The sequence below is a fragment of the Phasianus colchicus genome, chromosome 15 (assembly GCF_987193195.1).
Source record: "Phasianus colchicus chromosome 15, bPhaCol1.hap1.1, whole genome shotgun sequence".
Classification (NCBI taxonomy): domain Eukaryota; kingdom Metazoa; phylum Chordata; class Aves; order Galliformes; family Phasianidae; genus Phasianus; species Phasianus colchicus.
This window is the reverse complement of record NC_143450.1, coordinates 8,991,957-9,113,790: the sequence shown is the minus strand read 5'-3', so window position 1 is coordinate 9,113,790 and position 121,834 is coordinate 8,991,957. Positions and strand designations below refer to the sequence as shown.

Here is a 121,834-nt window from a genome sequence, read left to right as displayed (position 1 = left end):
CACGGCCCTGAGGCCATGGGATGCAGCACCCACACAGCCCAGCACAGCACCTGTTGCTGTTGCAGCCATGCACAGCGGGAGCTCAGCGCTATTTCTGGGGCGTGCTGGAGGGCAGGAAGGGTTGCTGTGCCCCACAACAGGGGAGTGAACTGGCTATGAAGAAAGGGGCTTAGCAGCCATGCAGCCACAGGAGGGGTAAGAAGGCTGCCCTGGAACCCCTCTGCGTAGATGGAGCAGGGCAAGGAGCTTGGGACACATCGAGCAGCAGCTGCTGGGACAGTAATGGCAATTCTGCAGCAAACCTGAGATGGCCGAAAGGTGCAGGGCTGAGCTCCCTGAGCATCACTACGGGAAGCATCCACACCGGGGTAGGACAGAGACATGGCCCCCAGATAGACACGAAAGAGGGGAGCAGGGAAAGAGGGTGTTTAGGGTCAGGGAACTTGCCTGAAAAGGGGCAGTCTGCACAGTCCAAGGAATCCAGCAAAGGAACTTTTGGGAATGGTTTTTCTTGTTGATGGGATCCAGATTGTGTGATGGCACCCAGAGCTTCCAGGAAAGCTCCAAAGCTGACATCCTTCATAAAGACACACCGGCAATGCAAGTCCCTGGAGAGCTGTCAATAAGCATTGTTTTCATCCCACTGCATCTTCTGCCACCTGAAGCCCTCATCCTGCCTGAGGTCTTCATAAAGAATAGTGGCCAGCACAAACCCAGAGCCTCATAGCTGTGAACTGGTGCAGTGGTTGTGGTTCAATAGGAGCCGATGTGTTTTTCTGCAAGATGCCACTGCCAATATCATGGGAAAGATTTCAGCAGATGCAGAGCTGGGACTTGCAACTTCAGCATGCAAACCCAGCATACTTCAGAGGAACAAAAGAACAAATGGCCCCAGAATAGAAATGAACGCCCATTTCATTAGCTCATAATTCCCAGTGTTTATTTAAGCATCAATTCTTGGGGCGGTTGTGCATGCATAGAGCTGATTAGCAATTACAGAATGTACCAGAGCATCACCACAGCACAGCTGGGGACTGCAGAGCCAACTGGGTGACACCACGTGAACCTCAGGGCAATGTCTTTGTGATGACTTTTAAAAGGAAACCACTTGACTGGGTAACTTTGAAGGAAGAAAACATTTTTCCAAAGTCTGTTAGCTCAGCACTCTCTAGCTGCCTGGTGGAACAACTGCCTGAGCTGCACCCAGGAGCTTCCTTCCTTCTCTCCTTCTCGCATAGGGATGTATTGCCTTAAAGCCCAACCTCCATTTTGTCACAGCAGCAGGAGCCTTACAACTTAACACTGATCTCTGTAATCTTTTATACGGCTGATGAGAAGAAACAGTCTCCATTCATCCATAACACATGTCTCCCAGGGACATTTCATATTCCCCTCTTATGACAGCTTAGCCAGTTCTGGTCCTGAGCTCCACACATTCATCCTAAGTGCGGATTAAAGCCTGTTGTGGTTATTCATATCCATTGGGAGGTGGAGGTCCCAGATTGAACCAGACGAGGGTATCAGAGAGCAATGCAAGAGGGGCTTTCCTCCTCCAGCACTGCTTTCTGCAGCCATCCCACTGCCAGTGCACCAGCCAGCTGTGTGAATTCTATTGGCTCCCCTGGAAGAATTGTGATCACCTTAAAATACAGCATAGCTCTCTTGGTTTGAACCCTGCTCTATTATTAACTTGGCTGAAGAACAGGAAAACCTTGTGCACTCAACCAGGGCTTGCTTTCTGTATTCTCCATCTTCCTCTGGGACATCAGGTGCCACTGTTGGAGGCATTGGCCTCAACACAATAGAGGCGTCAAGTCCTCCTCTCCTACAAGCTGTATCTTCCTTTTTCAGGAAGGACCCTGGGCACTGGAGTGTTTCGTATCTCCCATTGTGCAAAAATTCAGAGGGTAGGAGCCCATGCCAAGGAGATGTGTGTTCGAGGAGCTCTCAGACATTTGGTGAGTCCTCCTGGCTTACTGCCTCCTGCTGCTGGCTATGCTACTTCTACATGGGGGACATGGGCATTTCCAGAAAGTCCAGAAAAGAACAGTCTCATCACTATTCATTCCTTCAGTGCTGTTTCTCGTGGACCCACATGCACTGATAGGGTATTCATGTGGGTGAAATCCAGGGTCCAGCTCCCTGCTGCTGCCCAACACGCCAAGCTTCCTCCTTCTGATCTGAGCAGGCAGCAGCAATGAGAAAATTAGGTAGGTTTAATTAATCAGAAAAAGGAAAACAGATAAATAAAAGTAGCATCTCTTGGGAAGGAGAGAAAAAGGAATTTACGCTGTTGGTAAATAGCTGCTCCTGCGAGCAGAGGGATGTCTGTGACAGCAGGAAAATGGGAAGGAAGACCTGAGAAGAAAGGCTCGCAGAGGGGCTGGGATGTGGAGATGAAACACTGAATAGAGTATGTAAGTAAAACGCCTACTCCTGCAGGAACCCAGGCTGTTAATTGGATTGACAATCTATTTGATCTTACATATACATCTCCTGGCTGATTCATGCTGAGACGTACTTCTGATCTTTTGAATACTCAACTTTTTGGTGAGAAGTAAAACGGGAGCCGTTTTCTTTCAGCAGACTGAGTAATAAAGTAATGCTGTAGTACTCCTCATTTTCTTCATCATGGTGAGTCAGTATCTGACTAATGAACACAGTCAATAGCTGAGTAATTTAACCTGGTGAGAGCATGACCCTGCCACAGCAAGACCATCTCCTGCAAACAGCAGTGTTAGGCACTAACAGATAAACAGAGATTCTGCCAGGCTGAAGGGATTACTTTCCATAGCAGCGATTCATCAGCCACAGCTTTTCCCAGGATCTTCTGGAACAGCAAAGCTGTGGTGTGGGGACTTCAGCCCAACTGCAGAGAAGTGGCCCTTAGGGGAACTGGCTGCTGGTTGAGGTGGGCTGTCACATCCAAAAAGGGTTTCACCCCCATTTCCACAGGTGTAAACCCAGCATCACTCCATGCCTACAGTGCCAAGGCATAAGCAGGCCTTCCAGTAGTCCTCAGCTTTTTCCTGGAAACCTCCCCTGCAACCTCACTTCACCCAGCCCCCAGCTCTGGGGGACCCTTCTCAGGGTGGTGTTATCAGACAGCAGAAAAAGGAACCTGACTCACAGGGCCTGCACTGCACCCGAATTTATCCGCAGGCTTGCTAGCAGGGAATGCAGGTTCACGTCAGGGCTGTTTTTCCATCCCCTTTTGGGGGTTAATCTCTCAAGGGCAGCACCTGCTGGAGGAGTCCGTGGCTCAGTCCTGCTGCAGGCAGATGTCTGTCTGATGACAGAAGTGCCCTTCAGTGCCCGCGTGCTCCATCCCATGCTGACCCGGCCCTGCTGTGCACAGCCCAGGTGGAGACAAAGGGGCTGCTGCACACACGTGGAAGGGACACCCAAAGCCCTGCACGTGATCAGAGCTCCAGCTTCACCAATGCAGATGTCTCCATTCCTTTCCCCTCTCCACAGTTGTAAAGATAAAATGAGGAGAAACAATAGGAGCGCTGAGTGGGAAATTTCCTTTTAGCTCTGGATGTAAAGTGTTGAAAAGTATCATTTCCCCCAGTCAAGTACAAGGATGAGTTTTGGGGACAGATACACCTCTATCTTAGTGAGTGCTGCAGCCTTTAGCAACACAAAGTGCTCCTGCTGATACAACAGGATTTGCAAGCACGGGAATCATTTACTGCATCAGGAGCAGAGCTCCAGATCGTTCAGCTCCTGTTAATGAAATCACATCAACACAGGTGATCAGTCCCTACAATGAAGACTCACTGAGAGCTCCTCCACAGCAGATAGGACAGAGTTCTCTGAGCAGAAGGACCAGGAAGAACTCAGTCTTGAAGCAGCACTGCTGTCTCTTACAGCTCAGACCATTCCAGCTAAGCAACAGCAGAAGCAAGCACAGGCTCTGCCAGAGCTCTTTACACCTTCATGCCTTCCCACCAACCCTGCCAGCAGCCACTCAGCACAGATGGGTCTTTAAATTCTCCGCAGCTGGACCTGCCCCATAGCTCTGGGTCTGTGGGTATAGTGTGGAGGAAATCTGAGAGTTGGGGCTTTTAATGAGTGGGTCAGCAAGTTAGTGAAGGTGCTAAGAGGAGGTTTCTTTTAAGTGGGTGTACTCTGTAATCCAGCTCAGAGAAAAAGGCTTTGGGGGAGAACTGCTAGAGGAGTAGAGAGAAGCTGATTTGCCTTTGTTTCAGGCACATCAGGAACTGAAAATATTAGAGGGACACATCTACTGCTCATGGCTGTGGGATTCCCACTGTCTGTGGCTGATGTCTCCTATCTTCTAGAGAATAAAGAGCTTGGGAGACAAAAGCATTACAGCAGGAGAAACTGGAGGAATCCCAAACAACTGAATTCTGTGCTGGCACTAGTGAAGAGATCTGTGCTGGTGAGCAGTATGGGGTCTCCCTTTAGCAATGGGCTCCTCATCAGGAGCCAGGAGCAGCTGCTGGGTGCTCTGGCTGCCTGTTTATCTGCAGGTGTCTGTAAGGAGAGCTGAGAACCAGGCTCAGCACACTGTGCTAGGTGTGGGGCTGAGCCTGCTGGAAGGGCTCTGTCAGTCAGCAACTGAGTCGTGACTGCATAAATGACTACAATCTGAAACTCTCTGTCTGCAACTGCTTGTGATTTTGAACATCTGTCCATAACATATAAAACTCTGCGGAGTGTTTTCCCTGTATCACCTCTGAGAAAAGAAAGAACAGAATGAGGCTGAAGCAGCCGTGTTGGATGCTGAAAGCAGAAGGTGGGTGCTGTGTCCATCCCAGCCCATGGCAGTGCTGTACCCATACTTTGGGCTGACTGAGCTGGTGAGGCATCTCCCAAAGGAAGCACTTCTTCCTTTGCTCGTTTCTTGCGTTTACTGTTTCTTCTGACCTTGTGGCTTTGAGATAAGTAAGTGGAACACATCTCACCTTTGGCCCTGTGATGGCCAGGAGGAGCACTTACCTCCAAAGCTTGTCGGTGAGGAGCTGACTGTGTGACAGACTTCCCCTGCCCTGGCAAGTGGGGTTTGCAGAGAGAAACATTCAGTGATGAAGCCTTTGAAGAGGGTTTGTTCCGCATGCAAGTCACAGCAGGAACATTCCTGAGGCGGAGGGATTCCTCCTGCTTTTGCATATAGAGCACTTAACATGTTTATTTTGTCTCCTGTATTAAAACACTCTGTCCCTCCCTTATTTATCTTCTCCTCCAGGCTGTTCTGGATCAAGCCAAGTGTGCTCTGGCTGCAGGCTTCGTTACCACAGCCCTGCAGGGACAGGGACAGGCTGTGCTGGAGCCCAAATGGCCATGTGGAGGTGCCTGAGGTCAACTGAGGTCATGCTGAGAGGGAACTGAAGCCTGTGACAACAATTAGAAAGAGAAAAGATTAGGTATTTGCAGAAATAACCCTCATTGAATCGTGGTGTCATGGTCAGAGCTGGAGCTGTCGGTGACAAGGGGGCTCAGAAAGTCACTTTCTCATCTGGACTTCCTACTGAAAACCAGACTTTCCATGTGCACTGCTCCAGCAGACCTCATCTGATACGACATGAGCTCAGCATGGAGGGGAGGGAGGCCTCTGGTTCCTGAAATAGCCCTGACAGGTGCCCTTAATATCCTGGCTCCAGCATGACAGTGCTGAACGGGGCCACTAAGGAGCCTGATATGGATTTCGAGTCATTGAGTCTAAGCAGATGTAACCCCAGACCTCTGGGTCACTTCTATTTATCCATCTCCTATCAGGCGTGGGGGCTTGGGCAGAAACACATAGGTGCCCATGAGTACACAGCTCTGCTGCTCTGCGTAGTGCTGGGGTTGCTGTGCATTCTGCCCTCAGCTGAAGTGGGCAGCACAGAGCTCCTGGGGGGCTCTTCTGCTGCTGTTTGGTATCTGTGCTTTGTCAGGTCACTGATTTCTTACTAGAACTTTGATTTGCCTTCCTTTCAAACTGCCACTAACAAGTGCTAGCTCACTGGTTTCACTGCTGTGTCCTCTCCTTGTTTTTTGCCTTACTGTGTGTCATTGAGCGCTCCCAGACAAGAAGAAAAATAAGTGCAATGACAGCTGTACTTGCAGTAAAACTCTGTCCTGGTTCTCCGATAGCACTTCCCCAGGGTTGTGCAGCAATTGCATCTTGGAACTAATTCCTCCTTCAGATCCAATTCCATGCATTGCCAGTGGAGGATGGCATTTGGATGGGCAGTGGAAACACTAAGATAAAACTGCACCGTAGGTTGTGCTGGGGTTTTAAGGTTGCCCTTTTAGTGTTGCAAGTGGAGAACATCAAGTGAACTTCTTCTGGTGCTTTTGTCTTTCGATTTTCTCTTTAAAGGCAGGGAACGATCTCCAGGACTGGCACCAGATGTCGTGGTTGTTTGTTTCAGCTGACAAAACCTGGGACACAAATGTCAATGTCTCTTTTCTAACGATCCTGAAAAATACAGAGGGCTTTGGGCACTGCTGGCCCCAGTGTTGCTGGGATTTGCTGAGCCTGGAGGGGTGTGGGCATGGATTTGTTGTAGGGTGGCATCGCCCAGAGCTGGTACCTCCTGCACCCAGTGTCCTGCACTGCAGGTGGCTGGCGGGGGGAGGACTGAGGTGGCAGTGGGTGTTGCAACACAGCATCCATCTGATTCAGCAACACAATGTGAATCCTTCGGAGGGAAGCTTTTAATAAAAGGTGAGAGGGTAATTCTTCATTTGCAAAATGACACGATGTTCCACAAAGACAGGGGGGAGGGGGAAAAAAAGCAATATAACTGAAAACAACACACCCAACTTCAAAGCAGTAAATCCAATCAAGCTTTCTTGTTAAACGCAAGCTTTGAAGAACATTGTACTTAATCATTAACAGTGCTGGATCAATACAAATAATCTGAAGCGACTCTGAGCAGCAGGGGCAGGTCATCTTTACAAAGAGATGAATATTGATGTGGTTGCTCTGAGTGCTGCACAGCCCCCTGGCATGGTGGCAGACAACCAGAGCCTCTGGGGCAGAGCCTGCAGGCCAAATACATGGGGAATATGCACTGCACGTGCACAGCAGGCTGTTCTCTGCTGTTTGAAGAGCCAGGCTGTGCTGTGGTGCAGGAGAGCCCAAGCATGGGCTGCTTCCCATTCCTTTTCCTGCTGCTGATGGAGGCAATGCCTGCACACCGCCATCCAGGACCAAGTGATGCAATCTCTCTTCAGCTAACTTTCCATTGCAAAATGTAAGACCCGGGGCATTAGGCTGATGCTCTCTGCCTGGAATCACTGTAGGCAGAGCAGGGGTGGGCAGTTGTTGCTCTGTGATTCACAGAATCCTTCAACAGGTGACTGCTGAAGTTGTAGTTCTGTTTGCTGTCCTATTTCTTTTTTTTTTGGCCTGGCCATTTGACAGCAGATATTCATTAGAACAGTTTGTATTTGGACATTTTTGAGAGGCCCCTTGCCTTTGGCTCTGAGTTGCCAATGTGTTTTTTATAACAAGTTCTCATGAATTTCCCCCGGATGGAAATGAACAAAGGAGCTGGAGGAGGGGGGAAGGTTTCCAGTTTCTGGGAGGGCTTTGCAAGCAACTCAATTAAGCAGGCAGCGGTGTTCAGTTAATAACTGAATTTTGTCAGAATTCAGCCAATTAATCTCAAAGGAAAATGAGCCATTTTGCAATGCAGCCACTCCAGCACCCTTCTCCATTCAGCTCTTCTGCTGCTCTGCTGTGCCTCACTGCTTGGACATCTGACACTGGGGGTGTTCACAGGGATGGCAGGGCCCCAAATATTGCTGTCACCAACCCGCAGCCTGCCGCCTTCTTGCCAATGTGCAGGAGGCTGCTCTCCTTTCAAGGCTCTTGTGGCCTTCCAAGAGTTTTCTCTTTGATTCCCTTTCCTCTGCGCAGTTCCTTCCCCTCAAAAAAAAAAAAAAAAAAAAGAGGAAAACAAACCCACGTTGCCTGATGAAGAGAAAAAAATCCCACTCTTCGTTAACTTGTGGATATATGAAGAATAAACCAAACAAAACCTGCTGGTCTCTTTTGAAGGGTTGAAATGGACTCGCTTTTAATGCTGGTTTATGATATTTCCATAGTTTTCAAATTGTTTTACTGCTGCCGTCCAAATTAACCAACTTGTTCCAGCATGAGAAGTCACGTTTGGATTCAAAGAGCATTTCCTGCTATTTGTCTTTGAAAGCGATATCGGAAATGACAAAGAAAGTTCCTTTGGAGAAATCGTTGACATAAAGAGATTGATGACTCGGAGCCAGTGATCTCATCGCACGTCTTCTGTGAAAATAGAGCATTTTGATGGCTTTTCTCCAATTTGCAGTACTTAACAGCAGTATTGATCCGAGAGGACGAAAAGTAAGAGCAGTGTAAATGATAATCGGGAGCGATTTGAAATGAAGCTTTTTTCACTCTCTCATCTCGCAGCTGAGGACAGAGAGAGAATGCAGCAATCAAAGCACGTGTCTCTGTAACAGCTTACGGGTTTATAACACAGAAGTAACAAAAGGAGAACGTTTACAAACTGCATTTTGCTGATTGCTGAGGGAGGTTTGAAGACTCGTGTCACAGCAGCAGGAGCTCCAAAGCATCCCATACACGAAGCCCATAGCAGTGCAGTCAGCAGCATGTGAGTCCCTCTGCAGAGCAGCTCATCCCTGAGATCTGGGCAGTGCTGTCCTGCACACAGTGCAGAGAAAATGCAAAGAGAACTGAAAACAAACCATGTCTGCCTCACCTGCGTTTGGCAACTGCACCCCAGGCTGGTGAGGTTGGTGAGAAATGGGGCACGGGAAATTATACTTGCTGGTTAAATAAGTGGCTGTTTTTGTGCTCGGCTCCTGCTCGTTGTCGCGTTCTCGCAGGGAAATGAAGAGCTGTGTTTATACCAAATGGAGTTACTGAAGTATCAGAAAGCACAAATCAACTTGCAAATGAAATTATATAATACCCCAGGAATCAAAACTGACAAACATAGAGATTTGCTGCTAAATGAATTGCAAGCTAAGATAAAAGGCAGCCCATACAATTAGCCAGGTATGATACACTCCCTCGACTCAGGAGCTGCTTCCAGCTCTTTGGCACGCTGCTCCACTTCAGAACTAAATAAGCAGCAGAGGGGTTTTGAGATCAATAGTGTAGCATGAGCAGCAAAGCAAACTGCAGAAGGCATGTTGCACTGCGGGATTTTTCCTGCCTTCATACAGTGCCCTGCAGCCCCTGTGGGTGTACACCCTGCCCCCAGCTGCAGGAGGACAGAGCTGGTGCACAAAGCTCTGGAAGAGAAACATGCAAGAGACCAAAGCCCAGACAGGCTGTGTATGAGGACGTGACCACTGTGAGGATGCAGCAGCCCCTCAGCAGAGCCCACCCAGTGCCAGGATGGCACGGCTTCTCTTCTTTTGGATCATATGTGCATTATTCTGGAGAATCATTTCTGGCTTAGGCAGAAAGTTGCCTAAGCTGATAACCAAAGGAATGAAAAGATGGAGGGATTAGGAAGCGCAGCAAGATAAATTCAGGCTACAAGCGAGGTGCTGATAATAAAAAGAAAAACTGAGCAAGCTTCCTAGGAATGCAGGTGTTACCACTATGAAGCCAAGCCTGGCTGTCACTGCAGGGCAGGCTTGCTGCTCTCCTGCTGCTCTCACATACCTGGTGCATGAAACACATGGGGGAGTGTGGGCAGGAGGCTGCGTAGCCATTGGGACAGCATCTTCTAGCCTTCAAGTCCATTAACCTCTGGCTTTCACCTCCCTCTCCAATAGGAACAGTCATTCTTTGTCTGAGGAGCATGTTCTTTGAAAAACAAGGTCCCACTGGGACACATCTGGGTCCACAGATCAGGCAGTGCAGGCCATGTGTCAGGCTGTGCTCATCCTGAGTGACTGGAACAAGCTGCCCAACGTGGGCTCTCACAACGGGCAGCACCTTGGGCTTCACTCTCTGAGCTCATTTGACATTTTCACACGTTTTGTAGTGCTGCTCTGACTGGTGCCACTTGCTCTTCTGTCATCTAATTAACTAACGAGACATATGATGAAGCCATGACATGCACAAGGAATGACAGGGCCACCAAGCGCTGCAGCGTGACGTTCCCTGCGGCGCCCAGCAGAGCAGCAGAAGTGGGGCAGGCTGGCAGAGATAAGGCAGTAATGGGTGTTGAAGTACGAGCACTTCTCAGAGTGAAGAAAACCAGCGCTCTGAAAGAGACTCAAGGAGTTTTAACCCAGGGCAATTTGCTGCAGGAGGAAACTGTTGCTTCCACTGGGAGCCAGCCCTGGGTGGGCAGCGTGATGGGGGCTTCCCAAAAACAATACAGAGCCCTTGGATCTGAAGGACGTGCTGCAATAACTCCCTTGGAATGTTTCAGTTTTGAGTTAATAAAGCTGTTATATCTAAATTGAGTTATAGGTATCTGATGTTACTCTATTCAGTTTTCACTGCCTTTTGCTTAGGAAACTAAATACCATGATGCATAATAATAATTAAAGATTGGCAGATGAGCAGGAAATCAATCCACGTCTCCTGGGCAGATATTAACTCTCATCCATTTTTCTGTTTGTTTGTTCCTTTTTACAAACATGCAGCCACACTGCCTTACCCACACTGAATTAGCAGAGCTCACTGACAAATGCCCTCACTGATGGAGCATGGCTGGAGCTGCTGCTCTCTGGAAGAGCTCCCAGCATCCCCTGTGACCCCTCTGCAAATGGAGTTTGCAGAACAGACTCTCCTCTCTTTCAGAAGCTCTCTCAGTACACACATGACACTTACAGCCAGGCTGCATGACATGCATGAGAAAATAAAACCCCTCTGCTCACCTGGGTTTGCAGGGGCAGATTAAAGAAACCTGATCTGTTTTCTTTGAAAGAGAAGACAGGTGGGTAACTTGATTACAGCCTACAAATGCCATCTCAGAAAAAGCTTTGTGTTGATGAGAGGGGCTTCAGTGAGTAGCTGAAAACAGGTGGATCCAGAGCCTGGAAACTGAAATCAGGCAACTTCAGAGTGGGAAGCAGAGTAATTAAACAGCAGAATGGCATTCATGGGGATGAAGTGATTCACCAGTACTTCTAATAGCAGGATGGATGTCTTTCCAAAAGATAGCTGTGGCTGAAGCAGGAGGCTTGTGCCAAAGGAGGAACACATGCAGTATCTCAGGGATGGTAACTGTAAGCATTAACCTTGATAAAAACGTGAAAAATGAGAAGATTTGGGATTTCTAAAGGCACTGTGGGGAGCACACACGCACTTACACAAGGCTGGGCGAGGGGTGGTAGCAACAACCTTCCAAAAAGCTACTTTTCACTCTTTTGTCTGCCCCACATCTCTCTGTGCCCAAACCCCTGAGCCCACCTCCCATCACTCTCCATACGTTCCCCTGCCACTGAGCTCTTTGTAACATTGTCCTCTGCTCAGAAGCTCCCAGTGCTTCTGCTTCTGTGCAGTTCAGGCCACGCAACCCTATGGACAAAGCCAGCGTGCAGGGAGTGGCTGTGCAGTGACTGTACCTCACTTGTTCTGAAATGCATCCAGGAGACTATGCAGAGATAAAAGGCAGAAGAAAAAGGTAACTGCAAAGAAAGGCCTGTGGGTGGTGCTGGGGGGAAACATGACAACAGAAAATGATGTGCATATGGTGTGGTGCCTGCACAGACAGCACGACAAGATGAATGTTAACCTGAAGCCTGCAGAGCAGAAAAGCAAAGGAGAGAGCTAACCTGTCAAAGCCATGACTGAGGGTTTTGGGTTGTGCCCGCAGGTGGCACTGCAGGTGATGAGCATTTGCAGAGAGAAATGAAGGTCCAGATGAGTTAAAAGCATCACATGTGCAGATCAGCCTGCAGAGCCCTAAGGGAAACCCACAGAGATGCAGAGCCACCACGCTGTCCTTCCTGTGGTGTTTCCTTCTGCACCGAGCAGAGGCAGGGTCACAAAATCAGGATGAGGTGCAAACAGAAGAGAGTTGTCAGCAGCAGCCAGGCTCCAGGATAGTCTGTAGGTGACTTTCTGGGGCTGGGCACTGGAGCACTGCACACCACAGCCCTTCAAGGAGAGGCAGGAGCAGATTTTTGGCTTGGATGAAAGCACCATGAGATGTCCAGTGATCGCAGCTCCATCCAAGGGACACCTGCTGGCTTCCGAAGGCAACAGCCTTCCTGACAACAGCAAATGCAAATTGCCAGATGTCCATTCAGAGACTGTTTTGGTTTTTAAGTGTCTAAGAGACATTTGTGCCTAAGTGTCTCTTTATCTGTGTTCTTCCTACATGAAAACACAACAGATAGGCAAGATCAAGAGATTTCCAATCCAACAAGAGCACTGGAAGCACAGCTGGAGATGGCAGCCAAAAAGTAATTATGAGACAGTATTCAAGGCAGGATTGGAAAGAATCTGAGAACAAACCACCCAAAAACAACAGCTTGCAGGTGCTCATGGCTACTAGTTGATCACGGTGGCCACTGCAGGGGAGAAATGCCCCTGCTTCTTAAGAACTGCCAAGGAGATTTGAGAGGAGAAGATACGGATCCCAAACTTTAGGTAGGAGTTCAGCAGTGCCAAAGGAAAACAGAGCTGGTAGAGAAGTGCCACGTGCTGGGACCTGTCCTGCCACCCCTCAAAGACTGGAGCTTCTGTAGTACAAAATACCTTGCAGCATAGATAGATGATGGATGACAGCCTCACAGGTCAGCAAGACGAGTCCAAAGGCAATGATACTTTCATTGAGTTTGGCTGTGTTGTCACCAGGAGGAACACACAGCGTCCCTGCAGGTGCCTTGCATTTCAGTGATGCTCCAGCACAGCCTGCCCAAGTGTGAATGGGTTGGGGGAGAGCCTGGGAGAGTTTTTAGCAGAACACAGCCCTGACACACGGGAGGTATTTGGGAACTTTTGCAAATCCTTTCTAAATCATTAGAGTACATTTTTTAAACCTGATTAATATTATACTAATACTTTGAGATCAAGCATGACTTAAATCTTGGGCAGCAATGGGGGAAGGTCATGCTGCAAGTGGAAAACCAGCTGCAAGGAGCTGGAGGTGCCTCAGGCAGAATTAAACTTGAGCGCCATCAGTGCCGCAGCATTGCTCCCTGTGTGTCCATGTGCTCTTTTATGGTCCCAGTGCCACTGTCAGAGCAGGTGCAAAGGAAAAGAAGAAAAAGAAACAAAATTAAAGTAGCCCTCTGTAATAGTCCACTCCATAACCAAAGCCCCTTTGTGTGCTGGTTAAGTAAGAATTTATTCTTCCTTTCTCCAGAACCTCTCTGGTGCTCAGGGGCTAATTGCTTTGTGTTCATCCCAGTTCCTGGACTGCATCCCAGCAGGCTCTGTGGCAGCCAAATCCTGATCTGTTTTTCCTCTCTACTCCCTGCAGTGTGATGGGACTTGTTGGCGCTCGCGTGGTTTCCTACAGTTGTCTCCATGCTGTGACCAGGGAGCCTCGTGCTGCCAGGTTTCCTCCCAGTGAAGAGCCAGGGCTGGTGAGACATCATGCTGAGCTGGGGAGCCATGAGGAGAGCTGGGAGCATTGCTGCACCCTGCCTGCTTGCCATCGTATGGAGGACCACAGCTTTACCCAAGGACGTGTCACACAGTGAGTGACTCCTGGCTGCTGTGCAGGATCCCGGCACCAACCTCAAGCACACCCCCCAGTGTGCATATTTATGATCCCAGTTATCACCAAACCAAAAACGCAGATTGCTGTGTAAATAACTGATTTTTTAATCTAAATCGCCCAGCTTATATACTTCACCCAGCCCTGCTCAGCAGAACAGCTGGTGTTTACCAACTTCTCATTGCTTTTCCAAGCAACGTGGAAAGACACTGTCTGCAGAGTCACAGCTGCCCCTGAGATAAGGAGAGCTCAGGTTTGCCTCTGCCCCAGACACTGCACCCTCACATCCTGACGAGCCCTGGCAGCAGGGTGTGCCCAGCAGCACTTCTCTGCCCCATCCACAGACAGCATCCCCAGCTGCACAGTGAGCATGGGCCTCCAGCAAGTGCAGGGGGCAAGTGCAGGGCCTTGGGAGGGGAGAGATGGCTCCTACCCACATCACTGAAGTTCAGACTTCTCTCCCAAGCAGTAGCACTCCCCCATCCAACTGTTGGACCCTGAGATACTCAGAGGTTTTCTACCCCTTGACTGTCCCATGAGGACCTGAGGTCGGCAGTGGGTGAAGGCTGTGTCTGGTACAGCTGGGGATAGGAAGGTCTCTCCACCTAGCACAGGTAGTGAGGATTTGCAGTACTGTGAGGTGAGGGAATGATGAAAGGTGCCTGCTCGTAGTGGTTATTACTGCTGGGTGTTGTATTTCTGCAAGAAAGAGTAGTTTCCAAGTAATCCAAATAATTCTAGCTATCATTATGCTCCTGTCCATATCTATATTTGCAGTTACAAATGCTTCCTTTTTTTCCTAGTGCCTCTGGAGGCTAACACCAGAGCTACAGTGAGCCAGGAATTATTCTTGTCATGGTATTTCCACTGCCCAAGAATGAGCATATGTTAAAGAAATCCAGTCCCTCTTTATTCCAGGATTTAAATGGCCCCCTGAGGCACCAAACAACCAGATTTGGCTTTACGTGGGCTTGCATTGCGGTTGGCAGCGCTGATGCTGGCGGTTCCTTCAGTAGCACTCACTGAATGTGAGGATGTGAGAAGACTTGATCCACCCTTTCCCCTAATTTTTCCTCTGCCTGCCCATAAAGACATTCATGCTGATGGAGGAGGGCTGGGCACTGGTGACCAGCACCTATAGGATGGACACTGACAGCCCAGCTCCTCCACCACAGCTCTGATCTGCCTCTGTGCCCTGCAGCACCTTGGGGTGCACTCCTCCTGCACGGTCACTGTGCTCTGCACACACACAGGGCTTCTCCTTAGTGTGCCTAAAAGGCAGCCAGCTCCCAGCCCTGTGTCCCAGGGTGATGGATGTCATGCCAACACACCCAGGAGGGGCAGAAGATGATAACCCCCAGCCCAGCTGCTCCAGGACCTGAGCAATCAGGTGAGGTCACCTCCTCTGGCGTAAAGACCCCAAAGCATCTAATTCTCCTTAGCACTTCTCTCCAGGCAAGGAGAAGTCTCCTCTGTGGCTGGAGGAACATTGGATCCTCACCCTCCCATGGGTTCAGACACAGGAGCTGGTAAGCACCAAGATTCACTGTGTTGTTATGATGTTTAATTAGTACTTGCTACCTTGACCTCTCATCTCACCAGGAAAACAGAGCTGCTGTGTCAGCATGTGTGATCAGCTTTGTGCAGGAGAGAGCTGGTGGATGAAGGAGAGGGAAAATAGTGTCTTATGGGATGTTCTCAAGGAGTGAGTCTCTTTTTCCCCCAGGCACCACAGAATCATTTGCTGTGATTTAAAGAGCACACATTTAGTTAAAAACAGTGGGTCAGAACCTACAATCCCTGCATGTTTGACTCCATGGAAGTTAGCTGATTTAGACCAGCTGAAACACGGATCCTCTATGTTTAAACAAAGCCCTTATTTTTTCACTTGTGCTCAACAGAAAGTGACCTGCCTTTAGTGTGGGTCTGTGAGGGCACGGCCCCACGCAGCTGTGCCCCCATTCCTGTCCCACAGTGTTGCACTGCTCAATGCACCAGCAGCTGAAGCCCTGGGGAAGTAGGACCACAGAGGGTGCTGGGCCAGCAGCCTCGTGGTGACCTCAGGCATCATTTCAGGGTCCCCAAAGCCAGTGCTGAGCACCAGATGTGTGGGATTCCTTACACTGCCTCCCCAAAAGCTCACTGTATTTCATATGGGACAGAGATTTACCTCTTCTGAGCATAGGGCTGAGGTTCTCCAATGGCATCACTGGAATGCATGATAAAGAAGCCGTATATTCACTGCCCCAATGACAGATGCTCACGGAGTTTGAAAGGGGAAAATGAAATCAGCGTTTTCAAAGTGCAGCGAGAAAATAAATGTTCTGCGTTCAGCATTTACAAGCAGCGGGCCACGTAAGTCAGACGGGATGCCTTGCAACAGGTTCCTTTGTGAAGCCGCAGCGGACTGCCAGCGCCCGGCGCACCGCTCAGCCTTCGGTCCGAGCTGCAATCGCGGGGCTCGGTTGCTCCCTGGCGGTGAGCGGCCGCCTCGCTGCCTCCTGGCTGCCTTCCCCTCCCCGCCCCGAACGCTGTGTTTTCCCGTCCCTGTCCCCGTCTCCCGCTGCCGAAGGGCGGCTGTGCTTTGTGTCACAGCGTGGGGCACAGACCCGCACGGAGCAGACAGCACAGAAAACAGCCAGGATAAATAAAGAGCTACTATTCCAGTTAATACACGCTCGGGTCAGAGGCCCAGGTGGGAACGGGCAGCACCTTGTTACCATCCCCATCACAAACAGCTGCACTCCTGCTCCAGCACCAGCTGCTGGGGCCGCATCCTGCCCCGCTCTGCCTGCAGTGCCACGTGCACAGTCCTGTGCCCGAGAAATGTGGGCAGAGCCCCAAGTCCCTCATCTGATGGGCACAAGAAACCAAAACGCTGCTGGTGGCAGGACCTCTGCTGACTGCTGCTCCTGGAGAGCACGTGGATCATGAGCATCTCATGGTGACGCGTCCATGTGATCAGACAACGTGGCCTCCTTCACTCAGCCACCTGGCCCGGTACGTGGCACAGCCCGGCATGTCCATGGGTCGCTGCGGGGCTCTGGGGATGTTGGCCAGCTTGGCCACAATGACACCCTGCAGCTCCACATCTCCCAGCTCGGTGGCTGCAGCGAGGGCTAGGAGGAAGTAGGCTGCTGCATCCTGTTCATCCTAACCATAAAGAACAGAGTGTTAGGAAGTAGCTTAATGTGAGGTCACAGGGTGTGAGGCAGCAGAGCCCAGTGGTTCCAGACAGAACCTGCACAGTCAGTGCAAAGGGTCAGCACATTTCCTCCCAAACTGCCTTTGCCTCTCAAAGCCTGGAGATGCCAGCATTGTGTGTACTTATTCTAAAGCTGCCTACAAGGGTGGCTGCTCTGCTGGCAGATGTGGTTTTCCACCTTCAGCTCCCCGTCATAGAATCCTAGAATGACTTGGGTCAAGAGGCTAAAGCCCATCCGCTTCCAACCACTGTTGTGTGCTGGCTGCCTCTCACCCAATCAGGCTTTGCAGGGTCCCATCCCACCTGGCCCTGAGCACTTCCAGGGATGGAGCACTCTCAGCTCTGGGCAGCACTCCCAGGGCCTCAACACCCTCTGGGTAAAGAATTTCTTCCTAACTCTAACCTAAATTTCCCTCTTATAGTTTAAAGTAATTTCCCCTTGTCCTATCACTGTTAGACCAAGATCAAGATCTGAAAGCTCAACACAGCACCACAGAAAGCGGCTTCCTACCTTCAGCTTGTGCAGGGTCAGGTTGCCAAGGTGGCAATACACCTTGCAGTAGTACAGGGCTTCTCCAGAGCACTGCAGCATGGGGGGATGCAGGGCGAGTGTCTTCAGGTAGCAATCTTCAGCCATCTCATACATCTGCAGAAAATAGTAGACTGTAGCCAGGCGGTGGAATGCAACCAGCTCTTGCAATTGATCTCCTAGAAAAGAGTTGCTGATATAGTCAGCCTGCAGCACGCTCACAAATCATTCCCAGCCCAGCACACCGAGCTGCATCTGATCAACAGCCCTGGGACACAGATCTCTTCATAAGGAGACACTACGGTTGAAAACTGTCCAGAGAAAACAATGCCAAGGGCAGTGCTGCTGATACCAATGCAAGACAGGTTGCCCAGGGAGTGTATCATTCAAAAAGGGGATTTCTTGGTGCTGGAAAGTGTTACGACAAGACTGGTTCCATCTCAGACATTTATGCTGGCATTATGCTGGCCATTAGACCTACTTCTGCAGTGGAAAGAAGTGGGTTTATTGGAACATCTAGGGCAAAGAGGAACTGTTGAGTCCCATGCCTTCATCAGACTTCCTGTGCTCTGGTGTAGCAATAGCCCTCTGCCCAGCAGTGCCCCCGCTCCTGTGGGACTGTCACACAGCTTAAAAAGGGAAGTGGCCTTAAAGAGATGTTACCCTTAGGATAAGAATAGATCCAGAGGACTTATGAAAGCAGGAGTTCCTTGCATGTGCATGCTGCTCTCACCCAAAAGCCAGCCTGCTCTGCCAGCAGCTCCGTGTACCCTTGGGTTTGCATCACTCACCCACCCTGATGCTCAGCCTGGCTGCCAGCGTGGCAAACTCCAGCGCCTTCTCATAGCCCTGCAGCCCGATCTGCAGCTCCGTCAGCTTATTGAACAGCCGCAGCTCTGTCTTAATGGCCTGTAGCTTCCTGGCCAAGGGCACTGCACCACCCTGGTGAGAGAACAGTGAGTCTGGTGTGTTCCTGGAGGTATGACTACAGCACTGCCCACAGAAGGGTGAAAGTGCAGCAAGAGATGAATTGAGCCTTTGGCAAGGCAGGCAGACAATGGGGTGGCTGGGTTCTGGGCATCCCAGTTCTAACCCTTAAACATGAGTTTGATATCTCAGAGTGTGGTCCTCAAAAGCTGAGCCTCTCATCTCTGCCTTTCCTTAAGTGCATAAAATTCTGGCTCTGAGCACATACCCAGAATGACCATCCCACATCTGAAGCTGCCAGGATTGGTAATGCACAGCCCTGCTCCCATCCCCCAGAGTGACCTCTGGGGAGATCTGCAGCTATTGCAAAATGGACCTGTGCTCTGAGCTGCCTCCTAGCAAAGTTTATGCAGATGCAAACTCAGAATTCTGATAATGTCCTTCTCCACCTTCTGCCCCGTCCCTCCATCCTGGCCATACAGTGCTGCAGCTCCCCATGGTCATCACCTAGAAGGGACATAAGGAACACGCTCAGAGAAGTCAGTACCCTGTAAAACTCCACTGCTCGGTCTCTGTGCCGGTTGCCATTAAAAAAGTTATCGCCTGCTTTTTCATAGAGATCCATGGCCAAGGAGAAGTTCTCAGCTTTCAGAGCAGTCTCAATAGCTGCCTGGAAGGAAAAGGAACTGGAGTGAGACTTGAACATTCACACACAGATTTTAGAGTGATGAAGTGAACCACATCATCCTACACTTGAACCCCAATGCTCCAAACAGCACAGACACAGCTTGGCAAGGTGTGTGAGACTGTCATGCTGCATTTGTAAGCGATGTGTGAGGGTGGAGTCAGGAGCTGTACGTGTCCCAGTGCAGGGACAGAGTGCTAGACTGACAGCTGGGACATCCCATGGAATCAGGATGAGAGTCAGGGCAGCCGCAGCCTGCCTGGTCTGTCATTACAGCAAGGTGGAGGCAATGTTGAGACTGACAAGGTGAAGAGACAACCAGGACAGGGAAAAGGTAGAGTCAGTGGGATGGGAATGATGGCAGGTATACAAGCTTCTGGGAAGAACAGATATTTGTGCCAATTATACACCCTGCCTTGATGCCACCTTCCAGCCAGAGCATATTCTTTCCATCATTACAATCTGTCAGTGCCAATGACCATGCCAGTTCAGTTGCCCAGTCACCAGTTCAGTGGTGCTCTAGGGTAAGAGAGTGAGGACCCAAAGCATCCCTTATGTGTGCTCAGACTGGTGCTTTTCTGGATACCCCAGCTCAGTGCAATGCCAGCAGACTCAGCCAGCCTTCTGCTTGGCTTTCTTTGGGCATGTGGAAGCATTTTGTATCCTTTAATAGAAGCTGCTCTTTGAATGATGGAGCCCTAAAATTTTTGTGGAAGCTTTTTCTCTTTGCAGCTCATCTGATAGAATAATGTTGGAGATGGAAAGAAGCCAGTAGCCTTCTGTTCCAAGAAGTCTTCAAGCACTTCTCTGGCACTTCAACCCTCATCTATGTGCATTTCAATGGGAACTCATCACCTGGCACTTTCTTCGACACTCTCACGTCACTTTCTGGCCCAATGAATTCACAAACTTTCACCCAGGAATCCTCTAAAACCTGTGTATGGAAGGAAAGTTAGGACATTTAATGCCAGATAGTGCATGGGCGCTAAGGCAGCAGCTCCTCCTTCCAGCAGCAGGTGTCCTATGCTCATGAGGAGAACTTTCCCTTCCAAGTTTTTGAGCCCCAAATGGCTCCTGCTGAGCCATGCAGTTGTGATGGGAATGCAGCACCAGAGTGGGAATGGGACTGCTCCAGACACCTTCCTCATACCTGAAAGTACATTTCCACCAGCTCGTCTTCCTGCATGAGATAGTACAGCCTTCCTGCCTGCAGCCAGGCCTCTGCTGCCTTGCCAGTCTCCTCAAGGTCAATGAAGATCCTCAGACTCTGTTTGGTGCAGTTCAGCGACTGTCTCAAAGCCCTGTGATGGTAACAGGTAAGAAAATACTACAGAAGAATCACAGGATGCCAGCAACCACCTGCAGAGCTGCCACCACACCTTCACTTCCCAGCCAACGTCTGCCACCCAGAACCAAATCTGTGACTGTTGTTTGTCCCTTGGTGCTGGCAGAAGGACAGTTCTGTGCCACACATGCAAGGCCAGCTGTCCCCTTCTCAAGCCCAGTGCCATTAGAGGACAAAGGACAGGCAGCAGGATGAGGTGTTAAGTTGGACATGCTGCTTGCAGAAGGTGGCTGTGGCCAGGGGTGGGGACATTGCCCAGGGCATGTTTGCTTGCTTGGTATCTTGCTTGAAACTGTGCTCCAGCTGTCCTTCCAGGGACCTGGGTGCTTTGTGAACTGAAATAGCACCGCTCACATGACAGGCGTCTGCTTCCTAAATTCCTTCCCTCTGAACTCACAGTGACCCAGAGTGGGAAGGTGAACATCCAATTAGTGACAGCCCCTGCCTGCTTCTCCTTCTGGGACACAGGGGCTAGCCCTCCACTATTCGACATGCCTACCTTGAAAAACTGAAGAAAGTCTGTGGTTTATCCACATCTTCCCCTTCCCTCCTGCCTAAACTAATCCATCACCTGCATGTGTCAAACAGGAGATTGAAAGGTGAGCTGATACGAGGTCTGAAGTGTATCCCTGGGGAAAATATTCTAGTAGCAATAGGAAGGGCAAGCTCAGTGGCTGGAGGCTGAAGCCAGGGTTATTTAAATAACAGATAAGGAGTCTATTTTTACTAGTGAGAGGTGATTAATCACTGGGATAAGCCTCGAAAGGAAGTGATGAATTCCCTGTCACTAGGTCCCCTCTGAAGAAGGCTGGATGGCTCTCTAGAAAACTATGTTTGGCCATCCCCCAGTTTAATCCCAGCTAGCAGCACAGCATTTGCTGGCTGTCCCTGCGATCTGGCTGACATTGAGCTCTTCCTGCAGAGCACAGGGACAGCTCCCACAGCTCAGCCACTCAGCACCCACCACCTGCGAGCACCTCACATCCCTGCAGGGACTCTGCTGTGAACACCATGGAAAAGCCACTGCTCTTGCATGGATGAGCAGAGACTCATCTCTAACAGCATCTGCACAGGAAACAGCCACACTCAGGACTTACTCAGGGGTGCCCAAAGACTGGTAGAGCTGGCTGAGGGTCTGCTGGATATTGCCTTCTAGCTCTCTGTCCTGGAGTTTCTGTGCCAAGGAGACTCGGTGCTCGTGGTAGGTAATGCAGGCCTGGAGGCTGGGGCACACTTGGCTGTAGAAATGGCAGAGTGCCTCAGTGACGTGAAGCTGACCTGCATGGTAGAGGGAAGGGAAAGAGATAGCTCAGAGGGCTGTGTCAGGGATCTAATGGGGTTCTGCACTGAGGTGAGCACTGCCCCATCCCTGCCAGCAAAGCTGTACTCACTCCTCATGTTGTGCCACTTCAGGGCAAAAACCAGCGCAAGTTCATAACAGAGTTTGCCATCTTCCATCCTCCACCTGCTGACCATGGCCTGTGCCAGCCACAGCAGCACATGAACCGACTCCAGCTCCAGCTCCTCGCTGCCCTGCAGCTCAGCATACAGCTGGGCAGCCTGCAGCAGGTAGAGCTCAGACAGCTGACTCGCCCCACGCGACTGGCTCAGCTGCCCCAGGTTGGCCAGGGCGATAGCCTGGTTCCTCTTGTTCCCAGTCTCCTTGGCTCTGTGCAGTGCCCGGAGGTAGTTCTCTGTGGCCTTCTGCACCTGCCCTGCTCCTTTGAGGGCAATGGCGAGGAGGTTGTGCACCGCTCCGCCTTGCGTCACGCTGTCCGTCCCGTGCAGGGAATGTAGGAGCTGCCCCATGATGTCTGCAGCCGGGCCTGGCTGGCTGCTCAGAAGGTACATCCACCCCAGAGAGAGGGAGGACTCAAAAGCCTCCTCCTCACCTATCAGCCTGCTGAAGACCACAGCCTGGGCTGCATAGCACACCGCCCCATCCAGCACACCGTGCTGCAAGTACATCCGGGACAGAAGAGTGCACAGAGTCCTCTGGGTGGTCACTGCTCTGCTCTCACAGGAGAAGTGCAGTGCCTGCTTGAGGTAGGAACACACCAAGGCTGGGATGCTGCTCCTCTCCAGCTGGCTTCCCAGGAGCTTGGACACATTTTGGAGGATGAAGCCAGCTTTCCAAATGGCCGTTGGTGCCCCTTTGATGCCACTGGGAACAAAAGACCTGGCAGATGCCAGTGCAATGTTTGGCAAGTACTTCTTGTCGTACAGATAGCTCAGGATGGGGGTGGCATCCACCGGCACGGCACTAGTGTCCAGGCTGAGTGAAGTGGTGCAGAGACATTGAAGGTGCTCAATAAAGGGCAGTACTTCATCATTTTTTCCCAGCTGGAGGAAGAGCTTGACAATAAGGAAGCAGACCCGTGCTTCCAGAGGAGTGTTCCCCACAGCAATGGCCTCCCTCAGGACGTACATCATGACCCTCAGCTCGTGCTCGGAGCTGAAGGAGTGACTGGGCAAGCAGACAAGCAAGGCCACCATTTTTCCCAGCAAGGAGAAGAACTTGTTCTTCATGTTCTGTTTCAGGTAGATTGAAGCAAGGTTCACGTGCAAGGCAGCCAGCAGCGGCAGGTCCCCAAGGCCCCTATCCAGGGTGCTCATGGCTTCCTCAAAATAGACTCGAGCCTGGGAGAACTTGACTTTTTTCATACAGAGCTTACCCAAGAGGAAACAGAGCCTGACATGGGCCCACACTGAATGAGTCCTCTTGGCCCAGTTCCTGGATGTCTCAAGGTACAAGACCAGTTCATCCTCATCAGAGAAACCATAAAAAGTGGAGTTGAGAAAGGAGAAACTGAGATCATAGAGGCTTTGATAACAGGGCATATAACTGTCTTGGTTAAGGAAGGTCAGTATGGGTTCAAAGACATCAGCATCTTCCATGTGTCCAGCATTCAGGTCAATGAAGAACTTGGGATCATCAAAATCATTCAGCTTGTCCAGAAGAACATCTTCCCATGTAGCAGGGGCTGATTCACTCCCTGGGCTGGACTGCTCTGAGGTGCTAGCTGTGACCAAGCTGTTTATCTCCTCCCAGGACTGGAGCAGCTGGGTGTCCTTACAGCCATGGAGAACAGCCTCTGGAAGGAGATAGGAAAACCACAATGGGACGTTTCTCCATGTCAGAATTCACTCTTTGGCATCACTGTAAAGACACTCTCCATGCACTCACCTGATGGCGCTTTCAGGAACATGGCTGTGGGTTCAAAACCATCTACACAAAGAGACAAAACAAACAGCCCATAGGCTTGATTAGTGTCAGTATGCAGACACAGCACTCAAACCTGCAAAGTCCCAGACCCACGTCTAAGAGAGCAGGCTCACTTCTGGCCACAGACACCACATGAAGCTGCAGTCTTAGCCCCTTTATATTCTGGAGTTTGGCTTAGTGCACAACCATGGACATGCACAACCATGAAAAGACAGGAAGCTGTGCTCTCCATGGGAGCAATGGAGCTAAGTAAGGAACTCACCCAGGCGGTACACAGAGCTGATGTCAGTGTGTGCCAGCTCTCCAAGGAGGGTGGCAAAGTGCTGCTCACCACCATTGCAGGGGATGCGCAGGAGGGGCAAGTTCTCTTCTTCGCTCAGAAACACCAATCCTTTTTCTCTAGGTTAAGGTATGTAATATGGAAAAAGAGTCAGTGTCTCTGCTGTTCTGTAGTGTTAGAGAAAATTGCCTGAGATTTATCTTGAGTGAACCTGACCCAGGAAAGCCCAACAAAAGCAAACAGACCTAACAACAGCTTAAGAATTCCATTCTCCCATATGTAGTCTTGGAGGAGAAGCCTTTTTGGATGGGTATTGAACTGGAGGTGTCTTTAAGCCAGCAACAAAGACAGCTGTTGTGTCCTATGAGTGCAGTTGCCAGCCATGCTCCTCAGACAGCCTTTGTTCCTGTCCCTAGCCTGGCATTCTGTTCAGTGAGGAACTGTGTCAGTGGCTGCACCCCACAGAAGGCAAAGGAGCAGGAGGCAAAGAAAAATTCTGTTTTCTGAGCAATTATCAGAGCCCTCACCCTTGCCAGACTCACAGCCCCTCAGAGAAAAGCTACTAAGACAAGAGCATTTCTGGTTGAAACTGTGAAGCCAGCTCATCTGGTACACAGATGTCCTGGGCTGCCTTAGCCAGCTCTAACCCAGAGCCAGACCTTTACCTCACCAAGAATCACCTGAAGAAAGTGAAATATGAGGCTTTGTCTGGGCAGAGACTCCTGCAGCCTGTTGGCAGAACAGCCTGGGTGAGGCTTCTGGACAGACCTCACATGGATCCTCTACAAAGTCTTTGCAAAGCAAACTACCTGCCCTGGACTCTCATAGCCTTGAGGTGGGACTTGGAGTTGACCCTTCCTTTCCACCCAACCTGAAATTCAGATAGCAGCAGTAAACTTACAGAGATTCACAAGCCTCAGCATTTACGGATCGCACTGGGACAAAGCCGATGTTCCCACTGCTTAAAGATCTGCCCACAAACCACGGGAGTCCTGGAAGGAGGAAGCCAATGACTTCTATGCTGTCTCCCTTGGAGAAACTCAGTTCATCCCATACTGCTCCTCTGTGGTCCACTGTGGCTGTGCACTTGCCTTTGACTGGGAAACAAAAGCAAACAATGGCATTTCATTGTGAGGCTCACTGTTAAAACTTCCTTGCTAGAAAAGACTTAGGTGAAGAGAGCATGATGTTGTCTTGAGAAGACTGCCTCTCTGTTCCCCAAGATTTGTTGTGCTCTCAGGCTCAGACCTCTGCAGTTTCTTCTTGAGAAAAAATATTTTGATAAAATATACACGAGGCATAGGTAAAGCCAAAGAGTGAGACCTCTGGGAGCTGCACTTGTGAAGGCAGCTGGAAAAATGAAGTTGCTGTACTTTCACAGGAGATGGACTGCCAACTTTCTGCTAGGAGTGAAATCCTTAACAGTGCAAATATCTAGGAGAATCTGAGGATGCAATACTCCCCTGCAGCACCTCACAATGCAGTGCCACTGTCAGATCAAGAGATGGACCCTTTGCATTTCGGACAAAACCCAGGTCTTTATGAGCCATGCCCATCCCTGGGAAGGGCAGCCACCCTACATGGCTATCACTCACCAATCGTCTGAGAGGTTGACTCACTGATCTCCTTGGAGACTCCAAAACTCATGGCGTAATTCTTCAGGAACCACCTGTAAGGTAAAAGGGAACCTTGCTGATCCTCTGAGCAGCCTTCAAGCCACCCCCAAGGACGGTCTCATGCAAACAGGGCAGATGGACAGTACTGCCAGTCCAGCCACACCTTGCCATGGTGGTACGGGACATGGAGGGCAGCTCGCATCTCTCATGTGCAGCTTCACACCTTGTGGAAAGTATAAGATGATTTTGCCAGCCCATAAGGAGGATTTCACCAGTAAAAGTATAGATCTGTGCATATCTTCATGACTCAGCCAAGTGTACATCAGGCCACATTCTGACTGTTATTACTTAAGATTCAGGAAGTTTTTTTGTTATCACAAGTAATCCTGTGTATGACCTAAATCAATACTATACAAGAATGATACCAGAACTAAGTCCTTGCTCTATCCCAATAACAGAACCTGAACTGGTTCCAGTCATCTCCATGCATAATGCATATTCTCACAGTTATAGGGCTCTTGCCCAGTGCCAGAGGTAAGAGCAGCTCCTCACTCCTGATTTGGTGTTATCTGGTGCATCAGGAATGGATGCTTGGCTTGAGCACCATTGATTTCCTGTCTTACTACTTCTACTTACTGGTAGAATGGGTGAGGTACGGGCTCTAGGGCAGTCACAGGCACCAGGCCTCGCTGGCCTGTCAGCAAGGACATCCCTTCCCATTTGGACTCCTCTCCAATGTTCTTCACATGGACCAGCTCGTTCCTGCAGAACTGCAGGCCTTCCTCTCCCTCCCTTGCTGGCTGGCATGCACCAGGCACTGCTCTGGAAAAAAAGTGACCTGTGGATAGAAAGAGTCATGGCCAGGTCAGTGGCACTGGTGCAAGGCAGAGCCCAGAATAGGGCTACACCACAGCCCTGCAATCCCTCCTCACCTTCCTGGAGCAGCAGACCCAGATATATGGTGGCCAAGCGACTTTCATCCATGGACACTCTGATCTCTGTGTCCTCCACCAGTGCACAGTTCAGCCAGTACTCCTGCTCAAAGAGAAGCTGCTCCAAGCAGCGGCCAACATAGCCTAAAAACAGAGGGAAAGCAGTGTCAGCACCCTGCTTTGCTAGGCAGCACAAGCTGCTTTTCGGATGTCTCCCAGTCTACCATTTGCAACAGACGTGCAATAGAGGAATTACCCAAAATACAACCTCCCAAATCCTTATCACTGATCCAGAGAGTGGTTTTGTGAATGTGTACATGAATACCAAGGCACTCTGATTAACATTCCTTCCACTTCAAGTTGTTCTCTCTGTTACATTGCTTTTATTTGTTGTCACAGAATACCTTCTCCAAAAAGGCTCTTCACGCTGTCTGGATCTCCCCCACCTTGAAAACATTACCTAAAGTTAGATACGTGGAAAACTTCCAGACTTCTTCCAGGGTTTTGAAGGTGAGGAGGAACCGATCTTCCTGTGCCTGTATGCACAGCAGCCTGGCTGATAGCTCCTACATGGAGACAAAGCAAGACTGAAGGGCTAGGAGTTGAACGTGGGGTGTCACTGGGAAGCGTGGCAAGAAAATCAGACCCCGGGGTGTAAGGAGCACACACTGGGGAACTTCCCAGTGGGTTGGGTGTCCCATCACACATCCATCCCACCAGGCCAGGAGTCCCCCAGTGCCGTACACTTCTCCTACCTTGAACAGAGCACAGACATCTCTGTCGTCACTCTCCAAGGCCCACAGCTTCCTTCTGGCTGCTTCCTGCAGCTGGGCATTGGGGCACTGCGAGGAGCGGCTCTCAATGGAGAAGAACAGTGAGATCTCTTGAAAAGGAAATGTGCGGGGTTAGAGGGGAGGAAGAACTCCATGCAATACATCAGCATCATCAGGGCTCAGTCTCAGGTAGCATGAACCAATCCCATCCTTCTCATCTAGACACACAGGTGAGGAACTCAAGGGGTGACTGTGCTTGGTTAGCACAGTGCTAGGCTGCATTGAGTTGCTGGAGATATTGGTGATGCTGAAGGCAGCACCTTACCTGGCGGAAAGCCCTCCCCAGCTGCCAGCAGCACTGAGGAAGGGTCTGGGGAGCCTTCTGCTGCCTCAGCTGGGCTGCTTGGCTCTGACGCTCCTGCCTTGTCTGCACAGGAACACAGAAAAGCCACTGTCAAGTTTTGTGGTGGAATCTTGGACACTATGTCTAAACACAACATCTGAAAGCAAAGTCCATGGGCCATGCTGCATGTCTGGCTGGGGAACTGCATGAATCCGGCATCACCCTAAAATGATGCTCGGGGCTGGATGCAACATTACTGTGTGCTGCCTACATGAAAGCTGTGAGCTTGCTCCTTTCCAGAGATAGAGGGGCCTTGAGGTAAGGACTTTTCCTCCTTGCACTAGGGACAGGTCCTCCCAGGACAGATGTGGTGATCCCATGGCAGAGAGGTTTTTTGAAGATCTCCCAGCACAGGAGGGCCAAGAACTTTCAGACTCTTTGCTCATCAGTCTGACAGTCAAAATGTATTTTCTCTCCTGCCTGCTCTGGTTGGTATCTGAAATCCAAGCTGTTTTCTCTCTGCTTCACACATCATCAACTATTGCCACAGAGGATTCAGGAGAGGAAACTTTAGCCTGTATTTATGTTAATGATGGCTGTGGCACATAAAAATCCAGCTCACTCTTCCACAGTTGTATTGGCTGTGGAGGGGTAACAAGATTGAAAAGCATTTATTGTCAGCAATCAGATAGAGCTCACTAGACAAACGTACCCAGAGATCTGAACTGGGCAATGGTTAGTGGGCAATACTGGTGGTAGGGGGACAGTTGGATTAGATGATCTTGTAGGTCTTTTTCAACTTTAATGATTCTATGATTCCATCTGGAGCTGGAACAGTGTAGTAACTTTTCTAAATCACTTCTGTCACCATAAAGATATTCTATAGTCTTTATTATTTAGCCAGCTTTGCTAGGCAGTCAAATAAACTGTTATTTCCACAATAGAATTATAATCCTTACATATAGTCAACAGCAAAGAATGGCCCAGGGCTGGACATGCGATTAATGGGCTTTTCTTTGAAAGAGAAGCCTCTACATTTCTCAACAGCTGATGTGAGTGCTCTTAACAAAGGACTTCATCCAGGAATTCCTTCCCCCTCCCCAACCCCGCCCTTGCGTGGGGAAATGAAGGCTGGGAAGCAAAAGGAGACGGAGGCAGAGCTGAAACAGAGTGCCTGCTGCCAGGGCTGGGCTGTGCCTCCTTCTCACGTCCCTCCCTTCCCCTCTACCCCACAGCCCAGCAGACCCTCAGCATGGTGTTTCCTTCCCAAGGACGGGTACCTGATGCCATGGTCTTCTCCCACCACCATCGTCCCCGGCGCTCGGCTGTGCTGTGCTGCAGGCGGCCCCAGTGCGGCAGGAGCAGGGGCGAGCGGGGACAGCAGGACTCACACTCCTCAGCTGGGGGAGAGGAGAGGTGGGGAGAGGCGTTCAGACCCCTGGTGGGATGCTCCCAGCCCAAGGACTCTCCTGGCATCTGAGAGGCAGCCGAGGTGAAGGAGGGGGCAGGTGTGGCACTGCTCATGCTGGCACTGCCAGCAGTGCAACCAGGCATGCTGGGGCTCCCCACTGAGCAGGCCAAATGGACGGAGCAAGGGCTCCCGTGGATGAGAGGAGAAGTGGGTTTGCTCCCAGCGGTGCTGGCTGCTACTTCAGTGTTTTCATTTGGGCCCGGCTCAGAAAGGGAACTAGCGAATTTTTCAAGAGACCAATTGAAACTGCTGGTGGAGAATTGTTCCTAGTTGTGCTAGTGACTCATTTACCTCCCAAGTGCTGAAATATTTTGTAATGTGGGGCAGGAAGCAGCCCCAGCCTCAAGCTAACAGTGGTTCCAGGCTCTCTGACTCCTCTCCTAGCGCTCCCTGGCTCTCCCTGCATTGCCATCCTCCTGCAGCATCCCAGGGCCCTGCAAGCCTGCAAGTGGCATCCCAATAGATAGCTTACCTGTGCACCCCAGGGCCAGGTCCTGGTGCCAAGGGGCCCCCAAGCAGCAGCCCATGTGTCCAGCATCGCCACCAGCCCCAAGCCGGCAGGCTGCTGCTGTGCTGCCGGAGGAAGCGAGCCTCTCACCACCGGCCCCACTGCAGCTCAGCCCGTCCACAATGCACAATGGGCTTTCAGAGCAGGCCCTGTGCGCCAGCAGGGCGGGGGCCGGGCACGTCCCACTGGCCAGCATCACTGCCCCACTGTTGCCCGGGCTGTGCTCTCACCCTCGCCTTTGGGCGCCTGTCACCAGGCCCATGTGGCACATTCCTCTCATTCCTCCTGCTGGAGCACCAACCTTCAGCCTGGCCTATCGGGAGATCTGCAGCCCTGATCTCCCCCCAGTCCAAAGCAACCCACTCCCAGTGCCACTGCAAGCACCCCTCACCTGCTGGCACCACCTGCAGCTCCTCCAGCGCCCTCCATCCACTCCTGCACTGCCTTCAGCTCATGGGCAGAGCTATGGCCCAGCGAGCCGCCCGTCTCCGCAGCACAAAGGGCCGGCTCGCTCAGGGCTGGCAGGGCTGGTCTGTGGATCAGCAGCGCTGTCTGAACCCCAGCGTGAACCCAGGAGGACTGATCAGATGGCTGCGCTGGGCTGCCCGTGGTGGATTCTGGCTCTCTCTTTGCTCACACGCTCAGACCCTCCCCACGCTGGGTGGCCTCAGCGTGCTACACGTGGCAGAGGTGTGCAAAGCATCCCTGGGAAAGGTCAACACAGCCCCTGCATGAAAGAAAAAAAACACCACAAAAGAAACTCTAGGGAGACAAATCACAGTCACAGTGGGCTTCTAAGAATGCACTTTTCCTTTAGGAATGGGCCGATTGCCACCACGGCAATGCCTTGCTTGCCATGCAGCACCAAAACACTGGGCTTGCCAACCATCCTTCTCACCCTCCCTGCTGCAGCCCTCAGTATGAGAGTGCCAAACACCACTGTTATTCCCCAGCATGCCAACACTGAACTGATCCTTCCTGTGCAGAGGAAGACCGGCGCGAAGGTGAGCAGCTGGGACACGCTCTGCCCCTGGCAAGGAGGCCGCCTGCTCCCACTGAACCATGTCCCAGAAAGCTCCGGATTTAGAAAACTCCTGCAGTCGACCTAGAGATGCACTGACACTGTGAGGGCTGAAGGAGGAACTGAGCTCCCAGCAAGGCGCCCAGATTCCACATGCACAGCCCAAGTCTGTGTGATGCCAGGCACAGCTTTGCAGTGAGGTGCTGCTGGTTTGGGGCTGCAACGAGGCACCTCTTTTCTAACAATCTTGTTGCTTCACACAGAGTGCTGTTTGTTTTAGCAATATCTATTTATAAATTACTGTCAAACCCTTCTGCACGGAGGACAATACTGAAACAAAGATGTCCTCATTTGTTGTTTTGAAATCTCTGTGCTTTTTAAGTTTATCTAGACAACTTAGGGACCAAACCCACCCCTCTGCAGGTAAAGGTAAACCTCATGTTTGACCTGGAATGTAATTTTCCTTTTGGCCAGCAGCCCAAACCGCTCCCATTGCACTCTCCTGCTGTACCTCAGTAGCACCAGGACTTGTGCACAGCCCTCAGTGCTGCTGATGCCATCCCAGCCTCCCAGATTAGGAGAGGCAGCAGAGCAATGCTGTAGGATCCCATCTGGTACAGCCCACTGCTGTCCCCCAGGGCCTCCCCTCTCTGTGCAGCCCCAGCAAGCACTGCTGCCAGCCGTGTGTCCCTCCCAGGGCATTGAGTGGGAGGTGGGGGCTGCCCAGCACCCCTCACCCAGGGATGCAGCACTGCCAATCCCTGGGGCTGTCTGGCAGCTGTATCCTCCTGGCACCCAATCCACTTTGCTAGATTTAGAGACTGCTGGTGTGATTTCTCCTTTCATTCTCCAATCGGCTCCTGAATATGAAAAACCTCAGACAAACTTATTCCTCTCCGGTGTGCTCATAACCCCCATATCTGAACCCCAAACTCCACCAGGACTAATAATCTCAGTATGGACCTACGCTGCTGTGTCCCCGCACCAAGCTGCTCCAGGCACCTGCAAGAACTGCTTCCCAGCAGTGTTTGCTCAGCTGGGGCCGGCCAGCACCTAGCCAGCAAGGTACGGCCGTCCTGCCCCGTCCTGCCCCATACTGACCTGATCTGCAGGGCCCCACACCGTGTCCTCCTCACAGAACCTCAGCTCCCACCTCTCCACGTCAGGTCCCCGTGTGTGCAGAGGTGCAGACGTGCCCGCGAGTGTGCCCAGCGCCGCCACTCCCTCACATGGGGAAAGGAATTTCTTCCCAGAGCCACTTATCATCTCAGGAGCCTCTGTTTCCCAGCAGAGCAGAGGTCAGCACACTGCCCTGCCATAATCCGCCGGCACGCCGGGGGGGCGCAGGCTCTGGGGAGAGCCCCACTGTTAATCCCGTGCCACATGGAAAACAACAGAAGGGTTAACAATCTCTTCCAACATTCCTGTTTCCTTTGGGGAGTGTGCAGAAGTTGACCATTCCGTGGCAGGTTCCAAATGAAGCCTCTCTGCTTCTCACTTTGTGCTCTAGAAGTGAACCTGAAAGAAAAAGGAAATCAGCCCCAGCCTGACGGCAGCAGGGACAAAGCAAACAAACGCGATGGAGCATTTTGTTTCAGGTCAAACAAACTTCTCTTCCGTGGTTTTGATGCTCGATGCCAGGCAGAGCCGTACTTTCCTCCCCCACCCTCTGCGACCCCCCCCCCCAGCACCAGCAGTGCTGCCGGGCACAGGGCAGAGTGCGGTGGGGGCATTTCCTCATTCCTGCGCTCCTGTTCCTGCTTCCACCTGCAGCAGGCAGGCTGTGACGGGCACCTGCAGCGCAGCTCCTGCTCTGCGCAGTGCACTGCAGCCCGAAGGCGCTGCTCCGCACAGGGGAACGCGCTCCATCCGGCAAGCAAAGGGTTACACGGCCACGGGGCTGTGCCCAGCTGAACTCAGCGTTTGGTGCTCAGAAGTGCTGAGGCCTGCGCCTCTCCCAGCTCGCATTGTTTGCAGTCGGGGCGGAGGAAGTCAGCACTGCTGGACGGCAGGCGGTGAGGCTGAGCCGTGCGGCTCGGAGCCCCCCAGCTGTGCTGCTGCTGCCCACTGCCTGTGCTGATCGTGGGGCCCGCAGCACTTGGGGCTGCTGCTGTGGTCTCGTCCTCACAGTTTGGTTTGGGATCTGCAGCCTCCTTCCCACTCCCCACGTGGCCAATGTGGCACTAATGTGGCTTTGGAGCAGTTGTGGGAGATGGGTTTTGGAGCTGTCATCGAAAACCTCTCCTTGCCTTGATCTTTTCAAAGCTGTGATGAGAAACTTAACATGAGCCAGCAGTGCGCTCTGGCAGCCCGGAAAGCAAATGGGATCCTGGGCTCCATCAGGAGAGGGGTGGTCAGCAGGGATAGGGAGGTGATTGTGCCTCTCTACTCTGCTCTTGTGAGGCCCCATCTGGAGTACTGTGTTCAGGTGTGGAGCCCTCAGTACAAAAAAGACATGGAGATTTTGGAAAGGGTCCAGAGGAGGGCCACGAAGATGATCAGGGGGCTGGAGCACCTCCCCTATGAGGACAGGCTGAGGGAGTTGGGTTTGTTCAGCCTGGAGAAGAGAAGGTTGCGGGGCGACCTCATTGCAGCCTTTCAATATCTGAAGGGAACTTACTCCCAGGAGGGGAGTAAACTCTTCATAAGGGCTGATAATAGCAGGACACGGGGAAATGGTTTTAAGTTAAAAGAGGGAAGATTTAGGTTGGATGTTAGGGGGAAGTTTTTTACTAGGAGGGTGGTTAGGTCCTGGAACAGGCTGCCCAGGGATGTTGTGGATGCCCCGTCCTTGGAGGTGTTCAAGACCAGGTTGGACGAGGCTCTGGGCAACCTGATCTAGTAAAGGTGTATGTTCGGTGGCCCTGCTAGGCAGGGGGGTTGGAACTACATGATCCTTGAGGTCCCCTCCAACCCAGGTCATTCTGTGATTCTGTGATTCTGTGATTCTGTGGGACTGCAGAAGCAGCACAGGGCTCGTGTCCTCTGCCAGATAGGAATAATAGCTCATGAAAGAACCCTGAGCCCTCAGGACTCTCCTCCCAGCGCACCTCCAACTGGGTCCCTCCTGCCTGCATTCTCTGGGACAAGGTTACAGGAGGAGGGGGGTGGTTCCAGGCTCCCACCACACAAGGGGACACAAGGAGTACTGCCAGCTTCTGATGTCCCAGCTTGTCCCACATCCCAGACCCCCAGCCCTCCTGGATCGTGTATGTGTGGGGCAGGCTTCCCCTCAGCACAAGGAGCAGGGGAAGGTCATTTTACTGTGTCCCCTGTGGAGCAAGGGCTGCTGCCAAGCCCAGAGGCTTTTCTATTCCAGTCCAATAAACCTGAAAGAAAGAGGCACCGTACTCTTATTTGTGAAGGGATCGGGAAGCCCCCTCAGCAGAGCCGTGTGCCCGAGAGAGGCACACCTGAGAGCCTTCCCCTCTGGTCCAGCAATGCCTTACCAGACTTTTTCTGCTTTGAAGTCCCGTCAGCAGTCCCGCAGCTCCACAGAGGACGCTCATTAGCTGATAGCCAGCCCCGCAGAAGCACGCAGTGCAGGCAGCGGGTTCTCCCCCTCCGCTCCTTAGTTGCCAAAGCCAATAGATGGCAGCAGCCGCCGCGCCATCAGCTTCCCGACTAAAGCATTGCCCCGCATCACTCCCTATATTACTCTTCCCTGCCTCTATTCTTACCCTTTTCCTATTTTGCCACTGAAACAGAAATGATCAGGAAAAGAAAGGAGAGCTAAAAATGACGAAGTGAGCACAACGCCGCGGATCTCCCATTTTTCATTTTTCAATCTCAGCTGCTGTAGGAAAATACTCACAGAAACTTGTTTAGCTCATCTTAGAGACAACAAACATTTATAAAATCCCCACAGTTTCCTATCCCTTCCCCTTCCAGTATTCACGACACAAAGTGCAGGGCGCTGGGTCACTGGGTTAGAGACTGCCCCAGGTTGGGAGGGACCCCTATGGATCATTGAGTCCAGCTCCTGGCAAATTCTGAGCTTCCAGCTCAAGTTCTGTGTGACAACCACACAATAAAAGGAAAGAATTTAAAGAAATGTTCCGGCAATTTTGGCCAGCCAGGAGCTGTAGGCTTTCCTCTGGAGGAAAGAGTAAAACTGATGGAGATAGTAATTGCTTATGCTGATCTTGAGGGTTTTTTTGAAGCTCTTAATGAGCCAAGCTGCTGGTGAAGGTGTTGGTCCTGGTGTCATTCGCTTTTAAAAGGAAACAAAGCGGCTCAGCGAGGCTAAGCATCGTGTTTTGATATTTTCAGGGTGGAACATTGTGATTTGTCGGCTTGCAAAGCTTTGCTGCTTCAATTTTTTTTTTGTACATAAAGCAGAGGTTGAAATCAGAATGAAAGCTTTCAGTTTAAGCTAATTAATCTGAACACTTTGATGCAAATCCCGTTGTGTTTTCTCAGTTTTGTTCTCCGGGAATTTATTTTAAGTGCCTGCATTCCATTTTCAGAATGGGGGAAAGGAAAGAAAAACGTGAGATTTCCTACACAAGAGATAACCCACTGTCCACCCCGGGCTGAAAATTCTGTAACAGTTCTTACATTAAGAAGAAATGATTTTTTTTCTAATTGTGTGGTTCAGTCTCATCCTGAGCTGCCCAGGTTGTGTGGGATGGGGATGAGCCAAGGGCCTGTGATGGGGAAGGTGATGTGTGGTGGTGGGGAGGAAAACTCTGTGCCCCCAGAAAGGGCTGCTTGGTGCAAAGAGCACAGCGCTCGACCCCAAAAGTCCCCAGGTTCTGCAGGAACTGCTCCGATTCTCAGTTTCCCTGTGAAACAATATGAGGAACAAAAGGAAGAACAAGCCCTTGCGATAACATAGCTCCAGCAATGAGAAAGCAGCAGCATGTGCCAAGGCTCAATGTCTCTTACTGGTAACACGGCCGGGTGGCCCTGGGGAGCACAGCAGGCACCGTGCCTGCTCCCCTGCACCTGCTCCTCCCACATCCCTCTTCCAACATTCATTGCCCCAGAGCCTCATGGTGGGCACAGCTGCCCGACAGCACCATCCTGCAATCCCAACCCAGGGCTGGAGGGAGTGCAATGTTTGCCCTTCCATCAGTCCCCACTGCTTTGGGGAACTTAAAAGGGAAAACTAAAAATAAACCCAACTTCCTATGACCTTTCGTGGGTTGAAATGGAGCTGGCAGTAGGAAAGCGGGTCAGGTACCTTGGGGCCAGAACCGCAGCTGGAATAAATCTCCCTTCTCATCACTGCATGGCCCTGTGGGTGGGTGTGCAGGGCTGGGAGCAGCAGCTGCACCCGCACAGAGCACAAACTTGTGTGTGTATACAGGGGGTAAACAAAGCAGCCCCAAATGTGTGACCTGAGGGTGCCTGGAAGGCCAGCCCTGCTACACACAGGCTGGCTTTGCAGGATGGCCGCAGCCCACGGATAGCACACACAGCATCACCTGGAGCGCACCCAGCTCTCAGCCTTTCTCCTTTTAGTCTGCTTCTATTTTTTCATTATTTCTTTTCCCTGAAATCATTTGCACAGCACTAACGAGTGAAAATTCAAGTTTGCTTGAAAACAATCTATCATCTGATTATCGTTGTAATGCAGGCAGCCTGGGAACAGCTGCCTCTGCCTGTCTGTGCCTCCTCCTGCCGACACACGGAGCTGCTGGGAAGGAAGGACCGTCGTGCTGCGGTGTGAGCTGGAGGAAAGCCAAACTGCTGGTGAGTGACTGGGAGTGATGTGACTGAGGAAGAGGAGCGGGTCCTGTGCTGGTGTTGCACTGTGCTGCCAGGTTCCACCACGGCCTTCAGGGTGCTAAAACACCCACTGCCCATTTTGCTGCTTCTGGTCCCAGTCACCCTGTTTTCCTCTTGCAGCTGCGGAGCACGGGGCTAGCAGTGGAGGTTGCTCTCTGAGATAACTGTCAGTCCAAGGGCGAAGGAAGAGCACTGCAAGCCTGTGAGCCCTCTGAAAGTTCTTCCATGTGACTGTGAGTGTGCATTTGTATGTACGTGTGTATCCAGGTGCGCTGAAGGGAATGCTGTAGCTTCAAGCGAAACAAGAACACAAGAGCTCAGGCTGATGATAAGCTGACCCCTATGTGTGCTGAGGACAGAGATGTTTATATGAATTTTAACTGTCTGTCGTCTCCTGGTTTCATCGCTCCTAGCCTCAGGAGCTGTGAGCTGATTTGCCCTTGTAGCATCCCCATTGCCACACACTGCCCCGGCCCCCAGGTCATGCAGCAGGGAGCAGGGATTCCTTCCCTGGGGCCCTTGCAGCACCTCGCTCTGAGGGACGGGGCTGCCCCCAGCCCCAGGGCCAATGTCCCTGCTCCAGGATGGAAGCCTGCAATGGAAGCCCACAGTTGGTGTCTTCCTGAGCCGCTCTCTGGGGAGATGGTGGGCTGATTTCTGTGAGTTCCTGGTGCTGCTATAGCACAAGATATATTTTGAGGCCAGCCCCGGCGATTTCACACGCAGTCAGCAGCTCCTGGCTCTCCCAGGAACCAGCCAGCAGGAGTCAGGCATCAGGAAAAGAAAGCAACCCAATTATCACCCATGTGGGGACACCTTGGTCCCTTGGCATCTCACAGGAAGGAGGAGGCAGGGATAAGAAGCCCAGTGTCCAGGGAAGCAGTCAGTATGATTAAATGAAATTAGCACAATTTTTTGCCCTGTTCTCCTGCCCTCATCAGGATCGTGTCCCGTTTTGCTGAGTCCCGCAGGCAGCAGCCCGAGTTACTCTGTGCACACTGTGCTCTGAATGAGGCAGGCGCCTTATGGGAAAAACACACAGCTAATAATTGCTGTGAAAGACTGTGTTGCAATGCACAGACACAAAGGGATGAAAGGAGACTGCGCTCACATCCTGACATTTCCTCATTTCTGAGTTCTTGTCTCAGGCATCCCTAACATGCTTTCAAGGCAGCTTTTACAGCCAGCTTCCTCTATCAGAGGAAAGGAAACGGAATTTCCAAACACCCCAGGATGGTGTGGGGCACAAGGGGCTCAGCATGGTGACCTGTCAGCGCCTGCCTGGGGCCTGCCCAGCACTCCCAGAAAGGAAACACTTAGAATCATAGTATTATGGAATCTTGAAGGTTGGAAAAGACCTCTGCAGTCATCTAATCCAACCATCAACCCATCACTACTAAACAATGTTCCCTATAACTTGAGGTCCATCCCCACCCAGACAGCCCCTCTCCCTCTTATTTCTGCTCCTGTTTCCATCTTGCAACAGCAAACAAAATTTTGTTAAGGGGAGACCTTTGCCTAGATGCCTCTGCGGGACCCCACTGCCCATGGAACCCCCACACTGCCCCCGCCCCTTCCCCATGGGTGCCAGAATGAGAGATGAAGATGGGGATGAAAGAGGGCTGTGCTGGAACACCCAGAACTCTGCCAAGGCACCATGTCCTTCTCTGCAGCAATCCCAGCCTGTCTCTGCTGGAAATTTCAAGTTGTTCTGATGGCAGCAAGTTAACAAGATTTGGAAACCAGGTCAACGGAAGGAGCTTAATTAGCTTGCTGAACCGTGGGGACCAGCTCTCATCGTGTCTGCTTTGTTGACTCCTGGGATGGAGGTTATCAATACCATTTTTGGGAGCCTCGCACCCCTGGTGCTCCCCAGGCATGGGGAAACTTTGCAGCCAAAGTCCCCAGATCAGCAGCATGGAACAGCCCAAGCTGCCCTGCTGTGCTGTACAGCAGCTCTCTTTTCTCCCTGCCTGCTTCCCCTCAGCCCTACAAGGATGCTCAGAGCCCCCACTGCTGCTGGCTCAGGTCCTCCCACCCAGCCAGCACTGCTCAGTGGGGCAGAGCCAAAGGGGACAGGCAGTGAGCTGGAAGTGTCACTGGCAGTGCAGGCATTGCTCACACAACCTGCTGCCTGTCTTGTCGTGTCACCGACAGCATCTGCTGCCACAACGAGAATAGCAAAGGAATGGCAAAGCAAAAGGCCCTCTCTGAGAAAGGAGCAGGAGGAATGCAGGGCCCTCCATGCTACATGAAAACCCTGTTCATTGGAGTCATGGCCATGGCTTGTTTCTCTGAATGGCAGCACAAGCTTCTTGAGGCTCCATGGGCAGGTTGTGCTCAGCCCCATCCCTGTTTTCACCTCAGGAGCAGCTCCACCAGGTGATGCTTTATTCTGACAGGGTGTCTCACAAACAAACCAAGGAGCTAATGGCTTTGAAACCCTTCTAGGAACTCTGACGTTAGTGAGAAACAAGCCCCCTCTCCATCCTGCACCCTGTGTGGGGTTTCCTGCGTGGGGCAGCGTGGATGGCTGCTGGGGGGAACCTCGCTGTCAGAATACCCCCTCCCCACGCCTATGTCCTGGGACAGCATCTCATTGCATCCCGCACCACCGCAGCCCCAAGCCAGAGGGATGGCAGCACGGCGGTGAGGGCACCCCGGGGATGCCGGGGGCTGCAGCAGGACGCAGGGCAGGGCGCGGGGCCGCGGGCAGGCGGTGCCCAGCAGATGGCGGCGGTGCCGCGGCGGAGCCCCGCAGGCATCCCCGGCCCAGCCCGGCCGCCGCCCCCCGCGCTGCCCCCGGTGCTGCCTCTCCCGGCCCGGCCCCGCACGGCTGGGCTCGGCTCGGCTCGGCTCGGCTCGGCCCGGCCCGGCTCAGCCGTCCTGGGCTGCTCCGCGGGGCGGGGCGGGTCGGGCGGGCGGGGAGAGGCGCGGCACCGCGCGGCCCCACACCCCGCTATAAGAGCGGAGCGAGCGGCCGCGCTCCGCAGTGCATGGCAGCGCCGGGCCCGGGGCCGTTCCTCCGGGTCGGTCCGGACACCCGCCCCGCTGTCGCCACGCTGACCTTGGCATCGGGACAGAGCGGGCAGCGCGGCGCTGGGGATGCCGTAACGAGAACGCGCAGGGACCTCTTCTAGCAAGGGGAGAGGCGACCTCCTCCCCGCTATCGGAAGAAAAAGAGGATTTAAAGAGCGGCTTTGCCCCTTTTGTTGACTGCGAAGGGCAGAGGAGGACCGGCAAGATGAGCACTAGCAGTAAGTACGGCTCTCCCTTCCCTTTGCTATGGGAACAGGGCTGATGTTGCGCGGAGCTGGCGGGGAGGAATCGGAAAGAAAATGTGACACCGGGGCTGACACATCGGATGGGCTGGGTATCTTTTTCTCTGCCTCTTGCTTTCTGACAGGGTATGGCTTTGCTGGTGCTCCCTTCGTGTGGGCTGAGCCGCGGTGCTCATCTCCCCTGAGTACTTCTTGGCATGCATTTCTGGGCTTGGAGGGCAGATCATGCAGTAAAATGTCGATATGCAACATGGTGAGAGGGAGCCAGGAGCACTCTGCCAGGCAGCAGCCACACTTGCTGGTGCCTCTGCCCACGTATAAATAGCCACTGGGAGAGCAGCCAACGGGGATGAGGAACAGAGGAAGGGGGTACCCAGAAACTGGGGAGCTGAGCAAGGCACAGATGTGGTACAGAAAAGCATGTGCCTTCTGCAGCTGGGGATGTGGGTGTTTCTATTGTGCGTGGGTGAGAGATGGGGACAGAGGCGTTCATGCACTACGTAAGAATTGCTAAAGAAGCAGAGCGTAGAAATGTGCTGCATGAGATGAGAACTGGCACCTGCTCCTGGTCTGGTTGCTCCTGGTTTTGCATCCCTGTTGCAAAGTCTGGAAAGATTGATCCCGTCACAGTCAATGTCTTCTCATTGCTGTGAGGGTGTGTGACAGCTGTGTCCACCTTCCTAGCAGACCTCTGGCCTCTTCCTTTAAAAGCATATGGTACTGAGCCCCCAGAGCTGCTGCTGGTTGCCACCTGCCTCCTGGGATGAGGTCCTGTTCCTCCTGAGGGTCCTCACAGCTGTGTGGAGTGAAGAGGCAGAAAGTGGCAGAGCAGTGACTTCTCTGTCCCTTTGGTGTGCTGAGGTTTCTCAATCTGAGAGCTTGGGGTGGTTCCCAAGCAAAACACCGTGAAAAATGTCTTGGCATGCTGCAAGCAACAGAACAGGTGATTCCAGATCTGTAGGGCTGCGTTAGAGGTGTGAACGCTTTCCAAGTGCCCTCTGCATGAGCCATGCCTGTAGCGTGAGTGGTCCCCTACTTGGGGGCAGCGTGGCTGGCAGTGCCCGGGTAGGAACTGCTGGGAACCCATTTGTTCCCAGCTCTATGGGATGCCTGGTGACAACTGGCCTATGAGTAATGGTAGTGGGTCTGGTGCAGAGGGCTGCAATGGCTCTCAGTGCTTGCTGGGGTCAATGAATGTGGTGGCCAAGTAGGGCTTTTAGGCTTCTCCTAAGCCAATTCCAACAAATGTGTGTTAGTTCCTCCTGGGGGTTCCTTTCCAGCTCTTAATAGCCAGCTTGGATACTGACAGTGATAAGGGTTGTTTATGGTGCCAGCGTATCGTAACTATCTGATTACACCGCAAAACTTCACTTATTCCTCTCCCACGTGGGGGGAGTGGTGCCAGCAGAGTCACACATGTATACTGCCTGGTGCTCTCCTGTGATTTGATGGGAGGAGCCCATTTGATCCAGGAGCCCCCTGGAAGCCACATCTCCTCCTGCCACCAGCTCACTCAGTGCCCCTGGGGGCATCACTCAGCCGTGCCTTGGCTTCTGGGTTTCCCAGCAGCAGGCTGGCACTGTGGGTCTTGCCTGAGCCTTTGGATTGCTTTGCTGAAGTGGTGCCATTTCCCTTTTCCAAGTAGCTACTTGGTTTGGTGAGATGTGGGAAGCTGCTCCAGCTGCAGTTTGCTTGCAGTGCTGGGGACTGATCACTGGGGGTGTGCAGTCTGTGGAACAACACCTGTACAAGAGCTGTGCAAGGCAGCAGGCTCTGCCCTGCTGGACTTCCAGGCTTTTGCAGATAGCTGAGGGCTCAAAGCAGACTTTGCCATACCCACATTCTGGCTTTTCTGTTCTTAGCAATGGCATGATCCTCTCCCAGCTGGTACTGAGAGCAGGGGCAGGACTGGAGCTTCCAACTGTGTGCTTTGTGGCTGCTGTGAGCTGCTGAAAGCTGTCTAGCTTCTTCTCTGCCTAACCTGCAGCCCTCAGGCCTGCGTATGCCTCCTGGAGCCCTGGGCATCCTCTGTGCCATCTGGATGTTAGCCTGCAGTGCCTGGCTATGACCTGCAGTGGCTCTTGCAGCCCTTTTTCCAGCAGCTGCTGGCTCAGGAGCTCACTGCCACTTGTTGGCTGTGGAGCAGCTCTACTGCTCTCAGTAGGGATTCTGCTGTCTGAGGGAGGGCTCTGAAACAGAAGGGCTGTGCCTGCAAGTCAGCTGTGCTCAGCCTCCCGAGCCTGGTCTCTGTACTGATGCTTGAGATGCTGCTTATGTTGTTGTTAGAGGAAAAAGAGAGGATGTCATCATCTCACACAGTGAGACTTGCTTTGCACCCAGGGTTGGAGGACCTCTCCTCTCCCACTGAGCAGAGAAAGCAAAGCCATGTGAAAACTCTGCTCTTCAGGGACAGAGAAGGCCCTTGATCCTGGCTGTAAACTCATACCCTGAGGCTGTGGAGTGAGAAGACCTGAGGGTGCAGAGTTGTGCTGTCTGGGAACGCAGCCTCCTGGCACACGGCCGTTTGGAGGGCACTATGTTGATATTTACATTCACTCCGCTATTTATACCTCCCACTCCGGTTAGCACTGCTAATTGGTTGCAAATGGATTCATGCATTCCTAACCAGGTCCATCAGTGCTGCATTTCTGCTGGACCTGGATCCTGTGGTACAAACTTTTGCCATAGACAACATCCCTTAAAATCACTCCAAAACCTTCTGAGCTCTGGGCTCCAACCCCTCCCTGAGAAGCTGGGACAGGAAAAGCCCATCCATCCCACCCTGCTCCCTCAGAGCAGCTGCCACCTGTTGGAGGATGGGGAGGTCTGGGGGGGCTTTGGTATGTGAGGTGGAAAGTTTCCCCAGATCATCCCATCCTGGCACCTCTCAGATCCCCCTGCAACAGCTCTGCTGGTCTCAGAAGGCCCAGAAAGGAGGTATAGGGAAGAGCTGGCCAGTACGGCGCTTGGGCAGGAAGGCTTCATGACACACTGATGAATGTAACGTGTTTGCCTGGTTATTTTTGTCTTTCCTAAGTCGTGTTCCCTGTTGCATGATGATCCACTAAGCATAATTACCCAGTAATCTGCAGGCACATGTGGTTACAAGGTGTTTACCAGCAAACTCTATTAAGTCCCTGTGTAATTAAAGAGGAATCACACAGTACTGTGATCTCCAGGAGCCCCAGCCCTGTCCCATAAACTCACCAGGTTGGGGGGATTCTGCATCTCCCCACAGAGCAGGGCAGGACATGCTAAGGAGGCTGTGATGCTGCTGAGGGACCCATTGGTACGATGTAGTCATCTCTTCTCCATGAGCTTGCAGTGCCAAAGAGATATCCTGGTTTTCAATACTAGTCCTCTGCTGCCACCAATGCCCCAGTACAAATCCTCTCCTTCCTCCTGCACAGCCAACCAAAGGGACAACTGTCAATGGCATTCACTTTGGTGCCAGAAAATTCAGTGCCCACGCAGTCTCTCTGTCCCCAGGCTGGTTGATGGACTTTGGGCTCTCCTGCAAACCCTCTTTCTTGGCAGTTTGCCCTTCAAAGAGCAGAAGCCATGGAAAGTGGCCCTGCAGGCCAATGAAGTGCATGCTGTAAAGTCAATTGAAGCAATTGAATTATTTCAAGGGCCTGCCATGCTCTTATAAAATAAATAGCAAGTTTTCTAATGACAGAGTGACGATCGGTTTAGCCAGATAATTGTATTTGTGATGCCAGCAGGCTGGACTAATGACAGACTGTCCTGTTATCAGTGTGGTGCTGCCCTTGTGCCTAGCAGAGCTGCAAAGGAGCGAAGGTAAAGCCACCAAGTTCCTGCCAGACCCTGCAGTCCTATCATGATGATGCCATAATGAAGTGCTTGGAACATTTAATCAGATATTTTTAGACTAAATACATCAGTGCCTCTCTGTAGTGAGTGCTGCAGCACCTCTGGAAGCATCCTGGGGAAGGCTGGAGGTGGGAGAAAGATGGGATGGAGAGGGGGGTTTTGTGAGGTGGATGGGGACAAGGAGTGACTGCAGCAGCTGGAGGGAAGGCAGAGCTCAACTCCAGATGTTTCAGCCCCAGAAAGCTTGTTTGAGTGCCCTGAAGAACAGCCCCATTGGAAACACTTCCCCTTCCAGAAAAGGGATGTCTGAAGCTTGATAGCACTGAACTGAGCAAGTGTGGCAGCAGACTTGAGCATATGGTTCCCATATATTTGATGGTGGTTCAGATTTTTGATAGGCTGTAGTTGATAGAGGCCTTTTTCAGTTCTGGCATAGCCTGAATGCCTTATTCTTATCAGCCACAGGGCTGGGAATTGACGTGCTTTCTCTGCTGCCTGGGGCAGAGTTCTGAAAGAAAGAGGAGCCAATATGATTTCCTTATGCAGCCTTCCTGACCTTCCTTTTTTCTTACCTGTTTTACCTTGGCAAAGTCCTTCTCTGAGCCTCGAGCATTGCCTGTTTTTTCTCTTCTTGCACATTCTACTTTACTCCCATCTTGACATGTTTTTGAGGCTTGGACAATTGGAGAAGTCCTCAGTAGGAGGGCATCTCAAAGGAGCAGGAATGCCTAAGAGAAGAGTGCATGTCTGAAGCCATCCTGCTGACCTCCTTGTTCCTTCTTGGCAAGGGCTGCCCCACGGCGGGGAGCACCAGGCTGCCTTGTTGCTGCAGTGCCACCCCCAGAGCCCTTCTCAGGTCTGAGCCCATCGCAATCTGAACTCAGGTTCTGGGGGTTGACCAGCTCTCACAGCAGTGAGCTGCAGGAAGGTTCCTCAGCACAAGGGGATCATAACCCAGCACAGGGCTGGAGGTGTGAGCTCACGACGTGCCCACACCAGGCTCTGCAGTACCACGCCCTGCACGGCACATGTAGCATCTCACAGAAGTGCAGTGCAAGCACTGCGCGCCCTTCCCACTGCCTGTGCTGTGTACCCTCCAGCCCTGGAGGTGTTGCTTCTCCTCATACATCCATTCTTCTGCCAGCCTCGATGCAGGCACCCCACTGAGGGCTGTCCTGCCCCGGGCGGTGGCAATAGGGAGCTATTTATAAACAGCTGAGGTTGGGCTGGGCCGGTCCCTGGCTCAGCTCCGCTTGCTGGGACATGTCAGGCAGTGTGATGGGGATGTTGCTGCCACAGCTGCTCCCCAGCCCGGATTCCCTGCACAGGTGGGGGGGCCCAGCAGGGTGGTGGGGCGAGGGAGGCTGCTTCTCCCTTGGCCAAGGATTTGTCTTCTGAAGGCTTTGGAGGAGGAGGATAGGAAGCTGCATGTGAGCCTGCTACTGTAGCATGGCAGGAGCTTCCTTTGAGCCCCAGGGCTGCTCAGGAGGTGACTGCCTCCCCTGGCACCGCTCTTCCAAACCAAGGGCTTGCCTCAGCCCTGGCAGAGCTGCTCCCTGCTGCTGCCCTGCCCTCCACCTGCTGCTCTGAGTCACCAAATGCTTGCAGGTTAAATCACCCCTGTCTGCAGCACTGCCCAGCTGGGGTTGTGAGCAGCTTCATCACTGGGCTGTGCTATGCCAGAGCTGTGGGGTGCCTGGGGATGGGCTCCTGTGCCAGCAGGGCTCTGGGCTGCTAGGAGAGATCCAGGGCAGGTGCCCATGGCTCGAACTTTGTTTGCAAGCTGGACATCAGTGATCAGGTGCAGAGTGCAGCAGAGGTGTGGGGAAGCTCCCCTTGGCTGGGGCAGATCCCAGAGCAGGGCACCAACCCCACTGCTCTCAGCAGCCCCCAGAATGCAGTCCATAAGGGCAGGGCACAGGACAGACATGCTGCATGGCTCAGTGCCAGCTTTTACTGTCAGCTCTGCTCCAGATTTTCGCTCTCTCTGCTCAGATTGCAATCCTTAGAGTGTAATAGGGTGCTTCCCCAGCTCTGCACAGCCGCTGTCTGCTTGGATCACAGTGCCCATCCCTGCCAACCCTGCCTGCACTGTGCTGGTGGCACAGGGGTGCCCCTGCCTAACCCTCCCCCACCTCAGCACCTCCTGGCTCTTGAAGGATGGAGAAGGGGGGGCAAGGTAAGCTGAGCTCTCTCCAGCTGCTATAAATAGCTGCGTCACCCACATGTCGTCTGAGAGTTCTGTGCCTGGGCTGGGGCTCCTGGGTGCACTTGAACCAATGGAGAAGGGCTCTGGCTGCTGCTGGAGGCACAGAGTGTTGTCACGTTAGTGCCCAGTGGGATGCTGCTCAGGCTGTACCTGGCCTGATCACAGCTGGCACCTCACTGCTGGCAGCCTGCAGCAGGGACCTGCTGCAGAAAGCACTGGGCAGAGCCCGTCAGCTCCCACCAAGTTGCTGGGGTGTGTGGGGGGGTACAGGTGGAGGATTCCTTGCTATTTAAGGCAGATTTGTGGGAGGAGGCTCTTCTGAAGAGAGTGATCAGGTCAGAGAGAGAAAAGTGGTTCTTCTGGTGCTGTTGAAGTGCATCTTTGGTCTCTGAATGCTCCTGCACTCCCTCTAGGTTGGAGTTCTCTAGGGAACCTTGGTCATCATGATGTCATCCAGGCTGTCTCCTAGGACTCAGTTTTTGGGGTGCTCTGTGTCTTTGTGTTTGTGGCACATCTCCCACTTCTCGGGCATCTCAGGCTTCTTGATCACCACGTGCATGGGTGCACAGGGAGATTCACAGCCATCTTCCCAGAACTGGAGCTTTCCTGCTTCTGCCTGCAGACGCTGGGACACCAGTCTGGGTGAATCCCAAATCAGAGTCCTTAACCAGTGGGAAAACATTCTTGAACCCATCTGTATCTCCTGCAGAGGGGCCTGGCTGTGCTCCCCCAGCATCGTCCCAGCCATCTCCAGGAGCAGTGTGGTCCTGCTGGCCAGGCAGAGCTGTGCAACGCAGTGTGCGTGTTCTCCATTCCTCTGCTTCTTTTTTTCTTGTATTTTTTTTTTAAAGTCACTGTCTGCGTGGAGAGTTATGTGGTGATGACAGTTTGTGATGGGTTATATACAAAATCCCTTGCATCCCTGAGGATGCTACCAGTTGAAAGCTTTTATGACATTTTAAAAATAGCCACAGAGAGGGAGAGAATGAGTAGATGGATGGGTAGGTGGATCCCTAATAAGGAGAGAAGAGGAAACAGCAAGAGGGGAATGGAAAGACTTCAGTGAACGGCATGTGAGTGATTGCTGGGAGAGGGGGTGGTGTGGTCATACCGAGCTGCTGAGCTGCGTGCCCAGGAGGAGTGGGAAACCCTATAAAAAGCCTGGATCTGAGCTATGCTCCCTGCGCATGTCAGAGGGAGGGATGGGGCAAGCATCAGTGTGAGCTGTCTCTCCTGCATGCACTCACTGTGTTCTACAAGTAGCTGTTAAAAATAATCCCCGACTCGGGCTGGCTTCTGCTCTGGTGTGGTTCCCAGAGCATCATCTGTGCTTCCCTCCCTGCTGCAGGGATTGAGCTGAGCGCTTCCCTGGGAGCTGACAGACAGGGCTGGCCCTGGCGTTCCCCAAATGTCGAGTTCCCAAGTGGGCTGTGCTCCAGGAAGAGGAGCTTCTGTCTTCTGCCCTGCTGCTGGCTGACAGCACCCAGAGGCAAGATGGTTGGGGCTGTGGGCGAGGGCACAGCATCCCCACGCTGCATGGAGCAGTGATCCCACTGTGGGACAGCCCTGCTCTGCCTCGCATCACTGCTGGTGCAGCTCTGCAGCCCTTGTGGCAGCTCTCCCCATCACTCAGGGAAGATTATACCGAGTGTCTCCAAGAAATGCTAATTGCTTTGGCTTGCACTTGGCACAGCAGAGCCATCGGGCACTCGGAGCTCTGAGTCAGCTCAGAGATCTGCCAGATCCTTGCTCTCCTTCCCCCAGAGTCAGCAGAGCTCTGCTGTGGCCGTGCTGCTCCCTGCATCCTCAACCCCACAGAGCTGTGCCTGCTGCCCCACCTGTGGGACACTTGGGGTCCTGGTGCCTGTGACATGGGATGGCAGGAGCTTCCTGTCTTGGGGAGCACATGGTGCTTGTCCTGCAAGAGAGTATATCAGCACCCTTTTATCCTCCCTGAGCCCTTCTGCTCTGCCCTCCTGTCCTGCCCCTGGCAATTAAAGTCCTGTGAAGCTAGGCAGGCTGCTGGGAAGCATTCCTTGGCTGTGCCCCCACTCAGGCAGGAGGAAAGCAGCACTAACAAGAGTCCTCTGTCCCATGTGCCAGCCTGTCACATCCAGGCCATCTAGCCCTGCTCCCCCATGGTTGCTTTTCCCATGTGTGTTTGTTTCCCTCATCAGCTAGGCACAGAATGGGGAAGCTGGAAAGTGTGCTCCCTGGTCCTGTGCTTCCCTCTCTCAAAGGATCTGCTTCTGCTCTCCATTGGAATTCTGCAGCTCACAGCTTTATTTAGCACTGTAGCAGAGGAGCTGCAGCCCAAGCTCAGCTTAGGTGGGTACTGTCCTCATCCTGCCCATCACCTGAGTGTGGTGGCATCCCACACTGCACCCAGTGATGCCCCACACCCTGGGTTGTGGGCAGGGGGAGGTGTGGGTGGGGGAGTGTCCCAGTCTGGGGGTGTCCCAGAGCATCCCTCAGGTGTGGGGAGAATCGGGGCCTTACTGAAAGGTCATCTGTGGCTGTCCTGGCTCATGATGTCCCACATGGCTCTGGTGGCACAAAGGGTCTGATTCAGAACATAGTTTTGCTCCTTGGCAGGCTGTCCTTGGCTCATTTAAGCTGAGAGCACGCACAACAAAGCCTGTGTTGATTATCCCTCATGAAAGGGGACTTGTTCCCTGAAAAATGCCAGTTCTGCTGGGCACACTGACTGCCCGTTAATTGGCACTAATGAGGAACTGGAAGGTGGCTTCTAGGGACAGGCAGGCTGCGCTGATGTGTTTGGGGATGGGAGCAGTGATCTTGGTGTGGGCATGCTGAGCACTGGGCCTGGGCTGTAGCGGACAACATCACCGTTCCCCTGCATGCACGGACAACACTTAGCCCAGCCTGGAGCAGAAAACGTGGAGGGTTAAGAGAATGTCTGGTGCTTACTGTACACAGATGGATTTATTTATGTCTGTATGCAGAGAGGTGGGATAGCGAGGGCTGGACTCCCACTGTTGCAGTGGGAGGGGGCAGGGGGCAGTCCCCACTGGGAGTACAGCGCTGCTGGGCAGCAGCACCCAATGCCAGCCTTGGTTGTCTGCCTCCAGCCCGAGCAGCAGAGGTTCTCTGCCTTTTTTCTCCAGGCCCTGATGAAAGGCACTGAGGGCTTTTAGCAGCAGACAGCCGTGTCTGCCCGCCCGCCGCTCCTTGCGCTGGCAGCCCCCCCGTGCCTTTTGAAGTCAGTTTCTGGGCGTATGCAGAAGCCAAGGAGAGCATGAGTGTGAGAAGGAGGAGGGGAGGATGATGTCTGCAAATCTCTGCGTGTACTTGGGGGAGCTCATTGTTCAGCAATGCTTCTCCCTCATCTTGCCATGTTGTCCCCTTCACACCTAGCGTCCCCAGCCTCCTTGTCCCAGCAGCAGGGACACCCCATGTCCACACATGGGGGCCCAGAATGCAGCTGGGGGTATGAAGCACAATCTGAGAGCATCACTCCCCTGGCAACCAGCTGTGGAAAAGACCCACCCTCGTGGGGCTGGGATCAGACCCACAGCTTGGCCGATCCCCCTGTGTTGATGGAAGGAGGGAGGTGCTGAAGAACTGGACCCAGCTGCCTAGGCTCTCACTACTTGTTGCTTTAAGGGTGTCTCTGGTGTGGGGTTCTGTCCCAGAGTGTGGGAAGGGCTCCTCCTGACTCTGTAGCAGAGCAATGCCTCCACATACCTGTATAGGATGTCCTGCAGCATGGCCTCAAGCCACCAGCAGGGGAATGGCCCTGGAGGGAACTTTCGGGACAGCTGCAGTGGGGGCTGATGGGCACCATCCCAGTGGGGTAGCTCAGTGCACGCCCTGGGTCACATCCCCAGAGGTCATCCCAAGGTGAGCACTGAAAGGCAGCTCTCCTCCTTCTCCTCCTCCCCCCGCGCATCCCTGTGCTTTCTCACCCCGTCACTCCTTCCTGTCGCAGCCTTCCATTACTGCAGACCTGTCTCCCCTTCCTTCTTTTTGGCTTTCCCCCTTTCTTTCCCCTCTCTCCTTTTTTCTCCATCAGCTTTGTTCGCCCCGGCTGTGTACCGGCGTTGCCATGACAACTGCTGGAGCATCTCTGCATCCTGCAGTAGCGGTCCTGCACCCACCCTGGCCCTGGGAAGTAGCAGGATGCCCTCCTGGCCCTCAGAAAGACAGCCACCTCCTCCTTCCAGGGTGGGGTCATTGGAGGCACCTCTGCAGCACATCCTTTGTGCAGGCAGGGATGGAGCGGAGCATGCAGTGTGTACTGCTGGTCTGGATGGGGCCATGCAGCTCCTTGTGCAGGGGCTGGGAGGGGTGCTGGCAAGGCCAGCCTGGGTAGGTGTCTCTTCATGAGTTGTGTTCTGGTTTTTGGGACATGAGCTTGGAAGCAGAGTGTGTTTTGTGTCTCTGGTGCTGCTTTGCAGACAACATTTTCTTTCAGCATTTGTCAAAGCTTCCGTGCCCCTTTCATGAGATAATTAGGGTGACGTGTTATTAGTTGGTTACTGGGGGAAAAATATATTTACTGAGGATTTATTCTGGAAACAACATTAATCTCCTGTATAGTTGCTAAGTCCCCATACATAATCTGGTTTTGATAATCAATTGCTATTGCAACCTCCCTTATAAATCTCAATTAAATGCACATTTAATTCACATAAAGTTGCCAAACTTGCTTGTATGTTTCTGTCCTGCTGTTTGCCGTAGGCAGCTGTCTGTGTATGTAGCTCAAGTCTGTTTATCAGCCAACCTGAAACCAGAGCATGCTTTGCCAAGGCAGAGTGGCAGCGCTCCTCGCCCATGGTCCTACAAGGAGATCCCTGCACATCCCAGCTCCTTCTGGCAGAGCTGCACAAACACAAGTGCTCTGCAAACATTGGCGCGCAGAGCCCTTCCCCTGCTGTTCTTTGTGCTGGGTTTGCAGTGGGGGAGCAGCAACATAGAATATCCTGAGTTGGAAAGGACCCGTAAAGATCATCCAGTCCAACCCTTGCTGCCTCTCTGTCTGTGCACAGCAAGGCTTGGATGGAAACCCAGGGCTGGGGGGGGCTCTGTGGGGCCCTGACCGCCCCGTGGCCGGCAGCAGGGACATCTCAAGCAGCAGCCAGGTCGGAGTGGAAGGAAGCGGGGGCTGTTGTGGGGCGAGGCAGTTGGCCCCAGCTAGCAGGATGTGTCCCGGCCAGCTTCCTTTGGAGCTGCAGGGAGATTCCAGCCATGAACTGCTTCTCAGTGGGGCCATGGTGATTTATTTCATCCTTGTGTTTTTGCAAAAAGCGTGCAGTGAGCTGCGTTGGTGTGCACCCTGGAGAGGGAGCAGGACAAGGTTTGTTCAGGCAGATCCCAGGGCCCCCGCTCCATGGCATCTACCAGGGGACACACAGACAGACTGGGCAGGAGCATGCACACCTCTGCTGCCATTCTTGGCGTTGCGTCTTGTGTCTCACCTGTATCCCAGGTGCTGGAGCTGATGCTCCCTGCAGCACAGCCTGCCTGCCCCTGCCACGTGCCAGTGGGGGTGGCTGGAGCTGTGACAGCCTCGATGACAGGGGACCGTGCTAGGGGAGCCATAAAAGAAACGATGAAGCTGTTGGAATTGCTGGGAAGACATCTACTAAGATCTCTTCCTGAGCCTGGCTGGAGCCCAGCTTGCTAATTATGGTGATAGGGGAAATACACAAACATACAGATGGCACAAAGAACAAAAACTGCTGTCTTTTAATATTGAAAGCTCTGCTTCCGGCCAACTGCAACCAACACATGGCAGGAGATAAAGCCTAACAGCTTTGGGCAAGACCAATGCGCGCCGACAGCCTGCATGGGAGCTGCAGGAGCCCTGCAGAGCTCCACACGGCTGTGCCTCACCTGAGCAGCAGTGGCCCTCCCCATTGCTGCTCTGGCTGTCCGTGCTGACCTCTGCAGGTGCAAGGGCCTGAGTTATAGTTTATAAAAGATGCTCTGTCCCACAGAGCTTTAGCATAACCCCTAGTGCAACGGATAGGGTGGGGAAGATGGACACCAGGAGACAGCCAGGTGTCCCGCCAAGCTGTGCAGAGGGGGCAATCTTTTTATGACCACTTAAAGGCTCCATTTGCTACCTTCAACAGAATTAGAGCAGGGATTATGTTAGATTAAGGAAGGCAATAAACACCCTCTGTGCTGCCCATGTAACGTGTGAGGACCACGCGAGGGCTGTGCTGAGCCCTTGTCCAAAGGCTTGCACGGCCTTTGTGGGATGTCTACACTGAATGACTGCAGGTGTGCTTTGTCCCTTCTGCTGTGGTTTGGTTGCTTAGCAGGGATGTGGCAGTGTCCTTCACTCCGCAGCTGTGGGCTATGGAGCACCCCTCCCAAATCCCAGTTGTTTTAGCCAACACCTTCCTGGGATATAAGAGCAGAGAGAGGAATGTGGAGCCTGCTGGGGAAGCTCCTGGTGCCGTTTTGCTGCCAACCCCGAGCTGTAATTCATCCCCTGGAATGGCACTGGCTGCGCGGCGGCTGGTCTGCAACCGTCAGCCTCAGAGCACGCAGCGGTGGCAGTGAGATTGCCCTGTAACGTACACCCCTTTGTGTCCTATTTATGGGAGAGTGTCCCCTCTGTGACGCCGGCGCTCGCTTTGCCAGCTGTCACCCCCAGTCCGAATTCCCATTTTGTTGCATTAATATCTATACAGTGTCTCTGAATAGAGATTTGATTTCAAGTTCCCTCCCTGGAGTAGAAGGAGTTAAAAATAGCAAATCCACCACCCCTCATTCCCTGGCTATGACGCAGTCTCCCAGGTTGGAATTACAATGCCAGCATGAATACGGTCTAAAATAAAACAAATGAGCGTATCACACTCTGCAGAATGAGAGAACGAGCTCCGTGTCTGGAGCGATGACATGGAGGAGGCTCTGCCTTCTACCCTGTGCCTTCAGAAAGCGAGAATTCATCTCTCTTGCAGTGCTTGTATTGGCCAGATAAATGATGCTATGCACGGAGCGATTAGCGGAGTAATAGAGGAGGCATTCAGCCCATCAGGGAATCAGCAGATCGCAGAAGAAACAGGAAGAAATTAGCTTAGTGCATTACGGTTTAGAGCTGTCTTCTTCGAGCACCACGTACCAGCCGCCTTCCAGGCAGCATCCAGATGCTGAGCTGTTAGCTGTGCTGGGACACGGTACATCAGCAAGGGCAGGGTGTGGGCATCAGCTTCCAGCTCACCTAACGGGCTCTTTCTCTGATCTGAGTTAGAGAATCCTAAATCCCCCCATTTCTCGCTCTCAGACACTGCCCCAGTTTAAAAAATGCTGGCTCCTGGCTTGCTTTGTAATATTTTAAATATAGCATCCTTTATGTTTTTTGATGTACGCACCATATGTTTTGAAAACTGCAACAAAATCCATGGCGCTCGTGGGTGGAGGTTAAAGGGAAAAAGCATTTCCATACGGGAAGCTGCAAATACGAAACACGGCAGCAAACAGAAAATCCCTCCGTGCAACAGCCAGCAATAAGCTCCTTTCTGCCCCGGCTGTCTCAGTGCGTGCGAGGGGCCGTGCTGAGCTCTTCCACTGTGTCAGCCCCTCTCTCGACCCGGCTCTGACTCCTCGAGTTCAGTCTCCACCACGCACATCTGGAGCCCCTGACTGGAGGACCCCTGGGCATCCGTGCACGTGGACACCCCAAACCTGCCCAGCCCACTGAGAGCAGAAAATAGCACTGTGTGGGCTGGGGCTGGGCTCAGTCCGCAGCCAAGGCGCTGTCAGAAGCTGCTGGGTGAGTGCTGTGCTGCTGCAGCTCACCCACTTGTCACGCCTCATGAATAAAATCCGGGGGAGGTGATGGGCTCCTGCCGGCCCCAGGCTGCTTCCTTGCGGGCCAGCTCATGGTCACTGTCACCCTGGGCAGGCTGGAGAGGGGGTGGAGGCGGTGGGGAGGGGGCTGGTGGGACACACGTAGGACCACCAAGGTCACCCTCCTGTCTCTCTGCCCACCTGGGGGTGCAGTCCCCAGCCCGGTTTGGGGAGCAGGCAGGGCTGAAGCTCCCATGCCGTGGATGCGTGGTGTATCATCAGCGCAGGACACACTCATCCGCCTCACTCCCCTGTGCTCATACACAATTTATTGGTATCTCTAGCAGCCTGGGCAAGATTTTTAAGCTGAACCAGATGTAAGGATGAAATTCCATCGTCAGCTTCGCAGCAGGGATCCCTCCTCGTCCGCCTCACACAAACCTTCCTGCAGCCCAAAGTGCTGAGCTGGGGCTCACACACATCTGCAGGGCCAGCTGTGGTGGCAGCTGGGCAGCGGCAGGGCTGGGTACGTGGTGGCTCTTGTCCCTCTGTGTCCCCCCGTGTCTCTCCTGCTGATTGTTGCTCCTGACGGGTGGCTAAGCCCTCTGCTTCCAGAGGTGATCCCTCAAGAGAAGCATGTTTGGGCTCTCTGGGCTGGAATCCAGCGTTCTCACAGCCTCCCAAGTGGAGGGCTGATGTGTGTGTGCGCCGCCGTCTGCTTGGGGCACTGCATGGTGCTCTCAGCTTCCACTGAGGCGAGCGGAGCCCCGGGCAGTGCATGTGTGCTTGGGTTCAGCCCTGGGGATGCCTGTGTACTGCATTTCCTCTGCCTCAAACACATGTGCCTCACCCTGCTCTTTTTCTCTCAAGAGCAAAGAGAACGGATAGCTGCTTGTCCAGCCCTGCTGGCCTACGCCATGTCCCCACTCTTGTCTTTAAGTGACCTTCCTCCAGCAGATTAAGCTTGTAGGTGCTGGGCAGAGATGTTTTGCCTGGGCTGCAGCACCACAATAAGGCCCCTCTGCAGACTCTCTTTGCAGCCTCGCCCTGCCCTCACATCTCTCCTCCCACCAGCTCCTGCAGTTTCCCTCTGTTTCCCTTTTGGCACGCTGAACATGCACATCCACATCATGTCTGAGGCTTGGCCTAATGCTCCCTCATTTCTTCTGGTTCAGCCTGAAGGCTTTTGCTCTTCAGCTGGAGCAGCTCAGATCGGGCGGTGTCCCAGGATGAATGCACCCAGCCCCCAACCCCCAGCCCACTGCCAGCACTGCTGCTCCCGCCTTGCTGCTGGGGCCTTCAGTGCAGCATCCTTGCTCCTGCTTGGAGGCACCCGAGGCAGGACCCCGTGCCACCTGCCATCACCCAGGGACTGCCGTGCTGTCCCCTCCCATTCAGTGTAAGTCCCTGCTTCAGGCTCACCGTGGTTCCTGCACTGGGCAGTGAAGCATTTCAGCCATTATTAATTAAAATGCAATCTATCCTCTCTCTTCCTCTCCCCAAGCCACCAAGAACTGCTAAAATATTCTCAGGGATAATAGGGAGGGGAATTAAATAGTTACTGTGAAATTCAAGCTGTGCCTTTCAGAGATTGATTGCCGCTCCTGGAGCCTCCGATTCCCCTTTGAGTTCTGCGTACCCACAGCCGTGCTTGGTGCAGACACCATGCCAGCATCAGTGAGATGCACAGCCTGCCTGCAGACATCATACCCCAGGTGCTTGGAGAGGGGTCCCTGTCTTTCTCCCACCCAGTTTCCACAGGGGTGAGCAGTGGTGGCTGCTTTTGCCCCATGGGGGACGAAAAGCACCCAGTTTCAGGGTATGGGGGACTCTGCTGCTGCAATGCCTGCAGGCGAGCAGTGCAGTAGCACCGGGCTGCAACGGCAGTTCAAGGAGCTCTGGTTGCCATGACAAGCTGAACAAGCATTGGCTAGGAAAAAGGACCCCGGCAGCACTTGGTGGGGATGGGAGCGAGGCAGTGGGCACGGCGGGCGCACACACCTACATGAGCTGTGCATGGCCACGGGGGACCAGTGTGGGTCCAAACTGGGGATGGGGCTCCCAGGGCTCTGTGCTCGACTTGTGAGTGGGGCTGCTTTTCCTGGATGATGTTTGCATCAGCGGTGCTCTGGGTGTGTCACGGTGACCCTGTGGTGACAGTGCAGGGCTGCCAGCACAGGTGTGTTCCTGTGGGACTGAGCTGCGCTCCCTGGGTCATTTAGGGGTCTCCTCTTCACAACTCTTTTCAGGCCACTGGTGCTTTCTTTTGCTGTGCTGTCCCACATTGAGATCCTCGTGTTTCCCAGCAGCATCAAAACACAGAGCAACAGCTTCCTCCTCTCCTTCTTGGCAATCTGGACATCAGTGCTCCTGGCAGTGGGTTCTTCCAGCAGCCCCTCACCCAGTACTGCCCACATCCCTTGTTGCTGGGGGTCTGCCTGTAGGTTGGGCTGACCCCGCAATGGGTCCCTGGGCTCCCCTGGTCCTGGCAGGGAAGTAAACATCCTGCAGGCTGGGGCCGGGTCAGTGTGGGGGACAATCGCCAGCTTCCTCAGCACTCACGTTTAGAGAATAATTTCCATGAACGCAGCCAGGAACTAACTCAGCTGCACAGACAGGGCCCAGAATATTCGCTGCTCTGTCTGTTTTCTCCTGTTTTTTTCCTTTTCTTCTTCTCCCCCCCCTCCCTCAGTCCCCCATAGCAGTGCCTGACCTCCCTCCTCTCTTTTCAGGCTGGCAGCAGTGTTTCCTCCAGGCCAGCTCCCTGCTGTGCCCTTGCCACTAGCACAAGGCTGGTGCCACCTGTGTCACCCATAGCAGCAGTGACAGCGTAGCAGTGACACCATGATGGTGACAGCATGCTGCCCTTTCCCAGCTGCAGTGTGACATTACCCTGGAGACCCCCAGGGCTGGGATCTAGGGAGCAGAACAGTAATGCAGGTCCCATCCCCACCCATCGCACACACATCCCACATCCTGCTGCCACCACCCTTGGCACCCACATGTTGTTTATGTCTTGTGTCACACTGAGGGAGGTGACGTGGGGTGGGGGGACAGTATAGGGCAGGTGGATCAGTAATTGGCTGTGATCTGATTAGGGCTGGATTAGGGTAGTGGCACACTAAGGACTCACTGTAAGCTGTAGATGACCGCTGGGATCCCAGCCCTACCTACTCTGCACTCCCTAACGATGCTGTGCTTGGAGCCCCCCAGCTATTTCGAGGCAATCTGGTGACCTTCCAGCTGGGTGCTGGTGTAGTGTAGCTGGGATGCACACACCTGCACTGTGCCTCACCAGGCTGTGCACAGCCCCAGTGCCCTTCCCCAACAGCAGAGCTGGGCACAAGCACACCCACGGCACCACCCAGCTCCCAGCTCATCCATCCCTTCCTCCCACAGCATTTTTACAACCATGGCCGAACTCCTCCTAACCTTGGCCACTGCAGGACGGGCCCTCAGCCCCACTGTGATGAGAAACTCACATCCACAGCTCCCACCCTTCCTCCCTATAGGGGCAGCAGGGCTCCTGCAGTGATGAGAAATCCTGCTCGTCACCTTTCACTGCTCTTCTGCTCTGTCTTCAGAGTGAGGGGATTCGGGCTCCTGTCCCCAGGGTGCTGCCTCTTCATCTCCCCACAGGGTCTCCTTCATGTCCCCCAGCCCAGCTGGCACAGTGCATCCCTGACCTCTCTCTCAGCACCGGCGCTTCCAGCAGAATTCCTTCCTGGCCACTCACTGCCACTCCTCAGCCTCGATACCTCTGGCCTAGCATGCTGCCTCCTCTTCCCAAGCTGCCCAACCCCATCCTGGCCTTCACCTCCACCCACCCCAGGGCTGCAGCACTGCAGGGTCAGGGTGCCCAGCTGCAGTCACCCCTCCCAGCGCCACCGCATCCCCACATTGCAGACCAGCCCCAGCAGCACCCACCTGCTTCAGTTTTCTGGTTATTAATTAAAGGGTGAATGCTTTGCTTTTTTCACAGTCCGAGCATCGTGCAAGTACTAATTAATGGCAATTAATTACATCAGGCCTCCACATCCCCCTGCAGAGATGCTATCTCATAAACATAGTGATAGCAAACACAGTGTTGAGTTGGGTGGGAGCCTCCCATTACCTGTTGCTAATGGTACGAAACCTACCTGCAGCAGTGCTTGCCTAATTGGCCTTACAATTAGAAGAGCTAACAGGCAGGCAGACGGAGATAGGGGTAAGAGCTGGCCTGAAGGATGATGGATCTTTATCCATCTACGCACCTTGGTGTGCTGCCATGCAGGAAGGGGTGGCACAAAGCTGCTCTGGGGGGCACTGTCTCTCCCCATTGCAGGCTCTTAGCCTCTTGTTTGCATACAGCCGAAGCAGCACAGGGCACTGGGCTCTGACCGGAGCTGCCACCTAAATCCGGATCAGCAGAAATCTGCCACGTGCCCACGCGTGGTGCGCTGCCGTTGTGGTCCGCCGGTCCGGTGCCAGCAGGGACGTGCAGCAGCCCCGGCCCTGGGCAGCACGACGGCACTAATCGCCGGGCGGAGCCAGCTCAATGTCCTGCTATACAGCAGCAAACCGGGGTGAGATTACGGCGTTCCTCAGGCAGTGCCCACCCCTTCGTCCCGACTGCTGGATCCCAGCCTGGAGGCCACTAATGCTACTTACATTATTAGGGGATTATTTGGGTGTAATGAGCTTTGCCCCGCTCAGCTGTCCCCTACGCGGAGCTGCAGGGATGTGTGACACTTCCTGCGTGGGGCCGCTCCCAACCAGGCACGGCCCCGCTGAAACAATGCCGTAATGTTCCTGGTGAAAAATTCCAGCATGAGGCCAAGGTTAATCCGAAATCAGGAGCGCTGGGCTCAGCTCTGAACAAAGGCAGTGCCAGAGTGGCGGTGGGGCTCGGAGCTGGGTCCTGGCACATCATTGTGGGTGCCAGTAGGTGCCACAATGGGGCAATGGGTGCCCTTCTGTCCTCCAACCCTTTTTCTTTTCTCCCACCAAGCACAGGGGTTTGGAGATATGTTGCTATGGCCACAGAGAAGTTTCCCCTGGAGACCAGAAGCTCCAAACAAGTGATGCCTGCACTCTCTGACACCGATTTCCCCCCTTTTTTGTAATTATTATTAATATTTACTGAAGTGTTGATTTAATTTGCAGCCTCTTACCACCCCGCTCCCCCCACTGCTTTTCCTGCAGCAGATTGCTATGGCAGTGTCCCAGGGCTCAGCTCCTGCCTTGTTCTGCACAGTGCGAGCACGGCGTGCGTGCAGGGGAATGTTCCAGCACTGTAACTCCAGCTGTGCTGGACACCCCTCCAGGATGGAACCCCCTTAGTGGGGTCAGCGCATTCATTGAGCGTGTCCATGGGCACTTGGCCTTTGAGATGGGCTTTTACCGTTAGACCATCTCTGATGTTACCCTGACTTTTGTTCCTGTGCTTTACAAGCCCATAATGGGCTGTTTCTGTTCCCCGTCACCCGATCTGCCCCTCGCTGAATGAAGAGCTCTGTGATGAGTGCACTCCTCTGTCCCACACCTGTCCCCTCGCCCCGTGAGGTGTGCACACCTCCAGTCGGCTGCTTCTCCTGTTCCTGGGAACAGAGCACAGTGCCTGGTTGGAAGCCACCCCAGCCCTTTGAAATCCCTACCCCTTAATAGCTGGGCTGCCCAAATTTCAAGTTGCTCTCTGAACTCCCAGCAAACGAGCGCTCTGCTTCTTGGTTGTGCTCACAGTTCACGGCGATGGACAGCCCAGAGCTGCCACTTGCAGGTGGAGCAGGGAAAGCAGGAGCTCCTCCTTGCAGCATTTGCTGAGTGCATGTCTGGGGGCTGTGCTGAGCCAGCAGAAAGCCCCTCTGCTCAATGCAGTTCCTGCCCTGGATGACTGTCAGCAGCATCATTGTCCATAGCAAGGTTGTCAGTGCCGTGACGCCTGGACAGGCCATGTCCCAAGTGCTAACAGACCCTTTTCCTCCCACTTTTCCTTCCCTCCTTCCTGCCAGCAGTTCCCTACCAACAAAACCCCTACACCGCCGGGAGCGGCTCCACCGTCATCCAGTGCTACCGCTGCGGGGACACCTGCAAGGGCGAGGTGGTGCGTGTCCAGAGCAACCACTTCCACATCCGCTGCTTCACCTGCCAAGGTAGGATGGGACAGGTTGGTGCAGTGCTCACAGTGTCCCCGAGTGTTGTCAGCATCACCAGGCTGTGTGCAGGAGTGGCTGACACCTTGGAGCTGCTGCTCCCTGTGAGCTAAGTGAATGCCACCAAATACATCTGGGGGGCTGCTGTATCCTTCAGGTCAACAGGAGGAGGATGAGGGGGTGCCACCAGCCTGGCTGAGCTGAGTTGTAGCAGGGGAGATGGCCAGGGCAGGCACATGGCACAGCTGTGCTCGAGGTGCCACAGATACACTGTGCTCAGCTAGGACTCGGCGGCCCCAGGAGGCTGTGGAAATAGAGGGGAGAGGTTGCTTGTCCCCTGAGGCTAAGTGCAAGAACAGAGCTGGGGAGCTATAAAAGCCAACAGCCCAGAACCGATGCTGCAGGGCTCCTCAGCACGTTTGTTAAAGCAGCCGCTCTCCAGCAGGCCGGCGGCTGGTTCTGTGCATTGTAAAGCATCTCATTACCAGGGCTTTTAAAGGTCTCACAGCACCCTGTGCTAAGCAGGGCACATATCCTGTCCCCTTGGCCATCATCTTGCCATTCCCCCCAAGCACCCAGGGCTCAGCAGGAGGGGACAGTCCCCTGGGGCTGTCACCACTCTGTGTAGCCCTGGCTCGCCTTGGGGGCCAATGTGTAGGGGCCATGCTGAGCCCCTCCCCACTCCTCTCCAGCTCTGGTGTCTGTGAGCAGAGGGAAGCTGCTTGCTCAGACAGCCGCTGGCTTCAAAGGGCACAGAGCTGCTGGAGAGCTTGGCACAGTTCACTGCCTGCTCTGTGAGTGACAGAGAATAAATAATGAGAGGAAATCCTCCTGTCTCACCTTCCCTCTCAGCCCTTACCCCTGCCACTGGCTGCTGCCAGCTCCTGTGCCAGCCCTAAGGCTTGTCCCTGTGTGTCCCCTGGAGTGTGGCACAGCTGTGAGGATGTCCTCTGAGTCCCACGGCAAACAGGGTCTGATCCTTCCTCAGGTGTTTATGCTTCTGCTTCCCAATGCCACACAAGAGATGGGGGCTGCCTGCCTGCCCTGTACCCCAACACTTGGTGGGATGGGTGTGATGCATCATGTCCAATGGTCCCTGTGCTGTCCCCGCTGTGCCTCCCAGAGTATGAAGCTCCTCGGATCTGTGTAGATGGAGAGAGATGACACCAAGTAGCAGTGCTTGCCGTGTCTCATTGCATCACTCTGACGGATTATGCACCACTCACATCTCCCACCGGAGGGGATGCAGCAGGGCTGGGCTGGGTACCGATGGACAAACAGCAGTGCGAGCGGCTCCTCCGGGAGCCCCATCCCGCACCCGCGCGGCCCAACACTGACACCTGCTGGTGCTGGGGCTGGTCTCAGCGGGAAACCCTCCGCGATACCCGCGGACAGCCGGCCCTGCGGGGTGCCGGCAGCGCTGCAGCCGGGGGACGCACCCCGACCTGCCCCCGGGGTCCCAGGGCCGAACCCCGCGCTGATGGCTGCGTGTCCCCCCCGCAGTGTGCGGCTGCGACCTGGCCCAGTCGGGCTTCTTCTTCAAGAACCAGGAGTACATCTGCACCCACGACTACCAGCAGCTCTATGGCACCCGCTGTGACAGCTGCGGGGACTTCATCACCGGGGAGGTCATCTCGGCGCTGGGCAGGACCTACCACCCCAAGTGCTTCGTCTGCAGCACCTGCAGGTGGGACATCAGGCACACGTGGTTTGAGGGCTCATATCCCACGCTTCATCTCACATGTCCCTGTCCTTCTCCTCGGCTGCAGGAAGCCGTTCCCCATTGGGGACAAGGTGACGTTCAGTGGGAAGGACTGCGTCTGCCAGAACTGCTCCCATTCGCTCATCAGCACCAAACCCATCAAGATCCACGGGCCAAGCCGTAAGTCGGCCACCAGAGTGTGATGTGAGGGACCCCAGGGGCTTCTGTGGGCACTGCTCCTTAGGCTGACAGGGCTGTGTGCACTCTCCCTGATGTCTCTTTGTAAGCCTGTCTCCATGCCCCCTAGCAGGGTTTTGGCTGTGCCCATCATCACTGGGGTGGTGCTGAGCACAGGTGTTGGTGCTCAGGGATGGGAGGGGCTTTTGGGGCTGGCATGCAGCACGGCACGAGCACTTGGGGAGGTTTGGCAGGAGGAGCAGAGCAGCCTTCGTCTCCACCCGGGGTTGCAGGTTAATGCTGGTTTCGGAAACTCCCTTGCCCTGTGTGTGACCTGGGTGGGTGCTGCTGTCTTGTCCCTGTGTGAGGCTGCTTGTGCTCCTTCCCTTGTGTTGCTGATACCAACTTGAAACTCATCAGGACCTGTGGGAAGGATGCACTGGGTGGGTTTGGCCGGCCCTCACTGTGACATCCCGTGAGTCTGGGGATGTGGCTGCACTGGTGAGCCCCAGGCACAGCACAGGGCTTCCCCACCTTCCTCCATCCCCACCCTGAGCCCCACAGATGAGCTGGCAAGAGTTGCCCATTGCCTCCCTTAGTGGGGTCATAGGAAGGTGAAGGGCAGCCGTGTGTTCGGCCTCTCATCAGCTTCCTCCTTTCCCACCCCTTCCAGCCAGTGCTCCCTGGCCGGCAGAGTGGAGTTACCCAAGGGCACTGTGCTTTGTTCACAGACAACAGTCAGTTGTGTGGTGTCTTGGGGTCCTGGCGCTGCCACCCAGGGGAATGGCAGGGAAGGAACTCCTCTGCAGGACTGCTGCTATCCTCTTCAGGAGAACAGCCCTGGGAGCAAGGTTCTGTGCCTCTCCCTGCACCCCCAGATTGGGGAGTAACCTGAAAACCAGGCGAGCAGCACTTGTGTGAGGGAAGGACCAGATCCCAGCTCAGCTGAACTGCCCCACCTGCTTTCTGCCAGGGGTTCACCCAGCTTTGCCCTGTGGGCAAGGGCTTGGTGTAGAGCTGCCCAAGGCTGGGCTTTGCAGAAAGCCTTGCTCTGCTTGCGCAGTGCCTCAGGAGGGAGGAGGGCAGTGAGGAGAGGGTTAAGGAGCAACCCCATGGAACCTGCTGCACCGGGGCAGAAGAGGATGAGAAGCCAAGGTCAGGGGGTCCAAGGCCCATGTGCTTCCTGCTCGCAGCCTTGGCAGGAGCCAAGAGTAGCAGGGAAGGAAGGGAGTCTCGTAAATACCGTGCTGGGGCCGGATGCGGTGATGGAGAGCGCAGCCCTTCCTCTACTCTGCTGAGCACTTCCCATCCCTCTGCCCCATGGGAGCCCTGGGGCAGCACAGCCCCACAGAGCCCTGGCCAGTGCCATGGTGTTGCCAGCCCCAGCAGAAAGACTCTCTTCCCGATTCATTCTGAGGACAGGCAGGGGCAGGTGATATCTTCCCATCTGTGGTGCAGGGATGATCCCCCAGGGGCAGAGTTTTCATCCGTTCCCCCTCCTTTTTGCCCCCCTACTCCAGACTGCGCAGGCTGCAAGGAGGAGATCAAGCAGGGCCAGTCCCTCCTGGCACTGGAGAAGCAGTGGCACGTCAGCTGCTTCAAGTGCCAAACGTGCGGGATCATCCTCACCGGAGAGTACATCAGCAAGTGAGTGCTGCTGGTTGAGCTTGGCTGGTCTGTCCTTGCCTGCTGGTGCTGCACTGAGCATCTGGCTATGGGCAGCTGGCTGTGGGTACCTGGCTGAGGGGGGCAAAGCAGCAAGTGATAGCCCATTGAGCAGGTGACTCTCAGGTGTGTGATGGGATTTTGGCGGTGCAAGGAGTTCTTGGTCTGGCTTACCTGCCTCACCCATCTCCTTCCTCTCCTGAAGGGATGGAGTCCCATACTGCGAGTCTGACTACCATGCGCAGTTTGGCATCAAGTGTGAGACGTGCGACCGGTACATCAGTGGCAGGGTCCTGGAGGTGAGTCCTGGGGCCACAGCCACCTGTCCTGGGCTGTAATAGGGACAGTCCCACCCAGAAGTGTGTGTCTTGGGGAGCTGTGGGAGATTCATACTGTCATCACATTATTCCTCCCTCTGGGTTGTCCCTGCAGTGGGTGTGTGGACACCTTTGTCTGGAGTGTGGCAGTAGAAGGAAGAGCAGCACCACACTGCAGACCTTTGGGGTTTGGTACCAAAGCACCCAGTGCCCTGGACATGCCCCACACATGGGGACACCAGCTCTAACCAGTTACCACCATACCTGTCTCCAGAGCATCCCCAGCCTGCAAGCACATCCCTTGCAGCCTGCTGGTTGCCTTGGAAACACATCCAGCACAGCCACCCGCCCAGGTGAGGGCTGCAGCACCCAGCCATCGTTGTCTCCCCCCCTAGCCAGGGCACAGTCCTGGACCAGATCCAGAGGTGGCTTTGCCCATTGGCCAAGTCTTGGCCAGCAGGAGCTGCTTGTGCCAAGCTGCTGTGGGATGCAGGGATGTCATGGGGATCCAGCAGCAAAGATGAGTGCAGGCAGCCGTGATGCAGGTTTGAGGCAATGGAGCAGCTGCACAGCCTGCAGCAGCCAGGCAGGTAGGAATTGCTGCCTGAGGGAGGAGAAGTCCTTCAGGACCAGTCCTGCAGCCCCTGCTCCTGCATTGGAGGATGCAGCCATGCTTACTGTTCCTACCCAAATGTCTGCAGGGGATAAAAGGCTGGAAACTCAGCCTGATTGTAATCCAAAGGGTCAGAAGGTGGGAGGCAGAGAGAAAGATGTCAGGATAAAACATGGTGTGGTTTTTAGATCCGCTAGTGTTGCCGTGGAGCTGAGCTGTGGCAGGATGGGGAGGTAGTAATGCTGAAAGCATTTGCAGCTGCTACTGAGACCCTCCTGCTGGGTAGGGGAGGATGCTCCAAGGGCAGCACTGCACCCACCTCTCTGCCATTCCAGAGACCCCTGGCAGGGAGCAGCATCCCCAAACCTGGGGTACCACAGCTCTGCTATGAGCAGGCACAGGTGCTGAAAAAGCAGTGGTGCAGGCAGCAGCTAGAGAAGTGGTCTGGAGCCTGCTGAGAGCTGGGACAGAGCACCTCCAGCCTGGGTCACCCACAAGAAGTAACCAGCCACCTCCTCCCTGCAGTTCCTGTTAGCTGAACTGAGAGTACCAGGCCTGGCTAGAGAACCTCCCGTAAGGCTTCAGCCAGGGCTCTCCAGCGTCTTCCTCCCATCCTTCCTGCCCGAGCCCAGGAATGCTTTCTGCTGACTTCAGTCTCCAGCACTGGCTGCTGTGAGCATGAGCTCAGAACTGCAGCAGCTGCTGTGGGCCAGCTGCCCAGCACGGGGCGCCCAATTGGCAAACCCCAGAGAGGAGCAGGGTGAAGATAGAGCTTCCTGAGCTCAGATGCTGCTGGCAGCACTGGGTGGCACTGCTGGCACTGCTCAGTGCCTGCCTGAGAGCTTCCCCCTGGAGCCAGGGGCTCCAATCGTCTTCTCTGGCAGAGCACAAAATGAAAAGGCACCTTTAAATAATGTGAGGCCTTAACGAGCCTTCCCATGCTATCCATCAGCTGCTGGGCTTTCCTAAGAGCTGGAGCTGTGCGGCCAGGCACGAATGATTAATGAGTCTGTAAGGGACCCTGTGTGATAACAAGCAGATCTCGCCACCCACAGCCTCTGCCACCCTCTTATGAGCTGTAATGTGAATCAGTATAGGAGAGGAAAGGCATGCACACTACTGGGATGGCCATCTTTGGAGAGGTGGGTGGTTGCTCAGGCTCTGCACTTCACAATGGATGAGGCCCTGCTCCCCCTGCCAGGTCTGCTGCACTTCCCTGCCAGCCTACCGCAGCAGCACAGGAAAAGATGTGTGTTATTTCTTGGTGTCAGCACACTGAGCCACTGCGAGGTCTGAAAGCACCGACCTCACTTGGCTGCAGCACATCCTGGCTCCAAGAGGGACCAGAGGAACAGCAGAGCACCTGGGAGGGTCTGTGTCTCCAACATGAGCTGTTTCCAGCAGCCCATAATAACATTCCCATACGGGAATTAAGGAATTGCAGATACAGTGGCCATGGTGTTTAGGAGCTGAGGCTTAGCTGCATTGTTTTCAGTCTCTTTTCTCACAGCTTACAGCTGAATCCTCCGATTGACACAGTGATGGTGGATCCCTCTTGGCACACATCAGAGGGGAGAAGCCACTGGCTGCCATCTGTGCCATGGGAGGATCAGTTTCCTGCTGATTTTATGGGCAACCATCCCTTCTCTGGCACTTCTCGCTAATCTTCACATCAGATTTTTCTATTGATCTTCCCCGCTTCAAACTGTTCCCAACTCCCCCTGTTGCTGCCATTCCCATTATCTGCAAGAGCCTCATCTTCCCTCTGCTGCCCTCAATCACCCTGCATTCTGGTTATTGCAGGAATACAATGTCCGGTGGGGCTGTGCCTTGAGCCAGGGCTCCCAGACCTGCAGGTCGGGTCTGTTTCTTGCATGAAACACGCTCTGCTTTTCTCTACTTCGTGTTGCTCTCCCTGAGGTTTTGTCCCTGAGCATGCCCAGGCCCTGCCCCGCTCACGTTGTTCCCTTGCAGGCGGGTGGGAAGCACTACCACCCCACCTGCGCCCGCTGCGTGCGCTGCCACCAGATGTTCACCGAAGGAGAGGAGATGTACCTCACAGGTAGGGACTGCTGCAGTGATGGGGGCTGTGCCTGGTGCAGGGAATCCCAGGACCCCTTCCCACCTGTCCCACCTCCTTTTGTCTGGGTTACGCTGAGTATCTTATGGCTCTGTCTTTGCTCAGCTGCTTTGGTTCCGGCAGGAGCTCATTGCAGCCCTCATAGAAGCCATTCCCAGCTGCACACCTCTGGTACCAACAGCTCAGTGCAGCTGGGGACAGCACAGCCAGATCCCACTGGGGACAGCAGGCTCTGGGCAGGGGCAGGAGGTGGCGGGGCTGGGATATGCAGGGACAGGACGGGGCTGGGGCTGTGCAGGCACACAGCTGGGTGATGTCTAGCAGTGGGTGCGAGCTGTGCACAGAGCTCAGGCGCTTTCCCTCTGCACTTCAGGCTCTGAGGTGTGGCACCCCATCTGCAAGCAGGCAGCCCGGGCAGAGAAGAAGCTGAAGGTAGGTGGCAGTCAGAGGCCTCTCCAAAAGCTGCAGGTCCCAAATGCTGACCCAAGTCCTGGGCGCTGCGGGAGCACTGCCCCAGCCCAGGGTGGTTTCTTACCCTGCAAGAGCTTCATTCCTGAGCAGCACTCAGCGCTACGCAATGTCTGCTGCTCCTGGCTGTAACCTGCCTGGCTCTCACCGGTCCTTTCTTTTCGGCTCCACAGCACAGAAGGACATCAGAAACATCAATCTCGCCACCCGGCTCCAGCATCGGCTCCCCCAACAGAGTCATCTGCGTAAGTAGATCTCTGACCTCAGCCCCACAGGGCAGAATTGGGGCTGTGGCCATGGGTTTGGGGTGATTTGGAAGGGAGAGTGACAGTTCCCACCCCTTGTGTTTGGGAACAGCACGGACGAATCATGTCCCCTTTCCCCATTGGCATGTAGGGAGCACCCAGAGGGACACTGTCCCACTGTCCTCCATCCCAACCCTCTGCCCTGTTCCTCTGCTGCCTCCGCTCACCTCTTCTTCCTGCTGCTGTGGTGCTCGGGCTCCACGTGCTGGTTCTGTGTACTGTGTGCTCCATCTTCCCCTTCCCTCTCTCCTTCTCTCCCTTTCCGTCCTTTCTGTCTCTGTCTCTCCCTCTCCCTAGGCTAAAGTGGATAATGAGATCCTTAATTACAAAGACCTGGCAGCTCTTCCCAAGATTAAAGCCATCTACGAAGTGCAGCGTCCTGACCTCATTTCGTACGAGCCCTATCACAGATACACGTCGGATGAGACGCTGGAGAGATATAGCTATGGGGAGGTACTGAGCTGGGATGTGCCCAGAGCCGGACCCCCATTTGGGGACATGGCATGGGGCTTCACTCACTTCTCAGGGATACCAGTGGGCACACAGGACAGGGGATTTCTCCCCAAGGCTTCCTTCCCATCAGCAGATGCTGAAGTTGCTGTCAAGAGTGAGGTGGCATGGAGCTGTCCCATAGCAGCTCATGGGCAGGAAGGCACAGAGGGACAGGATTTGAACAGATCCCACGGAGGGGGGAGGGGGAAGTTGAGGTAGTCCTGGCAAGGGCTTTGTAATGTGCTGCAGCCACATCCCTCTCATTCCTAGTCCCAGGGCTTGTCACCCCCAGTCCATCCACCCAATAGCTGTCATGAATCTGCTCTCACTGAGTGGGCTGTGGCATGGGAAACAGAGCTGCTGTGTGGCCACCATCATTAACCATGTGCTGTCTCTCTCTATCTCTCCTCCCTGCCTCCCGCTGTCTCCAGTCCTTGGGGACCCTCTCCCCGTACTCGCAGGTAATGGCACTGCAGGCCTTCATCACCCTGCTGTTACCACGGGGCTGTGCTGAGCATCCCCTGCCCGGTGCCAACCCGAGGTTGGGGGACACAGGGACCCATCCCAGGGGACTGCTCCTGTCCAGCCCCAACTGGACACACATGCACTCAACAGCATCCTTGGTCACAGGATGCCTACCTCTATCTCTCATGCTCAGCTCTAACCTTCCACACCTCTCCCTGTCCCCAGGACATCTACGAGAGCTTTGACATCCGGCAGAGGCGAGCCTCCAGCCCTGGCTACATTGACTCCCCCACCTACAGCCGGCAGGGCATGTCCCCCACCATCCCGAGGTCCCCCCACCACTTCTACCGCTCAGGTGAGGATTTGGGCTGTGGCTCCAGGGACCCCTCTGGTCTTGGCCAGGGAGAGAGGAGGAGCAGTGGGGGCAGGTGGTGACCCACTGTGCTGCATGCAGCCTATGGTTCTGCCACTCTCTGTGCAAGCCATAAGGGGAGGCTGAGGGGGCTCTCAGCTGGGGATGGAGGTGGCCCCAAGGTCCAGCAAAATGTAGAGGAGAGCAACCCACTCAGCTGGCTTGGTAGTTCTGGGGTTGTGCATGGAGCACTCATGCTGCAAGTGCTGCTCCAGATTGCAGAGCTCAGCTGGGGAGGAGCACGCTGTGTCTGCCCGCTCTCCTGGCATCTGGAGCTCGATGAGAATGCACGGCACAACCTGAGGCAGTATGTCCGGAGGTGCTGCCTCCTCCACCATCCCTGCACTGCACCACTCACCACTGCATCACGCACAGCTTTCCTCTCACCAGTGGTGCTGCCAATGGGGCACTTCCACATCTGCCTTCATCAGAAGATGCAGGGCATCTGCTCCATCATGGCCCATCCTGGACCACATCATCCCGTCACCTCACTACACGGGCCATCCCCTGCTCTTCTAACACCGCTGCCTTTAACACCTGTTTTCTTCTGCCTCTTGTTCTTTCTCTCGGTCACTTATGGCTGCTTCTGCTCGGCACTGCGTAGGCACAGAGAGTGGGCGCAGCTCCCCCTACTATAGCCAGTTAGATGTGAGGTCTTCTACTCCAACCTCATACCAAGCACCCAAGCATTTCCACATTCCAGGTAGGCTCTGGAGCCCCTGGCCCAGGGGAAGCGCCGTATGTGTCGCATGCCCGCATGTGCCATCCCTTGTGTGCTGCATGCGTAGCTCCACCGCCTGCCTAGAGCCAGCTGGCAGCAGGATCTACCCTGGTAAAGGCCATCCATAAGCAGGACCTGCAGCTTGAACCCTCCTCTTCCCCTCACCACCCAAACGTCTCAGAGCCTTCCAGTGTCTGCTTGTCCCCTTGTCCCTGTGCCCACCCTTCCTCTACCTGCACATCTTGAGGAGCCCCTGCAGAGAGCCATCCCCTGCCCGCTCCCCCAGGACCATGAGGCAATGCGTGTCAGCCAGGGGCCGTTCTGCTCTCCCCCTTTAAAGATGATTATTTTATACTCCCCCTAGGGCCCGCCGCTCCCTCCCCCCAGGCTCTTCTGGGCTTGCCAGCTGCCTGCTGCCCTTCTGCAGGGATTGCAGGGGGCCACCAGGTAAGGGCCACCACCCACTCCCAGAGCCCAGGGGCATGGGTCAGAGGGGGGGCAGTGGGCGGGAAGCAGGTAGAGCACCATCCATCCCCTGCCCTGCTACAGGCACCTCACTCCACTCTGTCCCACCATGGGAACCCCAGTGCCCAGAGACACCCTGCACCACAAGGACGCCCTGACCACACTCCCACCCCATCCCCCCACCCAGCAGGTCGGTGCTTTATGGATGGCCCCCTCAACCCTCCGCCAGCTTGGCACCAGGCGCTGGCTCGCTTTCCCTCCCAGCTGGCTCTTCTCTCTCTCTGCTGCGGAAAGAGGCTTTGGCTGAGTTTGTTGTGCCCCAGGTAGCTCGCAGGTGGTTCTCGCAGGTGTTTTCCCCCATGGTGCCCAGCTGCAGGCTGGCAGGGCCAGTGATGCATCTGTGCCCCCCGCGGTGCATGCTGACCGGGCGCTCGCTGCATGGCACTCATGCATTGCCACCTGCCCAGCTGTGGTGGAATCCAGCCTGGATCTGGCTGGATGCTGGGGCTGCACTGGAGGCTGCTGTGGGGCAGCATCTCCTGCAGGACCACTGTCCTGCCCCCACTGCAAGCTCGCACTGAGCTCCTCTCCATGCTTCTTTCCTCCTTTCTTCCCTTTCTCTATCCAGCTGCTGGTGAGAGCAACATCTACAGGAAACCTCCCATCTACAAGCGGCACGGTCAGTCTGCAAGCTGGGAGCCAGGCACGGTGGCTCTCGGTGTGGGTGATGGGTAGGGGCATGGTGGGGGATGCAGGCAGGAGTTAGGGAGCAGGACTTTGGGGATGGTATTGCTGTTTCCCCTCTGAACAGCATAGTGCAGGGCAAAATGCAAGGAGCAGGGTGGAGGGAAGGGCTGCTAGCCATGGAGCATCGGTGGGTGGGGGAGTGAGAACACAGGGGGGTGGCAGAGGGGATAAGGGTGACACCAGGAGTCAGAGCAGCCCGCATAACGGGATGCAGATGGTGATTTACAGTTACACACGGAGCCCTGCAGGAATAACATAGCCCATCCTGGATGGCTGCTGGAGGTTGAAATGCACCCAGAAGGTGCAGGAGGCTGGGGAGGAGGAAGTGTGGGGTGGTTCATGGTTCTGCTGGGCTTGCACTCTCTCTGCTTGCTGGCATGTGTAGCTGGGCTGCAGCTGCCCAAAGTAGTAACTGTGTCTCCTCTCTCTCTGTGGGCTCCCTTTCCCACCTGCCCACTGCCTTGCTGTCTGCCTGCACCTCTGCTGTAAGTAGCTGCTGTCGGTGAGGTACCCTGTGCTTGGGTGGTGGGCTCTGCCTGTTCCTCCCTGCCCCTGCTGCCCCCAGGACAGCCATCGAGGATGGCTGGAAGGCTCTAGGAGCTGTGTGTGTTCCCAGTGCCTATCCCCTACAAGTGTCCTGGCCTTGGGGCTGAACCCCTTCCCCAGCTGCTGGGTTCCCACCTCTGCTCTCCACAGTGACCCATTGGCTGCCCTAGAGGGACTGTGCCCTTCTCCATCCCTTCCTGTGTGAGCCCTGCTGTGTGCCTCTGCAGCCATAGCCCTTGGAGAGGGGGCAGCCTGGGGACATGGTGCTGCTGGCACTGAGGCTGCTGGAGTGCCAGACCCTGCACTGGTGACCATTGTCTGTCACTGCATCCTTGTTTTCAGGAGGTGTCAGCCATTTGAGAATGGGTTATTTCCAGCTCTGCTCTGAGCTCTCCCAAACACAAATTGTTACAAAGTGCTGGGAAGAGAGGAGGGTTTGCTTTCATCCTGGTGTAGAACTTTTATAAATGTGGTGTCCCTGTTACAGCTCTCCATTCTCCTTTTGCAGACAACATCCCTGCAGCCACCAAAAGCAAAACCAGTGAGGACATTGCACAGTCATCCAAGTACAGCCCTGCCTACTCCCCCGACCCCTACTACCACTCCGAGTCAGAGTACTGGTCCTTCCAGGGATCCCCCAAAGGTAACAGCCATCTGTGGCACTGTGGGAATGGGAAACCCACAGATAGGGGCATCATCCTGCGCTGCACCTGGACCCAAAGATGGGGTTGAGCTGAGATACGTACCAGAGTGACCCCCAAATCCCAGCAGTCCTTGGGATCTGTCTATTCCCGTGCCTCTGGGTGCTGTCTCCTGTCTCTGCCCCAATCTGACCCACCCCACGTGTCTCCTTGCAGCCCCCCGAGCCCGGCGGTTCTCATCAGGAGGTGAAGAGGATGGCTACGAGCGGGGCATGCACAAGGTGAGAGGTTTCCCTGTTTGCAGCCTGGTGGGATGGGCACAGAGGGTGGCAGCGAGCCAGGACGGCACAGAGCAGTCCGTGTGTCACCTCCTTGCCCAGAGGTGCCACGTGCCCTGGGATGCTTCCCACCGGCATCACCATCTCTCTGCATGCCCAGATCCAGAGCGGCATCGGGAGGCTGATCCTGAGGGAGGAGATGAAGGCACGCTCCAACTCCTATGCAGACCCCTGGACCCCGCCCCGCAGCTCTGCCAGCAGCAGAGAAGCCCTGCACACGGCTGGCTATGAGGGCTCCCTCAACGGCTGTAAGCACAACTGTCCGTCCTTCTGTCCCATACAGGAAGGGGCTGGGAACAGGAGATGCACCCAGAAGGCCCCTTTCCTCCTGAGACTCTGTGCAGTCCCCATGCTCTCATGGGGCTGGGACTGTGTGGGGATGCTTGGGGAGCTCTAAGGAGGGCCAGGGGATGGGGAGGGATCTCTGCATGGTGCAGAGTGCTCAACACTCTGACCCTGGCTGTGCTCCCCTTGCAGCCCCCCGGATGCACTACCTGGCTGACAGTGGTGAGTGTACCACCCCTTGTCCTTGGGGCATGGTCCTGCCCAGATCTGGAGACCAGAGCCTGAGAGCTGAGCCCAGAAAGCCATGCTGGGACTGGGGAGGTGTGGGGAGAAGAAGGAGCCCTGTGTTGTGCCAGTGCAGAGCAAGGAGGGAGGAAGATTTTGAAAGGGGCTATTGGGATGGAGGAGGGAGGGCTGCCGTGGGAGAGGGGTCAGGGAGAGAAACACGCTGGGAGGAGTTGGAAAGGAAACAGAGCCAGGTGAGTTTGGAGCTGGACAAGAATGGAGAAATAGTGGAAATGCAAACAGACTGAGCAGCTGGCCTGGGGAGTCAGGAGCACATCTGTGCCATGCATGGGAGCAGTAGCTGAGGAGATGTGTCAGAAAAGGGGAGGTGTGGGCAGGCAGCAGTGCTGCCAGGTGCATTGGGCTGGCCCTGCAGTCTCACTCATGCTCCATGGTGGTCTCCTTCCAGATCCCCTCATTTCCAAGTCAGCCTCTCTCCCTGCCTACAGAAGGAACGGGCTGCACAGGGTGAGTGCCTCCTGCTGCTCCCTTCTCTGCATCCCTGCTGCCACGCCTGGCTGTGCCAGTCCCAAATAACCCTCAGTGGGCACTGCTGGAGAGCTGTGCCTGCCCCACTGCAGGTCTCGATCCCTGTCCTGCAGCTCACATTGCTTTGCTTCATACCCTATAGCTTAGGAGACCTGGGCTTGTCACTTCCTTGTCACTTGTGCTTCAGTTTCCCCACTGCCAGGCATGGGGGTGCCCTTCCCCTTTTGGGGGCATGAGAAATGCTGTGCTGGGAGGAAATCTGTCTGGAGGGGCCCCTTCTCACCCCTCCCTCTCTCCTTGAATCCCTCCCGCAGCCACCCAGCGCAGAGCTTTTCCACTACGACAGCACCAATGCCGTCAACTGGGGGATGCGAGGTGAGGCTGTGGGGCTGGGCAGCAGGCAGGGCGGGGGGCCAGTGGTGCCATAGGGCTGCCACCCTGCTGCAGGCAGCTCCAGAAATGGGATCTAGGCCAGAGGGACAAGGGCAGAAATGGGGGGGGAGGAGGGGGGAAGGGAAGGGGCCACTGGTGGGGAGGGGGCAGTGGCTCATGTCTCTTGTTCTTTTGTGTCCCACAGAGTACAAGGTAAGATGGCTCTCAGGCGTGACTGCCACCTGGAGGTGACACCCAGAGGATGTACCAGAGAGGTGCCCCTGTGTGCCCAGACCCTGTTAGAGAGAAGCTTTGCCCTCTCCCTACCTTCATCCCCCTTCATCCCCATTCTGACAGCCCCATCCCGGCACCGTAGGGCTCCCACCAGAGCCTTGGTTTCCTGCCTGGGTCCCCAGCCCTGTGCTAGGCAGCAGTGTCTTCCTGGCACGAGGCAGAGGTGGGTGGCTGTGCTCATGTTCCCAGCTCACATTCACCTCTGGGTCACTCCTGGCTTTGCAGAGTGAGTAGCAGAACTTTCACTCGCCATTTCAGAGCCACACAGGTGGATTAGGGTCACACCAAAAGCAAGCCACTCTCTACCCTGTCCCACCCAAGCCCTGCTGTGCTACTTAAGCACCCCAAAATGTGGCAGGGGGCGGCATTGTTGTGATGCCCCATTGCTGGCTGTAGAGAGCTGCCATGGTGCTGCTGTCCCTGCACAGATTTACCCCTATGAGCTGCTCCTGGTGAAAACAAGGGGAAGGAACCAGCTGCCCAAAGACGTGGACAGGACTCGGTTAGAGGTGAGGATCTCCCAGTGGGCACATGTCCTTGGGGCTTACTCTACCTGGCTCACATGGGGCAGTGAGAGGGGCTCATGGGCATGTGAGGAGCATCTCCTGTGCGAGCAGTGCTGCAGGCTGCAGCCCCCTGTTGCGCCCCTTTGGGGGGTCTTGCTGCCAGACCCCCTCCAGCTGCAGCCCCGCACTGCCATCAGCCTGGGATGGTGGCCCTGGCCCAGCAGCCCCTCTCTCCGCAGCGGCACCTCTCCCAGGAGGAGTTCTACCAGATCTTTGGCATGACCATCGCCGAGTTCGACCGCCTGGCCCTCTGGAAGAGGAATGAGCTGAAGAAGCAGGCGCGGCTGTTTTAAAGGCAGCGCATTATAAATATATACATACCTATAAATATATACATAGAAAGATCTCTATATTGCAGCTCTGTATGATTCTCAGTACTGTACGTGGCAGAGGCGCCCTCTGCACCCCTGAGAGTGAATTGGAGTCTCACGGATAATTCTGTGCTCTTTGTTTCTTTTCTTCTCGAGCTTTGATTCTGCATCCATCTTTGGGGGCTTCTAGAGGCTGAAGGTGGTGGGGTGCGGAGATGCTGTCAGTGCTGACCCTCTGCAGCAGCCACAGCTCTGGGAGCCCTGTGCTGTGTGCTGAGGGTGGGAGTGGATGTGGTGATAGCAAACCGGTAATTGCTGCTGTCGGCTTTAGTGCAGCGGTAATGAGCCAATTGGGTTTATAATGATTTCACCCATATAAACTACAGCTCCCTAAATCAAGCTCGGCTGTTTGGGGCTATGAGGAACTTCCAGCAGCAGTGTGAGAGATAAAGCCTGGAAAGGCCAGAGCTTCAGTTAATTCATAATAATAATAATAACGCCACAACAATGAGAAGCTTTTAATTTTCAAAACATTTTATGAACATTAAGTAACTGTTCCTCGCCACTCCCAACATAGCAACGATGGGATAACTGGGCCAGAATCCCGGCACACACCTCTGGGACAGCAGCCAGCCAGCAGCACCCCACGGGCTGCCATCTCTCAGGACGTGCTGAATGACTGCCATGACCCAGAGAACAGGGGGTGCCTCACAGCAGCTGCAGAGCCCACGGTGCTGCTTTGGCTGTGCCATAGGGATGGCATGCCCTGTGCCCACAGCCCTGGGCGACCATTTGTTTTGAGAGGGAATTGGGGCTCAGTCCCAAAGGGAGAGACGAATGGGGGCACATCTCTACGGGGCTGTGCGCGGGGGGAGTAGGGCTGGGCTGCTCAGGTGACCAGAAGGGGCTGCCGGCTCTACGGTGCCCCGCACTACAGGTGCCAGTTCTTGTCGGGGCACAGCGACAGCAGCAACGCAGGGCCGAGGGACGCCAGGAGAGAGCGGGTACGGAGAGCCCCGGGAACGGGGGGCCGAAGCACGGAGCCCCCGACTCGGCTCCGGAGCCGCCGCCACCCGGCGGGGCGGGGCAGCATCCCTGCAGGCGCGGCTCAAGGGCGGGGCCGTGCCGGTGCTGCCCCGCGCCGAGGGAGGGGCGTTGCGGGACCGCCGCGCCGCCACTCGCCCGTCCGCTCCTCCCGGGGCGGCCGCCGCTGCCCGCGGTGCGGACCATGGACCGGCTGAGCGGTGAGGGCACGGCGCGGGCGGCGGCACCGGGCGCTGCGGGGGGAAAGGGCCGGGGGTCGGTGCGCGTCGTCACCTGAGGCTGGGACGCGGGCCGGCGTTGGTCGGGCGGATGAAACGGCAGCGCCTTGCGGGAGGGCGTGCGGGGGATGAGCGCTCGGTGCGCTCGTCGAGGAGGAGCTGGTCCCGGGATTGAAGGGAGGGAGAGTTTCCGCGCCGCGGCCGTCGCACCGAGCACCCGGGGCTGTCGGGTTGGAGCGGGACCTGCCCCGGTCCGGTGCCTGCGCTGCGGGGAACGTGCGGCGTGGTGCTGCCCGTCGGTGCCGAGCGCTGCCCCGGGGCTGTGCAGCAGCAGGTGGAGGCGTGGGGAAGCACACACGGGTCCCGGCCTTGGTTGGTGCCGCAGCAGTGCTAATGATGCCGGGGATGTGGCTCTGCAGTCGCTGTGTGTGCTGCTCGGGGTCAGCGCCAGAGAGGCGCGAGGGTCAGGAGTTCCCTTTCCCAATGGAAAAGGATGGGATGGTGTTTCTGCAGTAGAAATGTGATGTGACGAGTTCAGCTCTGGGGATGCAGCACGCAGTGTCGTTGCTGAGTACATTGCCTGGCATCACAGGAGAGGACAGGGACAGGGACAGCCTGCCCTTGCAGCTCACCCAGCCCACCTGCCCCGCAGTGCTGGCTCTGAAGGAGGCTGCTTCTGCAGAAGGAGTGTGGTCAAACACACGTGGTGCCAGGGCCCAGAGGACCTCATTGATGGGCAAAGGGGAAAGCTGTGCAGGCTGCTGGGAGGATGTCCCACCTGTGATAGATGTATACTGGGCAGTGCTCCCCGCCACATTATGAGCACTGAGGGCTGTAGGACTCCATCGTGGGGAGGTGACGGTGTGCTGCTAAGCCCATACTGGGGCTTAGAAGAGATGAGCCCAGACACAGCACAGGATGTGCATGGAGAGGTTCCTATCCATGACACCTGATGGAGGCCCACTGCCCCGATGCCTGGCATGCCCCACTTTGCATAGGTTTCCCCACTGAGGCAGAGCTGTGCTGCTTCTTTTACCCCCTCACAGGTGCCTTCTATGGTAGTGGTGGAGGTGCCTGCTGCTTTACTTTCAGTGTGTGTAATGAATGGCTGTTGGCACTCGGATTGCTCTTTGCTAATGTAAACCTTCTCCGAATTCTTCTGCTCATCACCAGAGCCTCTGGATCCCTTTGAGGCTGTAGCTGTGCAGGGAGGGCATGGAGTTTTGGTGGACGAGGGGCCTCTGACCCAGTCCCCAGCCTCTCCGTGCTCTCTGGCAGCTACTCCAGGCTGTGCCGATGGAGAGCTATGGATGTGCTTGTGATTTGGGGATGCTCCATGCCATGAGCCTTTGCTCCAGCTGGGCTGTGCTTGCTACTCCTCATTAATAACTCTTCTCTGACCTTTCGTGCCACGAGAATTTCAATCTTGCACCATATCTGTGGTCTAAATCCAGTGAAGCCAGCAGAGATGTGTCAGGGATAAACTTGGCTCCAGCTCACCCACAAGAATGGGAAGGCATTGGACTGGGAGGGAGGGAGCCAGGCTCATTCCTGACCTGCTGCCTGAGCCCCACATGCAGCCTGGTGAAGGGGGCGAGGAGCTCTGGGGCCAGCTGTTAGCACCAGGCAAGTGCCGAGCTCTCCCCCGCATTGCAGCCATTCCTTCCGCTGGAAGCTGAGCTGCCTGGCGGCGGGGTCCTGTTTATAGCCCAGGGAATGGGGATGAGCTGTCCCTGGGCTGCCCCAGTGCAGGCAGGCAGTGTGTTATTGCCCCATGCAGCGTTGGGGCTGCTGGGAAGGGTGGGAAGCAGTGGGTTCATGCTGTGTTAGCACCTTCCAGGCAGTGATAGGGATTCCTATCGCATGGGACTGTCTGGAAACCTGCCTCTTTCCAATGCTTGCTCTTGACCTGGAAGTGCTGTTTTCCGGCGGAAATGTGCTGAGCTGCATGCTGACGTGCCCTGTGCTACACAGCATACACCAAAATGCTGCCTGCAGGAGGGCCGGCACTCCTTATCCCATCCCAGGAAAGCTTTGTATGAGGTTTTGAAGTTGTCTCATCCTGAACAGTTGGAGGGCTTTGTAGAGGAGAACAGGGAGTGAAAGCTGGGCTCGGCCCAGTGTTTGCCTGTTGTTCTGTGGCCAAGTTGCTTGCTGGGACACAAGATAAGAGTTTTGCAAAGTGGAGGCTTGAAGTGGTTTCTGACATCCCAGACTCACATCCTAATCCTTTAACTCTTCCCTACACCAGTCCAGTCTGGCACAGATAAAGGAACGAGTATCTCCTCCTGTGTGGAAGGAACCTTTTTCCCATGTAAATTAATGGCAAAACTGCACGTTCTACATACATTCTGTATGGAATATCCCTCTCCCAGGACAGGCAGCTTGGTCAGAAAAATCCCCGAGGAGCTCTGCATTGTCCCTGCCTCACACACCAGCCCTGGGATGAATAGTGCTGGGCCCTGCCACCCGCAGCCCGGGCACTGCCATGGCCAACAACACCCGGCTGTCATCACCCCCAGCTGCCAAAAGCAGTGGCATTCAGCGAGCTCCAGTCCCTCTGTGCTAATGATCTGCAGCCTCTGTGGTGGGGAAGGATGAAAATCTCTGATTTGGTGGTCCCACCCTATGGAACCTGCCTCGGATTCTTCAGCCCCTTCGATTTTTAACTGATAACGCCTCTCATCTCATCAAAGGAGGGCTTTTGGCAGGCAGGGGAAAACACTGGCATTTCGTAACAGTTTGGAATGAGCACAGATCTGGGAGGAGTTTCTATGTTCAAAAATTTTTTTTTTTTTTTTGAAGTGGGTTTTGCCTGCATGTGATCCTGGGAGCGATAGGAGCAAGGTCTGGGCGCCGCTGTGTGCTCTGATTGCTGGCAATTAGCAGGAGAGCTCCGGGGAGGTGTATGAGGAGCAGCCCAAGCAGTGGCTGTGGTTTTCTCCTGGGTGCTTTTGAACATTTGACCCACCAGACTCGCTGATGGCAGAGCAGCCCATTTGTGTCTCATTGTCCGGCAGGTTCAGCCTCCCGTTTGACACAATGCCAGTGTCATCTTATGCTTTGGGAAACTGAGGTTGTACAGGGCAGAGCCAGGAGTAGGAGATGTGTAGGAACAGGTTTGATAGCTGGCTTTTGTATGCCAAAGCTAAAAGCAGATAGGGTGAACCAGTCCCGGCACCATTGGAGACATCAGCACTTTCTGGGCGATCACACCATCCCGTGTGCTTGGGCTTGGCTTTCCTACCATGCAGCACTGGCTGTCCTGCCTCCACTCCTGCCCTGAAGGGGTTAAGTGGGTAGGAAATGCTGCAGGCTGGTGGCCTTGCCGCTGCACCTGATGCTCACCAATGGAAGGAAACGGAAGGGCTGTTCTCAGCTGAGCAAACACGCTTATCCTGCCCTTGAGGATGCTACGGCAGCACAGCTCTGGCCCCCAAAGTGCAGAGACCCTATGGGTGCCCCCACTGTGTCCATCCCACAGGGCTGGGCAGGGCTGGCTCTGTGGTGCTGACTTCATAGCAATTTTGCCCCTATGGGATTTTTCTATCCCTGCTGGTTTTTACTCCTTCCACCACCTCCAGAAGGAGGTGTCCCCATCACGCAGCATGGCTGGATGTATTCAGAGAAGCAGAGCTGGCTCTGGCTGATTCCTCACCCATCCTGTTCCTGCAGCTCCTCTGCCCCCCCAGCCTGCCCCCTTCTAGGGGAAAGTCCTGTGTCCTCCTGTACATGATGGTCCCATGGCACTTTTCCTATAAGAAGCACATCTGCTGTATGGAGCTTTGGGGAAAGGTGATGCCTGGGACACAGAAAGCTTCCATCCATCCGTAGGACTGGGATGCCCATTTGGGAGGTGCCTGCTGTGTCCCCTGCACACAGGGTGTGCACCAGGCAGTGCCTCAGCCATCCTCTGCTGCTCTGCCCCACTGCTGGGGCCTCTCATGGTGTGGGGGCACAGCAGCATCCTGCTGTCTCTGCTGCTGCAGGGCTGGTTTTGAAGAGGCCAATGCCAAAATTTTACTTGGAAATAGCAGAGTTTATTCTGGGTTCTGGCTAATCCTAACATCTCTCCTCAGCCTGAAGCTTGTTTTTATACATTGCTCAGCAGGTCTTGCCCCTGCCCGACTATTCCTTTAAAAGGGCATCTCAAACCTCTCTTTTCCTTTCATTACTTAAACACGTTCTCAGCCAGCAGCTCTTATCAACCCAGCCCCACTCCCTGCTCCCAGGCTCCCTGCAGAGCATCACACCGATTGCTGAAATGTCACCCCCTGAGTGCAGCCCTGTGTGCTCACAGAGCTGTGTCCTTGGCACTGGGCTGTGCCTGGGCTCAGGGGATCCTCACCCAGAAGCTTCGCTGTGTCCCTGTACCTTTGTTTGCTCATCTTCTTGCTTCACTCAGCAGTAAAAGAAGGTGATGCACAAAACTCTGGGGTCAGGGCAGCTGCAGCCTCATCGTTTCAGAGGGGAAAAGTTTGCTTTGGGTGAGCTAAAACAAACCTCCACAATCTTCTCCAGGAGATGGAGAAATGTCAGCACAGAGGGGGCAGCCCCTGGGTAGCATCCCCAGCATGGGGCACCAAAGGGCTCCTTATCTGCCTCGGTCACGGGAGGTGGTTGGGGGTGATTCAATCATTCCCCTGTTAATTATTACCCATGCAGCTCAGATTCATGGAGCCGTTCTGCTGTGGTGCAAGCGCTCTGCTGATCACATAACAGGCAGGGCATGGGCCTGAGGGGGCTGAGAGAGGGGGCTCAGGCAGAGCATGTCTGGAGCATGATCTGAGCTCCCCCTGGGCCAGGCTCACGGCTCAGCTGCTGGCTTCTGGGGTCACTGAGAGCAGGGCTGCCAGATAAGGCTTTCAGCAGAGCTATTTATATCAAGGAAGGAGCCGCTGCTGGCACATAGCTGGACCAGGCATAGGGCCCTTCTCTCAAGCCGTGCTGAAAACAGCAGCAGCAAACGTGTGCTGGTGGTCAGCACAGCCCTGAGTGCCTGGGGTGCACGTTTCAAAGGGTAAAGCATTCTCTGGCTGCTTTGTCTCCCCGATGTTTCTTTCTCCCCTGGTCCCAGTGCTGGAGCAGGGCAGAGGGCAGCAAGCTGTGGGCTCCTTGCTGTAAGATGAGAATGCAGTGGTCGCTTTGCCTGTGGGAACCTCCTGTTCCCTTGAGCAAGCATGCTGCACGTTCAGCTCCCAGGGCTGATTTTTCCAAGGCTATCAGCTGAGGATACTAAATACTGCAGAGTTGTATTGATGAACTCCCCAGAAGATGTGTGCCCCTGCCTTGCCCAATGCAGCCTGGCCGCACAGGGTGCTGCAGGTCCTGCAGGTCCCTGCTGCCTGCGGTGCAATGGGCACTCAGGAGGTGTGAGCCAACTGTGCTCCTCAGTGCTGGGGGTGCTGCAACCCCCGAGCTGGGGACACCTGCCCTAAGGTGGGGTTAATGGCTGTGGGGGTGGTTGGAGAGGGGGCTGGGGGGCACACAGGAGGAGCCCGAAGCGCTCAGGCTCTGGCTGCCAGAGCTGGAAGTGGAGACACTGCCCCCACCCACCCCTCTCAAGGGGCCCTTGTTCACAAGGAGGAGATGATTCATGGGCATCAAGCGGCCCCTGAGCAAATCTTCCACTGTTATGGGATATTTCCAGAGCATGAGTGTGATAATTAATGGCTTGCTTTTCTCTTAAACCCTCTGTGCTGCAGCGTGCCAAGTTGCTGGGTACGCACTCAGGAGGGGACTTTCCAGGCTCTCCTTGCTGCCAGCCCAGTGCAGCTCACCCTGTGCCCACCGGGGCTGAGATGCTGCAGGGCCTCAGGCAGTATGGATGTGGAGGAACAATGGTGGGAGCCGTGCGCCTGCCTCCTGCCCTGTGGGTATGTGAGAAACAGTCCCGTGGGAATGGGAATGGGAATGGAATGGCCCCCCAGCACTGGGCTGGGAGGCTCCAGCCTTCCTTCCCTCGGAGCTGCTCTGAGTGCTCAGTGCCACTGTCCTCAGGTGCTGCAGTGGCCCCCTCCCCTCCTGCATCCCACCCTATTTCTGGCATCCCAGGAGCTATAAACATCTGTTTACTGCCTGTGTCGACTCCAAGCAGTGCACCTCCGCAGGCAGAGCATCCTGGGGCCCTGCCCACGCCAACAGGAAGGATTTATTTTTGCTCAGTTTTTATTTTAGCTACAAACAATGGCCGTCACTCCCAGCATCCGATTTCCCCCGGCCCCCCTCACCCTCGGCCTCCACCTGGTGTGGGAGGAAGCGGGGCCTGGAGGGGACAAGGGAGCCACAGGCTGAGTCCCTGCAGCGATGTTGCAGTGCTGCTCCCTGGAACTGTTCCCCCTCCTCAGGGCTCCCTTGGGCTGTGGCTGCCAACCAGCTCTGCTTTGCAGCCACACGTGCATGGTCTTATCTCTGTCTCTGTGACAGACAGTCCATGCACACGGAAACTGCTGTGTTAGCTTGGCTGGAGACACTTCTTCCCCTTCCTTCTTCTCCTCTTCCTCCTCCACTTCCCTGCAGGTTGCTGAAGCAAGAGCTGCTGCTTGCTCCTGTGACCGAGCAGAGGCTGAGGAGAGGGGACATGCTCTGCAGCTGCGCCCAGAGCCTTATCTCCAATCCAGAGGACACGGGTTCCCAAGGGGAATGTGTTCACAGAGTCTAAGAATAGAGCTGGCCTGGGCACGAGGTGGGGAGTGCTGTGGGGTGCTGCTGTGGAGAGGGGAATCCTGCTTGCTGCTGTTTGTGGGGTGTACTGGGATGCAGAGTAAGCACTGCCTGCTGACCTGAGCAGCAGCAGCATCCTGGTGGTGGTTTGAGCTTCATTCTTGGTGCTGGTCTCCAGACCTCCTGTCCCAGGAGTGCTGACCTGTGTCTTATCCAGCCCAGCTTAGCACATGCTAAAGCCATCTGCCTCCATAGCTCCCAACCCTCTCAGGCACAGGGACCTCTGACATCTTCCCATCCCTGCTGCAGTAGACGTGGAGATCAGCGCATCTCCATTGCAAGGCTCCCTGTCCTAGGATGCCTGCACCCAGCACAGAGAAGTGATCTCATGGTGTTTGGGCTGCAGGAGAAACTCCAGCAGCACCCAGCAGGTGGGACCCTGTGTCTGCACTGCTGCTTGGCAGCAGGGAACACGGGCTGGGCTCTCTGCGGCTGGTGCCCTGCTCGCCCAAGGGTGGGCTGTGCGCTGGCACCAGACACTGAGCCCCTGTCTGTGCCATCCGTACAGTGACCCGTGGGCAGTCTCCCCTGGCTTCCTGCAGCCGCCTCATTAACCTCCTGTGGGCTGGGAGCTGAACAAGTGCAGGAAATTAATTTCTTCTCTCCCTCCGCTCCCCCAGGCGCAGGCTCGGCTCTGTGCACCCGCTGCAGATCAAGGCCCCTTTGAGCAGCTCACCCCCCCTCGGCTCCGGGGGCAGCTGTAACAAGGGAGATGCAGGGGACAGCTCAGCTGGGGAGGAACAAAGGAGCCTTCAGTGCTCTGCTTTGAGCACTCGTTTGCCAAGGCGCTGCCTGCTCTGTGGCCCTTTGGCCCTCGGTTGGTCTGGTGCCCTGACAGAGGTCTGAGAGCTGTGATGGGAGATGTCCTGGGGGATGCACCATGGGCTGCAGTGTGCTGTGAGAAGGGGGCACAGGGCATGGTCCTTATCTGCTGAGCTGGGGCAGGGAGTGGGTAAGTGTCTCCCCAGGCGCTGGTGGGACATCTTGCTTTTCTTCTCAGCTGCTTCCTCACTAGCCCAGCACTAAGCCAAGCCCTGCAGCTGGATCCTGGCTGGCCAGAGGAGGATGTCTCACCTGGCAGTGTGTTTCCACCATTTCCATTCTGCATGCATCCTGGGAATGTCTGCCTCTCTCCCCTCGCTGGAAGGGGAGAACAGTGGGAGCTGAGCACCCAACCACCTATGTGCTGTGTGCTGCTTTTCCAGCTCCAAAGCTCAAGCAGGAGCCATGGTCCCACTGTACTGCCCTCTCCTTCTCCATGGGCTGAGAGATGCTGACCACTCACTGGTGCTCACTGCCCTCCTTGGGGTCTGCCTGTGGGAGACGGGCACTGGCAAAGTCATGCTGAAGGGCTGTGCTGGTGTTTGGCTTGGCGCTGGGGAGGAGGAGGAAGCAGAAGGTCTGTGGAGATAGAAGACCATCGGCAGAGGCAGCAGGATGTGAGCTGCATCCTGCCCTGCGTCCTGGGGAGCGGTGCTTTGGAGCCAGGCATGCTGTCCTTTTGCATGGGGGGATTGCCTTGGCTGGGCACTGATCAGCATCAGCTGGCTCACGTTGGGCTCCCCTTTGGCTGAGGGATGTTTCGCTCACCCTGGGAAACATGCCCTCACCGCTGCCTGGCTCTGCACTGCCTGCAGCTCTGAGGCAAACAGTCCTTCCTCCGAGCACCACTGCTCTGTCCCTGCAGAGAAGTGATGGTCCAGCAGTGCACCCAGTGGCTGTGTGCTCTGTCCATGAGGCACGCACTCTGCTTTCCAAACACCCCATCACTCAGCACGTCCCAGCTGCCACTGCGGTCCCCTCTGGCCTCTCCCCTGTCCCTGCAGACCCACAGCCAGCTGCGGGGCCACCCCAGCTGTGCTCTGATGATGTTCAGTTGCTGCCAAGATCTCACTCACACTTGCATTGAAAGAAACAGTTGTTTTTTTCCCCCGACTTTGATAGCCTCCAGAGCCACAGATTTGTTGGTGTTCTGAGCTGGGCTGTCTAGGCCCTGGATGCTGCAGGTGCTTCCCACATGACACAGGAGCTGGGGTTTGTCTCCAGCTCTGTTTTGCTCAGCAGAAATCAGGAGAACAGCCTGAGAGCTGCACGCTGGAGCAGCTGAGGAGCCCATCCCTGCTTTGTTCTGGGGCTCTGGTTACCAGCAGGGCTCTGTCTCAGACCATGGGCTGAGCAGGGCTGGAGGTGCTCTGCAGGCAAGACAGGCACACTGAGGGATGCTCAGGGCCCTGTAGTCCATCAGGGGCTGAGCAGAGCTGCTTCCCAGCACTGTGACTGCAGCAGGGGTGCTGTATGGCAATGCCTTCCCTTCCCTCCTCACCAGCATGCCAAATACTGCCTGAAGGGATTAATTTTTTCTGTAAGCCTGCTCTGAAATTCAAGCACGTGGAGTTGTGTTACACATGGGTGCAGCCTTGCAGCAGCACACAGCAGCTGTGCTACACTGTAGGTGGGATAGAGGTGTACTGTTATCTGCATGGAAATATTCACGTGCTGAGCCCTTTGATAGCAGTCCAGCAAGCTTGCAGAGCTCAAGTTTCCACCCACAGGCTGCATCCCAGCGTCTGCGTGCCGGTGTGTGCAGAAGGAGCACGTGTGCACTTGGCAAACAGCCCTGAGCTCTCAGCCCCACGGGGGTCTTCCATGTGTCACAGCCCTTTCTGCCTTCTGTGAATCTTTTTGCACATTTATTTCAGCACCTCTGGTGTTGCCCCTGTGCTTTTCATGCCTAGCTGTGATTAGGGGGAGAATGTCCTCAAGGCAAAGGTTGACTCAGTTCCTGAGCTTGTCACAGTTTTGAGCCAAAAGTTGAATCAAAATGTGCAAGACTGCTGGGCTGGCTTGGAAAGTGCCCTATGCCTCCCATATGCCCTTGTTGTTCCAGCTGCCTCTTCTGCTGAGCCTCTGCTCTGTGCCCTTCCTCACATACAGAGGGGCTGTGGGTGAAGCCCAGCATCCTGATATCGCTACATTCATGGGCTTTTCTCTGCTTCCCCCAGTGCTGGACCAGCTCCTGCCAGAGCTCAGCATCCTGCTCAAGCTGCTGGACCACGAGTACCTGAGTGCCACGGCCCAGGAAAAGAAGGTAGCTGTGTCCTCCATCCTGCAGAAGCTGCAGCCACCCACAGGTCAGTGTCCCACTGCCATGGCACCCAGTGGCTGTCCCACTGGTGCTGTGTCCCCAGCCTGCTCTGTGGCCATGAGTTGGCATGTCTAGGGGGCAAGAGGTGCTGGTGCCTGGCCATGCTGCCCTGCTCCAGACTGAGCTTCTCTTCTCACTCCCAGGGAAGGACACAGACTTCATGTATGTGAACACGGCCTCCCTGAGCAATGGCACCAGCTTTGTGGAGTCTCTCTTTGAGGAGTTTGGTATGTGGGACCATCTCAGGATGGTGCTGGGGTCTCACTATCAGGTGCTGAGCTGGGCTCCCAGCTGGCCATGGGGGCTCTCAGGAGGGCAGGAGGGAGGCTGAAGCTGTGTCCTTGTGCCCAGGGAGGGCATTGTCATCCTGAGCGCCTGTTCCTGCTGCCCCATACCCATGCCCCTGGGTGCTTAGCCTGGGGCTCCCTGGGGACATGGATGCCCATCTCTAGGGTCCTGCTACTCCCTCACCCTCATCACTTCCTCTCAATCCAGACTGTGACCTGCGGGATCTCCGGGACATGCAGGAGGATGATGGGGATACTGGTGACAGCATCAGTGTGGAGCTTGCGAGGAGCCAGCCAGCAAAGAGCGTATGTCCCAATTCTCTGAACTCTGCACCAGCACAGGGAGGTGGGACCTGCTCCTGCCTCTCACACCGCAGTGCCTGCTGGCCCCTCGGGGATGCATGGCCTCTCATTCACTGGTGTTTCTGCCACAGGTTCCTGCAGACCCCCCTCCGCCTCTGCCCACCACCCCCCCACCTGAGGATTACTATGAGGAAGCGCTGCCTCTGGGCCCGGGCAAGGCCCCCGAGTACATCACCTCCCGCAGTGAGTCCTGCTCCTGCTGCATCCCACCTGCCCCACAGCCAAACAGGCAGAGCCAGACCCTTCCAGTGAAGGAAACCACCCGCACTGCACCACATCCACTTATTTCCCATCCCACCGTGCTGCTTTGCACCAGGCTGTTTGCTCCTTGGTGGGGAGGGAGCAGTGAACAGATGTGACAGCCTTGGTGCCTGTGTGCACTTGCAGCAGGTGCACATTGCTCTGCCTGACTGCAGGCTTACCCACAGCCCTGGCCATCCTCTGCTTCCCCTGCAGACAGCTCCAGCCCCCCCAACTCTATCATGGATGGCTACTATGAGGACGCAGACAGCAACTACCCCGTCACCAGGATGAACGGGGAGCAGAAGAACTCTTGTAGGTACCCGGGTGCCCTCACCAGGCAGCGAAGAGCTTCAGCAAAGTGGGCATGAGACATGGGCTCAAGCAAAACTGAGAGTTGCTACGTGCTGAAGGTGCAGTGTGGCTGTGCCTGGCTGCAGTGCTGGCAGGAGGGGAGGCACTGAGCTTTCCTGACCTGCTCCTCTCTGCTGCACCAGGAGCCTTTAAAAGTGTGAGACTTGCAAAGAAACAAGCCAGCCCTGGGGTTTGGACAGGAATGCCTGGGACTGGCTTTTGGCCTGCAAGCATCATGAGTAATGAGAAGGGGAAATGGGGGACATAGGAGTAGTTAGTAGGGATCAAAGCAGCAATGCTTTCAGAGCAGGATGTGGAGCTGCTCCATCTGAATGGGGTGACTTGCCTACTCCCTTCCAGACAACGACTCAGATGCCATGAGCAGCTCCTATGAATCTTATGACGAAGAGGAGGAGGAGGGGAAAGGCCAGCAGCTGACACACCAGTGGCCATCAGAAGAAGCCTCCATGAACCTGGTGAAGGACTGTAGGATTTGCGCTTTCCTGTTGCGCAAGAAGCGCTTCGGGCAGTGGGCCAAGCAGCTCACCATCATACGGGATGGCAAACTGCTGGTGAGCCCGGTGCTGGTGGGGCACCAGGGATGGGAAGAGACCTGCAGGTGGGCTAGGGGGAGGTCAGCAAACCCTGCTCCAAGACTGCGACCAACCAACAGCACATGCGGGGGTTGCTACTGCTTCCTTTGCATGCAAACAAAGGGCTCCTTGCTTTTGAGGCCCCTTGGCTAGTGAAGGAAAGGGAGAGGGCATCCTGCAGCCCTAGTATTGTTGAGTGTCTGTATAGCAGAGACACAGCCACCTCCATCTGTGCCATTGGCTGCACGGTTGCCCATCCCTACCCACCATCCTGGGCATGGCAGCAGCATCAGCTGAGCCCTGAGTGGTTCCCTTTGCTTCTCCCAGTGCTACAAAAGCTCCAAGGACCGGCAGCCACATGTGGAAGTGTCCCTGAGCACCTGCAATGTCATCTATGTCCCCAAGGATGGGCGACGCAAGAAGCACGAGCTGCGCTTCTCACTGCCTGGGGCTGAGGCACTGGTGCTGGCTGTGCAGAGCAAGGAGCAGGCTGAAGAATGGCTGAAGGTAGACTGCTGCCTCCCCCTCACTCATAGCCTTCCTCTGGCTGTTCTGGGAAGGAAAAAGGGAAGGGGGTTTTCCTCTGGGTCTTATCAGCCGTGGGGATGGCTGGCTAGCTACTTCCCAAGCCCTGGGCGGCTCCTGTGCCGATAGCCTGAGCCCCTCACCAGGGAGTGGAGTGGGGATGTTTGCTCACCCCCTCCTCTTCCTCGTGGCCCTTTCCTGCCTTTGTTCTGGGTGTGGGAGGCAAGGAAGGGGCCATCTCTGCTGCGAGCTCTGGGCTGAGAAAGGGGCTGTGCTGCCTCTCCTGTAAGAACTGTGACATGGGGGACAGCGGGGTGTGTAGTGCTGGCAGCTCCCAGATCCCTCATGTCCAGCCCTCTGACCATGCATCTCAACAGCAGTTGTTGTTTGGAAGGGCCTCAAGCAAACAGGGTTTGTGCCCCAAGCAGGGCTCGTGGCGGGCAGTAGAGCTGCAGGTGCTGCAGAGACCACAGTGGCCAACTGGACTTGGGTTGTGCACTGGGAGCTTGGCGGTGTGGGGACAGTTGCCTTTGTCCCCAGCCCATTGTGAGGGGCTACTCAGAGACCTTTCTCTGCAGGTGATAAAGGAAGCAAGCACTGCAGGAACGAGTGGGATGGAAGTCCCCACGTCCCCAGTGATGCCCTGCAAGATGGACCTGGATAAGGTGATGTTTTCTGGCTGTGGCTGGGAGGACAGGGACTGGCCACATGCTATGTGGGGCTGGTGGCCTTCCGTCCTCACAGCAAGTCTGCAGGGCCAATGGGCTCCCAGCACAGAATGCATGTCCCAGCCCTGTGCTGGAGGGACAAAAGCCCATGCGTGGTCATTGCTTGGGGCTGGGCAGAGGGATGCTGCTGAACCAGTGCCTGCCCCACTCTTCTCCACAGAGGCTGTCACAGGAGAAGCACACCTCTGACTCAGACAGTGTGGCGACGGGTGAGACCTGCTCCCCCATGGCCCGCAGGGAGCTCTGTGAGAACGGTAGGCGAGATGGGATGTCGTCCTGGCCCACTGAGCAGGGACACTGCGATGGGCGATGGGGGCTATCAGAGCTGTTCTCTTCTAGGGAAAGCCAAGAAGAGTGGCTTGGCTGACCTGAAGGGCTCAATGAGCCGGGCAGCAGGGAAGAAGATCACCAGGATCATCAGCTTCTCCAAGAAGAAGCCTTCCCCTGAGGATACGCAGACCTCCTCCACTGAGGAGGATATCCCATGCTGCGGTTCGTGGGGCTGGGGGCAGAAATGAGTCCTGAGCTCACTTCTGAGGGGCTGTGGGAGCTCCCATTGAGCTCATGGAGAATTAGGGCACTCCTTGGGGCTCCAAAATGGTGCTGAGACTCTTCTGTTCCCAGGCTACCTGAGCGTCCTGGTCAACCAGTGCTGGAAGGAACGTTGGTGCCGCCTCAAGGCCAACACCCTCTACTTCCACAAGGACCGCACCGACCTGCGCACCCACGTCAATGCCATCAACCTCCGGGGCTGTGAGGTGGTCCCAGGACTGGGCCCCAAACACCCCTTTGCATTCCGTATCCTGCGCAGTGGGCAGGAGGTGGCCGCTCTAGAGGTGAGCGGGGCACACCAGCTCCCTGGAGACGTTCCTGGGGGGATTGTCATGCTGGGGGAGCACCTTGGAGTCATAGGAAGACCTCTAAGATCATCTAGTCCAATTGTCAATCCATCATTGCCATGCCCGCTAAATGGCCAGCATGTTCACTAAAACATCATTCTTTGGATGGAGCCCAGTCTGGAGATGCTCAGCCCCATTAGAGTGCTACCAACGCTCTTCTGTCCCAAGTTCACCTTTACTTGCTGTTCCAGCTTTTATTAGGAGAAAATCAGCCCTTTCAGCAGCCAGCACATGGTGCCTTGCTTTTCCCTCCTGTGCACACTGCTGAAGCCCAGGGTGCCTTTATGGTGCAGTGATGTGCAGGGAGGAGGCCAGAAGGGCTGAAATAGGCAGCTTGCTGGGGGCTTGGGAACGCACGTGCTTTCTCTTTGATCCTCCTAAATCTTGCACATGTGCTTTGCATCAATGAGCCCTTCCCTGCAGTAAGGCTTTGTGATTTGGAGTAGGAGTGAGGGTCACTTGAAGCCAGGCATGCTCCCCAGCCCCTTCTCTCTCCACAGGCAAGCTGCTCAGAAGACCTGGGCCGCTGGTTGGGCCTTCTCTTGGTGGTGACGGGCTCCCAAACTGCACCGGAGGCCTTGCACTATGACTACGTGGATGTGGAGACCATTGCTAACATTGTGACAGCTGTGAGGCACTCCTACCTGTAAGACTTTCCTCCTGCTGTGCTAAACCACAATGGGGTGGGATGGTGAGCCTCATCCTGGGCTCCTGGGTTTTCTCAAGATCCCAGGAAATAGAAGGGACATCCCAGAGGCTGGCATTTCTTAAAGCAAGGCATCTTCCCTTGGCAGGACTGAAATTAGAAAGTGCTTTTTGAGAAGTTATGGATGCCCCATTCAAGGCCAGGTTGGATGGGCCCTTGGGCATTCTGATCTAGTGCCTGATTTAGTAGTTGGCAACCCTACTCATGGCTGGCAACCTTACTCGTGGCTCAGGAGTTGGAATGAGATTATTACTGAGGTCCTTTCCAACCCAAGACATTTTATGACTCTATGACTGTATGATTCTTTAGTTATGCTGATGAAGAACCTAAGGGATATGTGTGCTTGGGTAGGGCAGGGTGAGCACTCAAAAGCAAAGCTGTGTCCCTGCCCAGAGCTGGGAGAACAGAGATATCAAAGAGCCCACTGTGGCGCTGGCAGGGATGTCCTGGAAAGGAAGCCATGGCACACCCATCCCTCGTCCCACAGGTGGGCCAGCAGCTCCCAGGACAGCCAGCCCGACTCCTCCCGCGTGGTGTATGATGATGTCCCCTACGAGAAGGTTCAGGTGAGCGTGACTCAGGGCCTCACCATGTCCCACCGCTGTGGAGGAGGTGTTCTGGGAGCCTTAGTGAGTTGTGGCAGTCCCACAGGTGTTTCAGCACACTCTCCTGTCCCCACCACAGGCTGAGGAGGAGTCGGGACGGCCAGCAGGAGCCCAGGTGAAGCGCCATGCCTCCTCCTGCAGCGAGAAGTCACGGCGAATTGACCCGCAGGTCAAAGTGAAGAGACACGCATCGAGTGAGTGGGGGTCTGCGATGGGACCCTCAGAATGGGGGAAGCCTGCGGTCTCTGTGTGGAGGCTGATCCCACCAAGGCTCCTGGGTTGAGCTGTGCCAGCCTGCTGGGACCATGAGAAGTGTCTCTGCAGCTCAGGTTGGGCTCAGGTGGGGCTTGCTTAGGCTGGAGCCATTGTGATGGGCTCTCCTTGTGCATGCAGATGCCAACCAGTACAGGTATGGGAAGAACCGGGCTGAGGAGGATGCCAGGCGGTTTCTAACAGAGAAGGATAAGCTGGAGAAGGAAAAAGCAGCAATCCGCAGTGAGCTGGTGCTGCTGCGGAAAGAGAGGAGGGAGCTGCGGGAAGCCATGAAAGGCAGCTCAGGTAGGTTGCATACTGTGGCTAAGGGTGCTCAAAGGCAGCCGGGTACGGTGGGAAGGGCCGGGATGGGAATGCAGGGCTGGCAGCGAGGCCATGGCACTTGAGACCATGCTCAGACTTGGCTGCAGCACACTGCTGGGCCAGCAGCCCCATCTAGTGTCACTACCCAAGAGGATGGATGGCTGCCCAGCCCAGCAACCTCAACCACTGAACCGAGCACTTGTGTGATCAGGAGTGAAGCTGCAGGACCTGGAGCAGCGTGTGGCTTTGCTGGAGGAGCAATGCCGGCAGAAGGAGGAGCGCCGCGTCGACCTGGAGCTCCAGCTGAGCGAAGTGAAGGAGCAGCTGAAGCAGTCGTTGGCAGGAGGGCCGGCCCTGGGACTGGCTGTGACCAGCAAGGCTGAGAATGGGGTACGCACCCCTTCTTCCTTGCTACTCTGGCATCTGCAAAGGGGTTTGGGGTGGGGGCAAGCAGCACGTGGAAATGAGGGGACACCCCTGATCTTTGTCACTTTGTGGTTAGAGGTGGGAAGAAAGCACTGACATCAGCTTTGACTCCATGACAGTTTGTGCTTTCTTGGCACTTTCTGCTCCCTAGGTTTTGTAAATCCTTCTTATTCTCCCTCTTTTCCACAGGAAGCTACAAACAAGCCAAATGGGAGCCCCCCTGAGCACTTGGTTCCTGTTAACAGTGCAGCTGAACTGAGAAAGAGAAGCCCCTCCATCCTTCCTGCCAACAAGGGCAATGTGCTGAGGAAGGCCAAGGTCCTGCTTCACTCCTTCTCTCTCCCCTTGCCCCCAAGGAAATCTCAGTTTTTCATCCTGTCCCCATATTTGACCAAGAATTCGGGGGATTGTGGATGCTCCTTACTCCAAACACAAGGGATGCTGCCTGGGTTGCATCTGGGCTGGTCCCCTTCAGTGGCAGAGGCGACTGACATGAGCCTAGCCTGCAGGAGATTTGAGGGTCCCAGGGCTGGGTGGGCAACAGTGAAAGTATCACCTCTTCAGTGCCCAGGGAAGTACTCACCAGCCTTTGGAGATGCTGGGGTGGTCCAAAGCCCCCGGGAGGGAAGGAGGCCTCAAAGGGCTCAGTGCTCATTCCTCCAGGCTCTGATGTCTCCTCATACCCCTCTTTTTCTCCTTTTCTGTTGCAGGAATGGGAAAAGAAGCAGACTTAAACCAGGCAGTGGGAACATCTGCCAGGCCCCACTGGACACTGTGGCCCACTGAGGAGCTACAAGGCCCCTTTCTCCCAGGGATGGGGAGAAGTGCCCTCCCTTGCCCCTGCGCTACAGTGCCTGCCACATGGGCAACACTATGAACTGTGGGGAAGGGGGTGGGAGGGAATTTACACAGTGGGGTGAGGTGCTGGAACAGGCTGCCCAGAGAAGCTGTGGATGCCCCATCTCTGGAGGCATTCAGGGCCAGGTGGGATGGGATTCTGGGCAGCCTGATCTAGTGGTTGGCAACCCTGCCCATGACAGTGGGGTTGGAACAAGATGATCTTTAAGGTCCCCTCCAACCTAAGCCATTCTATGACTGGGGAAGAAGATGGGGAAGAGGAGTCCTTTGGTAATCAGGGTCACATACTACTGGGGAACCTGTCTCTGGGGGTTCCTCCCGCACGGCCAGGAGCTTGGCACAAGGCACATACCTGTGTGACACGGACAGCGTGTGGGACTGATGCAGCCATCGGATGCTCTGCTTCATCGAGATCCATGTTCTACCCCAGGGACACCAGAGGCCTGGCTAGTGTTTTCCAAAGTGACTGGATTCTTTGGGGATTCGTGGCTACCTGGACATTGGGGTTTATGAGCTCAGGACCTGATCCCTTGGAGATGCCCATAATTCACCTTCTCACTGCTCTCAGCTCCGCGGGGTCTCATCTCAGGGTTCTTTGTGCCTCTGGCTCACTGTGTGTCAGCTGCACGCCCTCACCCAGTGCCTCCTCCTTGTCCTTCAGGCACACTTGCTTCCTTTGGGAACAAAGCTCAAGCATCAGCAAATTAACAGCAGGCACCTTCTGACCTTACTGAGCAGCACAGTAGTGCTGTAAGAGCTGAGGCTGGAGGCAGCCTGACTCCCCAACCCCGTGCTGCTTTCAGGGGAGCAGAAGGGCCTGGGACACAGTTTGCCAAAGCACGTCGTCAATGTGGAGCAAGGGGAAGTTTGAAAATAAAAAAATAAAAAGTGCTTTCAAGTGAGAGGACTGGGACACAAAGGAGGAATGGGGGAAGGTAATTCAGCACAGGCAGAAACAGGGAGAGGAACGAAAAGGGAAGGCCCAGGCCGGTGTGCCAGGGACGACAAAGCGCCCACCGCCCCTTTGCGCTCGCCGCAGCTTTTATAACTCGGTCAGCAGCTTGTAATAAAACCACCGGCACTGGCAAAGCCCTCCCCTGGCTGCAGGGAGCGAACTGGTGTCGTTCCTCTTGCTCGCAACGGGAGGCCAGCGTGGCCCGGGGCTCCGCACACAGCAGCTGCGGGGGCAGCGGGGGCCGCGGGTCCGGAGCTGCGGGTTCGGGGCTGCGAGCTCCCTCCGGCTCCCCGCGGTGCGGGACCCGCGCTCGGGGCGCAGCGCAGCCCGCGGCACGGCGGCACCACCCGCGGGGGGCGGGGCGGCGCGGGGCGCGCCGGGAGCTGTAGTCGCGGCGGGGGCGGCAGGCGGCCCGGGGAGCATGGCCGGCCGCTCGCTGCGGGCCGGCGCTCGGCTGTCCGTCGGCGCGGCGCGGCAGGGCAGGTGCGTGGGCGCGGGGCCTCTGCGGCCGCGGGCGGGCGGGCGGCGGGGAGCGGAGCGGGACGTGGCGGCGGAGCGGGGCTGGGCTCGGCGCGGCGGGCCCGGGCCTGTCCCGTCCCGTCCTGCTGGGTGAGCCGGGCCGCCCCGCGGAGCCGAGCCGCGCCAGCCGGCCCTTCCTGCGGGGCGGCTCCCCGTGCCGCTGGAGCGGTGCACGGAGGGACGCGGAGCGCCGTGCGTGTGACGCGGGATTCCGGGCGGCTCAGCGCAGCGGTGCGCGGGGTCGGGGATGGCCGTCGTGTCCTGCGGTGCGGGCAGGCGTGGTTTGGTGCCGTGGGTCTGAGTTATAGAACAGCAGTGAATCCGTAGCTGCGGGTTTGGTTTTTTCAATAAAATGCAGGCAGCTGGAAAGGAAAGCGAACAAAATGGACGGTCCTTTATTCTGGTGTTGGTGCGGTTTTTTTTGTGTGTTGTTCTTTTTTTCTTATGGAAAGAACTAGAAGGCTACACGAACTAATAAAGCGGTGCCTTAATGGAAGCACTGGGTGTGGGGCTGACCGCAGCCCTGCCGCCTCCAGCTCGCTTCGTAGGTGTGAAAGCTGCAGCACGCCTTCTGAATGCAGGCCTGTGCCCAGCCATAGAATTCTGGTCTTTAAGCACAGCTGACTTCGGCCACGTGGCTGCAGTCAGCTTCTCCCCTCCATCTATCTGCATGCCCTCTGACATCAGTGTGTAAATCTTCCTGAAGCACCAGTAGTCCTATGATCCTTTCACACCCACTGGGATTTCCCCACCTCAGGATGTGTCAGCTTCCTCCTGTGGGATTCCACCTCTTTTTAGGGCAGCTGCGACCAGGACTGCGTTGAGAAGGTAGAGGACAGGCTGTAAAGAGCACTCGCCCTTTGTAGTGGTGCGTTTCTTTCATCCTCAAGGAAGAAGTAAATTGAGCAGCATTTTCAGTTCTGCTTCGCGCTCCTCAAGTTTCCCTTTGGAGTCAGCCTGTGGTTCTTTTTTCTTGCCTCCAACTTTTGAGGCAGGCTTGTCTGAACAGCCCGCGGCACCCGGGGCGTTGCACTGCTCAGCAGTGCTCTGCAGCTTGGTTTCACTGGCTGGAGAAGCACTCCATGCTGGCAGCTCTCTGCTTCACGTAGGCAGGGCCCCCAGTGCAGACACAGCTCGCTCATGGCCCTCTCCTACGCACTGGAACACACCCGGCTGTGTGCTGTGAATCACCTGTGTATGGAATTGACTCAGTCGGCTTCACTTCTTGGATGCAAAAGAGTTCATTTGTTTATATCGTGTTGGTTTTTTTTAAGCTGAAGGTGTCTAACCTGTGAGGTGCTTAGCAACGCTGCTTTCTTAGCTGAACTCAGCTTCTTTGGCTCGTCTGCAGCAGGGCTGACCTCCCTTCCTGCAGCTCTTCAAATGAAACACAAGAGGATGATGGACAGGGCTTGCAGTTAGTGCTTACCACAGCCATGCCTTTCCCCACAAATAAAGCCTTCCGGTTATTAAAGGTTCATTCATGGATTTTGAAGGCATGGCAAATGCGTTACTTCTCTTCCCTCACCCCTGGCCAAATCCTCTTTCTGTAACTTTGTTAACCAGGCAGCAAAACGGATGGGACAGGCATCACTCGAGGTGGGATGCTGTGCCCCAAACAGATCTCTGTGCAGCCTCTGCTGGATGTTGGGTTCTCTCTTCTTTGGCGTTGTGGGAACCTAGAATGGCAGTGGCTGGGCAGCTGATTGGGAAGCACACCTTGACAAGCCCTTGCCTGGTTCCTTAATGATCTGTGCCAGGAATGTTCTACTCCAGAGCAAACGCACTGAGCAGAAACACTCAGATGTTTGGTGCATAATAGGAATAGGAGCTGTTTGGTGCACAGATCGTGTTTTATGTACCCACCTATAAAAACTGTAGGTGCAGATGTCTTCAGGGGGAAGAGGCAGTTTGTCATTAGTGCTGTGGGAGATCTAGCAACCCTTCATTCAAGATAAAATGAGGGCACACCTCAGCTGCCAAGTAGGGAGTGGTAGGAGGTGCTTGTTGGTCTTTGGGTAGATGTGTCTCTTAATGTGTGCTTTGGTCACACAGGTAAAGCAGTCTGAGGCACCCAAAGGGGACGCCTCTGCCCTTCCCCACGTTGTCCCTCCCACATCTCTCCACACCTTGCACAATGTCTTCTCCTTTGTACTGGCACTTGCTCTCATCTGATGGCCCAGCAAACTTTTTTGAGCACACTGCACAGAAAGCACTTCTGCTGAGTTTGGTTTTGGCTGGTTTAACGCCCTGAGTCTTCATTCTGCAGAAAAGAGGCTCCCTGGAGTGAGGGACATGGACCCGTCCTACCCATCCTTACCCAGTTTTTTTCTTTTACGTATTTGTTAAAACATCTTTAATACCTGCCTCCTTTTCAAGAATAACTTGCAAAAATAATTTGGAAGTTTATGTTCTGCTACTGACCACCTGTAGTGGGAGGTTAGTAACGCTGCAACCAATAGATTGTTCTTCTGTCAAAATCTGACCCTTTTCAAGGTGTGTCAGGGAGGTGGCATACAGTGACAGTATCTGTCTGTTTTCTGTGCTAGCTGCCTATTTCCTTTGAAAAGAGCTAAAATCTTGCCTAGAATCCTGTGTGCCTGCTTTTAGTAATGATGCTAAACTGAAATTCTTTCTTTTGACTGTGTTGGAACTTAACTTTCCCTTTCTTGTCACTAGTTTGTATTTCAGGGAGTCCCTGTGTGTTTTCAGCACTGCAGCTCAGCAGAGAAGTACAGGAGATGAGTGTGGGCCAGAAGATCCTCGTGATGAGCCGAAGCATCCCCTTTCTGACTGTGCCTTAGAGCACAAAGCCATCAAGTTGGAAGAGCAAGTTCGGGACTTAACTGTGAGTTTGCAGCTGGTGGTGTTACTGACTTTCATTTGTGCCCCTTGACTTTCACTTTCAGCCTTATCTTGTTCTGTAAGTGCCATAACCTGCACACAATAGTACTGTGTTGTGACAGCATTCAGAGCAGCTCTGCCTTCCCTACAAACACCAGGTGTCATAGTTCCTGGGAGCAGAACACTGACAGTTTGATCCCAACAAGCAAAACTGTATGTCAGAGATGGGCTGTGGCCAGTTCTTTCACAGCATTGTACAGAGGGAATGTCAGTAGCTTTGTCATGGTTAGTATCACAGATTGTCCTGGTGGGTCAGTGTTGTCTGAGAAGTCAGCTTTGGTGGCTGGTGAGAGGAATAAATACTGCAGCACAGGGCAGTTCTTGGGGATAATTGTCCAGAGTACAACTTCAGCAAGTGACAAATTAGCTTGTTACAGATCTGCTGCTAAGACCTGCCTGTTGGGAAAGGAGCATCTCAGCGTGCGCAGTGAGTCATGCAGAAAGCAGCAGCCTGACAATGTGCTGAGCTCTGAGTGCTTTTGGCCTTGGGTCTTTTGAGGGGGTTGCAGTTGTGCTGATTAATCAGTAGGAGAGGGATTGGCTTTGCATGTTCTAATGAAAATACTGGAGCCCAGTGCAAACCTTCTGGTTTGTAATGGCTTCTTTTTCAGTGGTATCTGAAGGATTGCAGTTTTGTCAGAAAAATCAGTTTTATGTCATTGTCTGATGTCTCCTTGTGCTGTTACAGGAACGGTACCGGAAAGCTCTGGCAGATTCTGAGAATGTCCGGAGGAGAACGCAGAAGTTTGTGGAAGATGCCAAGCTCTTTGGTGAGCAAAGTGACACAGAGTTGTGTTTGCTGCAGGAGCCTGCCTGAGCACAAAATGCTGATCAGCAGCTTTTCTCTCCCTTCTGTCCTGCTCTTGTTCATTGCAAAGCGTGGCATGATGTTTGGCCTGGTCTGCTGGTGTCTGGGTGTTACTCCTCTCTGTGTCCAGCTGTGTTATTTCATGGTTTTATGGACTTTTCCTAAATAAAACAGGCCTGGTGCTGTTGAAGGTAGTTCTGCTCGCTTCATGAAAATTACAGGTTCTTCTGTGTGCTGAGAACTGACTCTCACAGGATGTTGTTTTGTGGGTTTTCATCAAACTGTGGTCTCCTTTATTATATTAACAGTCTCTTCTCCTCTGCTCTGGCTTTTAGGAGGTGCATCCTGTCTGGGACAAAGAGGGTCGGTTGCTGTATCAGATGGTCTTTAAAATTTCTCCGATAAACATTTTAGCATCAGTGAAATGAGTTGGATTGCAGGTTGGGAACGGAGGCAGGTGAAGGGGGGAAACTGCTGTGTAGTCATTGCTCTCTGCCAGCTCCGAGAATGAGAAACCATTGTTTTCCATAGCGTGTGTAAAGCTTTTTTGTTGGTTAATTTTAATGGCTTTGAAATTAGAGCTACATCTGTTCCCATTGTGCTACAAAATGGCTGTTGAGTTCTGGGAAATTCAGTATTATTTGTGGGGTTTTTTCGTTTGCTCATTTTGAGTTTTAACTTTTTATGTGCAGTGTGCTTTAGATTTTGGGGGAGAAGTTTATTTATTAAAGTTACTCATGGAATAGGGCACAGGGCATCTGCAGAGCATTTAAAGTAGACCCTGGTGTGAAAGGAGATGGGTTGGTGGATGGTCTGCTTTGTGTTGCCCCTCCTTTGCACTTTTATTGTTCTGTATGTGTTTAAACATGTATCTGCAAGCACAAGCAGCACTGAACTATTGTTTCTCTTGTCTGTTTTCCTGATGTATCTTTCCAGTAAGTTAGTTAGGGCATCAGTGTGAGGAGAAACTGGTTTTCCTGAAATCCCTGCACTGTGTGATACAATATTCTGTAAATGTGTATTATCTACATCCCAGATGGGTTGTTTTTCTAATGAGAAATGCTGTGTTTTTTTCACAACCAACTATATTATCCAGTCCTTCCACAGTGGTTTTACCTTATGAATAAAACTGTGGATATACAATTGAATGATCTCATATTATATTCACTTCCCTCCCTTGTGTTTGTTCCCTGTGTGCATGGATGTGTGGCTTTCAGACCTGTGACTTTTTGCCTGGCATTGGCACTGTAGCTCTGTATGTTCTATTTGTTGCCCTTCATTATTTTCTTATTTCTTTGTTCTGTAGGGATCCAGAGTTTCTGCAGGGACCTTGTGGAGGTAGCAGATATCTTGGAGAAGACTGCTGAGAGTGCTGCAGAAGAAGCAGAGCCTACTAATCCAAATCCAACCCTACAGAAAATCTACGAGGGCCTCTCTCTCTTGGAGGCCAAATTGCAAAGTGTGTTTGCCAAACATGGCCTTCAGAAGATGAGCCCTGTTGGTGACAAATACGATCCGTACGACCACGAAATAGTTTGCCATGTCCCAGCAGAGGGGATGCAGCCGGGCACAATAGCACTGGTGACTCAGGATGGCTACAAACTCCATGGTCGCACTATCAGACACGCACTTGTTGGCGTGGCAGTGGAGTCACAGGAGTGAACGTGGGCTTGCCCCTCGGCATCTGGGACCTGACTGGGCTGAGGACCTCTCAGTGCTCGTGACAGCTGCAGCTGCATGTCTTTACTTATTTATTAAGTTAGATTTGTATTGTGCGTTGGCTTCTTCATAATGCGTGCAGTCGTTTTGCCATGAATTATAAGGTACTTGTGTATTTAATGATCCTTTTTGGAGTATGTGGAGTAGTACTAGGAGTTCAGCTATTTGTCAGAAATGTGGCATTATAGCCCGTTCTCTGATGCTCATTTCTCCGTTAGAACTTGGATAGGGAAGGGGATATGAGAAAGAAACAGAAATTCTCTGAGATTTAGGGCTTCTTGTCTCTCAACTGCATCTCTGAGACAGATTCCAGCAGTGGCCTTCAGGCAAGTAACTCCTCTGCCTCAGTTTCTGTCTCTGTATTGAGGGAATATAATAATACTTACTGACCTACCTCACAGGGATGTGATGAGGCTTTTTCTTTGCAGGGCACTCAGAAGAGGAAGAGCTCAAAGGGCTGAGTATTATTATCAGGCCGATTTGGGTATCTTCCCTTGTCTCCAGGCCCCTTAGGTGGGAGTCAAGATGATTGATTGCTTGGGGTGACATTTAGGGCCATTTTTTTTTCTTATGTCATTTCAGGAAAACAATCCTGAATGAATGAAATCTGTCATGCTATAGTTAAATAGGTTGAGGTTTTATAAAGAATTCAGATGTTATGTCAGTGTGTTAATATTTGTTTTCTAGGTAAAATTTCAGCTTGCCTCCTTGTTCCTAGAGGTAAAACAGGGAGTGATGGCTCTTGGTAGAGCCAGAAAACTCCTCTCAGATCTCTTTTTCTCCAACCAAAAAAGTGTATTCTAGAGGAGAGTAATCTCTCTTCCCTGGTGGGTATTTGTGCATCTTTCAAGCATGATAAACGATAAGCTTTTTGTTGCAGCTGCTGGCGAGATGGAGATGTGCCCTTAAGTAGGAAATCTGGACTGCTTTGTTTTCTCAGGCTCTCCAATAATGGTACTCAGCACTAACTTGCAGCTGACATTCAGATTCCACCGTTGTGTACTCATAGTAAATGTGAAACCGTTTGCTTTTTTTTTTTTTTTGACACAAGGAGAAAAAAATCTTTTGTACAAAAGTCTCAAGTGTCCTTGAAACAGTTTTAGAAGCGGTGACAAGAAAGGAAGGAAGAAAGGAAGAGAAGCAGAAGGCAGAGGAACTGAAAGCTGACCTCAAGCCATCCTCCTAGTTGAAGGCATGTTGTTGTCACAGCATGGCATATGTATTTCCCAGAGGTCCTTTTGCCAGGGAGTCCATTTATCTCAGCTGAAAGGATGCAGTCACCCATTAAGATCAGAATTTAACCCTTGAGAGAGCAGTAAGCAGTGTAGTGACAAAAGAATTGTATAAACCAGGCTGTGGTTTGCACTATATAAAACTCCCAGGCATGGTGGTTTTCAGGTTATTTCTTACAAATTCATTAATTTCTGCCCTTTTACTTTTTGGAATTGGATCTATGGCCTGGCAGTTATTTGAGATCTGATTGCAAAAGCTCTTTACTGTGGTGGGTGCCATCACTGGCTTAGAAGAAAGCTCATTCTCCTCCTATTCCTTTGCAGGCTTTGGTTTTGTAATCCTTTTGTGACGGACTTCAGGGTAACAGCAGCCTCCAGTTAGCATCTATCAGCATTATTTTGAGTGGGGAGACTATCCACAGAGCATACACAGCTAATGGCTTGTCATCATAGAATTTTTAGAGAGGTGCTTGTTTTGGTATGCTTCACACAGGCTGCTATATGTGGGTGACCCAGTGTGGTTTTGAGCCTCCGTGTGTAATTAGGTTTGCAGAGAGGGACTTGGGCTTCCAGCCCTGGGACAGTGCTTCATGGCAGCAGCACATCACTTAGGAAAAAGCTCTTTTCAGTGCTCTTGTTTTATGGCACTGCTGGAAATGTTAGAGTTACAAAGGACTTACTGATCGTTGTGTTGCCCATTGGACATGGCAACTGAGTGGTCAGATTATGCCGTTAACCAAATTTCACCACAAAACAGGTGAAATTTGCAAGGTGGCAATGCAAGTCTTGTTGTTCCGCCTCGTGACAGCCTGCAGCCTCTTCTGCAGAAGCTGTTTGTTCAGCAGGAGCAGCTCGGTTCTCCTCTGCCTCTTTGCTCCTTGGTAGATCAGCTGAGCCATTTGCAAACAGCAGGGGAGAGCCAGCTGTGGAAATGAATGTGTGATGTGAAAGAGTATTTATAAGGAGCTGAACAGAAATGCAGGCATTTTATGTAAGAGGTGGTTTTTTCTCTCATAGAAAGGCCGAGCCATACTTAAAGTAGCAGGTGGCCAAAAGCGATGGGATCCAAAGCACCTTTAAACTGACCCACTGTGCAGCCTGACTGTGAAAGTATGCTTCATCTGCTTGGTCCTCCCTCGGATTGTTTGGTAGGCCTGCCTGTCACCTCAGTTAGTATTCACCCTTTTTTGCCTTAAAGAAGTACCCTAAAATGCACTCCAGACACTGGCTGTGTGTCTGCAGTAGAAGGTTATCTGTTCAGCTGGTGTATCTGGGATCTGCTTGCACTGAGGCACTGCTGCGTGGCTGGAGCAGCAATCTGAGGGCTCAGGTTCCTGTGCAGTGTTTCTGAACCCCCTCCCAAGCTATTTTCCCACTTTGTGCCCCAGTTTTGTAAATCTGTGAAACTTCTGTAGATCTAATTAGGCTTTATGATGGTTATTGCAAGATGTAAGTAGCGTTTAGTGGCTCTTGCAGAAGTTACCAAAGACTGTTGTTGTTTGTCCTGATTTCCTGATGGCTTTGAATTGTGAAAGGGGAATGAAAGAACCAAACCTGGATTCCATCGCAGAATTTACATTTCCTAGGCAGAATTGGATTCCCTTGCCTTTCAAGCACACTTAATGATCTCTTATTGTGGATGAGATTGCCTAAGGGTGGAGTGCATTTCTCCTCTGTGTAGCTTCCCTGTTTGTGCAGAGCTCACACGCAGCACGGTGGGATGAGTCCCCCTTGGGTGCTCTGCAAAGTGACACCAAAGAGTCTGACCTGAGCTTCTTCCCTGCTGTCACTTTATTCAAACCATTTTTGACTTTGTTAGAAGGGATGGAATAGCAGAGGAGGGCGAGTGCTGCGTGCCTCTGTACCTCCTGCTCCTTTCCACTTGCTCACCCAGCCATCAGCTGAGCTGGGAGTGCAGAGCAGGTAACCCATGGTGTGCTGGTGACGTGTGGAGCTGCAGCTGTGCTGTGGGAGGCTGGGCAGCCCTGCACTGAGCATCGCTGTGCTCCTGGCCGGGGCTGCAGCAGTGCTTCCCACCAACGTCTTGGCTCTGAGCAGGAGCTGTGCAGAATGTGAATGTCATTTGTGGACCTTAAATTCTCAGCTCTTCCCCAGCAGAGCTGCTGCTGGAATAGAACAGCTGTGATAAATCAATGGCTGCGAGAAGTCCTCTCACTTTTGAAAACTGTATTTAAGTTTTATATTGTGAATATTGTAGTGTTTGTTTTATTTTAAAACATGAGATGTTTTGGTATTGCAAAGTCAAATGAACAAAGTGTTGCTAATCTTCAAAAATTCTAAGTCCATTTTAGTTGGTGAGAAACCTATATATATACTGTATGTTGTGTTTCTGTGCTGTGCTTACCCAATGGTTCTGGCTGTATGGGAGAGGAAGACCCAACTGCGGGACTGGTGCAAGTAACTGACAACAACATTGAGTTAATGTTGGAAAGGGCTGATTTTCTTTACATGTCCAGATACTGTCTGTTTGCTAATAAAAAAAAAAAGAATTGCAATTGCTGCTTTTCCTTTCTTTTCCCACTCATTCCAAGTGGTGCTGTGGATTGAAAGGGCTGTTCTACAGCTGGTTACCTGAAGCAAGGACTATACTTATTTATTTATTTATCTTTTTGACATCTTATGAACTAGTTGTTAGGTGGACTCAGAAGTGAACATGGAGGTCATCCTCCCTCACACGGTGAGCTGCCAGGGTTTTCTGTGCCTGCTATCATCTCTGCTCCTGGGAACTCCTGCATTGCACAGCTGTGCAGGAATCACGCTCTGCCTGCCTCTGGTGCTTCATCCTGCACGACTCTTAGCAGTTGAAATATGTTGTCTTGTGCCATCTCTGTCATTCTGTTCCCCCACTGCTTCGTTTTGCTGTGTATTTCCCTGTGTGTGTATGTGAGATGTGCAGCAGCAAGCATGCTGTGCTCAGAGGACTTTTTCAGGTCTCTGCCGTCCCTGAGCGCTTTATTCTTTCAAGGATGTGCTGGGGAGAGCGCCAGCCTGTCTGATACGGCTGTGATTGCAGCAGGCATCGTTCTCCTTTCCTGAAAAAAAGCAACAACTTTGCAAAGAGCCGGCCTTCCTGAGGGAAGAGCTGCATTTTTGTGCCGAGCCCTTGCAGCATCATCCCCTCGCGATCAAGCTTTTCCTCCTGGCCTGGAAGCAGCTGCGGTGGCATCGCTCCGTGCATTCCCTAACCAAGAAATGCTGCTAGCTGCTGCCGTGCCGCTCACTGCTGGCTTTTCTGGTTTTCTCCACGGCAACAGCGAGAGTCGGGAGTTTGCAAACCGCAACCACCTCCGTCTGCAGCGTGAGCAAACGCAGGCGTTCCGCTCGCGGTCAGCACGCAGACACAGCAGCCCTTCCAGGCCGTGCCGGCAGGGCTACAAGCAGCAGCGTGCTCTGCCCGGGGCTCCGACGCCGCGCGGTCCTCCCGCCTCCTCCCCCGGAACGGAACGCGGCGCACCGCCCCGTGCACTGACGCAGCGCAGGGCAGCAGGCGGCGGGGCTGTGCCGTGCGGTGCCGTGCGGTGCCGTGCGGTGCCGTGCCGTGCCGTGCGGTGCCGTGCCGTGCGGTGCCGTGCCGTGCCGTGCCGTGCCCGCAGCCGGGGGGCTCGGGGCCGTGCCTGCCGCGAGAGGCGGTGCCGCCGAGCCCCGCCGCTTCCCCCGCCGCCCGCGCCATGGCCCCGCCGCGTGCCGCGCTGCTGCTGCCGGCCCTGGCCGCCCTCCTTGTCATCCCCGTGGCCGCCCGCGCCCCGCCGCGCAGCGTCGGTAGGGTCGGGTCGGGTCGGGAGGAGCCGGGCGGGGAGCCCGGAGCCCGGCGGGGCTGCGGCACCGTGCCTCGGGTGCGCCGCCAACCCAAGCCCCTCTCTGCCCGCAGCCGTGGTGGGCGCCGGGCTGGGCGGCTCGGCCGTCGCCTACTTCTTGCAGCAGCACTTCGGGCCGCAGGTGCAGCTGGACGTGTACGAGCAGGGCGGCGTGGGCGGCCGGCTGGCCACCGTCACCGTCAACAAGCAGCAGTACGAGAGCCGGGCCGCGTCCATCCACGCGCTCAGCCTGCACATGCAGGACTTCGTCAAGACGCTGGGTGAGTGCCGTGTGATCGGGGGGACGCGGCGGTACCTCGGCACGATGGGCACGAGGTGTCCCGGTGCCCCAGCCCCGCCGTGACCGCACCGTGGGGCTGCGGGCGGACCTCGGATCCCACCGCTTTGTCCCGTCCGGAGGCGGGGCCGCCCGGTGGGATGCCCGAGCACGTGGGCTCTCACGCCTCCCGGTGCCCACGCAGAGCTCGCTCACCCCGTTACCCGCACCCCACCACCCGCCCGGTGGGCCCCTCTGCTCCCCGCAGGGCTCAGGCAGCGCCGCGAGGTGCCGGGGAAGAGCGCCGTGTTCAGCGGGGAGCACTTTGTGCTGGAGGAGACCGACTGGTACCTGCTGAACCTCTTCCGGCTCTGGTGGCACTACGGGATCAGCTTCCTGCGCCTGCAGATGTGGGTGGAGGAGGTGATGGAGAAGTTCATGAGGTAGGGCCGTGGTGGGGTGGGGAGGGGGGTTCTCCCCGACGCCGGGACCTCACCCCGTGCCGCCATCCCCCCCAGGATCTACAAGTACCAGGCGCACGGCTACGCCTTCTCCAGCCTGGAGGAGCTGCTGCGCTCTCTGGGGGGTGAGGCCTTCGTCAACATGACGCAGCGCTCGGTGGCCGAGGCTCTGCTGGAGGTGGGCGTCACGCAGCGCTTCGTGGATGACGTGATTGCAGCCGTGCTGCGCTCCAGCTACGGCCAGTCGGTGCTGGTGCCCGCCTTCGCGGGTGAGGATCCGTTGCCCTCGTGTGAGCGTCCTCCCCGGGGTCCCTCCCCGAGCAGGGCTCCGAGCGCCCTCCCCTTCCTCTCCCCAGGAGCCATGTCGCTGGCGGGGGCCCAGGGCAGCACGTGGGCGGTGGAAGGAGGCAACAAGTTGGTGTGCTCGGGCCTGCTGAAGCTGACCAAAGCCAACGTCATCCACGGCAGGGTGACGGGTGTCTCTCTGCACAGCTCGGGTGAGCCCGATCGCGGGGTCTGCTCTGGCCCTGTGCACACATGGGTGCTGCTGGCCTTGGGATTGTGGGTCTGTACTGAGTGGGGATGCGTTGATGGGTGGACCTGATGGTCTTAGCTATCTTTTCCAACCATAATGGTTTTGTGATTTTGTGAGGTGGGTGGTGGAGGCTGTGGGGATGCTGGGGGCTCTGGGAGGCTCTCTGTCTGTCTGAGAGGCTTCACCCTGCCCTGCAGACCTCAGCCTTAGGGTCCCTCAGGTCCCTTCTTTCAGCCAGGTCCCACTGGCACTAGCCATGCTCCAGCACAGCAGAAGGTCGGACAGCTGTGCTTTGTGAAGGGCAGCTTTGACCCTCTCCTCCTTATCTCACCAGCATGAGCTTCTGAAGCTTTTTCTCAGAGGCTCCATAAAATGCTTTCAGTTGCCCTAAAGCATTAGCAACTCATCTAGAGCCACCAGATTCTATGGTCCAGCACTGGAAAACCAGGAGCTGGAGGCAGTGCTAAAAAAAAGTGGAGACCATACAGCTTGAGGTCAGTGCTACAGCCACTCTCTGCCATCTCTCTTCAGAGGGGAGAGCCCTGTACCAGGTGCACTACACGAGCAGCGAAGGCCAGGGCTCGGCATTCTACGACATGGTGGTGGTGACCACTGCCCTACACCCCAGCAGGAGCAACTTCAGCTTCCAGAACTTTGAGCCGCCCATTGACAACTTCCCTGGCACCTTCCAGCCCTCCGTCACCTCCGTGGTGCACGGCTACCTCAACTCCTCCTACTTTGGCTTCCCTGACCCCAAGCTCTTCCCCTTCGCCAGCATCCTCACCACCGACACTCCTGCCCTCTTCTTCAACGCCATGGACAACATCTGTCCTGTCAACGTCTCAGCGGCGTTCCGTCGCAAGCAGCCCCAGGAGGCGGCGGTGTGGCGGGTCCTCTCCGAGCAGCCGCTGGACAAGCAGCAGCTGAAGACCCTCTTCAGGTCCTACTACTCGGTGCAGGTGACGGAGTGGCAGTCACACCCCCGCTACGACTCGGCCAAGTCGCTGCCGCCCATCGTGCTCCATGAAAACCTCTTCTACCTCAGCGGCGTGGAGTGGGTGGCCAGCTCCATGGAGATGATTGCAGTGGCGGCCAAAAATGTGGCCCTCCTGGCTTACAACCGCTGGTACCAGGACCTGGAGAAGATAGACCAGAAGGACTTGATGCACAAAGTGAAGACTGAGCTGTGACGCATTGGGTGGTGGTGGGTCCGGAGCTGCTGTCTGCAGTGGGCAGGGGTGTATTTATTGCCTTGGGATCACCACGGGGCTTGGGGCAGGGGGCGAGGGACAGGCTGTGTCCAGATGACTTGAACGTGTTTTTCCTTCAGGAATACAGCCCCTGTTGCTTGTCTGTGCCATGCGCTGGAGATTTCTCCCTTCCCCTCCTTGGCTGACACTGGAATGTGCTGTGAGAAAGGGTCATCTTGCTTTGGAAGGGACCTCATGGGGCTTCAAAGTCATGGGCATGGGGGGTAGCGGGGCCCTGCTCCTGCTGCTCCTCCCTGCTGGGCACAGCCCCTCCAGCCCAGGCAGCACCACGGGCTGAGGCATGGAGCGGGTCAGACAGAGGCCAGCAATGCACTTTATTATTTAGGACCTCAAAAGCTGCCTCAGCTTCCTCTGGAGAACAGCTGCTCCCCACCCCCTGCCTCTATGCCAGGCCCTGGGCTGCAGTTTGCACATGGGGCTGGGGGTGAGGACCTTCCCCTTCCATTCTCCTTGGCCTTTCATTGGGGGTTCAAAAGCTCTTGGCGAGACCAGAGGCAGGATGATGTGCTGGGCTGCTTGCAGGGCTGCCCCAGCACTGGGTGTTCCCAGCCTGGGTTGAGGCTGGTGGAATCTGCAGGGGGATTTCGGGGAGCTCTTGGAGGCACTCCTTGCCCCAATGCTGGGCCTGGCGATGCTTGATAAGCAAGAGCAAGCTGCTTAGAGGCCCGTAGATGACTTTGGGCGTTCATTATGCAGCCTCAGAAGATGCAAGTGCAGCCCACAGCGATGGTCTCCATGACCATCTGGTACTTCTTCTGACACTTCTTCCTCCCGGAGGCCTTGTGCCCCACCTCGCCTGGTGCCTGGCAGAGCAGCCTGCGGACGGGCAGCCGGCTGTAGATGGGGATGCTGGCCATGGTGCGGTCCTCCTGCATGGTGAAGGGGTTGATGCAGCCGGTGCAGAGGCACCGGGCCTCAGGGATGTCTGCTGGGATCCGAGTGGCATCGTGGTTGATGCTGGAGGATAAGGAAAGCAGTGGGAGGTCAGGGGGACGGTGAGACTGGCAGGTGGGATGGGGACACTGGGGGGAAGGGCAGGGCAATACCACTGTGGGGTGACATGGGGAGCACTGCATCATGGTCGCTTTGAGATGCTGGAGCTGTGGTCGCCACTGCACCTGCCAACATGGGATGAGTGCACATGGCCCTGCCAGAGCTCCCCAGCCCTGAGGACCCTGCCCCACACTTACCTGTAGGCCCAGGGGGACAGGCTCCTGCGGTTGGACCTCCAGAGCCGCAGATTGACCTGGCACTTCGTGTCGCCTGGCTCGGAGCCATTCCTCAGCTGGTGCACCATGTCCTGGATGCTGCGCTCGTAGTCCTCCATTGGAGTGTAGAGGTCGTCGGGGGCCCTGGCCAGGGCGGGAGCGGCCATGGGGAGCCGTGAAGGGCCTCTTCTCCTCCCCTTGGCTGCTCTGCTTTCATCCTTGGCTTCTGGCACCAGAACCATGGCAAAGGTGAAGATGCAGAGGAGAAGCTGAAGAGAAAGGAGTGCAGTGCGTGGCTGCCCTGCGCTGCAGAGCGTGTGCAAAAGGATGCATCCCTGCCTAGGGGTGGACACTCGGCCCAATTTCCTGGCATTGGGTGGCGCCGTGCATGCTGCGTGGTGAGCACATGGTCGTGGTGAGCCCCAGGAGATACCCATGGCTGCAGAGCCCCTTGTGCAGGGAGCCGAGCCCAAAGGGCCCTGTGCCTGCTCTGAGCATCCCCAGGTGTCCCCATGCCCCAAGCAAGCGCACACACCCAGCTCAGGGTGTACCTGGGGCTCCTTTCGTTTACAAGGAGCCACAGAGATGAGACATGCAAGAATGAGATCTTTATCCAAATCCTCCTCTCCCTCTGTGCTCTGAGGACAGAGAAAGAAAGGTGCCTTTTCCTCTCCTTCTCCCTCCGGCCTCGCAGGGCTGAGCTCCGTGTGCCGGCAGCCGGCATGCTGCCCAGTGCCGAACAAAGTTGCTTTCTGTAGCGCTGCTCTCCGTGTGGCTGCAGCCGGCCGAGGCAGCCCCACGCCCTGCCCGTGGTCCGGCTGTGACACCGTCCTGCGTGCGTGCAGGGTCCAGGCAGAGTGCCGCGCTCTCCTCCTGGGCTGCGCCGCGCTTCCCTCAGGCCACCGCAGGTTCGCTCCCTGCTTTGTCCCCTCCGTGCCGTGCACGGGGGCGACGGGCCCAGCAGGGCCGGGATGAGCATCTCCAAAGCAAACAGAGCCAGGTAGCCACCCGCAAACACGCGTGTACATAATGGCATTAAAGAAGGGAAGCGAACAGGCAGCCCCGCGCCGCGGCACGGTACCTACCAGGTTGGGAGCCCGCTGCATCGCGGCGGAGGGCCGGACGGCTGCCCGCAGTGCGGCTGGCACAGCCGAGCCCCGCAGCTAAATAGGGAAAGCCCCAGCCCCGCGGCGCTTCCCCGGAGGTGTGTCCGGCGCGTCCCCGAGGTGTCGGCAGCTCAGGGCCAAGGCCAGCGTGGTCTGGGACTCGGCCACCGCCCCCTCCCGGGTGCTGGCTGCTGCAACCCTGGCAGTCCCTCCTGGGACAGGCAACACAGAGAGGTTCAGGGGCAGAACCTGTCTCAGAGAAAGGTCTGGGATTCTGCTGGTGGTGACAGCACGGTGACAGCCTTGGTGACAGCCCCCATGGCTGGGGGACACTGCTGGAGCGGGTGCTGGCAGGAGGACGGTGGGCTGTGTGCTGTGCTGGTGGCACGGTGTGCAGGTAGCCTGGAGCTTCTGTGGAGACAACTGAGGGTCCCCAGTGATGTGTGTGCCACCAGCAGCTCCGCTGCGCCCAGAAACCCCCATGACTCACACCATCAGCGAGGCAATGCCACCACTGCATCCTGCACCCCGGCTGTCACCAGACCCTTCCCTGCTGCTGCCTGCAGCCCGTCGGCTGTGCCTGGGGCTGTGCCCTGAGCTGCAGGCGGGGGGTGTCCTGGGGGTGTGCTGGGGATGCTGCCCCAGTGCTGTGCTGCATCCATAGGACGAGCCTGGGGGTGCTGCAGTGAGGGAAATTGAGACATGGGAGGTGTTGACCCCGGGGCTGGGGAGGGATGCCTGTAAAGGAGGGACAGGGAGCAGGGGGAGGGATGCAGTCCCCGTCCTTGAAGCCAGGAGGATGCTGTACCGCACGGTGGTGCTGTCCTCCACCCAACCGCAGCGCAATGCCCTTCCTCCATCCCTCCTCCATCCCTCCCTCTGTCCCCTTCCAAATCCCACCAGCTTCACTCACTGCAGAGGTGCATGGCGCTGTTCCCTGCTCCTCGGGGTCACCTTTTAAGTTTTGAAGTCTGCTGCCCCACGTCTGGGATGGCCGCTGGAGGAATGCCCCCTGCTTACTCCACATCCCCCCATCAACAGGCTGGAAGGCCCTTGTGTTTCGTAGGGCAATTGGAAATTTCCACTTTCTTTTCCCAGTCCAGGAATTGGGCCTCAACCCAGAAAACGGGGTGAAAGTCATCACCTCCTCCTACTGTGTCTCCCCTCCTTTTGGCTACCACAGCCCAGAGCTGTCGCAGGAAACATGCTGACATCCCCAGGGGCGTTCACCAGCACAGTGCTTCAGGGCTGTGGCATTTCCCAGTCAATGAGCAAATGTCACCTCTGTCACCTGCTGGGGGCCCGGTGGCTCTGCAGCCACCTACACCCACATTATTGCAGTGCCCGGGACCCAACACTGGTTGTGTGCTCCCCAGGGCAGCGCAGGGCAGAACGCAGCCCTCGGCCATGCCCAGAGGGTGCCGGGCTGCGCGGCCGCCTGCGTTGTGTCAGCGCTCGGCAATGCTGTTTACACATGAGAGAGGCTCAGAGGCATCCGCAATGGGAGCCAATTACCCAGTTTTGATCTTTTTTGGTGAAAAGGAAACCAGGGCTTTTCAGACATGGCCAAATTTGATAAGCTGGGGGAGGCGGCTTTTCTCCACCAGCCTTGCACCAGGGATGGAGCTGGGGTGCATGGCTGGGAGGGTGATGGCACTGCACTGGGGTGGCTGCGAGATGTGCCCAGCCCAGAGCAGGGCGTGCAGGGTCTGCCTTGTGCCCCTGTCATGGAAGGAAGGGCTGGAAACTCTCCAGGGCTCCATTTGGACACCATAGGGGAGAGGGCTATGATTTGGGTTCTGCTGTCCATGCTTGTCTATGTTGCTTCCCTGCTTTGTTCCTGCCTGCCCCACAGCTATGGGCACCGTGATGGAAGTTGGAGCCTGAAGAATGGGAGCTGGTGCCCCGACAGGGTGGATCTGATCTGCCAGCCAAAGGAGACCAGGGCACGTATTTCATAACCATCCATCATGAGATCCTCTGTCCTGCCCTCAACTGAGCCGGAGCTCAGCCATCTCCAGCCGTGTGGCTGCTCCCTGCAAAGCAGAGCTGCCACCCTCAGTCTGGGTGGGAGCCTGCCACTGTACAGTGCCACACAGAGCACCTGTACTTGTGCCCAGCTGCGCCAGAGCCAGCAGGGCCGCATCTGCATCATCCTCCTATCTCCCATGAGCAACATTTTCCACTCAACAGATATGAGTGTGCCGCAATGAGCCGGCCTGGCTGGAGCCTGCCCTGCATGGGAGGAGAGCTGGGGTTGGTGGTGTTGGTGTTAATCCCCCACATCCCCATGCCCCTGCAGGTAGCACCCGCCCGCAGCACGGCGCTCACATCCATATTTGCACAAACTCTGTGCTGGTGTGCGAGCAGCTCTGGAGCCACCCAGACCAGAAGGGCTTATTTTAAGCTCGCTGGAAAAAAAACGTTGGTTGGTGGGAATTAAAACTCTCCGTTCTCAAAAAAGGGAAAAACAAAAAGATCCGAGTTCTGCTTGCTCCTTCGGTTGCATAAACACAAAGACACATCTGGAAGGGACGGCCAGGACATCGCTGCTTCGTGCGGGGTCAGTTGCCCTCTGCAGCCACCCATCACTGGGACGGCACCCTGAGCAGGCAGCGCCCACAGCCCTCCTGTGTGCTGCAGAGAACAGCCAGGGCTTGGTGTCAGGATGCAGCTCTGCATGTGCTCGGCCCTGGGGGACCCCACATCTCCCGACAGCACATCCCAGCACAGAGGCAGCTGCCAGCAGCACCAGGCGGGCGGGAGGGAGTGCACATCCTGCACAGCCCCAGCAGCATCCATCAGCGTTTACAGCACGTCGCCCGTTACACGATCCAGACGCACAGGTTCCTCCTGTCCTGCTTCTCTCCTGCCTTTTGTTTTCTTTTACTTTCTGCTCTTGGAGACAGAACACCTGATGGAAAAAGACTGTGTGTGCTCTGGTTCCTAGAAGCACGCTGCTTCCTTCCGCTCCCTGCTGCCTCTCTGCTGCCCTGGGCTGGGGGGGACAGCGGGGCCACAGCAGGGCCACGGCAGGGAAAAACTCACATCCCAGCAAAGCCCTCTGGGCGTTCTGTGTCAGGCAGCAGAGGTCACCACAGAATGGACAAAGCAGCTCTGAGGGAGAGAGATGGCAAAGCACTACAGTCCCCACTGTCCCTGCAAGGATGTGGGGAGCACCCAAGGCCATGTTTCCAGGGCAGCGATGCCCTTATTTTTAGGGCTTTGGTGGCTTTAGCTTGCAGGCAGGCATCCAAGTTCTCGGTTTCCCAGGGCGCGACGCAGGGCTGAAGTAAATGGAAAGTTGAGCAGTGACACTGACGTCTGCTCCAGCTCTGCATCTCCTCCCCGCAGAGCTGGGGACGGGGCCACGCACGTGCAGGGACCCGCAGCCCCGGGAGCTGTCACCACTGGGAACCCAGCAGGGAGGTCCTACCCTGCTGCTGTCCTGCGCTCCCAGCTGGGATGCGCTGAGCTCCAGCTGCTGCTGAAGGTCACCTCCAGAGCTGCTCCAGCCTGGGCTCACCCACTGACCATGCCCTGCCTGTGCCACTGGCACTGCAGCACTGGGCAAAGCCCCCGCAACCCCCTGTAGTGTCAGTGAGCAGATGAGGTCGTAAATTCAGCGCTTGGTTCTGAGCAGGGCTGGCTGGAGAGGGAATTCTGCCATCACTCCTCTGTCTCTGGGGAGGGCCGGAGCCAGCTCAGCTCCAGGGGCTGCACTTGTAGGGACCTGCAGCGGGACTGGGGCTGCTGGGAGCATGCAGACCTTCATGCACAGCTGAGGGCAGGGAGTGGGGAAAAGTGGCTTTGTTGGGGATATAGAAACAGAACCTGCTGCAGAGAGGACTCACTGGGCAGCATCCTACTGAAGGAGTAACAAAAACAAACCCGCGCCGTGGAATCCTGCTTTGCCCTAAATGTTTTTCTTATGGAGTTGTAATAAGACAAGAGTTGTAAAGATAGTAACCTCCTAAACATTACCTTATTAAGGCTTCTTAGAAACCACAGGGCATGACCCCACTGGGTCATGGAACAAGAGAGCAGCATCCAGAGAACAAACAGAGGCTAACGTTACATTTTTCACTTCATTTAGGAAACCTGGTTTCTAATTATAGGCGTTGTTTAATGGCAGCATTTATCCGTGCTTTACTCAAAGCCAGCCCACCGACAGCAGGGGCTGAACAGGAGACAGCAGCAAGATGCTGTGTTCCTGGTGTGTGTGGTGCTCAGCATGGCCCAGCCAGACCAGTACCAGTACCAGTACCCACTGCTGACAGTGTGGGCTGAGTCCGGTACCAGCACAGGGTGTCCTGTACAAGGGCAGGTGCTGAGCATCGCTGGGGTCAACATGGCTGAATGCTCCCCAGCCCCCAGCACGCACTGACCCTGCTCTTCCTGCTTAGCCTCCCAGGGACCCTCCCAAGCTCTGTCTTGCAGGGGACAGGAAGACACCAAATGCTGACGTGCTGTGCAAAGCCCAGCACAAAGGCACAGCAGCCTTGGTCCGAGCTCTGGGGCTGCCTGCAGCCCACAGCTGATTGGGATGGGCGTCCTCTCCCAGGACCCTGCCTGCAGACTGGGCCCTCGGAGGCTCTCAATGTGTGCCCTTCCCAGGAACCGCCTGGGAATGGATGCTGAGCCAGAGCATCATTGGGGCTGGGCCACACAGGGCACTGCTGCCAAGAGGAGAAGTGGCTGGGGCTGGTGGTGAGCCCACGGAGTGGCTGTGGGCAGGGGGTGCTATCTGCAGAGCTCAGGCTCTCATGGCCGCAGCCGGCCCTGTGCGTGCGGGCGGCCCCGTGGCTGCCGGAACGCCGTTTTCCCAGGCCAGATGGAGCTCCTCAAAGTGATGGGAACCACAAGCCAGGCCAGGGAGCATCTCCGCTTCCTTCCCCCAGTGGGACAGCCGCCAGTATCAGCACGCTGCAGCCCCGCTGCTGCCCCGCTGACAGCCCCCAGACCCACACAGCAGCATGGGCAGGGGCTGCAGGGATCCAGCATCTCTAGGCAGCTCTCTCCGAGGAGTCCCCGTCGTTCCCAGGCGCAGGGCTGGCTGCTCCCACCTCCTCCCCCCGCGCCCCGCACCCCTCCTTCCCGCGCTCCGCTCTCCCCCTCTCTCCTGCTCTCCCTCTCGGACTTAATGACTTCCACATGGGCCTCTGGCATCCTGAGCCAAGCCTCCCAGCATTGTCTGAAATCTCCAAATTTAGAAGAAATATGAAAATTGTCAAGCGGCCCTTCCTTAGGGGGTAAAACCAACACTCAGCTGAGCGGCGGCGGGTCAGGGCGCGGGGCCACGTGACGGCACCCCAGCCAATGGGTCCCCGCGGCGCCCCTGACAGATGCGCCCGCTGGAGCCTGGCCTCCTTCTCCAGCTCATATAAGGTAAAAAGAAAAAGGTTTTCCAGCTTCTGAGCTGCATGGAAGGAGTTTTCGCCCAGCACTCCCATGCCAGCTGCTTAAAAAACCCCAGCGGGCAGCGTGGGGCCACAGTGCCGGTTATAATGGGACAGGAGGAGGTGATGGTTGCGTGCCCGCGCCCCGCCGTGATGTGGGAGAGGGCAGCAGGTAGGTGCCCGTGGGGCGCGTGGGGCGGGCATGGCGTGGGGCGGAGGGCAGCAGCAGCGGATGGCATGGGGTGCCCTGGTTTGGTGTAGTACTGAGCAGAGGAGCCCCAGATGTGCTCCGGCGATGCTGCAGGGGGTGCGCGTGGGGCGAGTGGCACATGGGGCAACTGTGTGGAGGCAGGAGTGGTCCTGTGGGATGAGGGGAGGGATTGCTCTGCATGCACCTGGGATAGAAACGATGGCAAGGCAGTAACAAGCCAGGGTAAAGCCGGCCCTGTGAAGAACAAGGCCGCTCGCTGGGCACTGCTGCTGGACAAGCGGCTGCCAGCCAGGGGGAAGCGGGCTGAGGTCACGGCATAGGAGCCATGCGTGGGCCCCCAGCCTGGCCCTGGGGCTGCAGTGGGCACGGTGGCAGCGGTTAGGGCACTTCAGCGCCGCTGGGACATCACGGTGCCACAGTCCCAGGCTGTCCCTGTCCCACTGTGAGCCCCTGGGAAGCAGCAGGGAGGTCATGGCGGACAGTGAGGAGCGGCTCAGCTCTGCCTTGGCCCTGTCACTGTGCTCATTTTGCACTTTGTGCACTGGTGAAGGACAGCCTGGTGCACATTGCTCCCCAGGCTGTGTGCATGCAACGCTCGCGTTACCGTTGGTTCCATTCATACCAAAACTTCACATAGAAAGCACTGAAGCGCTCATCAGGTGCTCCGACAGAGCCGTGCCGGTGTTTCACTTTTGGACACGTCTCCTCCAGGAACCTGACCCATCACCTTCCCTCCACACAGCTCTTTCCCTGCCACACCAATGGGGAAACAGAGGCACAGAGAGGGCTAGGCTGTGAGGACCCCAGCCTCGTGGCTGCCACCCCTGCAGCACCCGGCCTGGGAGCGCAGGGCACTTGGTGCCTTTGTGCTGTCCCCATCACAGTGCCCATGTCCCCAGATATGGGACTCAATGCTGTTCCTGCCCAGTCCCGGGCCCCAGCCCACAGCACTGTGCTGATGGAAGAGAAGCTCATTTCCAACACACACACACACACACACACACGCACACGCACACTAGCCTCTGCCACAGATTTCCCAAGCAGTTATCAGCAGGAATTTGGGGAAGGCTGTGTCTAGACAGGCTGCAGCTCCGGGTGGCTCCTGGATGGAGTGGCATTTCCCTCCACGCTTGTCAAGAGGCAGTCTGGAGATGATTAAGGGCTTTTTTTCTTTTTTTTTTTTTCATTTTCTTGGTCTCCGTTTCTATTCTAACAGAGGATCGGCCTTGTGCCTGATCAGGATTTTCCAAGGCTCACCCCCAGCAAAGCCTCTGCTCTCCATGGGGGCTGAGAAGCATGGGGGATGAGTGGGTGCCTTTGGGTACTATGTTGCCCCTGTGATGCTTAGTGGGAACTGAGGCTGTAATGCTCCGTAAGGCCCATGGCAGGAGAGGGGCTGCCAGCTGTGGGCATCTGCCTAGGCTGGTCACAGTGGGGTGCTGTGGGGTGCAGCTGCAGAGCTGAAACTGATGCGGGGGAGAAGCAGCACAAGCTGCTCGTGTCTGTGGGAATGCGCCGGAGTCGGATAGCAAACGATGAGGCAAGAGGCTGGAAATCTGAGCTCTGGAGCCGTTTCACCATCCTTTGACCTTGGCCAGCTACACACACACACTCACACGGAGGAGGGAAGCAGAACAGACCCGGTGCGGGGGAAGGCTTTGCTGGGAACCAGAGTGCACTGCAGCCAATGGTGCCGGGCAGTGCCGCTCCCTCGCTCTGAGCCTTTTCTCCTAGCCGGCACCCCAAATGGCACTGGGGCTGTGCTGGCTGCTTGCTCTGGGGAGTCATTACAGCTCCCCGGGCATTTTGGCTCAGAGAGCGCACAGCACGTGCCAGACTGGCATGACACTGCCATGGAGACCAAGGGGAGAAGCCAAGGGCTGACCCTGTGCCAGGGATATGGTAGTGAGGGAACCCGTGGTTCCCATCTCGCAGCAGAGTGACCCCAGCCCAGACCCTGGGATGGGACAGGGACTTCTCCCAGCAGCAGCAGCTAAATCTCGGCTGCACACTCACCCCTGCAGTCAGCAGCACACAGACCTGTATGCCAGCACAGGACAGGGAAAGCCGCAGTGCGGTGCAGAGCTGGCCCCATGGGGCAGAGCAGTGTGGTGGGACCCATCCTGGACTCCAGCACTATGGCTGGGGATGCTGAAGCAGGCATTTTCCTGTGCTGGGCACAGGTGAGGGATGGAGATGCTCAGTGCTAGCTGGAGGAGTTGGGGATTGTCACGCTTTGATGGGGATGGGCACCTCTGGGGTGCTGCAGAGCCCTGGATCAGTTCAGTGCCCACTGTGTGCGGGCGTGAGCTGCACAGGGCATCACCCTGAAAGCAGTCTATTGAGACCCTTTCCCTGTGGCTGCAGGACAGTGGGATGTCCCGGGACAGCAGGAGCTGTGAGTGCCAGCAGCGAACTGTGTGCCCTGACTCTGTAGGGAATGAATGTGCCTGCTCCTTCTCTGCAGGGATGGTCCCCATTGTGGGGTCTGGGAAGTGCAGGGAGGTGAATGAGCAGCATCCCTCAGATGAGGGGCTGCAGCCCATGTGAGCTGTGTGTGGGAGCTGGGATCCGCTGTGCCTCATGCAAGTGCTCTGTGCTGGACACCTGGCTGTGGTGGTGCTCTCTGCAGGACCAGCTCACTGCTGGCTGCTACCTGGGGAGAAGTCTTCCTTCCAGCCGGGATTCCCTCCACCTGGGTTCCACCCCCATGCATTTTGCCTTCCTTTCCCTCTCCCTTTCACCCATAGCTGAGCTCACTGAACTGCTCCGCTCACAGGACCTGCTGGGAAGGTGCTGTCCCTGCTGCTCCTCTGCTGCAGCCAACAGTGTGCGGGCAGCTCATGCCTACATTTGCCTGCCCCATAGCAGTGAGCTGCTGCCAGCATGGCTCTGCTCTCTGCAGCCCCACCGGGGTGTCAGTGGGAACACCAAGGAGGGATTCCCAAAATGAGAGGGAGCACCCAGATTGCTGCATCGGTGGCTGTGGACTCAACTATCCCTTTGAGGACAGGCTCAGTAATGTTTTCATGCTCCTGCTTTACTGTGGTGACAGCCACAGCTTCACCAATGCTGCACAGCACAGCCTCAGCACCTGGGGCCTGTGCAGGGCTCTGCCTCCTGTCGTGGCTGTGGCACATGTCCCATAGGGTGTGCATGGGGCAGCCCAGCTCTGGGGGCCTGGCAGGAAGATGGCACTCTGTGAGCGTGAGCTCAGTGCTGTGCTGGATCATTGTCTGTGCATTGTCTCCTCACAGGGACCTGGCAAATTTGGGGTATTTTCTTTCAGAGTGCAGTGTCTCATACAATCTGGGCTCAGTGGGACTGGGAGAGCCAAGCTGGGGCCATGCACACATGCACAGCGCTCCCCCGCTCCTTTGCTAGAGCAGAGATAAGATGATAAAGCCCCAATAAGCAGCAAGGAGTGCCGACAGCTCCATGAGCTCCAGGCCATGCCTCTGTGGACAGAAAGCTGGAGCTTGGCTGGTGTGCCTCACAGTGCCCCAGGACTGGGAGCCTCATGGCCAGGGAGAGCGAGGAGCAGAGCTGGAGGCAGCAGGGAACACCGTGGATGCTGGACCAGCCCCGCTTCTGCCAGAGCTGTGTGGGAGAAGTCTCACTGGGGGCTTTGCTCTGCTCCTTTCCCCTCAGAGGGCTGGGGATCGGTGACGTGAAGGCCCCCCCGCAGGGACTTCACCCCTGCACCACTTCCTCTGGACCGGGAATGTGCCATGTAAACAGCACAGCAGGGCCGGCCTGGGCTGCTCCCACGCTCCTGCTGCCCCGTGTCAGGCAGGCTCACCGTGCCCCATCCCCAGTGCACCGTCCTGCTGGGATGGGGAGGCTGGGGGAGATGGGGCTGAGTCCTGCCACGCATGGGGAGCGAGATAAGGACAGGGGTTACGGTGGCTGGCTAGGAGGCAGCAGGAAGAAGCGAGGCCGTGGGAAAGGCGATGGATGGAAGCTGCAGAGGAGGTCAGGCTGCTGTGCAGCTCTGCTGTTCCTTGACCATGTGTCTGCACAGATCCCATCGCCCATTCAGCCCTGCTGAGCTCCAGTGGTGCTGTGCAGCTTTTCTCCTCCTGCACAACCAGCAGCACCTGTCCACCTGCACGGACAAAGCAGAGCCATGCTGCAGCAGTGGGGACAAGAAGGCATTTTCCCACTGGCAGAAGCTGCCACGCCAGGAGCACAGGGACTATCCTGCTGCCCACTGTCACCAACAGGGAGGTGTCACTGGGGTTGACAGCCTGGAAGTGGCGCTCCCAGACATTGCTCACCTGTCTGCTGTCTCCATGGAGTCACCACCCCGAGCCCTGCTGGGGATGCACAGACACCAGATGAGGCATTTGACTTCAAGAGGGAGCTGTGCGCCCTGGGAGGAGCACAAACCAGGCGCATCCTTCCCCTCTGCACCCATCCCCTGCTCCAAGACAGAGAAGCAGCCCCCCCAGACCTGCTCCTTTGTTCCTGGCATCATAATTTATCCCAGCGAAACCCACAGAGAAAGAGCAGCATCCCCCTGGGCCCCCTTGGCTCGCCCCCAGCATGGGAGATGTGGGCTGCACGGGCTCCAAATCTGCCTTTTTGACCATAAAAGGGCAGAAATTCTGCAGCCCCGGCAGGAGGATGGGAAAGGAAAGGCAGAGCTATTTATAGCTGAGCATCAGGACCGCAGCCTGAACTCGGGGTTAATCAGCCTGTGACCAGATTAGGATCTCCCTTGGCCCCATCATTTTCTCATAAACCTTTGATTTAATACCACATAGGCAAGGGAAGGAGGGAGGAGGCCATCGGGGCTGATGGGATGGAGGTGCTGGTTGGGCCAGGGTTCCGCACAGCTCCATGGAAGGAGCTGCCTGGGCCAGCAGGTCTTGCGTGCAGAGCCATAGAAGGCAGCACGCATTGGTTGGGACTGATCTCATAGCTCAGTGGCTTCAGAAATGAGTGAGCAAGAGCTGACCCTTCCGTGGTTCTGGTCTTTGCTATCAGAGATGACACTGTGCATGGACCTTACATGGTGCCCGTGGGCAGCACTCACCACTCCGGCTGCCACACAGTGGGGGCTCATCCCGCGGGATGTAGCACCAGGGTCACAGCTGGACCCCCAGGAGGGTGGCTCGTCTGGGGGGCACCGAAGCCAGATGGGAGCATGTGGTGTTGATGCCACCTGAGCTCCTGTCCTCCCCTAGCATGGGATAGAGTCCTGCTGAGGTTTGAGGCTTCCACCAGCACAGGGCCCAGGCTGAAGCAATACTTGGGACGGGGCCCTCGCCGCTGGAGAAAAAGGCCGGGGAATTTCAAGGAGGAAACAAGTCCCAACTGTTATTAAAAAAGGACATTTCCTGCAGGAGCGGCCGCTGCAGAGAGGGGAAAGGGCGCAGTGTTGTAACCGTGGGGAGGGCTCTGACGCAGCCCAGCGCTGCCGGCTCGCCCAGCCAGGGACGCGGCTCCGCGGAGCAGAGGCGGAGGTGAGCGTGGGTAGGAGCGCGGGGCAGCGCCTGCGGGGCCGGTGGGATGGGGTGGCATAGGGAGCAGCCTGCCTGGCCCTCCAAAGGGCACACGGTGGCGGTTGGCAGCGCCCTTCCCTGCAGCCACACAGCACATCCGCGCCCACGCGAGCGAGGGATGAGCAAACTGGGGCTGATGGAATTCATAAGTGCGTGGTCGCCGCAACAGGGAGCGGCGTGCGAGCGTGTCCGGGGCTGTGGGAAGGCTGAGATACCGCTCTGAGCGCTCCCACAGCAGGGCTGGGGGCTGCAGCAATGCCTGGGGGCTGCCCGCTCCTCATGCACTGTGGTCCTGGGAGGGTCGAGCACTTGGCTCCGGCAATGTGTGCTGCAAGGGCAGAGCCCTCAGCCTGGCTGCGGTTCGGTGGCGGCGCTGCCCCCAGGCGCTGCGCTCGGCTGTTCTCGCAGGCAGCAGTATGAGTGTGGGGTGCAGGGGGTGGCAGCCACACGCGCACCGGGGTGAGCCCTGCTTCATGCGAAACTGGGAAACAAGCAGAAACAAGGGGATGGGGCAGGCCTCGCCACGCTGGGTTTTTTGCCCCTCTTGAGGAGGTGGAGACCACAACAGAGACGGGGCACCTCCTTCTCCAAGACCCCCTCCGGGCAGAGCGAGCTCCCAGCAGATGTTTTGCTTCACAGCCCGGTGGGATGCACAGCCTGGTGAATTCCTCCGCCTTCTGTGGCATTCCTTCCCCCCACCAACACCTCCCTGGGGACAGCAGCTGAGCTCCCCAGCCCCACACTGCAGGCAGGGAGGAGTCTCCATTCCAGTCTTTCCCACCGAACTGGTCAGGGTCTGTCCGGGTGGTGGCAGTGGGGGAGGGGGCTGTCCCCAGGCCCACCACACAGGGCTGGGGCAAAGCACCTCTGGTGGCTCACTGGGGCTGGGGACTGTGCACGGAGCAGGGTGTACTGGGCTGGATCTGAACAGAGGCTCTGTCCCCAAATGTCAGCTGCCTGCTGTGCCTGGCTTTGGCAGGGAGTTTACCGGCACTGCTGCAAGGGGGACAGCTGGTTGTGCTGGAGAAGGTCCCCATCTGAGAAAGGAGGTTCTGAATGCTGTCCTCATTGCAGTGTGGCTTGGGGACCCTGTCATGCTGGCAGGGCCCAGTCACGGCTGGGCGATGTCTGGCCCCAGCTTCTGGGGAAGGGAGCATGAGGCCGGGTGGTGATGGGCAGGCGGTGGGAGGAGGAGAGCTGGGGAGGGTGGGGGTGCTGGGTCAGGCAGGAGATGGGCTGTGCTTTGCCCTACAAGGGATGCGTGGCACTCTCCAGGTGTCTGATCGCCCCCTGCTTCACATCAGACCTGAGTCCCCAGTTGCGCTACAGCAGGAAACTGCCCACAATGACTTGGGGTGCCAAGGGGCTACCTGCAGAGACCCCAGAGCTCACTGCCCCACACAACTCCACACTGACTGCTGCCCTCTGTCTTTTA

The 121,834-nt window shown here is 55.4% G+C and overlaps 6 protein-coding genes and 1 long non-coding RNA gene across 22 annotated transcripts in view; 5 read left to right on the top strand and 2 right to left on the bottom strand.

The window, feature by feature from the left end:
- Positions 1-11,787: 11,787 nt before the first annotated feature.
- Positions 11,788-34,056, bottom strand: SH3TC2 (SH3 domain and tetratricopeptide repeats 2). 8 transcript variants are annotated; one of them, XM_090150726.1, is made up of 21 exons: positions 33,915-34,056; positions 31,567-31,983; positions 29,836-30,171; positions 29,228-29,378; positions 28,746-28,865; positions 27,448-27,549; positions 27,105-27,232; positions 26,810-26,915; positions 26,350-26,493; positions 26,054-26,255; positions 25,397-25,470; positions 24,703-24,898; positions 23,784-23,920; positions 23,483-23,524; positions 21,687-23,390; positions 21,393-21,573; positions 20,101-20,251; positions 18,813-18,935; positions 18,130-18,280; positions 17,321-17,517; positions 11,789-16,757 (listed from the first exon to the last, which is right to left on the bottom strand). In XM_090150726.1, the coding sequence occupies exons 4-21, from the start codon at positions 29,346-29,348 to the stop codon at positions 16,566-16,568; spliced, it is 4,071 nt and encodes a 1,356-aa protein (XP_090006852.1). In that variant the 5' UTR covers positions 29,349-29,378; positions 29,836-30,171; positions 31,567-31,983; positions 33,915-34,056; the 3' UTR covers positions 11,789-16,565. The 8 variants fall into 8 exon arrangements, 7 of the variants coding, with proteins under 7 accessions (XP_090006850.1, XP_090006849.1, XP_090006852.1 ...); XM_090150725.1 differs by lacking the exon at positions 33,915-34,056 and adding an exon at positions 32,260-32,644; XM_031598087.2 differs by lacking the exons at positions 29,228-29,378; positions 33,915-34,056 and having other exon boundaries at positions 31,567-32,642.
- A 5,082-nt stretch (positions 34,057-39,138) lies between these two features.
- ABLIM3 (actin binding LIM protein family member 3) lies at positions 39,139-74,313 on the top strand. 8 transcript variants are annotated; one of them, XM_090151065.1, is made up of 23 exons: positions 39,139-39,458; positions 59,283-59,423; positions 60,927-61,110; positions 61,193-61,305; positions 62,823-62,949; positions 63,173-63,266; positions 65,872-65,959; positions 66,351-66,409; positions 66,619-66,690; positions 67,048-67,203; positions 67,674-67,703; positions 67,933-68,062; positions 68,724-68,822; positions 69,934-69,984; positions 71,107-71,241; positions 71,456-71,520; positions 71,678-71,825; positions 72,055-72,084; positions 72,557-72,615; positions 72,951-73,011; positions 73,214-73,221; positions 73,731-73,811; positions 74,048-74,313. In XM_090151065.1, exons 1-23 carry the CDS (start codon positions 39,446-39,448, stop codon positions 74,159-74,161), a joined length of 2,058 nt encoding a protein of 685 aa, XP_090007191.1. In that variant the 5' UTR covers positions 39,139-39,445; the 3' UTR covers positions 74,162-74,313. The 8 variants fall into 8 exon arrangements, 6 of the variants coding, with proteins under 6 accessions (XP_090007191.1, XP_090007187.1, XP_090007188.1 ...); XM_090151063.1 differs by lacking the exons at positions 72,055-72,084; positions 73,731-73,811; positions 74,048-74,313 and having other exon boundaries at positions 39,140-39,458; positions 73,214-73,686; XR_016471436.1 differs by lacking the exons at positions 72,557-72,615; positions 72,951-73,011; positions 73,214-73,221; positions 73,731-73,811; positions 74,048-74,313 and adding an exon at positions 69,205-69,287 and having other exon boundaries at positions 39,140-39,458; positions 71,122-71,241.
- Positions 74,314-75,294: 981 nt separating this feature from the next.
- AFAP1L1 (actin filament associated protein 1 like 1) lies at positions 75,295-93,620 on the top strand. 2 transcript variants are annotated; one of them, XM_031598081.2, is made up of 19 exons: positions 75,295-75,423; positions 85,167-85,295; positions 85,453-85,536; positions 85,805-85,902; positions 86,031-86,142; positions 86,416-86,514; positions 86,914-87,125; positions 87,474-87,653; positions 88,250-88,336; positions 88,560-88,653; positions 88,739-88,891; positions 89,024-89,235; positions 89,799-89,944; positions 90,492-90,570; positions 90,689-90,803; positions 91,003-91,167; positions 91,397-91,575; positions 91,801-91,929; positions 92,322-93,619. In XM_031598081.2, exons 1-19 carry the CDS (start codon positions 75,408-75,410, stop codon positions 92,343-92,345), a joined length of 2,313 nt encoding a protein of 770 aa, XP_031453941.1. In that variant the 5' UTR covers positions 75,295-75,407; the 3' UTR covers positions 92,346-93,619. The 2 variants fall into 2 exon arrangements, with proteins under 2 accessions (XP_031453941.1, XP_090007186.1); XM_090151060.1 differs by lacking the exon at positions 86,416-86,514 and having other exon boundaries at positions 92,322-93,620.
- Positions 93,621-93,800: 180 nt separating this feature from the next.
- GRPEL2 (GrpE like 2, mitochondrial) lies at positions 93,801-103,136 on the top strand. The gene is made up of 4 exons (XM_031598078.2): positions 93,801-93,907; positions 96,623-96,791; positions 97,536-97,617; positions 98,962-103,136. Exons 1-4 carry the CDS (start codon positions 93,846-93,848, stop codon positions 99,315-99,317), a joined length of 669 nt encoding a protein of 222 aa, XP_031453938.1. The 5' UTR covers positions 93,801-93,845; the 3' UTR covers positions 99,318-103,136.
- A 1,135-nt stretch (positions 103,137-104,271) lies between these two features.
- PCYOX1L (prenylcysteine oxidase 1 like) lies at positions 104,272-107,047 on the top strand. The gene is made up of 6 exons (XM_031598072.2): positions 104,272-104,386; positions 104,496-104,702; positions 104,967-105,141; positions 105,217-105,428; positions 105,516-105,656; positions 106,226-107,047. The coding sequence occupies exons 1-6, from the start codon at positions 104,296-104,298 to the stop codon at positions 106,882-106,884; spliced, it is 1,485 nt and encodes a 494-aa protein (XP_031453932.2). The 5' UTR covers positions 104,272-104,295; the 3' UTR covers positions 106,885-107,047.
- Positions 107,048-107,652: 605 nt separating this feature from the next.
- IL17B (interleukin 17B) lies at positions 107,653-109,505 on the bottom strand. Its single transcript, XM_090151022.1, has 3 exons — positions 109,259-109,505; positions 108,156-108,442; positions 107,653-107,922 (listed from the first exon to the last, which is right to left on the bottom strand). The coding sequence occupies exons 1-3, from the start codon at positions 109,277-109,279 to the stop codon at positions 107,664-107,666; spliced, it is 567 nt and encodes a 188-aa protein (XP_090007148.1). The 5' UTR covers positions 109,280-109,505; the 3' UTR covers positions 107,653-107,663.
- Positions 109,506-114,591: 5,086 nt separating this feature from the next.
- Positions 114,592-121,834, top strand: part of LOC149915898 (uncharacterized) — a 9,622-nt gene continuing 2,379 nt past the window's right edge. Inside the window, exons 1-2 of the long non-coding RNA XR_016471426.1 lie at positions 114,592-114,850; positions 120,241-120,360. This is a non-coding gene — a long non-coding RNA (uncharacterized LOC149915898). The remainder of the gene's footprint in view (positions 114,851-120,240; positions 120,361-121,834) is intronic.

Excerpts from the sequence above, each read along its gene's own strand:
- SH3TC2 (XM_090150723.1), bottom strand. The coding sequence starts at position 29,640 with ATGCTGGCCAGTGGGACGTGCCCGGCCCCCGCCCTGCTGGCGCACAGG. Across the intron at positions 23,525-23,783 it reads CAGCTCTGTGTACCGCCTGG|ATGGTTTTGAACCCACAGCC; the intron begins GTGAGTTCCTTA and ends CTCTTTGTGTAG. Across the intron at positions 18,936-20,100 it reads TGGTGGAAATGTACTTTCAG|GCAGCTATTGAGACTGCTCT; the intron begins GTATGAGGAAGG and ends TTTTCCTTCCAG.
- ABLIM3 (XM_090151065.1), top strand. Across the intron at positions 61,306-62,822 it reads CAAGATCCACGGGCCAAGCC|ACTGCGCAGGCTGCAAGGAG; the intron begins GTAAGTCGGCCA and ends CCCCTACTCCAG. Across the intron at positions 67,204-67,673 it reads AGAGATATAGCTATGGGGAG|TCCTTGGGGACCCTCTCCCC; the intron begins GTACTGAGCTGG and ends CGCTGTCTCCAG.
- AFAP1L1 (XM_031598081.2), top strand. Across the intron at positions 89,236-89,798 it reads AGGAGGTGGCCGCTCTAGAG|GCAAGCTGCTCAGAAGACCT; the intron begins GTGAGCGGGGCA and ends CTCTCTCCACAG. Across the intron at positions 89,945-90,491 it reads GCTGTGAGGCACTCCTACCT|GTGGGCCAGCAGCTCCCAGG; the intron begins GTAAGACTTTCC and ends CTCGTCCCACAG.
- GRPEL2 (XM_031598078.2), top strand. The coding sequence starts at position 93,846 with ATGGCCGGCCGCTCGCTGCGGGCCGGCGCTCGGCTGTCCGTCGGCGCG. Across the intron at positions 93,908-96,622 it reads GGCGCGGCGCGGCAGGGCAG|TTTGTATTTCAGGGAGTCCC; the intron begins GTGCGTGGGCGC and ends TCTTGTCACTAG. Across the intron at positions 97,618-98,961 it reads GGAAGATGCCAAGCTCTTTG|GGATCCAGAGTTTCTGCAGG; the intron begins GTGAGCAAAGTG and ends TTTGTTCTGTAG.
- PCYOX1L (XM_031598072.2), top strand. The coding sequence starts at position 104,296 with ATGGCCCCGCCGCGTGCCGCGCTGCTGCTGCCGGCCCTGGCCGCCCTC. Across the intron at positions 104,703-104,966 it reads GGACTTCGTCAAGACGCTGG|GGCTCAGGCAGCGCCGCGAG; the intron begins GTGAGTGCCGTG and ends TGCTCCCCGCAG. Across the intron at positions 105,657-106,225 it reads TGTCTCTCTGCACAGCTCGG|AGGGGAGAGCCCTGTACCAG; the intron begins GTGAGCCCGATC and ends ATCTCTCTTCAG.
- IL17B (XM_090151022.1), bottom strand. The coding sequence starts at position 109,279 with ATGCAGCGGGCTCCCAACCTG. Across the intron at positions 108,443-109,258 it reads TGCAGCGGGCTCCCAACCTG|CTTCTCCTCTGCATCTTCAC; the intron begins GTAGGTACCGTG and ends CTTTCTCTTCAG. Across the intron at positions 107,923-108,155 it reads CTGTCCCCCTGGGCCTACAG|CATCAACCACGATGCCACTC; the intron begins GTAAGTGTGGGG and ends CTTATCCTCCAG.